General features: G+C 33.7%; 6 protein-coding genes across 10 annotated transcripts; 3 read left to right on the plus strand and 3 right to left on the minus strand.

Moving 5' to 3' along the window:
- Positions 1-9316: 9316 nt before the first annotated feature.
- LOC139098627 (protein ABHD13-like) lies at positions 9317-53066 on the minus strand. Its single transcript, XM_070650863.1, has 7 exons — positions 52890-53066; positions 52682-52823; positions 52328-52612; positions 52112-52260; positions 51895-52038; positions 51161-51339; positions 9317-15667 (listed from the first exon to the last, which is right to left on the minus strand). Exons 1-7 carry the CDS (start codon positions 52899-52901, stop codon positions 15559-15561), a joined length of 1020 nt encoding a protein of 339 aa, XP_070506964.1. The 5' UTR covers positions 52902-53066; the 3' UTR covers positions 9317-15558.
- Positions 53067-53304: 238 nt separating this feature from the next.
- LOC139098593 (DNA repair and recombination protein RAD54-like) lies at positions 53305-56176 on the plus strand. The gene is made up of 3 exons (XM_070650824.1): positions 53305-53371; positions 53478-55633; positions 55798-56176. The coding sequence occupies exons 1-3, from the start codon at positions 53369-53371 to the stop codon at positions 56111-56113; spliced, it is 2475 nt and encodes an 824-aa protein (XP_070506925.1). The 5' UTR covers positions 53305-53368; the 3' UTR covers positions 56114-56176.
- An 894-nt stretch (positions 56177-57070) lies between these two features.
- Positions 57071-61110, plus strand: LOC139098594 (ER degradation-enhancing alpha-mannosidase-like protein 3). Of its 2 annotated transcripts, XR_011545213.1 has the most exons (5): positions 57071-57232; positions 58256-59741; positions 59802-60299; positions 60651-60788; positions 60843-61110. XR_011545213.1 is itself a non-coding variant. In XM_070650825.1 (4 exons), the coding sequence occupies exons 1-4, from the start codon at positions 57102-57104 to the stop codon at positions 60726-60728; spliced, it is 2193 nt and encodes a 730-aa protein (XP_070506926.1). In that variant the 5' UTR covers positions 57071-57101; the 3' UTR covers positions 60729-61110. The 2 variants fall into 2 exon arrangements, 1 of the variants encoding a protein (XP_070506926.1); XM_070650825.1 differs by having other exon boundaries at positions 60651-61110.
- LOC139098595 (translation initiation factor eIF2 assembly protein-like) lies at positions 61019-62330 on the minus strand. Its single transcript, XM_070650827.1, has 3 exons — positions 61995-62330; positions 61508-61876; positions 61019-61446 (listed from the first exon to the last, which is right to left on the minus strand). The coding sequence occupies exons 1-3, from the start codon at positions 62293-62295 to the stop codon at positions 61112-61114; spliced, it is 1005 nt and encodes a 334-aa protein (XP_070506928.1). The 5' UTR covers positions 62296-62330; the 3' UTR covers positions 61019-61111.
- A 434-nt stretch (positions 62331-62764) lies between these two features.
- Positions 62765-72683, plus strand: LOC139098600 (Golgi phosphoprotein 3 homolog sauron-like). The gene is made up of 5 exons (XM_070650833.1): positions 62765-63210; positions 66198-66325; positions 66406-66524; positions 67527-67702; positions 68595-72683. The coding sequence occupies exons 1-5, from the start codon at positions 62995-62997 to the stop codon at positions 68841-68843; spliced, it is 888 nt and encodes a 295-aa protein (XP_070506934.1). The 5' UTR covers positions 62765-62994; the 3' UTR covers positions 68844-72683.
- Positions 72684-89035: 16352 nt separating this feature from the next.
- LOC139098628 (TBC1 domain family member whacked-like) lies at positions 89036-94775 on the minus strand. Of its 4 annotated transcripts, none has more exons than XM_070650864.1 (3): positions 94633-94775; positions 90360-90758; positions 89036-90204 (listed from the first exon to the last, which is right to left on the minus strand). In XM_070650864.1, the coding sequence occupies exons 2-3, from the start codon at positions 90590-90592 to the stop codon at positions 89337-89339; spliced, it is 1101 nt and encodes a 366-aa protein (XP_070506965.1). In that variant the 5' UTR covers positions 90593-90758; positions 94633-94775; the 3' UTR covers positions 89036-89336. The 4 variants fall into 4 exon arrangements, with proteins under 4 accessions (XP_070506965.1, XP_070506966.1, XP_070506967.1 ...); XM_070650865.1 differs by lacking the exon at positions 94633-94775 and adding an exon at positions 94061-94523; XM_070650866.1 differs by lacking the exon at positions 94633-94775 and adding an exon at positions 93401-93532.
- Positions 94776-144179: the final 49404 nt, after the last annotated feature.

Genomic DNA, 144179 nt, shown 5'->3' on the forward strand with positions numbered 1-144179 from the left:
AAGATGAAGGAAAAGAAATATTAAAAGAGTTTGCAGCAAGGAGGATGATAAAGTTTATAAGGAGTAATCTTTTGATTTAAATATTTTTCAGCCCTTTTTCCTTCTCTTACTTTGGTGTGAGGAGTAAAAATGCTAAACTGGGCAGAAAAAGTTTAAAGGAATTCAATGAAAAGATTTATGAAAGTTTTTTGAGCTTGGTTTACAGGAATGAGGAAATTTTGTGGAAATAAAAGGAAATTCAAAATTGTGGAGGAGTTTTTTTTTTTACTTCTTATAAGTACGATACAGACGGAATATACATGCTTGTTTTACAAAACTGAATTAAAATATTGGGTTGGTGCGCATATTCTTGGACACTTTCAGATGAGATTTTTAAACTTTAATATCTTTGCAATGGAAATAGATTTCGGAATGAAACAAAAAGCAGTTTATAGATCAAAATAGAAATATGTTTTCTGATGAGTTTAAATTTTCCATATGTCAAAGGAAAAATCTGTGGAAATTCGGGAAATCAAACTAAAGTCAAAAAAGATACGTCGATTTGGTTCAAACTCGCTTTTCTCTAAATTTTTCCACTGAGTAATACTGAATCTTTATCTTAAAATTTAGTACTTACATTAAACTTAAAAGTTTCGTAACTTTTAAAATTTTTTCTTTTAAAACTATCATGTGACGTAATTTTGAATTTTCCTTGTTCAACATTTGAAAAAAATGGAAAATCTCAATTTTATCTTAGACTAACTATTCAATTGAAAAACTGGATATGCTGTTTTATGCAGCATAACTGTAAGTAAATTTTGGCATATATAGAGTTCCCTAATTTTAACTTGCCCTTGGGGCCTGTACGGAGGGTCCGAAAAAAATATCGTGTTTTCAAAAACTTTATATGCCAAAATTTACTTACAGTTATGCTGCATAAAACTGCATACTCAGTTTTTTAATTGATTGCTTAGTTTCTGAGAAAATTGAGATTTTCCATTTTTTTCAAATGTTGAACAAGGAAAATTCAAAATTACGTCACATGATAGTTTTCCAAGGAAAAAATTTAAAAGTTGCGGTACTATCAAGTTTAATGTAAGCACTAAATTTTAGGATAAAGATACAGTATTACTCAGTGGAAAACTTCAGAGAAAAGCGAGTTTGAACCAAATCGTCGTATCTTTTTTTACTTTTGTTTGATTTCCCGAATTTCCACAAAGTTTTCCTTTGACATATGGAAAATTTAAACTCATCAGAAAACATATTTCTATTTTGATCTATAAACTGCTTTTTGTTTCATTCCGAAATCTATTTCCATTGCAAAGATATTAAAGTTTCAAAATCTCATCTGAAAGTGTCCAAGAATTAAGTCACCAACCCAATATTAATGGGATTTATGAATGTTTAAAATCTTGTTGCTGAGCTTGAAATTGTGCAAGTATGATGGTAGGTAGAATGACTTGAAGTGCATTGTAGAATATTGGATATTTATCAATCTCAGAATTGGATGTTTCTGGGTTAGGGAAGCTGTTCGTATTTAGCTTTCTCACTTACTTACATGCTTACTTCCTTGACTATGCGAACGAGGGTCAATTTCCTCGCGGAAAAAAACATCTAAAAGCTCCATTTTTCGAAAACTTCTGCTAGTTCCTCTCTTAGTATTGATAAGTTTATCCGTGACGAAATATATATTGTCTCCTTACCGACGAAGCGACATATTAAGAACCAAGTGGATAATTCCGGATATTTCCACCAGAAATCTAATTTACAGCGAATTTGTCTATCATTTGCCACTTGGATCTGAGTATTCTGCTGCTTCTTTGCCAAATTGGTAACAATTCAATATTAGCTCCCATCGGAGTTTGTGTCGTTTGGACTTCTTCTACCTCTAAAATTTGTTCGGAATCCTTATTACTTCTAAGATTCTAGATAATGTAGTACACTTTCCGACAACATATCCCGAGTAGGATTCGAACCCAAGTCCTAAGATTTTTGGTTGCATGCTCCTAACACTGAGCTACCTTTGGTGGTTTTTGAGCGTGTGACAGAAAGCACACTAAAACCTTCTTCCTCTACTCAATGGTCATTACGCAGCTCTTATCGTTGTATTGGACCTCAGCACAATAAAATGAAATTACACTCTTTGGTCACCATAAGAGCTCGTAGTCAACTCGAATATTGTTTGGAATCGAATCGATTTGAGTCGATTTTTCCATACAAAATCCGGATGGAACCGGGTGGTTGATAACTAATTCGAGCTTTGATAACCACTAAATTCAGTTGGCATTCATGAGTCCATCAACTCTCCAATTTTACATCCATTCCACAGATCAATAACATCTAATACAGCAAGAATGATATCCATCATAATGAATCAATCCTCTACTCAATTGACTATGTTTTGAGCGTTTCTTAAGAAGTATAAATTTCAAAAAAAAAATAATCTTGCTATAAAAAGAAATTTCAAAGGGAAAATGAAGGAACTTAAAGCAGAGAAAGACGACAGCAAAAAAATAATTTTTTCGTTCTTTCATTAAGTCTTAATCCTTAAAGAATGAAAGAAGATCAAAGTATCAAAGGTTGAATTAAACCGCCATGTAAATAGATAGACAGGAGATTCTCTCCCTCTTACTGTCTCAACTTTGCTTTACTTTTGTTATTTTCAATCAAAAAGAAGGAATTTAATCCATGAATGGAGAGAGGAATAGAAAGTGAAAAATAAAATATAAAAGTTTATGGGATGGGAAATTTTTTTGGTTCGGTGTTGCGCAACGGGGGTATTCAGGGGGAGATGGGGGCGGGATATCAGGGGTCAAACCCGTCTTGAGGTGCGCAGCCTGAAACTTTTTCTTCAGGAAAACCGATCTCGACTGTTTTTTTCAATTTTTTTTTAATCAGGGGTGTCCGTCTCCTCAATGCCCTAAATTCTTGCAATCCATGCAGTGAATTTTCAAAATCGATAACTACCCCACCAGCCCCCATCGCAGTCCAACTTCCCTTAATCCGTGCACAACGTGTTCAATAGGGATGGACCGTTATGTCACCGTATTAACGGTAAGATTCGAATCTGATGACGTCAGCCATGACGGCTTGATTTCAACTCATTGCTATAGTGAAAAATGGGAATCGTTGCATTGTGATGGTCGAATCAGTAGATTAAGGGACATTCGGAAATTATGTAACATCCAAAATAAATCCTCAACATCGTAACGCTTCGTATGAAAATCATGAACCTTCATCATGAAATTTAACCTCAAAATGATCTGTAGTTTCTAATATTCTCTACCAAGGCAAGAGCTCGTACTCAAGAGCATAGAAAGCAGATAGTAATGCTCGCAAGCATGTTCAGCTAGCATATTTTAGTACATCAAGCTCTCCAGAGCATCCTCTTTGCCTGTTAGATATTCATTTTACTCAGATCCATTTTTGCACATACCAATAATTGTTGATTGCCTAACATATCGTTAACAACATAGTCAATTTATCCAATTTCTCATTAATTTAATTCTCATCTCTAATGGAAATGTCAATAAGAAGTAAAATTGGAACTCTTTTTTTTTCTCTTGTTTTCTCTCATTGTCAATTTACTTTCTTTTATTGCCATCAATAATTCTTCATTTAGCCTTTCCATCCCCAACAAATACAATATATATTCGTGATCATGTTGAACACGCATGTTGTGTATAAATGTCGATTTTAAAAATTCATCATGTCCAAAAAAACAAGGAGGACTTCATCTGAAAACATTAACATTAATCTTTTCATCTTCACGTTTCAATTTTGAGTGTATTTGCTTGTTATGTACTCACATTACTTGCACATATTTGTCTACCTTAGTGGTTCCGTTGAGGAATTATTTGAGTGGTTTATGGAGATCTGAAATTATTGTGAAATTATTTCAAGCAACAGTCAGTGGACGTTTGAGGTTTGGTGAATTTATGATCAAATGTGGCGTAATGTAGAAGATGAGCTTGTATCCTGGCTTGTATTTGGGTTTCAGGTCTGTGAATTCGGACATTTTTTGGTGTTAAGACATTCAATTCAAATTTCTTCAGTTAAAAATGAAATTACTTACTACGCTGGCCGTACATATCAAATGTGATCCATGACCTCCCTCAGATATCGCCTATAACTGGTTCTATCGCCGGCTTCCGTCTGCCGGTTGCCAATACCAAATGCAGTGCTATCTCTATCGACAGCTTCCTTCCTGGAGTTCTTCGGTCTACCGTGAAAATGGGTTTCGAACTCATAAATCCGATCAGCACAAAGCAGCGTTCCTCCTTTTGCGCAGTATAAATGGATCTAAAATTAGCTACCATGGTGCTGTCTAGACAACTTCGTGTCTTACCGTTAAAACGGCAATTGTGCAGTGCAGTAGCAAATACATTGTGCTGTTCGATTAGCACTAGTCCGTTAGTCGATCTGGCACCAGGCCAGTATGACTCTGACACAGTATTTAAGCTAAATTCAGCACCAAGTCACGTCGGATCCTAATTATTTATCAATTAGCCGATTTAAACTATTCGGATTGAGCTTTAGCATTGGAATTGGCAATTTGCAAATTTCTTAGTGATCTGAGCACTTGATCGGCAAACGAGAGGTGCGTGGTTCGATTCCCGCTTGGGACGAACTTTTTTTCAACAATTCTTAAATCTCTCAAAACATCCGACACCCCGACACTCCCGACACATCTCAATGAAACCCCCAAAAACTCATTTATACACCAAAAAACCTATCTATATCTAATTGGTAAGCTGAATGTTTGTCTTATAAACGTAAATAAAAAAAAAAGTAAATTCGACATCATGAGATTATGTTTGGAATATAATATGTATACAACATATTCTCTCCATCCCTTAATCCTCATCCATTTTGCTGTAAGTAATTAAGGCATTCATTTTATGCTGAATTAAATAAATGCTTTGCTTACAGGTGAAAGAGGCAAATAGAGAGCAGGATGTGGAGGTAAAAAAAACACACATAATACTGAGTGGTTTTCGTGTGTGCTCATTTATGTATTTTGATACATTTGAGGATAATATTTTTTTTTGTGTGCTTCTCTCGGACAAAAGTACAAATTTACTTTCACTCAACACACATACAAATACACACACACACACACAAATAATGTTTTTAATCCTCCGTGCTTAACCAGATGTATAATGATTATGTACATATGACCAAAAAAGTTGAAATGAGTTTTAATTGCGGTTAAAGCTGAGAGAAAGGGCGCTTTTGGTAGTGAATGGAATTAAGGATGCTAGGACTAGTTTTTCTCTTAATTTGTTTGATATTTGGAATTGATGATAAACCTCAATCATCTTGAACTAATGGAAATATTTGGACTAATTTGGACACATGTTCTGTCCGCAATTTTTTAATTTCATTTACCCAAATCTAGGTTCGAAGGCAGTAGGCAAGCGTGTATTCATCTAAAAGATTTCACGTTTAGAGATCAAACAATTAGCATGTTCAAGAGTATGCTCCCAAAATTGAGCATGTTCAATTGTATTGACTGATTGTACTCATAAATTGTGTTAAAGTGAACAAACTCTGATGATCAGGTCATGTTATTAGAAGACCTGTAGAATTTCCTTTAAGTAAGTTCTTAAAGTCTAACTTTGTAGCCCTAACATGCAAATAGACTGTTTTTAGGGACCGTAGTGGTCTGTACTGTAATATTATGCTCTTTGTCTGTTAAGGTGGATGGCGAAAGATCAAGTGTGCTTCCAATGAACTCATGAAAGAAAGCAGTCACTCGGGTCAATATTCCACTTGAAATCGGAAATTGTCAAGCTGAAGCCAGCTCGTGGGCGGTCAAAGAACACTTAGAAAGAAGCTGTCGATTGAGATAGTGTTGATCTTGGTATTGGAAATTAACAAGCAAATGATAGATCCAATTTCAAGCGATACCAGTAGGAGGTCATGGATCACAATTGATCTGTATGGCTAGCAAAGTAAGATTATACTCAAGAGCATTTAGTTGAGTATCCTAAAGATAAGCAATCTGACAAATCAGCCACACCATTCTGTACCCAAAACCTACCACCATACACCATTTCATTCCCCAAAACCTGCTAAAAAGAAGATCCACACCAAAAAACGAGAGAAAATGAATGAATATAGCAAATGTATGTATGTGTAATTAATGTTAACAAAAATTTTCAAATGTGTGTACACCTACTCACAGATAATGAAGTTGTAAATATTTAAGTTGTTTCGGAAATAAATATCCTCTCATCTAATTCTCCATTCCCTGGTTTGTTATTAGTGCTACGATGCAAAGAGAAAGAGAGGTGGACGACGAGGTATGGTTTTTAGATTTATGAATGAAATAATTATGAGGATAATTTAAAGTTTTTTTAGGTTTTTATATAACCTAAAAAAGGGGTTTGTACATGAATGACGTCTCATAAATGGAGGTTATGACTCGGGAATTGAGGTTATGACCCGGGAATTGAGGTTATGACTCGGGATTTGAAGTTATGACTCGGGAATTGAGGTTTAGACCCTGGAATTGAGGTTTTGACCTTGGAATTGAGGTTATGACCCGTTGGCTATGATTATTTACATAAGAATCTTAAGCCCTTCCAATCAGAGCTCGAAGTCGACTAGAATTTTTTAAGGAATCGAGTCTGTTCAAACCAAATTTTCCTTCAAAAATCCAAGTCAACTTCAAACTCTACTTCCAATAAGTTGGACGTCACTTATGAACGACCCCAAAATGTGTGGCTATTGAGAAAAATTCAGCACACCAAAGCTAATCCTTAAAATTCAAATATTCCCAAAGTTAATTATTTAAAACTTTTTCACATCCATTTCGACTCTCAAAGAGTTGCACTACATCCATCAAAAGCATCATAGCCACCAATCATCAACAAAAACTTGTGTCACATTAGTGTTTAGTGTATAATGTTTGTGTTGCCTATTCTAATGACTTACCTTGTGCTTGCTTTTTGTCGAAATTACAATGACAATAACCAAGAGAGCCGTATATACTCTAGTAAATTTACCTTTGTTTATACATTCATTATGGGCTTTGTGTCTTGTGTGTCTTTTGATGTATTATCTTGCATCATTTACTATTAGCTTGTAATCTTATTACATTTGTTGGGTGGGCTTTTTTTTTTTGGCGACATAGAAATGTTGGAGAGTTTTTTGGGAGAGCATATTGTCTTTGGTGTGATTTTTGGATGATGAGATGGTTTAGGTACTTGGTTACATCGGCCAGTTGTGGTCAGTCGATGGAAATATTCAGAATAACGTTAGCTTCTTACTTACATCGCCGGCCGTACAGATTCATTTGTGATTCATAGCCTCGTTGCTGTCCCTAAACAGGCCCTATTGCTGGCATCCGCTTGCCAATTTTTAATTCCAAATGATATCCATGGCCTCCCGATGCCGCCTGAAACAGACTCTATCGCTTGACTTCCGCTTGCCAATTTCCAATACCAAATGCAATATTGTCTCTATTGACATCTTCCTTCCAGGATTTCTGCGTTCTACAACGAGTACGAGAATGCAAGTCAACGTTGACTACTGTAAATGTCATGTGGACTGTGCGAATCCTTTGACAAACCGACAACATAGCGATTGAGAGATTGGTTTTTGATGGGAATCGAACCCACACACTCACATACAGAGTATTAAAAGCTTGCTGTCTATTGCCTAAACTCTCGACCACAGAAGACTTTCTTTGGTTCTGACAGAATCGCCTTCATATGGCTCAATAACCCAAATTCGACTATCCTTTGACAATGCACTGACCTTCGTCCATCAAACTTGTTCTGCACTCCAAAAAGCTTTATATCCCTCAACCTCATCAATTTCAATGTTACTTATGCACTTTGTCATTTTATTTGATTTATTTTAGTGAGTTACAGCATTGATGTTTCCTAAAATCACTTCCGAGATTACGACAGAAATGGAAATGTCGTGTACGATGTAAAAGTTCATGATGTATCTAGAATCAACACCACAAAAAATTTATCATTCTGATTCCATTTTTTTGCAAGACTTTATTCATTATTATTTGAAATTTAAAGCCACAAAACAGGAAAATTCTAATTTATTAAAAACAGACTCATTCAACTCATCAGCTATCGAATAATGAACAGCATGATGCTAAAAGAATGAAAGCACAAACAAGGAACATGGAATGAATCTCTTGAACAGATTGAGATTGATCGATGGTAATAAATTTTATCTCTTAATTATTAGATAACAGGTGCTTCAACACAAAAAAATTACTTGCTTGTTTTAATGAAGTCTGTGTCTGCAATCTATACGATCTATCACTGATGTAGATTTTTATACGGAAGTAATCATGTCTAGAGAAGAAAAATTGATAATCATTAAAAGTTCTCGTTTTTTTTTTTTCATCATTATTTTAACTGGAAAATAAAATGATTAGGGGTTGGGTAACGTTGAGAATCTTATATGGATTGACTATACTTGATTAAAATTTTATACAATTTTGTAAGGAATCTACTGACAGATCTCGGAAATTGCTTTCAAACCTACTGTATCCTAGTTATCTTAGTCCATGCCAGGTTCATGCTAATAATTCCACTGAACTCCAAGAATTCGTTTCTATTTCTCCAAACAGATTTTCAACCCAAATAGCACAAATCGGTAAATAGATCAATAGTGCTGCCTCAGAACAGCGTTAATCTGACTTGATGCTGGAATTTGAAACTGACAACACGATGACACTGGAGCCATAGTAACACCGGCTTGTTTAACTGGATTTTGTTATTTGATAAACCGATTTTGGTCAACTTCTTAATACGAATATTGCCAAAAGTTTCAATTCGGTACTTTATGAACATCCGATTTTTGTCTGATCATGCTAGAAAGTCTTTTGGTAACAGTCGGAAACTCATCGAAAGAAGCTATATAATAATTACTATAGCGATTGATTTAAGAACAGTAGGTAATTCTCTGTATTTTTGGAGTATCTGACACTTAACTTGATCTTGGAATTCATCAACTATGCAGTTGCCATCGATAGTAGCCATGATCTAAGCGTCAACTGATGTAGGGCAAGAATCACATTGAAGTCTGTCAATTTTACAGTGAATTATCAACTTTAGGCATCTGATATTTAGTCAAGAATTGGTTCTTATGGGATTCGAACCTGACAAACTTTGAGTTTATAAGAGGGAATTCGGGTTTTGCACTATGTTGATTACTTTATAGACTGCTACTTAGCTGCTAGAACGACTTTATTGTCTAAAATTTAGGACTTTAATACGAGATGTATCAGAAATAATTGTATATATCCTGAAAAAGATGTGGAACTTAAAAAAAGACAAAATAATATCAAGTGAGAGACTTTTTCTTTATCATCATCAGCATCTCATCATTGCGCGCAATTTATTACAAATTTTTCTTTCTTTATTCATTTCTCTATTCCTTCATCTCACACAATATTTTACTTCCTTCATTGAATTTTATTACAATACAACAGTTGAAGCCTCAATGATAGATGAAATGGAAAGAGGAAGGAAAAGGAAAATGAATAAAGAAAAACTTATCATTCTTAAACAGAAGTTTATAATATTTTTTAATTTTAATTTATGTCATATCATAATAACAAGAAAATATTAAGTAATGATAGAAAGGAGATGACACAATTCATGTCAAAAAATATTTTACTTTACTAAAAATCATAAAAATAACAAAAAAAAATTCTTTTAAAAATTTTGTATTTTTTTTTTTTTTTTTTTGGCTTTAAGATTAATTACATGGGAATTTTTAATTAATTATTTAGACATTCTTTATCATTTTTTTGTTAGTTTTATATCGTGTTCCAAGGGATGGGAACCCAAAGGGTTAGCAATTTTGACTGTTGAAGTTTTTGAAATCAACTCAAAAGAAAGATCAACTTCTTGAATTGAACTAGCTGCGATTATTTGACCATATGTCTAGTAATAAACTCAATATTAATGGTACTTGCAATAAAATGCCAAGTTTATAACTTAGTCGTTAGGTTGACTAACCGCCGCTAATTCCAATCGGGCTTGGCGTCTTTTAAAGTCTATTGTGAGAAAGTAGATCCAATTCGTGTCTGGAAATTGTGCTCGAAAGGACAAAAATTCGTTGGAACTAACCATCAATTGGACATTAACTTATCATCAACAAGTTATAACGTATTTTTGTCAGCTCGGTATGTGGACGTCATAATAGTCAGGTCTTTAGGAATCTGAACTCTAAAAGTTCAAAAAGACGCCAATACTGAAATCAACTTTGACGGAAGCTTGTTGTCAAATCAGTTCAAGTCAGCAGCAGTTAAGCTAGTTGACTGAATATTTCAAAATACTGGGCACCTTTTCAGCAAGAAAGGTTTGCAGAACTAAATGTTTTGGATGGATTGAATCCCAAATCACTCAAATCGATTAGTCGATCTAAAATCCGACTTCAAGCTAGCGTAACTCTGACTTAATAACGCATCCGGTTTGAATTCGGCATCATGCCAGAGTCATGTCTGCTTGGTTCTAGATTTTGGATTGATTAATCAACTCGTGGTATTCAAGAAAATCTTTTGATCAGTCCTATTACATTGTTCGGAATCAAAATTTACCAGTCACAGATAAGGAAGGCGAAAATGGACGTAATTTAATTTTGTTTAAATCCAGTCTGACAATTTGTCCTCGCGAACGTTCTTCAAGTTATTTTGTAATTTTTAAAGATTAGTGAAAATTGAAAATTTCATAAAAATTGCCTCTAATACTCCTTACTAGTAAAGACTCCAATCCCTTGAAACATCCCTTCACAAAATTTATTACAAAATCATTTTCATTTTCAACCTTCTTATTTTTCACTAATCAAATTTCAATGTCAAAAATGTTTCTTGATATTTTCAGCATCTAATTACAGTTTTAAAAAGGAGGGAAATTTTTTCATTTTTCATATCATTTACGTAAGCGGAACAAACAAAAATTTTTATCGGATATTTCACGATAAAAAATCATATTTCGTTGATATTTTATTAAATTAATCATTTCAGCACACCGCGATGGTTTCTCAACTTAAATAGCGAATGTTTATTGTTTATAGCATTTTAATATATTTTATTTTTCTGTTCTTGCTTACTTATTTTGTCAAAATATTATCTACTTATTCATGAGCCTGTCATTTCAAAAAGGCACTCATAAAACAAGAAGGAAGGAAGAAAAAACCATTCAAGCTTGTCATTCAAAAAAAAAAGTAAACGAAATTCTCTTTTTTATGATATTTGTCTGTTTAAAATTATGTATTATACTGTGAAGTATTCGCCTTACCCTCAAATGAATCAAATCATTATTATAATAAATATTAAAATTGATGACTCTAAGTTGACTGTTGAAAAATGAGAACTGAACATTATTTTTCATTATAATTATTTGAATATACCTTTCGAAGTTTTTAGCGCAGTTTTATTCAAATTAGTGATGGGCGTAGCATAAGAAGACTTTATATTGAACTGGGAAAATTGTTTTAAAGTGGCTCGGTGGCCGAATGGTTTGGTACTTTGGTTCATTATTATTGCAACATCGACCCAGCGATCATGGGTTCGATACTCGGAATGGGAAATTTTTCATTTGTTCTTTTTCGAATTATATGTTTAATAAATGCGACTCACAGCATCCCTTTGTAGACTACAGGTAGTGATATCAAAAAAGGAGTGTTCCCCCTACTCCAGACTATAGTTTTAGATTTGAGCAAGAAAATCTAGCCCCTCACTCGTAAAACTATCAATAGAGCCGAAACTGATACCGAGACAATAAGTGAATTCTTCGATGTCTGGATCTTGAAAATCCCCGTAATACCTTCCAGAATCGTTCAATCAATATTTCATTCGTAAGGCCTCTTGGAGTGCAGTCAGAAATTTTGGAAGAAAGTTTGGTATTTTTTTATGAAAAACTCTAAAAAATTGAAGAATTTTACCGATAAAGAAGGGGTTTGATTCCCAAAGGCCTAGGAAGGCCATGTAACCCAATTGATCTGTAAGGCCAGCGAAGTAAGTAAGTAAACACGCCTTCTCCGAATACGCTTTTGTTACAGTTCTTGTCCTTAGTATTTGATTCAGATTGATCAGATTATTGATTCTTTAACTATTCATAGCTTGACCCACTAAATCATTGAATATTGGCTTATCATTCCTGAAGATAAATATTCTTTAATTAACATGATGCACCTAATAGACATAGGAAGAATTGCATCCTCAAAATCGTGACTAAATCTTCAAGATAACGTATTCCCAAAGGAGAAAATTGCATTACCTTAATATCCTAATGACATTACCCTCCGCTTAATTTTTCATAATTTTTACTTGATTCTTTCATACTTATTATGGCACTAATTTCATAAATATAATACTTTCGTTTTTCAACATAAAGAGCTTGTCATGCCCTTTTTTTTACTAATTGTCAAAATTAATTTGAAAAATAATTCTGAATTTGAAGAACCCCTTTCCATGTTTCAAGTGATTGCCACAGTGAGTTTAAACTTTATTCAATAATTCTTCTTTTTCACTCTCTTCCTGTTTGTCTGTAGAAATTGTAGGAAATAAGTTTTTTTGATCAAAATTATGAATAGTTTTTGGTTTTTGTGGGGAGGGTGAACATTGAGGATCCTTGAGGAAATTTTGTGGGATTTTATTATGAATAAGAGGATTGATTCAAGGATAATTTAACTTGATAGTCAGCGAAAGAGCCAAATTGGAAGGAAGTCATGGACAACAACTGTAAAGTTCGGGAAAGGTAGAAGCTGGAATGACTTTCAAGCAAACTGAAGTAGTTAAGTGACTTGATAGGGAAGGAGATAATCCAGGGCAGGGTCTGAATATTGAACTGATCCTTCTAATTCTGAATTATAGCCGAATTATATTCTCTGTCATGAAGCTCTTTCTCACGGAGCCTTACGTCAGAGCCCTTTTATCTACACCAAATGAAAGTCGCATCTATTTGGCAGCTGAACCTACTTCGTTCGTGATACTTGGGTAGGATTGTCATCGCATCGTCAGTTCATCTTCGAACAGCACAATATGATCGCTAGGACACCGATAAGTTGCCGTATTAACGGAAATACGTAAAATTGCCCTGACGACACCATGACAGGTGAGTTCGACCAATTTTTATGGCCAAAAATGCGATTCACTGCATTACGGCACTCAATATCCTTCTATAAAATACCTAAAATTTCAATTCCAATTCTCCTCAAAATCCAATTCCAACAAAAATCAACTCAGATTTACCAAGAAACGTAAACAAAACTTTATCGAAAAAATACAAAAATCCCACTAAACTTTTTTCAAGGAAATCCGTCAATAAAACAATTTCTTTCCACTGTAATGGCTGTGTCTAAAAATATTATGGAAATTGAACCACCTCAAAAGCAGTAAACACTTTGTTATATTTTGGCAATTCTCTGTTGATTCAATTTCTTTCGTATATCCAACAAAAAACAGAAAAAAAGATGAAAACATCCTGAAGGTACGAATCTCACTTTCAACAGCCACTTAAATTCAAAGAAATAATAAAGATAAATTTGAAGAATTTTAAGGAACGGCGATGGAGAGTGGAAATCCTCTCCAATTAAACAGATCGATATTGTGCGCTTTATAATAATATTAAGCGTGAAATAAAAAGGAATAACAATCTCGGTTTTTTTTTATTTTTTTGGCGTTAAGCAAATAAACTTTACTTTTGTGAAGTTAGCATTTAGTTTTGGCATTTGCGTTATTAACATTTTTTTTTTCTCTTTTTCTTTATTTGTAAGTTCGAGTGGTCTTTAATTAAATTTATCATCAAAAATACTGGGTTATGGTCACTTACTAATGATGTCCCTGAGTGATATAGATGAAAAAGGCTCTGCCATGGAGCATTCTAGGCTCCACATAACCTCTTTTCCTAGTAAAAAATGACAGCTGCTTCTGTTTGGCAGCCTTATGGACGTCATTTAGCCTCTGTGGCGAATCCTTCTTCATTTGTGTCGCTCAGGATCTTTATAGAATCAATATAAGGAAGAATCTAAATTTCAAATTTATTTTGACGGTTATAAGTTGTAACATAACCATAAGATTGATTAATCATTAAGGATCAATATTTTAGAAGATAAATTTAATTTTAAACTCTCGGAATAATATAAAAAAATTAACTTAAAAATTAAAAAAATATTTTGAATTTTAAAAGAATTTAATTGCATAGAAAGAAAGTCAATTAAATAAAATTGTGTCACAAATGGTACTTAATAATTTAAATGATGTAGTTACATACATAAATTGTCAATATTATAACATCAGTAAAAGTAAAAGTCGATAAAATAAGCATGAATATGGTGGCCATCTACTGTGTTTTTGACTGGACACTGCTGTACTTTTCCCCATGTTAATTTTGTCGTCCTCGTGATCTTTTAAACAAAGACCTAAAATGTCTTACAAACCTTGTCAAATTTTTCTTGATAGCAAATATCTCATTCCTTATTTTATCGACTTTTCAATTACTTCAATTTAAAATTCATTGTTAGTTCAATGAGAACCAATTCAGTCCTTAAATTACTGGATGGGGTACATATGATTGAAACATTTATCTTATCATACAACCAAGTTGACAAAATTTAAACAACTTTGATTTTTTAAAAATAATTTAATTCTACCCCATTTACTTCTTTGATTTGTTTCAGAGCTCGATATTGACTCGAATTTTGTATTGAAAAATTGACTCAAGGAGACTCGAGTCAAAGGATTCCCGAAGCCGAAACCGATCCGAAGACCGATACCAAGACTAATACCGATCCCTAGACCGATAACGATCCCGAGGCGAGACCGAATCCGATCTCGAGCCGAGACCGAAACCGATCCCGAGGCGAGACCGAATCCGATCTCGAGCCGAGACCGAAACCGATCCCGAGCCGAGACCGAAACCGATACCGAGCCGAGACCGAAACCGATCCCGAGACAAAACCGAAACCGATCTCGAGTCGAGACAGAATCCGATCCCGAACTGAGACCAAAACCGAATCCGATTCCGATTCGAAACCGAAACAGATCCCGAGAATTCTCGACCAATCGAGACTTCGGGAAACCTTACTCGAGTCCATAAACATTCGAAACAACTTCAAGCTCTAGATTTTTTTTAACTTAAAAAATATACAAAAAAATTACGTGACATAAAAAAAAGTCCAAAAATTGTTGTTTGCTATAAAAAATGTCGTCAAAAAAATTAATACAATTTACAATTACTAAGAACAATTTTACCATAGTAAAGCTCGTTTAAAATTAACTTTCAACTTCACACTAGTAACTACATGTTATATATATTATATATTTGAAGATTGTTATTATTAAATCGAGAGTTATTTTTTTAGTTTTTTTTTCTTTGTTTCATTCTTGTTTGTTAACAATCATCACATGCATCACAATGTAGTTTCTCTTCACTTTCAACTTTTTGGATGAACGATGTGAATAAGAAGAACCAGCAGCATCGCATATAGCATTATAGAGAGTAGAAAGAAGAAAAATGAATTGATTTGATCAGCAAAGCATTTATTTTGTGCACACGACGACGACGATGAACATAAAAAGACGATGACTGCTTACACTTCTTCGATTATAGGCCATAAATTTAGTCGGCAGTGTTGCGTTTGCTGTGGACCTTTCAGCTCTTTACACTCTGTTAAAAATTGGGCAATACCTTGATAATATCTGCGAATGAGAAATGAAAAAAAGAATTGAAATTTTTGGCCAACAAATTTAGAAGAAATAAATTTTGCTGAAATTCTTGGAAACTCGCTTAGTGCTTTTATTTTTTTTTTTGGGTACTGATATTCCTTCGAGGCATAAAATCTGAATTTGGAACGAAAAGAACCACACATTTCAACAGCAGACGTTCATTCTGATTTCGCTTTTTCATTTTCTATCTCAACATTTCATTCTTTGTTTTTAAGAGGGTCGTGTAGGTATGATGTGTTGGTATTTAGGAAGAGGAATCAGTGACGTAGAATTAGGAAGAACAGACATGGAGCTGGTGTTTTATATAAATAGTCTCAAAATTGCATTAAAAAGGGTTTGAATTATTTACGGGAAATAGTGCAATATCTTATAAAATGCAACCATTCCCGAGTACTGTATAGTCTTCAGGACATTGATCCATCGCAGCATTGACAACAACACACGAGGATGCCAAGTTTACGTTAATACGCGTGGAATTCAATACATTAGGATATCATGACGGCTAATTTCGGCCTCCGAGCAGCATAGTGTAGTCACAAGGACAACGCTTTGTCACAATACTGACGAAAAGACATAAAAATGCCGCGTCTAGGGCAAGACATAAGGGTACCAAATTCAAGTCAAACGAATTGACGGTAAGATGAGATGGTACCAAGTTGATGGCAAGACGACTACTTTCGGCCTTAGAGCTGCACAATGTAGTCAATAGGGCACTGCTTCATCGCAAGACGAGTGAGTGTCAATTGACGGGAAGACACGAGGGTGCCTTGTTGAAGTCAAGACATGAGGGTTCTTTGACGACTAATTGCATTATATTTACTGTTCGGGGCTACCACGTCACTGCACTGAACATAGCCACCCGACTCATATTCCCAGACATAAAAAGCTAAAGAATCTAATAATCTCAACTTTTAATGAACATCATTTGTCAACGACCACCTTTTCCGTATTAAAATTATGTTTTTTTTTTGTTTTTGTTTAGTTGTGTGTTTTCAGCATTTGAAGAAAGAAGGAACAACAAAACCATAATAAGAGCATAATGTACATTTCACAATAAAAAAATAATTTTTTTGAGACGAAAAATAAAGGCAAAAAGTCTTCTTTCATCTCATTTCTGTATAGCTTATCACCAAATGAAAATCATTTTTCAACAAGCTGATTTTGTTGTTTTGGTTCCATTCCTCGCTGTTTTCTTATGCTACATATCTTCCTTCTATCCACTTGATGTCATGACAAGAAAATATGGTTCAAAAATCCAAATTATAATGAAAATATGGAATTGCTTTGTAATGGGAAGAAGATGAGATAAAGGAAGTAAGGAGAAATGCTTTTATTTAATATTTGTGGATGTAAAAACTTATTGAGGCTTTTGTGGTTTTAATATGATGCAAAAGTTTATGAGATTTATTAGAATTATTTACACGTAATAATTTACACTATAATGGCAGTGACATAGCTGGAAGGGGGGAATGGTTCGAGGGACTTTTTTGTATTTTAGTATGCAGCACCAAAACCTAGAGCGATAAGTAACTTGGTGGAGATCAGAAGCGCAGCCAGAAAATTTTACTAGGGAGGTCCGGTTTTCCAATTCCCTGAAGGATGGTCAGTGCCCCTAATGCTCAACCTCACCCCCCACGAACTTCCCTACAAGAAATCCTTACATCCCCCTTAACCCGCTTCAATATGCATGCAGTTCCCAATTCCGTCACACAAATCAGCTCCAAACTCAAAACCTCCTACAATCCAAAAATTCCCAGACTTCTTCTCCTCAAACACAACAAATAACGATTTATTCAGCACACAAAAAAAGACAATAAAGCAGGCCGCCATATGCAGCTTAAGTCAAATATAGAAATAAGATAAGTAATAATGGAAATGGAATTGAAAAATAACGAAGGAAGATCAAAGTGAAAAAAGGTAAAACGATTGCATGCATTCAGCATAAAGCACTTTTTTTCTTCTATTTTTTTCATCCAATCTGCTTATTCGTCTACAATTACTCGCAAAAAAAAGAAAGAAGTTTTTAGTGTGGTCCACGATTTCTTAATGCTCAACAGTTTAAGATATCGAGGTTGACATTTTGAAATTTCTTTTTTCAAATTATTCCATATCCAATTCGATGTAAAATGTATATATAGATGGTATGGCAAAATGAAGGTAAAACCGCAATAGTATGATTGTCATTGGAGTTGACAACAGGAGGCACGAAGCGGGGAATCGTTGATTTAGCGAATAGAGATTGTGAATTGGATTTATTCAGTGAATATGTCTTCAATGTTTGAATGTGGACGTTTGTGGATAATGTCAAGTGAAAAATTGGGGTTTTTCTAAAAGCGTTCGAGCAAGTGATTCGGATCCCACTATGAACTGTAGGTCTAAAGGGTGTGGTACTACAGATTTAAATCGCTGTGCCTCCAGCGCATAATGCTTTTCCCTTCAAGCATTATGTACGTAGTTTTCGGAGCAGGACTTACTTATTTCACTAATCGTACAAATTAATTGTGATCCATGACCTCCCAGGTAATGCACACCTGGTAATTTTAATTCTTCCCAGGTGCCCACCTAATTTTTCTGTATATTATCTTTTTAGACAGTCTAAAGTACAGTATAGTTGCCTAGACTTTAGATTTCCAGACTCAAAAAGTCTAAAAAGTCGCATCAACTTGATTAAAGACTGCAATGAAGTCCGAATTTTTCAGAATCTCGACTAAAATAAAATGGAATCTGGACTAGAATGGATTAGAACCTTCATGAAGATGTGTCTCCACATTGGAGTCCTCCCAATTCCAATGTACAGCCACTTACATCGAAAACAAGGTATTGAGCTCCTAGCTCCTGATTTGGATCTATTCTAGGATGTACCCTAAACAACTGACATGCCAATCATCATACAAACATCCACAACATTGACAAAGCATTTACCTTTGAGCTCCTACCATAAAGTAATTACCCCAGATATGACTAATGTGTCAAATCCGACGAAACATTTAAACCTCAACAAATATTCTTTTTTGCAATTCTGACATGATATTAAATTGGTTTTTAAACAAAAAACAAAAAACTTCATAATAGAAGCTGAATGTGACTTTCATGTTTATTGTGTGCAGCAGTGTAGGAAAAACTTTTTTTATTTTGTTCTATACCTTTTTTTTCGTCTTAAATAATTTATGACCCTTAATTTTTACTCAAGCCATAACGTCTTCAGACGACATACAGAGGAAACTTTTCAATTCATTTTTACTAAGATAACAAATAAACAATTATGTCAACGAAATTGTCAAGAATATATATTTTTTAAGTTATTTTATGTCTTTAAGCTACTTTGTCTGTTGGTTGTTGACGTCCGAAAATGTACACAGAACCGTATGATCATAAATAATGCCATGATGGATAGAAAAATAAGCGAACTTGAGTTTATAAAGGAATAAAAAATAGAAAAAAAGCTATTAAAAAGTCTGCACTTTTGCTGTGAAATATTTATGATTTTTTTTTTTTTTAAAAAGCTTCTCAAAAGATGAAAAGAAGTCTCGGTGCTTGCCATTCAATTTCATTGTGAAATCCCACATTGTCACCAATCTGATTATATTCCAATTACTGATTGCGAATAAATCTTAATTAATTGAATATCCTTTATTGTCTTTTCCCATTCTACCTCATACTACTCACATCATATCAAGTCAATCGACCGAGACGCCTTCTCTACATCTTCATTATTGCATGAAAGCAATCCAAATGCAATGGAAACTGTAATTTAATTAAGATGAAGAAAAGTTTTTTTTTTTCTCCTTACTTTTTTTTCTTCATTTATTTACTGGCTTTACATTCTTCTTTTCCACCCATTCACTTATCTTACAGACACAGCATCTCATGAAGAGAGAGAGATAGAGACAATAAATCGGAAGAGGATGAGATGCAAAAGAAATCTGACTTTTAACCTTATTTCAAGGGATGGAATGTTTCTTAAAGCTGTCAATTTTGATATCTTAATTTAGGTATCTATTAGGCTGATTTACCCCGAGTAGTCAAAAATATGTTAGAACTAATCATCAACTGGCCCTCGACTTAATTTGCCTTCCAAGACACACTATTGGGTCGGGATACGTCTCAGGAGAGTAGCAAACGGTTGAGAACACACTCCCGAGTGGAATAGTGAGGCAATCTGCATTTTCACCGTAAAAATGAGTCCAAATTAGCTGATCCAATGCTGTCAGGACAACTTTTGCTCTCACTGTAAATAAGGTGACTTAACAGTGCCCTAATAAACACGTTGTGCTATTTGGGACTTAATCTTATAAGGCTTAGTGTGCCGCTTATTGAAAAGTTCAAGAACAACTGCTTTAGACCCTCAAAAACCTCATTATCTTTCCTTGCAAAAAAATTTCCCTGTTCCTCTTGATTTGTACTTAACTTTCCACTCGTTTTTCTACATCCTTAAACACGAAAACGAGATGAGATGAATAGCACAAGTGGTAATCAAAGAACAGACAAGTAGCAGGAATAAAAAAAAACGAGGAAATTACTGTAATGAAATTCAATTGCATGCATTTTAATTTCAATCTTCATAAAGAAAAAGTTTTTCATTTTTCGTCTCTATTTGACCTAATTTCATTTAATATAATTTTCCAATCCATAAACAAAAAATTTTTGCAAACACCCAACACACTCACAATGGTCTGTCAGTGTCCATTTGAAGATATCATAAAGTCTAGTTAGATTAATAATTGAATTAAAGCATATATTCAATTAATTTTCTTTCATTATTCGTACATTGTAGTTGTAATAATAATCATCATAGCAATATCCAGTCATGGAACTTTATACATTCAACATAGTACAATGGAATAGAAGAGAAAATTTTGATTTAATTTTAATCATTTTCAGGCAACAGACTCGCACTTAATGAAATAATGAAATTATTATTATGCTGATGTCTTTTCATGAAATGGAGAAGAAAATTTTTGAGAAGTGAACTCAATTTGTGATAGCTTTGAAGAATGAAATGTGGAAATTTTAAATTGGAAATTTGGAGTAAATTATCTAATGTAATGGTGCATTGACACTGTGTTGACCATATAGAGTTAGCGACTAAGCATTTAATTTTATTGGAATGATCGTGTAATTTAGTGTTACCAATGAATCTAGCATCAATTTGTTTGACTTTAATAAGTAGTTGAATTAGACATCCCAGTCCCAATCCTATAGTTGGTACTTGATGATCACCCTCAGAAATAGCATTTTTTAGAACACATTCATTTTACATTGCCTAATTCCTAGTTCCCGTCCACCCATTAAACTGGTACACTTAAGAAGCTAAAGTATTTAAGCACCGGAAAGTCACTAGGCCAGTGTTGTGTACCAGTGAGCCGCATGGCGAGTTTGGCTAAGATTATGGCTTACTATCAAGGTGTTCCGTGGTACGAAACTATGTCTGGGGTGGGATTTGTACTCGGTAATTCAAATTCAATAACAATTTTCGTACCTATCTATGATAAACGAGCTATCAAGGGACATTTACATCATAATTAGCTAGGTACCTATTGTTTAAGTCCCTATTCATCCTTGCCGTATCATAATATTCTCAACTCCTACGTCAACCATCAGAAACTATCCATAACTCAATTCTTCAACCCGATATCATTTTAAATCACCCAATCACTTCCCTCATTTTAATTTTCATCACCTTTCACTGCAATATTTTTCCTATTTAGAGCATTTCATGTAGCTGCTGCTATTATTGTTCATTTACTCCATTGTTTTTACGCTTCGATTGCAAAATGAAAATGAAAATGAGGCAAAAAAAGAAATAACTTTCAACAATTAAATAAATCAACAGTTAATTTTGATTGTTTAATGTGTCAAATGGTTCAACCCCTCACTCTCATATCACTTTAACTTTCACTTCCTCCCCTTTCCTATGATTCTTATTATTGTTCTATTGTTTTATTTTGAGCACATATTTTTTTCATATCTACATCCTTTTTTTACCTCCCCATCTCTAGATATTAATCGATACGTTATAAATGGCATACACTTTTGAGATTACGTAGAAGTTTTCTACATAGAATATCAATTAAGCGCCGTTTCCTGATTCCCCTATGTTAATAATTTTTTTAGCAGTTCTTTTGTGGAATTTTAAGAGCAGTTTGGATATTGTATGTGCAGCAGTGTAGATATATAGCATTCTTTCAAGAGCTTGGTCTAGTTAGATATTCTAGTTAAGCATGCTTGTGAGGTTGGTCTAAGCTTAATTTTCTCTTGACAGCATGCTCATTGACTGCTAGGGACTGATATTCTGGTAGGGAATGTTCATTATCTAGCTATATTGATGTCAAGTGGAAGCATTTGGAATTAATAAAAAGGTTTTGAATAGACTTCTTCATTTATGTTGCTCGGGTTAGCTATGAAATTTGTTTACTATACTGAGTATTGAGACTCACTGTCAGGGTTGTTGCCAACACTATTTTTCGAAAAAGGAAGTAAAAGGAGTGAAGTTGACTCCATTTTCGAGAACTTTTTTGAAGAAGTTTGTATAAAACTTGTGTGAAAATTGGAGTTTTATCTAAAAAATTAAAGAATTTCATCAAAATGGATTAATAGGAAGAGATAGATTAGGTTTTATTCTATGATGATTTCCTGGGTTGGCCCTTAATTAATTCACTGAAAGTACAGATAAATTGTGATCCATGCTCCCGTGTTTGTTTGTCATTAACAAAATCAATAGACCATGGTGTGTTGGAAATTATAAATGAAATGGATTCTTGAATAAAGTGGGAATTGTGTCATTTCTCCATGGATAGGTTAAGCCATGAATCACAGTCGATCTGTACGACCATCGAATGAACAAACTTGTCATTTCTCATAAGCTATGCTCTATTACTGCGCTTCTTAAAATCAACAAAATCAAAATTCCTTACTTGTTTCAAAAAATAATAGCAAAAAAAGTGTATAATAATAATTTTCTCATTGTTTTCATACAGTTATGCCTGTATATAGAACAAAAAAGGGGAAAAGTGTGCAACAATAAATAATAATTCAGAATGTATGTCAATGAATTTTTTTCACCCCTTTTTTTGTCATGATTTTTCCTGCCAATGAAAATATTTTCACTTCTTTTTTCTCTGTTCTGTCGTCTAAAAATTTTACACATAATTTACGCACTTTTGTGATGAAAAATCTCATATAAATTTTAGAAATAATAAACAACCACATATTCATTTCCATTCCTAGAGGACAATGAGAAACAATGGCAGTAAAAACATTAAGGTATGTGCGGAGGTAAGAGCTGAATGAACAGGTTGTTGGTTATGAAAATTGAAATAAAGAATATAAAAAAAGGAACAAAAAAATTGTGTAATATCTCGAGGGAGGTAAAAAAAAAACGTCGTGACATGATTTGGTTTATTATTTTATAAGAGCTGAAAAAAAGGAAGCAGAAAATTTTGCGGTAAATGTTGAGATACACAAAAATCGAGAGAGAAAAGGAAGAAAACCTTTAAGCATTTAAATGTCAAGCGATTTGAGACATCTAGGAAATATTTTTGTTTTATTTATATATGATTATGCTTTGTGGAATAGAACTAACTTGTGGCTTTTAATAATCGGGTTTTGATTTGATGTTGACAATTTTTAAAAATGTGCTTATTAAGTTAAGTATTTATGTTTAGATTGGTGAAAGGTTTTATAGTCTAAAGCAGTGATGGGCAACCTTTTAATTTTTCACGGCACACCTTGGAAGCAATACTAGGGTGGCCATCTGCTGTATTTATGCCGGGACAGTGCTGTACTTTTCTACCTTGCTGCTTCGGGCTTCAAAATGTCACGATTTTTTTAACAAGTCAAAAACTTCATATAAATATTGGAAATTTCAAACATTTTGCTTCTGAAGGTCGGGGTTCAAGCCCAGGACTCATCCTAGGTCAGCCTTGATCAAAACCGCACAAGTGTGTCACGACACCCAAGTTGCCCATCAATATTAATTCTAAAGAGTTAATACTCCTTCTGACAATATCCCTTAAGAAAGGACTTGTGAATGAATTTTTAATGGTAAATCAAGTCAAAACTAATTTTTAGAACACGACCGATGGTCTGCCTTTAGCACTGTGCTCACGACACTCTAGGCATATTGAAAATAATTAAGTACATAGAAACGATCTCTAAACCTTGCGTCATTTTCTACGATACACTCAAATTCGTGACTCTATTTGCAATCTTCCATTACTCTTTCATATGTTGCAGCCAATAATATGACTCAAATATGACAAATTTGCAGCTATCGGGAATTTTAAAATGCTTCGTAAATAAAATCTAGTCATAAAAATTATTGAAAAATTTTCACATCTCAAAATAATATTAAATCCTAGCAAAAAGCAAAATCCATAATAACATTCAACAATTTTATCCAGTCGCAGTACGTCGCTTACATTTCTCACTCTTTCTTTGCCATATGTCGCAAGGTAATTATTTTTCTAAAATTGTTAATTAAATACGCTTTAATGTTTATTGGATTTTGAAAAATAATTTGTAAGCAGTTGATGCCAAGCAGCAAGTGAAAAAAAAGGAATAAAGAAAAAAGGAATCAAAAGTTTATTGCAAATGATTTTATTTTTTTTTTTCCGGGAAATTAACGACAATTTATAGCATGACGCTCGCAGTCATCAGAAATCATTAAAAAAATAAGAAGAAGAAAATTTCTTTTGTGACAATTTTTATACTTTTTCGTAGTCTTGTATTTTAATGTAAGTAACAACAACAGAACACAAAAAAAAACGTATTCAACGTATTGGAAATTATTGGTTTTGAAGTTCACCTGGTACACTGGAGAGAAGCGTAAGGTAAAGTACAACAAAGCAACATTAATTTCATTTCCACATTACTACCGCTTATTTTTATTATTTTTACTTTTTTATGACAAAACAATATTTCATTTCATTTAACTTTAAATCGATTTGTGTCAAATGCAATTTTACTCATGTTGAATTTCAAAAAATATATTCTTAAATTGTTATGACTTGTTTCCTTCTATTTTATTTTTATTTTTATTGATAAGGGCAAGACCGTTTTTTAATTCAGCGTCAGATTTCGTTGTTTTTTGTCTATTCCTCGAAAACGGTAATACATACAAAAATACCAAATACTTTGTTTTATAGAACTTTTTGGTACCTACAAAATGATGTATCAACCATATTTCAAAGTTTAGTCCTTGAGGCTGTAGAGCCTGAAAAGTGACAAAATCTGATGCTGAATTTTTGGGAAGGGTATTTGAAATTTTACTTAAATTAGTCTATCTTCCTCAATTCTCAACCGATTTCAATAATTTTTTCACTGGTTGAAAGATTAATGTAATAGCTACAAACTGTTTCCAATGGTTTTCTAAAAAATTATTTTTTAGTTAGGTTAATTAACGTTTTTAACCTTATTTTCTTTTGTGTACTCTCATTTTTCCACTTAAGAAGCCTTTTGTTTCTTTAAAACATAGTTCTCTGTATAAACTATTAGATCAGTAACAAAAAATTATGAAAAAAATAGCTTAATTAACTTTTTTCACCCATTTTCTGAAACACGTTGAAATTGAAAATTTAGCATGAATTTCTATATTTATTCAGTGCAAAACTAATGTTTTACACAAATTATGCTTAAATATTCAATAATATTAGCTAAAACATTACTATAATTAAGTAAATTAACAATTTTGTTAAAGTTTAACCAGAAAAATTTTGCACCGGTTTTCTAAATTTCAAAATTTTAAGCAAAATTGAGCAAAAAATCGTTGCTTAAAAAGTTTTTAATTATATTTTAGCAAAATTTAGTGCTTTTAAAGGCTTTCTAATACTAAATAATACTTGATTTCGTGTTGTTTGTAGATGTTTAACAGTTTTTGAGAGATTTTTGTTGATAAAAGTCATTATTAACAAAATTTACGGATCAAATATGTTTTAGTAAATTTAACTAATTTTACACATTAAATTATAATTTCTTCAATCAAATGTGATAGAATATTATGTTATCTTCAACTTTTGTGAACATAATAATATGTTTTAACGTTTCCTTCTATGAAAAAAGTTGATTTAAATATTTAATTTGACAGTTAAACTAACTTATTATTCCGCCATTTTGAAAATTTTTCATGGAAAACATAATTTTTACATCTGGTTATTAGCTAGTGAAGGAATTGTATCAATTAAATGTTTAATAGTTGAGATATTTGAGTTTAAAAATTCGTTCCCTTTTTTCGCGGTCTTGCCCATAATGTTTTATTCTTAGAGAATTAAATGTCAAAGTTGTTTTGTGTGGCATTATGTCAGGTTATGTAGGTATTTTCAACATTTAAACATTAAATATTGATATGTTTATTTATAGTGCAGTAAAGGTATTTTAGATTTAAATGATAAGATTGATAGCAGAGCTAGAACTCGACTTTAATTTTACTTGGAATCGAGTCGACTTGATTCATCTTTTCTATACAAAATCCGAGTCAATTCCGAGCTCTGATTGATACGAACAATTAGACACGCACTACTGTAATAGAGAATAGTTACAAGATTGCCTTTAAATTGATATAGACTATCTAAAATTCCGAAAAAGGACAAATTTGGATATCGCGAGGATTTGAACCAACGACTTTCAGATTATCATACAAAGTTACAAAATTTTAATCAAAAATTCTAAAATCCATCCACAACCAGCACAAATAGAAATTTTCACTATCAAAAACAAATTGTATATCTTTATTTCTATTTTTAGTACCTTTAAGTAATATTATCGGCAATAATTTCTTTCGAATGTGTCACTCATTTATTTATTTCCTTTCTTCTTATTCTTCATTTCTCTTTCGGATCTTACATTTTCAGTCGATTGCTAATGCCATAAAGATATTGTTGCGTTTTGTTCGTGACAAATGTTTTTTATTACTTTTTTTTTTCGATAATCTACTTTTCTGCCTTTTATTCTCATTTCACTTTTATTCGTATTTATGGTGCTTGCTGATGAATAATTTTTATTAATATTTCAGATCTATAACATTTCAATGTTTCAATTGAAATTGAATTCAGTTAATGGATGTGTAAATATTTGAAGAATTATTTCAAGAAGAAGGAAATTTTTCTTTTATGTGAAACAAATGTTTGGCGGTCGTTAATTTAGTTTTTTTGTTTGAAATATGTTCAATTTTTATGGGTTTTTATTGAAATTAATTGACTTTTTACATATTATGGCTTTACGACAGTTGGAAGTTTTAAGATTTAATTTGAAAAGTTTACATTAATTTTCACAGATTTATTTGCTTTGGTTTTCAACTGTGAAATTTTAATTAATAATTATTCACAGTGAGATTAAGAGCAGTTATGGAATTCTAAAAGAATAAAAATTATTCAAGGGTTCGATTCCTAAATCTAAAATCTTTCGAATAATCGAATTAGAACATTGACAATTTACGCCATTTTTTTTAAATCGTTTTTTTTTACGACTTTACGATATGACATAACTTCCGAACGCTTTCTAGAGTTCTTGATCTAAATCAGCGATGAGCAACCCTTTTTTTCACAGTACACCATGGTGGTAAGACTCGACTTTAACACTTTAATAAGCCATGACACATAGTTTGCCCACCTCTAATCCATACCGACAATAACTATTCCCACCTTAAACAAAAACATGTTCCTTACAAATTTTCTATGAAAAATAGTGTCATTTTAAAGAACATAGAAATAGTTTTTTCTAAACAAAAAAAATATCAATGAATCTCTGCTTTTTTTCATGAAAAATTGAGTAACACGATCCAAAACAAAGTCTAACTTTGTAGACGACAAACACAATATTCACAAAAACAAACAGACCAAGCGTTGATAGCAACAAATTTTTTTAGTGAAAAAAATGCACAAAAAAGAAACATCAAACTTGATTTAAAACTGTTCATATTTCCTCATGTTTATATTAGCATTTAAAGTAAAGTTCAAAAAACCATTTTACAGCATATAAGCACAAATATATTGAAATATGGAGCATAGTTGATGGGAATATCTATATACAATGTTGATCAGTGGTGGACAATCTGTGTGCCGCGGTACATCAGTGTGCTGCCAACAATTTTGAAAATGCCATGAATTGTATGCTGTGTGTGGTTTCAATCGAGGCCAGCCAGCAAGGTGTGCCATTAAAAATAAAAGGTTGTCCACCACTGACATAGATAAAGAAGTTATCAAGCTAGCAAATATGTACATCGTATCGATAAAAAAAAATAAAAAAATTATATTAGTTTATAAATATCTATGCAGACAACGACTGACTAGCTTCCTGCTCCCCTCGAATATTTTGTTATATTCCTCTTTTCTTTCTCATTTTTACAACCATAACTGTCTTTTGAATTAAGTCAAAAAGCCATTGCATGACGTAGACGTTAAGCAGGAAATTTCCAATAAAACAATCATTCATAAATATTACATTGATTTCAGCCCATGCGAGCATAAAGAGCTCGCACACGATAATAGAATGAAAAAGAAGTCAATCATTATTCTATTTTTAAAGTTATTAAAATGATGAAAAAAAAGAGACTTGTCATACTCATTGTTTTGCATGACTTTGAATATTATTAATGTATATAAAGTATATAAATAAAGAAATTAAATTTATTATGATGGCTTAGATTTCATTGAAATATTATAAATAGGCAATTGTTATCCTACATTAATTAGCATGTTTTGATGGTTGGAGGAAGTAACTATTTAGTGCATTTTGACAAGATAATAAATAGACTAGATTGGAATGTAAAATATAGGAAAGGTAACAATAGGTATAAAGTACTTTACTAGGAATAACGGTCAACCTAAGAATGTCAGGTGCGTAAATAAGGAGGGTTAGATGATAAATAGATATAAATGCTTATTTTATCATAATTATATTTAGAATCACAAATCAAACACAGTGATTAGAAACACATTAATGTGTCCCAAATAGAGCAAATCCATTGATCGATCTAAAATCCGGCACTTAACCAGCGTGACTCTAATGACGTGAGCTTGAAGGTAGATTTAGACCAATTCCGGTGCCAAATCTGAATCACACCAGCCTGGTACTTGATTTTTGATCAATTAACCAATTTTTACTAGTCAGATGCAGGATCAGGCATTTGTATCTAGCATTCGATTAAATTAAGCTCTTGTTTCGATCTTCTTTAGGCATAATGTGATACTTTCAGATCTGATCTATCAAAATTCCAATCATTAGGTAATCTAGTAGTCTAGTAGCTCTCGTGCCTTTGTCTACTTCTACACTCTAATTTCCAGACCAAATAAGGTGTATTCCTAAGATATGCAATTGACACAGCACAAAATCTACAGACTTAACGCTCTTTTTGGGTAAAAGGGACAAATAAGGGGTTTGGTAAAAGTAAGCGGCCCCAAAATAAACTCTTTACTATGTAGGACCCATCCAAAAATACATCCACAACAAAAAAAAATTTCCTTACCAAAACTACAAAATGAGAATTTAATGATGTTCATAACATAATCAATAATGTATGCGCATAAGCATTATCAAAATTACTCATTCAATCAGCAAACAAACCAAAAAAAAGTTTTTGTGTTTTCCTTTCTGTTTTGTTAATGATCAAGAAATAAGAAGCGTAAAGTGGCTCGTGTCTGACTAGAAATTTAAGCCCATACTCGAAAAATTGTTTCTAAATAATAATCGCAACACAAAATTTGTATGTTGGATGGAATTCATGAAATTTCATACTTTAGCTATATTTTAATGAATTTTTTAAGATATTGAATTCTGTTTATTTCTATGTTTAGAAATGAGTAAATAATGATATTCATATTGAAGAAGAAGGGAAAGAATTAATAATTGGTAATGTGAGAGATTTCCTTTTTCGGTTCATTTGAACTAAGTTCCTTGAAATGATTTCTAAAATTTAATAATTTATTAAACAGTCGTTAACATGAGTCAGGTACATAAATTACATATTTATTATTCTATACCCACAAAATTTGATGTCCCTTTAGAGAGATTTCTTGTTTTCGGATAATTGTCTTTTGATTGACTCGCATCATCAATAATCTCGGTAAATATTTTAAATAAGTAATCCAAACATTCGCTATTCAAACCCAAAAGCATAAATTTTTTAACATCCAAAACACAAAATCCACTCCAAATTCCACCATCAATACCTTTTTATACCGTAAACAAAATAATTTTTTTGACTGTCCATTATAAATAAATTTATACAATAAATATGAAACAGAAAATTTATTAAATTTGGATAATTTCCGGAGCGGACAGTGCCATTAGCATAATGTTTTAGGAATATTTATTCAAACGGGCAAAAGCAGAAGCAGAAGCTACCTATCATCATGACCTCTCCGGTGCGTATTAAACACAATTTCCCATTCACATGCATTAATTATGCAATCGAATTTGTAATGTATTATTGACTTTCAATGAACTTTTCACATGAAAAATGTAAAATTAAAGTCTATGGACGTGAATTGAATTTTCTGTATTTTGTTCGACGACCAACAGAATGTGTACGGAATTGATAGTTATTTAGATACAGAAATTTGTTATTCAAATATTTTAAGGATGCAATTTTCAATCATAAACGCAATAGCTGTGATTGATTATTATTGAAAAAAAAATCTACACGCTCAACTGAATAAATTGAAAATATTTTAAATCATCTGCTGAATTTGTTGGAAATAAAATAATGATAAAATATCCAATCGTAATATATTTAATATAATTACAGATTAATACATAATTAAGAATCGAAATCAGATCATGTAAAAAAATATTGCATATCCACATTCCCCTTTAATTCATCATCTCATCTTTCATCAATCTCATTTCGTCACATCCCCAAAACATTTCATTTAAAAATGTATAAATTTTTATGAAATTTCCACAATTTTTTTTTCACTCATCTGAAATCGATCACATTAATGATTTAAAACACATTATGATTAATTATAACTCGATGAATATTTATGTGCAAACTCTCGGTTAACCGCAAAAGGAATAATATAAAAAAAAATGGTGCAAATTAATTTTTAACGCTCACTATACATTTTTTTCATAATTTTCATCATGATTCAATGTTGCCGGGTGTACGCATATAAATGATGACGGGAACGGTATAAAAAAAATTATTTTGATTAAAATATAATTATTTTGTTTGTTTTAAAAACATTATAATTTAAATAATCATCATCGTATTGAATTAATTTTTGTGGTGGTTCTAGCATCAAATTATAAGTAGTTTGTGGAGTTTATAGAGTAGAAGAAGCATTGTGCATGTTTTGGATATTCTTGAATATTCTTCAACATATGTTCGTTTAAAATACAGAATAATTTTAGCAACTTTAATTTCAGGGTATACTTAATAAAAAAATTTAAAAAAAGTATTAAAAAGTCAATGTAAAAAAATTTTCAAATTTAAAAAACTTAAAATTTGATTTTTAAACCAAAATTTTTTTCATTCAAGTTGATAATTTGTCAAAAAAAATTAGCATGGTCATTGGTCCAGAGGATAAGAGTCAAGAGACAAGTGAACAAGAGGTCACGAGTTCGATTCTCACTCCGATTCAATATTATGGTTAATTTCAACATTGACTCTTTTTTTTGATAATTAATTTAGTTTAAAACTTTTTTTTATTTTTTTCCCATGAGTGTACGAATTGATGGTCAGTTAACCAAACTGCGTATTTCGGCAATTATTCCCCAATAATTCAGTAAGGGCAAAAAAAACTGCTGAGCAATTATGCCGGTTGGATTCAGATTTCAAGTATTTTTTTTTGCTCGCAATTCAAAATTAACATAATTACCGAAGGATAAAGCTGATTTTTTTCATTATTGCTCTCACAGTATCATGATGATGATATTTTACCTTATTCAATAATCCCCTTTCCATAACTTACTCACATTATTACATCTACATCATCTGGTAACAGTAGCCAAAGTAATTTATTCACGAAAAGAACCCATCGAAAAAGCTAAAATATATTGCATTCAATCCATAAAACTTGCAATTATCGTTCAACTTCAAAAACCATTATCGTTTCGCTCTTTTTTTTTAATCAAAAAAGTTTTTTTTTTTGCTCATCTGAAACAATTTTTTATTATTTTATATTGTGTAATATAAACCTATATAGATACGATGAGAAAGGTAAATATACTTCTAAGGTACATAGAATACTCGACAGAAGAAGAGAATCAAAAATGAATCAAAATGAGAATTTACTTTTTTTTCTGTATGCATTTTTCAGGCATTAAAATGAGTTGGAAAGGTTATTATGTATTGTAGTGGAAGTTGGAAGTGAATAGAGACGCATTTTTTCAGGGATTTGAATGTTTTGAGTTAAGTTTAAGTTGACTGATCCTGGGAACTAGGAGTGAGATCAAATCCTCCCTTCCCCTAAATCATCCATCCTTAGAATCAAGGGTGATGTTGAACCTTCTTACCCTTTTGGACGAAATTCTTCAATTTTTTAGTGTTTTTTGTGACAAGAATTCCAAAAACCTCATAAATTTTTGCAGTTCATACAAAGTTTCAACCCTTCCTCTCCCTTTTCCTTACCACTACTTTTCATCTACCCCTCTTTATCCCAACCTTTTCCCCAAATCTTCCCTTTATCAAAAAACTCTTGAATTCACTTCAAATTTACGTTAAAATTTTTGAACTTTGTTAAAGTCATCAATACAAATATTAATACATTGCTAATAATTGCAAATGGTTCGGGTCCGACTATAAATTGTAGGTCTGAAGGGTGTGGTACAACAGATTGTTAATCGCAGTGTCTCTAGTATTACAAAGTTGCAAAAAGGCAGAAGAACCTACCTTAAAAAACTTATTCATCCTCAAATAACAAAAAAAAAATAAAAATAAATAAAATGAATCAAATAAAACTTTAATGTGCGCTTTTTTTCTCATTCGCAATTTGCCGCTATTTTTATTTCCATTCCATTTCGTAAGAAATGAAAATAATAGCATAAGATCATGTAGCTGAGAATGAGAGTGCAAGTAGCGATGGAGCTCAAGAACAATATTATAAATTTTTCATTTTAAAGTATTTTTTACTGTTCCTCTTATTTCGCTTATCACTTTTAAATAAAGAGTCTCGCTCACACTTTATATTATTTTCTTTTTTTGTTCCTTTTCCTCCTTCATTCAATGGCTGTAAAATGTAAGTAACGGGAGAGAGCGAAAAAAAGGAATAAGATAAATAAAAGTTTAAATATTCAAAGCAATTTAGCATTCCTGTGCTGTTTATTTAGCATTTGTTACTCTCCTCATACTTAATTCTCAACCCGATTCCGATAACTTTGTATTTTTTTTTTTATTTTATTTTTTCACATTTATTTTCATTCCATTTGAAATTTTTAATATCATTTAACTTGATTAACCATTCATTTAGACTTCATTTCATTCAGTTTTTTGTATAAGAATAAAAAAGTTAAATTTGAGTTTTAACAGGAATGGAGAGAGAAGTTTGGACATGTCCGAGAAGCAGTGAAAGACGCATTTTTATTGACAGAGACTTGTCAATCTTCAAGAAACTACCAGTGACGAAAATGTTCAAGAATTTGGCCAGATTATGAATGGTTTGGGACAGAACTCAATGTAACCCCAAATTTGGATGAAAAAATCAGCTCGTATTACTAAAGTCGACTCGACTCCATCTAAAACAGGAAACGACTTCGAACTCTGGTTTGGGAATAAGGAAATCTTAATGCAGTCGAACATGCAATTGGTATTTGACGGAAGAGGATGCTTGGAGTCATCTTTAGATCCAAACAAGAAGGAGAACAGTGTAAGTGTAAGAGAAACGCAAAATTGTAGGCTTTGATGGGCTGGATATGTTATTAAAAGACCAGCAGAAGCTCCGTTAAATAATGTTTGTAAATGCAACTTCATAGATCGTAAAAGATCACGTGAACGACCAAAGAACTCTTGGTACAGACATTAACTGTCGTGGTATTGAAAATTGGCAGTTAGAAGTCAGCGATGTAATCAGCTTTAGGCGACATGTGAGCGAGGCCATGGATCACAATTGATCTATAAATCCAGCGACCTAAGTGATAACATCCAATATTTAATTTCTAATTTAGTTAATGTACTGAAAATATTTGGACAGTCAGAATAGACATTTTCATGACCAAATTGGTATGAAAATCAAATAATTGCATGATCAAGACTAACTGACAAAAATTTTGACATGTTTATCTCAACAGAGACCATACAAAATGCATGGTGGAGATTAATCTTCCTACTCAATAAATTACTTCTTAAATATTTAATTCAATACTTCATAAGCGAGCAAGCATTGGAACAACAATAATAATATTGATTTAATCTTACCAATAATACAATACACATAGTTCAGAGAATCGAAGGAAAAATAAAGTGTGGAACGAGAAGCACAAAAAAATTGGAAATAAATCCACAAGTTGAAATAATTTATTAATAATCTAATCTAATCAGTAAGGCGTGCAAAGAAAATCAATTTATTTAAGTAGCCATGGCTGACTAATCATAATGGTATAATAGGCATTTACCGCTCACTCACAAAATTCTTATTATTTTTCTATATCTACATAAGATACCAATCATAATGATCATGCATCATTGAGAAATGGATGAAGATTGAAGAAGACGTTCATTTGGTTCTGTTTACACAGCGAACAGAAACATTATTGTTTGTTGAATCATAAAGATTAATGATAACCGTGAAAAAAATGACAGATGAGTTCAACAAAAAAGAAGAAAGCAGGCGGAGAATAATAAGAACTTTTTTTTTGAAATTGAGCTAGAGTAAAGGGAAATGTGTATAAAGGTAATGATACTATTTGAAAGAGATTAATATAAACATTCATTCAATCAATTATTTGTTCACTACTCCTACGATTTTAAAAGAAAATTAATGATTTATGAAGTAATGAAATTGATATTGAATATTAGAAAATGTTATGGATATAAATAGGGACCGTTAACCTTAAGAAGCAAAGTTTATGCTTTTAGCAGCTTGTTCTACTTAAATATAGTAGTTGAGCATACTCGCGAGCGTAACTTTCAGCTTGCGCTGCTTTAGATAGTACTCACTAAGCCTGCTAAGGTCACTCATTACGTTAGTAAGAAGCAGAGCTCGAAGTTAACTCTGATTGTTGACTCTGATGTCCTTTCCATACAAAGTCCGAGTCGACTTCGAGCTCTGGTTGGAAGACAAAGGAAATGATTTAAGCAACGGACATTCAAATTTGGTCTAAATTAATTGGTCCAAGTTCGAGATCACGTGGACGGCCGAAGAACTCATGGAAAAAAACTGTCAACGAGATAGTATTGCATTTACAAACAGAAATTTTTTGGCAATCGGTAGCTAGCGATAGAGCTGGTTTTAGGCGATATCTGAGGAAGGTCATGAATCACAACTGATTTGTACGACAAGCAAAGTAAGTAAGTAAGTAAGCAAGTTCTTAACAGTCCGAACTAGCTGAACTTCTCGAAGGATACATTTAGCTTTAGACGTTCTCACAGCGAAGCAATGGACCAACGTTCGCTCCACCCAAGTAAGTAAAGTATAAGTAAGTAAATTGCAGTATATCTTGAAAATTCATACCACCGTATTTAATCTTTAATAACCTAGAAACAACCTCATCTCCAAGAATCAGCAAATTACATACTAATTCACATCATCGCTTCCTTTCCAAGCATTAATTATAATTTCACTAAAACAGATCATATTCCAATAATTAATTTAATAACTTCGTTTCTCATCTTCACATCTAAAATTTCTTCAACCACATCAAAAATCCAAGCAGCATCCGGAGAAAATAAATTTTACACTAGACGCAGAAGGTAGCAATAAAAGTAATTAATCAATCATCCATTCCCATCATATTCAACGGCAGTAAAATTGTGAAATGGATATTTCGTTAAAAGTAGGAGTTCAATAACAATAAATTGTTTAGAAGGTATGAGGTATAATAGATCATTTTAGAGCTAAAAGCTTCATATTTTTGGTTGAAATCTTATACAATCACATACGATTATAAATGTTACAGGTGTATGTATGTTTTGTGGTGTACATAAAATGACAAGGAAAAAGGCAAAATGAGTTTTTAAAAATGCCATAATGATGATAAATATGAATTTGATGTAATAAATTCATGAACTAAAAGCATCAAGTTTTCACAACAAACAGAGATCTCAACAAATAGAGTAAAATATCCTCATCAAGGTAAGTAATACCTCAACCATCTAAATATTTATGTATATGTGTATCAAAATACAGTACCCTTAATAATAGCAACCATCTTAAAATGGGTAGAAAATTATGTAGAAAATGAGATTTTTAGGGGATATTTTTTGAGAAGCTAAAAATGAGAGCTGCACAGATTACAATGTTTACATAATGTTTAATGTTATGTGTCTGAGGTATGAGACAATTAGCAAAGTAAGCAAGAAAAGGAACACGATAAGGAATTAAAAGCAATTTAGGGAGATTATCTTTTCCATTTTACGCCATAACGCCTTCGTCTTCCAACACAGAAAATTTTCTTTCTTTTTTACCATCTTTGTTTTTCATTTTCTTGTATTTACCATGTTACATCCAACACTACCAAGAAGGATAAAAAGATGAATTGTTCCCTTGTTTCAATATATGCATGTTAAATTATAACAATTTTCTCTCCCCTTTTATCTTCAACACACACCTTGTCTATGATTCCTTCTTAATCTATTACAATTTTCAATGTATCATGCAAATCCCTATTTTAATTCCTTCAAAGCATTTTCGTTACAAATATTTATGATTAAAGGAATATGAATTTTATGTCTAATGTTTTGTTGGATTATTCGTTGCGATAGTTACAAGTATTACTAACGTATTATCAAGATGATTTGGAAATTATGAACATAAATTACAAGAAAATAATTATAGCCAAAAATTAATGATTTATTTTGAATTTAGGTAACCAATGATTCCTAATAGGCACAGAGAGTGCTCATGGTCCATAAATACCACTACGGTAAACTAAACGCCCTGTTATGGGACACCCTAAGTGAATTCAATTATGGGAATCCCTAAGAATCTCGAATTTGAAATATTTTCGAGAGCGAGACCGAGGCCGAGACTGCAATGTAGTTGATAAAATTTGTCGTCTCGACTAGGAAGTCTAATTCTCAGTCTCGACTCACGAACTCTTAACTAACATATGAAATGACTATCATGTAGCATTATCTAATTAAAGGAATGGAGAGTTGGATTATGGTCTCAATTTGGATTTAAAAAAACATCAAATTTGTCTAATTTTCCGCTTGTGCCAATCATGAGTAACCTGTGTGCCTCGAAAAATCTTAGTTTTGTCTCAAAAGTTATCCAAAAACCCCAAAGATTCGCGATTTTTTTGAAATATTTGGACTTATATTTGAGATTTGTGCTCAATTAATGATGTGTCATTTGCACATTTATGTCTAATATGGTATGCAGTCACAAAAGAACGACTGCCTACAACTGGTTTATTGCATGAATAAGTTGTATACCTCGAAATTAATTCAGATTTTACAGGAGTTTTTCAACAAAATTTGAATCGACTCAATTTTCCTAAAAACAATTTTTTTAAACTAAAATTACAATGCAATTTAATCCTGTAAATTCACTATAGCAATAGCTAATTGTAGCACGGAAGAAAATAAGCTTCAATTCATCTCTATACATTTTAAAAGATTTCATCCTTATTCTCGGAAAATCTATGTTGTTAAATATTATACACATTAGATTTTCTATTCAGATTTATTCTGTTGTAAATTTTATGGTTTTTATGATGATGAATAACATCAACATTTTTTTTCTTGTTCCTTCTTTCCATCTTGTGTTCGAATGAAAAGAAAATCCAGTTACACACAAGACACACATCAGCAGCATAAGCATCATCAAATGTAAAGAGATTTTCTCTATATTTTTTTTTTATGAAAAACTTTTACACATGAGAATAACGAGGAAAGAAATATTTTTTTTGCAAGAGAAATTCATCTTCTGTACTGTATTTTTAAACGTAAGGCATTTTCTCATCCTTAAATGAAATCAACAAATATGATGTAGAGAGATAAGAAGCCTTATAGTCAATAGCATTCAGCATCCAAAAAAGAAGAAATCTTTCACTGCATTAAGCTGAATGAAAGTTTATGTACAGAAAGAGATTTGTGAGATTTTCAAAAATTTCTATAAAAACTCCAAAAATATTAACTTCATTTTTCAAGCTGAAATAAAATGAAGCTTATCAAATTTCTTTTCAGGATTTCTATTTTTATGGGAATATCAATTTTTTTGAGATTTTATATTGATGACTGACTGCACTAGCACGCATTTTGTGTGAATCTGTTTATAGATTTATGAAATTAGAGAGTATTCCAAAAGAGTAATCATTTTAGATGAGTCTGCAGGACGCAACAAAAGAGGTCCACAAGATAATTTTGTATACAATAAGAATTTAAAATTGAATATTTTTGAGAACCTCGACTCAGACTCTAACGCAACATTTAATGCTTTGGTAAAACAGGAGTCGATTGTCGGTGAAATAGGTAAATGGAAATGATCCAAGATTGGTCGAATCTTAGTCGATCTTGTAAAAAAGTGACTCAGCTACTACTTCCAAAATCAAAACACAGCTTTCCGACAACCAGACAAAACATTTCACAAAATCCTACAACCCCAAAAAACAAGCATCAATAGAACAACAAAGTCTTCTTCTCATGATTGACTTCACAGAAACTACATGTAAAATAGTATGATGAAGTATTTCAAAACAACCCTTCTTCATGCTGCATTCAAAACATAAGCAGATTAGAAATTTTAAAAAAAGACTGTTCTAAACTTCTGAGTATCTATTGAATAGAGAAACTTGAAGCTCTTTTGCTGTAAGTACGATGAGAGAGAAAAATAGAATTATAGAGTGAGTCTACAATAAGTCAGTAAATATAGATTACAGAGAATATAATAATTATAATGCTATCAAGTCATTATTTGCATATATATATACATATACACACATATGTGTTTTCAACCCACATCATATCTTGCTGTTCATATCATATTACTAATTACTGCTAAATTCTCTACAGTATTAAAATAAAATGAAATTTGATTGGCAGAATGAAAATATGTAGAACAAAGAACTGAATGTTTTTGAGAATTTGTTGTATAAAATGAAATTACAAATCGCTGCAGGACTTCAACAATATATTGAATATGTTTTATAGGAACAAAGGCACAAATATTACAAAAAGTAATATTTCAAAGTAAAAAAAAAATGTAATAGAATTTTTTATATGTGGATAATGAAATTGCAATACTAGAAAACAATACAAAGCATAGTTTATTAATAATTTTTCAAAAAAAATTCATATATTGTGTAAAGTATTTTCATATAGAATTTCATAAAAGCTCTCGGCTTTGATGTAAAAAAAAATAGCGAACGAAACAATATGCTTCAATCAATATGATCAATTTAATTATGTAAAAGTATCCAACAACCGCAGCTTATGGTGGACAAGCCTATCAAATACCATAAAAAAGCAGGAATTTTATTTGGGATATATCCGAACGGCACAATGTGTTCTCTAGATTCTCTAGGACACTGATCATAAGCAGAAAACTTCTTCGAACAGAATAAGAAATATTTTGATGTTAACCTTGGTTGGTTTTAAGACAATAATATGCATGAGAGGATGAATTATATTGGAATGATGTTGATATAAATTGATATAAATTGAATATTGCCCCAAAATACCCCCTCTTGGCTACGCTTCTACCTCTAGATCATCGTTTCAATTAAAAGACGTGAAGTTGCCCTGGTTTGAATTGTGCTGCTCAACTGTTCGGGATTTTTTGAATTTTTTCGTCACATAGCCCAAAATGGACTTGAATATTTTATGGACTCTACTCGACTTTTCCATAGAAAATCCAATTCCACTTCAAGCTTAGTTTCATTTGAATCTAATTGGCGTTTCAAACGCTGCTACAAAATTATTTAAAAATTAATAGCTACGTAAAAAATGTCCTAAATTTTCCACGAAAATTGACCATTCAAATACTTAAAATTCTTTTAAACTTACAATTCTTTTCATCATAATGAAATTGAAGACGACGAAGTGCTTTTAAGGAGAAAAAAAAGCTCTCATAACTCTCATGAAATATTCATTTCACATCAAAATCCTGTAAAATAAGAAAAAACTGCACAAGCACAAAAACATTCCGACATAAAAAATATATGTATATACTTGATATTTAATGTAACAGCAGCAAAAAAAAGAAATTATTCTTCATATTCATCTGTATTTCAATTGCAATGAGTATGACTTTCATGTTATGCTGTATCCAGAGTTACAGTAGAATTGTTTTAATTTGTATTATTTTATAGCTAGACTCAAAAGGATTCAAGACTTAATTAATATTTGGAATTTTATTATTCCATTTGATGCTCATACAAAGTATAGTGCAGGTTGACGTGTGTATAATATCCCGAACAACAAAACGTGTTCGCTAGGGTACCAATATGTCGCCGCGTTAACTACAAGACGTCAGAATGCCCTGATAGCAAGTTGCTTTCTCGATATCGGGACCTGAACTGGGAAAGTCCCCTCTCGGGAACCGAAAATCGTCCGGAACCGTGATTTTGGGAAAGCATATTAACAACGTGATGACTTTTCAGGCCCATTTTAGTGCCACTCGGGATATTTGAATTAGGAAGAGAAGCAAGAGAAGTTGTCGAGCCCTCTTTATCCCTTAAACCCCTAAACACACCTCTGCCTATCCATGCACTCAAGAAAAAGTAATTAATTTTAACTATTTTTCCAACAAATGAAATCAAAAACCTTTTATAAAAGTTTATTATTTATGAATAAGTCATATTCAATAAAGCAATTACTATGCCTTACCCGATCAATACAATGTAAATATCTAGGGGATTGCTATATTGTCGTGTTGACGGCAAGACGTCTGGGTAAGGTTTCCCGAAGTCACCGGGAAGTCTCGGTCTCTGCGTTGGGAATACTGACGATCAGGGCGGCACTAACATGGATAACCCCATTTTTTTACACAGTAATATGCAATTTGAAGCATTGCGATTTGCGGTTCAGTCAACAAACTTAACAAAACTACAAATTTTATTCACAATTAAAGCTCTCATTGTTTTTCTGGAAAATACTTTTTAATTCACATTCAAGAACAATCGAATGTTTATTGAGATATAAATTGTAACCAATCATCTTGTGTGTATTTTTGTGTATATTCAATGAATATTTTATAAACTTTTTCATATAATATGCTCAACTAGTTTACGGAACAAAAGCATAGAATAGAAACAGTATCAAGTAAACAGTTATATTAATCGATAGATTGGATTTACTTAGTCATTATACATTTATCAAATTTTGATATTATACTTGTGAATTGAAACAATGGATATGAAAAATAAATGATAATGGATAGAGCATATCAACAAGGAAAATCTATGGAAATATGAGAAAATATCCAAAAACACAATTAAATAATAATAATAAAATTGAGAATGAGGAAGTTATTCATCATTGTGAAAAATTTAATTTTCAATTTGTCTGCTTTAATTTTTAACATCCTACCCACAATTCATCCCTCTATGCCTTTCATCATTCTAAGGTACTACTGTATATATATGATTAAAATGAGGATATTGTAAGGTAGCCCATTAGCTATTTGCTGAGCTTCCTTTGTACTTTCATTTTGCATATTTTTCCATTCTTTCTGCACATAAAATGGAAGAGAATGAAATTATGTCAAGAGGAACTCCTTTAAAAAAAGAAATTATAATTTATACATACACGCGTCTTGAGATTTTTATACAGCACAGAAAAAAAGAGTCATAATACTGCGTATTTATGCAATTTTAATGAAGGTATGGTATGAAGAAGCTAAGGATAGGATTTTACATTCATATGAATTAATTTGACTAAAATAGAATGACTTTATTTAGGTATTTTAAATCTATAAATTGAGTGAATTATGCTAAATGGTTCAGAATCATTGAATATGACTGTTGCAGACGAGCATGTAATTGATGTTTTTGAGAGAAGGATTCTTAAATTCATATTTGAATCCAAAAAGGAGTGAGATCGATATAAGCAGTACTGAAAAAGGAACGCAGAATTGTATCAGCTTTAAATGGTCCATTAGATGAATCAAAATGAACTGATTTCTCCTCTTTTTCGTTCAGCGTAAGCACATCCTTGGTAACCCTCATATCCTAGGTAACTCCTAAGTATACCAAGCCACTAACCTGACTACAACTCTAATGACGAAGCCTGTTTAGCTAAATATAGCCCAAAATATAGCTATTTGCAATTTAATATAGCTCAAAAACTCTCAATGACATGCTCTCAACATATAGCAACCAGATCTAGATAATAATAGAGCAATAAGCATGTAGCATCACAAAAAAAAATCCTTAATTAAAGCAATTCTATCCTCCATTTCCCCATAAATCTTCAATAAACATTTGTAAATAAATTTTATGTTAATTAAATATTCATTAAAATTTTCTAGCAAGTTATTCAGTCAAAAAAAAAATCTTTTTTTATATCCATAAAGTTTGAAGAGGCAAATGTGATGAGAGACAAAAAACTACTAAAAAAAAACTCGACAGCATAACAAGCTTTTTGTTCAACCCAGAAAGAGGAAGAAGATGGCTAATAAAAATGTAACATTTTTCTGGTCATTTCTTTCAGCCATACCAACTGACTGAATATTATGTATGTACATAAAAGAGAAGGGAGGAATTTCCAGTAGAGGATGTATATATATATTTTTTCTTCATTGCTGTGAATATTAAATGTGATGAGAGTATATGTGCTATGCGTTTATTCCTTACTGAATGTTAAATATTTAATGAAGTGGCTTTTTTTTTCAACCCAAGCATTTCTGTTACTACTGCTGTTGTTATATGCCAAATCCACAATTTCACTCGTTTTTTCTTTTCTTTCTTTTTTTTTGCCAAATCATACGTATGCTTAGTCGCGCATTTGTTAGACAAAAGAAGAAAAAAAAAGCTAAGGGGATGTTAGGAAGTTATGTAACATTTGCACTTTTAAACCATGTTCTCCCCACCGTAGCGCCTTGCCAGATAATCCATGATTCAAAATTAGAACTCCGTTTTAAAATTCTAAGCAACCTGCCCCTCCAGATTCAGATCATTAAGATCCAGATCTGCGATATCGCGTTTTGTGGTATATGATTGTTTAACGAATGAGAGTGCGCCAGACATTCAGTAGACCTACAGTTTATAATGTAATCAGAAACACTCTTTTGATGACTCTATGGCTTTATCCCAACAAGAAAGATGATTCGCGTTTCCACCAGATACGATTCTTAAAAGCCCAATTGAAAAAGTATATCCTACCAAGTCTTAAACCCAAGACCGCTTGAATGGTATCACAATAATTAGGAACCGAAGTCTTCCCTTCCTAAGCATCAAATAACTTCCGAACGTTCCCCTCGCAACAAAATCGCAGAAAAAACAACAGAAATAAAAAAAAATACCGCGTTTATACATTTTATGATGTATATTAACACACAAGTTTTCATGCCGTGCCATGAAAATCCCTTTTTTTTTGTCAGTAACTGTCGACGTATGGCAATGGCAGAGATGCAGAGAGTTGAAGAGAGAAAAAAAAACCCTGCCGGCAGAGAAACATATTCATGTTAATATTTCAGGTTCATATAAGCCTAATTATTTTACATAATTCATATCATCTCTTCGGCTTCTCATTTGTTTACAGTACATACGCAATATGTACCATGAGAAAGACGAAACAAAACAAAAAAAAAATGGAGAATTTTGAATTTAATTTACATTGTAAATGTACATGAAATTTTTTGGTAATACCAATGGAATTGGATTGTGCAGATAGTAAAGCCAATTGAGGAATTTTTAATAAATCTACCTCTGTCTGTGCTCATAGCCAAAAAAACCATAAAAATTCATAATGCAGTAAATTTTTTAGAATGAAAGATTCATCAACTTTTATTAATATTCAAATATTTGTCATGACACATAATTCATTAAAACTGCAAAGTTTATAGCACTTCCGACAGTGAATGCTTTTCATCACCACACATATTTGCAGTAATAATATTTTTAGCGCATTTTTGAAATTTTTTTCAAAAAGGTAGCTTAATAAGACACTTTGTTCGGTCGTTCGGTCGGCTGGAACGCGAGATCTCGAAAACTAGACATCGTAGAGAGCTCTGGTTTGTTTTAACAGCTTCGTTCTATCAAGTTATTGGGTTATCGGTCATTTAGAAGTTTCAAATCAACGCATAAATACTATAATTAACAGTTTTTCATTTTCATATACAACAACAACAAAAACAACAACACGTTTTTTCATTGTTTTACAGTGTTTTTCAATGTTTGTCGATGTTTTTACAGTGTTTACTGAACAATGTTTGAATTTTTTTGACCGTTATGAGATTTAAATTATGAAAATCTGTTAAATGATGAAGTTCTTAAATTTTTGGAAGTTTTATATAAATCTTGTTCTTAAGATCTGGAAGTGACTTGGATCTTACTGGATATTGGTTTTAGGCCTGGAAGTGACCTGGATCTTACTGGATCTTGGTGTTTAGGTCTGGAAGTGACCTGGATTTTACTGGATCTTGTGTTTTAGTTCTGGAAGTGAACTTGATCTTACTGGATCTTGTGTTTTACTTCTGGAAGTGACCTGGATCCTACTGGATCTTGTTTTTGAGGTCTGGAAGTGACTTATTAATCAATTACTGATCGCTGGGACAAAAATGCGCTTAAGTCCCTCGATCAATAACACGAGGACTTTTGTAATTTTTTCTGTATTTTTCTCATTCCATAATTAAAATGATCAACAAACAATGGATATGACAGGATATACGTGCAATTGTTAGAAGCGATTGGTTACTGGGAGTGTGAAAATGGGAGTAAAGTGATAAAGTTTTGGCACTGATTAAGGATATGGTTGATATTTATGGTGAATCCTATTTATGCATATGTTTAGACTAGGGAACAACCGCAGATTTAAGCATAATTACTATTATTCAGATTGAAACTTTCAGATTTTGGTACTTTCTCTATAAAGCATTCTTAGATAAGAATTTGGTTGATCTAACAAATAAAGCGTGATTCTGAATAAAAAAATCTCAAATGGGACTCGATCTCGTGACCAACGGTTTGCAATTGAATGCTTCTATCATAAAGAGAGATAAAGAGATTATCCGACTATTTGACAAAATGTCATAAATAAATTGAAAATTTTCTGTATCCACTTAACTTCTGCTTTCCAAATGATATGCCATTGATAAGACTGGATTGGTCATTACATTACAACTAGTCCATTAAGAACAACTAGTCGAATGTAAAGAAGTTGTCGATCAAGTCAGTATTACACTTGGAATCAGGTATTAGCAAGCGGTTGCCAGCGATAGCGAGCTAGTTTTGAGCGAACTCTATGGGAGGCTATGGATCACAATTGATCTGTACGGCCAGCAATGTCTATTTAGCTGCTAAACATTAGAAAATCAACAAAGACACTCCTAATAAGTACCTCAAAGCACAAACAATGCAAAATTTACTCAAAACAATCATTTTTAACCAAAACCTTTCACTCAATAGAACCAACTTATCATAGATGAATAGATGAATAGACAAATAAATGGAATAAAAAAAGTGTTGAATTCACAAGAGTAAAATTATGATGAAAACAAACAATTTTTTTTTGTTCACCTTTTTCATTTCATTCTCGCATATATTACATATTCGAAAATTTTCTCGAACCAACCTCAAACCCCAACTCTCCAGATGAATACAAAAATTAAATTGAATTATGAATAATAAATGTACTTTAGTGTATGTCTGCTCAATGCTCTTCATCATTATTACTTTATCGCATTTAAATATTAAAATTGGAAACAGTTGAAAATTTATTTCGAAACTATATACGAATATCGTACAGCAGCAGGAACAACATTGTATGAGAGATATTCGACTAAAAGTAAAGTGATAGTAATAATTTAGTTCATTGGCTTACTCAAACTCATGAAAATTAATCCTTTTTTTCCGGTTTTACGATAAAGTAGTGAGTATGTGGTATATATGCTCACTCACAATATTAATTTGTATAATTCGCTACCAAATGAGAAAAATTATTGAAACCGGATGAACGAAGATATGGGAAGGGATGAGTGATGGTCTTGTACTTTGTTCCGGAATCAACATGTATATGCTCATTTCACTCCATTTATATCATCTATTTTGACTACAATACATGTATATATAATCTGTATATGTCTATATAAAGTCGGTAAATAAACAGCTTTATTTCATGTCATGTCATTCACATCACAGACAAACGAGAAATTGTTTGGAAAATTAGCTTCATTTTCAAAGCAATTTAGTAAAATGCAAGTAAAGGCTATAAAAAAAAGTTTCTCTATTCTAGTTTCTCACATCAGAAATGTAAAGGGAATATTTTTTTATGTTATAGCTCCTTATAATGTTTCAGGCTCATTTAAAATTCTGTTATTCAAATATTCACATAATTTTATGAGCTAGGATTTTAGATTCTTCCTGTCAGTTTGTCTATCCTTAACAGGAAAAGAGAACGCTTTTAGGTACCACGAACCGTGAAAGCATGCTCTTTTGCTGTTATGGTATTGACAATTATGGATGTTTGTAATCAGTTTCATCTTTAAAATGATTCAGAAATCGGAAATATGGAGCTGAGCTAACGTTAGAACGTGAGTCGAGGTAGCTCGGTAGCGGAGTGGTTTTGCACTTTGGTACCTAAATGCAAAGTGATATCGATCAAGCGGTAATGGGTTCGGGACTCAACTGTAGAATCTTTTTCAAATATCCTTCGAATTGTCTGCAGTGGTGTATTAACAGCTGGTCTTCCGAATAAAGTGGTCTGATGCACCCTCTCTCATTAAACCATCATTAGTCGCGCCATAGCACAGCTCTGGATTTCAATGATTTGCATTAGCATGTATTTATCAAATTAAAGTGACAAGTTAGTGACAAGTAATTTATTGTATATTTGGCATTGAAGTGTATTCACAAACGATGAGATTAAAGCCGCATATCTAAGAAAGCATTCCAAAATTACATAACGCTAAGAATATTACTTGGCTAAAGATCAGACAATCTACAGTACAATACTTTGAAGTGTCTAACCCCGGATTTTCAGACCCCCTATATCAAATCAAACCTTAATCAAACCCTGAATCATACTTAAAATTCATTACATCCATAATGTAACTAAATCAACACCAACACACACTAGATTTCCTGTACACACTCAATAAACACAAAAGGTAGGAAGGTACAGCATGTAAATTATTTTAAAATATTTATCATCTCACATTTAATGCTCCATTTCTCATCTTTCCTTTTGACTTTGTTTGCGATTATTTTTAGTGTTTTAATAATTCAGTATGGTAAAAAGGAAAAAGATCAAACAAAACAAAAAAAAAAAAGTAAGGCAAAAATGGTATAAAATTCAAAATTCATTTAGATTGTGTATATTTTATATTTTAATTATTAGCACATTCTTTGATTCTCTTCCGTCTTATGCCATGTAAAATTCATAATTTTTTCAAAAAATTTCTCTCTTCAAGCTTTTTTTATTCGGCTGGTTCTGTGTTACTGCTTCTCAATTTTTTTTTACCCTCCCTGAGATTACAAAACATTTGTAGCCTTTTTTTTTGTGCTTGCTCTTGTTTCATTTCATCCATTACCATAAAAAATATTATTTATTCATGACTGTAAATTCTCTTCTTCTCAGGTTTTGTACCTTTTTTTTGCCTCCATTTCTTTTTTGTCAGATTCAATTATTCATGCAACAATGAGAAAACATCACCAGGCCTTAAGCTTTCGCTTGGCCCACACACAAAACAGGAAATATAAATGTACACTATATTCACATAAAATACAAAGAATAACGGATGCTTTCAATACATGATAGATCCTCTTAGGACTCTTTTTTTCTCATCTTGTTTTTTGAATCATATTCCATAAGTGAATGCACTTCTAATGCTTATAATTTGACGGGGTTGGGGTTGGATCTTTGGAGGCGATCATGAATGATGTCAATTTGAAGATGTTACTGGATTATTCGTGACTTGTCACAAAGCTCAAGATGTGAAACATATCTAGAATTTCTGAACGAGTCAGGCTCAGAGCTTGGTCATTAAAGATCATAGTATGAGCAGATGGATAGAACCATGTACCGACATGGAGCCTTGTTAGCTAAAAAGACTTTTCTCTGATATCTGACGAATTTTATCGCATCTGACCTAAAGCTGAAGTCATGCTGGCCTAAGACTGAATTATCGGCCATTTCGGTCGTCTATCTTCCGGTCGACTGATCTTCCCTGAAATCCTCAAGTATTTAAAGTCATAAAATACGTACATCACCATCCTTTTCTATCAACCATCCCTAACAGACAAAGAGCATGATTTTATGTCTCAAAAATACCACTATGATACCTAAAATCGCTCACTTTGCCTGTTATGGCTTCCTCTTCTGTACAAATTGTTATTTATCTCCACCCCTCGTGCCCTCTTAAGACTAAACATCATTTACAAACATCCTCTAAGTGTATCGACCATTTTTCAATTTTTCACCAGAATTTTCACTCTAAAGCTTACAAAAGAGCTTTAAACAAAGACTTTTATGATTTTCGTTGAGCCGATTTTAAGAAAAAATTTCATTTTGCCAAAGCTAATATTCAAAAATGTTATCAATAAGCAGCTTACAAAGTCTAATGTGATGTATGCAGACCAAAGACCACCAATGTCAAAATAACCGAAAAGAATCATTATTAACTGCAGGCTCCAATTAATCCTCTGGATGAAGGCATGAAAAATTTAATCCATTAAAACCAAAACTCGCCATCAACGCAAAAGCAGCAAAACTGCCTCGACCGATTCAGAAAATCTAATATTCCCACATCAAAAATTGTGTATGGCTGGGATAATGTAAATCCACTTCTTGAGAGTGAGCTAAATTTATATCCAATACATTCATGTGTAAATTTTATATGAGCTTTTTGTATTTAATGAAGTTATAGAGCTATCAATCCTATTTCGATCTATTTGAGAAATGATAATTTTCTGTTCAATAATAATATGGTCTATAGATATGGAACTTATGGTTTTTGCTAAAAGAATAATGATGATGATGGAAATATAAATACATCATGATGTAAGCAAAACATATACATTTGAGCTTTTTTGTGCATTAATTCAGGGCGCTTAATGATGCAGTTTGTTCGGTTGGATGGCCGGGTAAATGACGAGATCTTGGCAACCAGACATCGTAGAAAGCTCTGGTTTGAAGCATTAGCTCCATGTTATCGAGTTATTTCGGTATCAATCGGTTTGGAAGTCCAAATCTATCCCTATGTACTTTAATTAATGATTTTTCATTTCAGAAACAAAAGAAAGCTTTTTAAAACGTTGCTTTCAAAAAATTCGAATTTTTAACAACCGTTAGAAAATTTAAATTCTTAAAAACCGTTAAATGATAAATTATTTATTGGGAAGAGATTTGAAGCTTTCTGGATCTCCATAAGGAAGTCGCTCCATAAGGTCGAGTAATTTAGCTTTTTTTCTGCTCTTATTTCCTTATACATATATTTATTTGAAGGAAGGAAAAAGTATCTACTGGGAAATCATGTCTTATTGCTTCAATTTCCCGTACTTTTTTTTTTCTCTTTTCTTTAGTGAGTTTTAATATTTGATGTATGTTTGTTTGTTTGTTTCCATCTCTCTTACTTCTTCTTTTTATTTTTTCTGCCTCCCCGGTACATATAAATGTACTATTTTCCTCTCATTTTGAGGCTTTATAACCTGGGAGAATTCATCATCATAATAATGTACATCGTTACATGCTAAAAGCACAAAGTTGTAAGAGTCAATTTTAATTTGCAACCCATCGATACTAACAATGATTATATCTCGCATATGTATCAAAAAAGGTAAGCATGGGCGTTCCTCTTATTTATACTTTTCAATCACATCAATGAGCACTTTACATCCATGTGAAGTTAATGATCAATTATTGATAAAGAGAAAATAAATTTTTAGATGTTATCATTGACGAGACATGCATTAAGGATGGATTTATATCAACGAAGACAAAATTTGTAAATGAATTGACATGGGCCAATGCTGTCGATTCTTTAAAATTTTAAATTGATTCCATAGAAAGGTATGATATTAAAGGTTATTCTAGGAATATGAGTTTAAGACATTGTTGCTTTTGTCAAGTAAATGCCTCAAAGCAAGATGCAGTTATGAATATTTTAGTATTAAGTCATTTTGACTAATTCAAAGAAAATGTCGAGAGAATAGAATAGAAAAATCATGATTAGAAGGGTTTGGGAGAACGGCAATAAGTCCAGAGTCTTACAAACCTCTCCAATGAAGTCCAAAAGTCAAAACACAACAGAATATCTCGAAAAGTGCCATATGTCTACTTAAATACCTCAAAACTGTACCCAGCACACGAACCAAGCTTCGTAACTAGAATAGTGAAATGAAAAAGAGCTTCGAAATTTAGACATGACCTGAGATTGAACTCAGGATATTAGATACATAATATGTTTTCACTTCTAGGTATACTAGGATGTCCTAGAATCTGAATGATTTTCTGTACGGAATCTTGCGCACACGAATTGTAGTTGGGTACATTGCAGGGCACAACAGGTCTTATAACGCACTCGAGTCTTTGGAATGTGCAGAGCAAGCAAGTAATTCGGAACCATAGGTCTAAAGAGTGTGGCACAATAGATTGTTCATCGCTGTGCCTCCAGTTCATAAGGCTGTGTCCTTCAAGCATTTTATATAGGTCTACTCGACGGAGTCAGAAAACATCTTGTCACGGCAAATCTGAACAGTCATTTTTTAAACTGTGTGACCAATTCATTTCCATGCTTATATTTGTAAAGACGATACATTCTTTAAATAATGCAAGTTGAATAATATAGCAATAAAGTCTACACACAGCGATCCTATAATATTACACGCTTTTATCAGTTGCTTATTTGCCTAATTAAATGTCTTTAATATGTTCCATGAAAGTTCCTTAAATTATCATTTCGAGCCATACAACAACTAAACTTCAACAACTTTAATATTCCTAATTAGTTAAGTCCTGTATATTTTTCAGTTAAATTTCATTATTAAGCTCCTTAGATGCTTGTTGGAAATCAATTAGAAAATTACTAACGAAAGACGACACATTCAACTTTTTTTGCTGCTTTCTTGGAAACAAGACGAGACAAATAAGTTCCTCACTATTGAACAGAGGGAGGAGATTCATACACGAAGTAATATAATAATTACTTGATTCCAATTAGCACAAAAAATTAATTTCAGTAAAATTTACACTAATTAATAAAAATGTGTACTCACCCAGATATTAAGAATGTATCCATATGACCCCCACCCGAAAGTTGAAATAATTGCTTCCTTGAACTTTTACAAAGACTATGTAGAGCTGACATCATCGAGGGCGGAACTAGTGTATCATTAAGACCAGAAATGAAGAGTATTGGCGTTGTTACTTTTTCAATTTTATCTAAAGAAGTAAACTGTTTGTTGGAACCGAAATGAAAAGAAAACATAATTAATTAATAAAGATATCATTTAGAGTTTTTTTCGTACGAAAATGCTTAACTGCCAATTAAAATTAGATTGATAAGTATCGAATGTCGAGTGTGCTTCATTAAAATTAGGCGGTAACGGGGGCAGCATTAGAAGATGATTTTTTTCGTTTCCAATTATTAGAAGCTTGCTAACAAAAACTACATGATTCATAGACATAATATCATAGACGTTACAGTCAGTGATAATTCATAGAATTGCCTGCTATGATTCCATCTAATTTAAGATCAACCACAATTAATATTAGTGGAGGAAGTAGCCTTTGCCACACAAATGAGTTATATCCAAAAAAGATGAATATTAATAGACAATGATCGTAGCATGCGTCACAAAATCGTAGGATCCAAATTTAAATTCGTGTGCCAAATTTCCCTCACTTTTAATACTTCCAAAAACACCATCATAATTCTCAGAAATCATTCTCAACATCGACAATATCAATCATAATTCCAATGCCAATACAAACTGTACACAGTCATTACCTTATTTTTATGGCATATCAATGGTATGTATTTAGTAAAATGTATTAAATGCCTTGCTATCTGTGGAATTGACGTAAAAGTATTTTCAACAATACATGCACACAGTTTTGATCCATAATTTGGGTCTGCTGCAATATCTATCACCTGCAAGCATAAAATGATAAATTTAATATTTTTTTCTATTTTTAAACTTGATAAAGGAAAATTAAAGGCTTACAATAGCACCACCGAGCGACCTTCCGAATAATATTATTTGTGAATGGTCTAAGTCATGTCTTGTAAATAAATAATCTACTGCTGCTCGTCCATCAACATAAAGCCCCCTTTCACTTGGTGCTCCTGTTGATAATCCATATCCTCGATATTCTAAAAAAAGAATTATTAATGTTATGGATTATAAGCAGGAAATGTAGGAAATTTATAAGCTACGTACCGACTAATAAAATATTACATTGAAGATTATTGTATATGCCAACACAATTTATTAATCTACCACCAATATTTCCAGCATTGCCGTGAAAGAAGATTATTGTAGGAACAGAATCACCTTTTTGTTCGGGATGTCTTATGAAATATGCATGTAGGGTGATTTTATCACGTGTCTTAATATAAACTGTTTCATACGGGAGATTATAAATACTTGGAACTTGGATGTGCGATCGATGAAGTCCGATATCGGGAAAAAATAAAAAGTTGTCTTGTATCGAGTAAAATAAGGCTGAAAATGGACAGGATGTTATTAATTACTTAAATTACTTGTCTCTGGACATGAATTAAGTTAACTTACCAAAAATAATTGAACACAGGATCAAGAATGCAAGTATTCCGCTTATAAAATAGAAGATAATGAAGCACGACAGGACAGATGCTGCAGCTATATAAAGCAATGATGTAGATGAAAAGACTACATTCGCAAAGAGTTGTTTAAACTGAAATAAGAAGAATAGTTGAAGGTTTAATTGCTAATTTTGAAATATATAAAACTTTTTCCTTACACTCATCATCATTTTTCAGCTTATCAGCATTGTCTACTCATCTATTAGAATTTACTAAAGTTATAGCAACGTATTATGTTCAATATGTTGCTGTTTATCACTAATTTTAAAACATTTCAATTAAAATTAATATATTTTAATAATCCTTGAATTTAAAACTTCACGAATTTTTTCACAATAAAAAATGTAAACATTCAAGATCCAGTCCGTATTAAATGGCACTTTTCAGTTATGCCCAATTTCTCTATTTTTCTGAAAAATTTACTGTTCAATGACTACTAGATCAATAATTTTTGATAAATTAACATCAATTCATGTGATTAACAACACAAATTTAGATATTTACACAAAAAATCAATGTCACTGGATGTTTTAGCTATAACGGACTATCCAAATTCAAATATTTTTGTAGCGGAAAAAACATTCAATGAAAACAAAAAATTAATTTATTTCACAATTTCATTAAAAAGTGGCTCAAAATGGTAAGAATAAACTAAAATTATCACTCAAACTTATTCAGCATGTTCATATCTACTTGACAAGCATCAAGTTCCAATCAGACTAACAAGATTTCATTAAATTTTTCAGCGGAAGAGTCAATTTAAAGGATTTAAGTCACCATTAATTGATAAGCCAATTGATATACTGGAATCTCCAAAACCATTAAAGAAAGTAAAGCAGGAAGACAGTTCATTAAAAGTTGGAGCATTTGTGTCACCGTTACTCGATAAATCATTCTCAAACTGTGAATCACCAAAAGTAGTAAGGAAGGCAATTTTAGATACAGAAATCAGCACAACACCAAAATCTGGTGCTTTCGTATCTCCATTGATTGACAAATCGCTAGGAAAAAGATCAGTCAGAAAAACAAAGGCAAATGTTGAAAATCTAGTTCCACGACCATTAAAATTTTCATTTCTGGATCATGAAGCTGTCATTGCTGAGTTACTTAATAAGCCATTTAAAGTTCCAATCGCTGATTATATTCCAGAATATTCAAATAAGACATTAGGAATAAGGAAAATATTCGTCAGAAGACCTCTACACGATCCAACACTATGCAATGCCTTAGTGCTGTATACACCGATTATTAAAGACACTGACAATTATGATGATACAAATAAACCAGTCCATGTTGTGGTTGATCCAATCTTATGTAATATTCTACGTCCACATCAGCGTGAAGGTGTTAAATTCATGTATGACTGTGTAACTGGAGTTAAAGGAGACTTTAATGGATGTATTATGGCTGATGAGATGGGTCTAGGAAAGACTCTACAGTGCATAACTCTCGTGTGGACATTATTGAGACAAAGTTCAGATTGTAAGCCTGAAATTATCAAAGCAATTATCGTATGTCCATCATCTCTAGTCAAAAATTGGTACAATGAGTTTGGAAAGTGGCTTGGAAGTCGCGTAACATGTCTAGCAATTGCAAATGAATCAAAAGAGAAGACAACTGAGTTGCTGAATACCTATATGGCTAATCAAAGTGCTCGTTGTGGTGCTCCAGTGTTAATTATAAGCTATGAGACATTCAGATTGTATGCAGAGATATTAACATCATCTGAAATTGGATTAGTGCTGTGCGACGAAGGTCATCGACTTAAAAATAATGAAAACTTAACATATCAAGCTTTAATGGGATTAAAAACTAAACGACGAGTTTTGTTGTCAGGAACACCAATTCAAAATGATTTACTTGAGTATTACAGCTTGGTGAACTTTGTGAATCCAGGAATATTAGGCAACAACAGCGAATTTAAGCGACATTATGAGAATCCAATATTAAAAGGACAAGATGCCTGCAGTTCCGATAAGGAACGAGAAAAGGCAAACGAACGACTTCTTGAGTTATCAACATTAGTTAATCAATTCTTGATTCGTCGTACCAGCTCGCTGCTGACAAAATATCTACCTGTTAAGTTCGAGATGGTCGTTTGTGTCAAAATGACTCAATGTCAAATTGATCTTTACAAGAACTTCCTTAAATCCGATTTAATTCGTAAATCATTATTAAGTACCAATGGAGAAAAAGGAAGTGCACGAGCACTTTCAAACATCACATCACTAAAGAAACTGTGTAGTCATCCAGAATTAGTCATTGAGAAGATCAATGAAGGTGCTGACGGATTCGCAAATGCACAACAATATTTGCCTCCAAATTGGAGCTCTAGAGAGTTAATGCCACAGTTTGGTGGTAAAGTGCTGTTGCTGGATGTCATGTTGGCATCAATTAAGGCCAATAGTAATGATAAGATCGTTCTCGTGTCAAATTATACACAAACGCTGGATCTTTTTGAGAAGCTATGCCGTAAACGTGGCTATCAGTATTGTCGACTTGATGGCTCAATGACGATCAAAAAACGAGGAAAAATGGTTGAGGATTTCAACAAGCCAGATTCAAGTCTATTCATTTTCATGCTCAGTTCAAAAGCTGGCGGATGTGGTCTTAACTTAATCGGTGCTAATCGCTTAATTATGTTTGATCCAGATTGGAATCCTGCTAATGATGAGCAAGCTATGGCTCGTGTTTGGCGTGATGGACAGAAGAAGCCTTGCTATATTTATAGATTTGTAGCTACAGGCACAATTGAGGAGAAAATCTTCCAGCGACAAACTCATAAGAAGGCATTAAGTAACACAGTTGTTGATAATGATGAAGGCGAGAGACATTTCAGTATGAATGAGTTGAAGGAACTGTTTAAGCTGGAAGAGAATACTAAATCTGACACACATGACATGTAAGTAGTCTTTAGCTCAATTTGACCGTTATTTTTAAATTTGAATTGAACCGTTTGAAATTTCAAATATTTTTTAACCGTTAATTTTTAAATAATGTCTAACTGTTATTTTCCTAAGTTAGAGTTCTGAGCCTGACTAATTATTTTCCTTTTTCTTTATACAGCTTCAAATGCAAGCGCTGTGTCAATGACGTTCAAGTTACATTACCTCCAGAAGGCAGTGACTGCACAAGTGATCTCAGCCAGTGGTATCATTGCTCGAATAACAAACAGATTCCAGACGAAATTATATCTCGAGCCTGGGATATAACACAGACAGTATCATTCATTTTCCATCATCGATCGCAGGTTGTTGCTCAAGAAGTTGCAGAAGAAAAGAAGCCAAAAGAGAAGAAAAAGAAAATTATTTATGAAGATGATGATTTTGTTGACTTGGATGAAGAGGATGATGATGACAGCGATGACGAGGACTATAAATGATTCGTATCCGGTATAATTTATTTAAGAAAATCAAAAAATAAAATTGATTCTGATCTTTTGTTAAGTATTTTAGAATTTTGTTGATTTTTACTGATATTCCTTAGTTTGCAGGATGTTGTTCATCTGCGGAACAGATTGTGACACCCGAGCGACACAACTGAAGAATCTCGACAACTTCTGTGACTCTTAATACTATTAAATACAAATTTCACAAAAAAATCCGGAAAAACTGAAGTAAGCTTATGAAAGCTTTTTCTAACGAATTTTAAAAATTCAAATTTGAGCTTTTTTTAGTGTAACGGCACCTTACTAGTGTTCAGCTCGGTAATGTCAACGAGAAATTCTAAATTTACCGTTCTACCCTCATTTAACCTACCAAATCAAGTCATCATCGCCATAGACTTGCTGATTATCTCAAGGATTATCAAGGAATTTAAGTAACACATGCCGCTTTCAGTTCCAAAATTGTGCAACTTTCTTCGTGCAGACATTCAACAACAACTATATACAGGAACAGTGAAGAAAGAAAAAAATAGTAAAATAATATCGTAGAATTATTATTTTTGGGTTTTTTAGCTATACTAACGATGAAAAGTAACAGCTATATAATAGAATAATGAATTTGGTGCATAGGAATGGTGCACAAATGCATCAGCTCATAAGTTTAGTGATAGTTTTAGCATTTTTTTTAATTTAGTTTATTCACAAAATTTAAATAATTTAAATGACGTTTTTTCGTCAAAAGAAAAGAATGAGCTCAAGTAAGTTACAGGCAACCGATTATCCTTGATATTTACAATGTTGTTAATGACCATAAGATTGTATTTTAATTAATTTAATATGCTTTTTTTCTACTTTCAGAGAGGAGGTAAAATTTCAATTCCGTACTTTTTTTTGGCCCTTATCGACTGAAAACTAGATCAGAAATTTTTACTGACGTATTCATAACAAATTTTTATATTATTATTTGATATTTTAGGCACGGGAAATGTTTTATCATGCATACCGAGCTTACATGGACAATGCTTTTCCAGCTGATGAATTACAGCCATTAAGTTGTAAAGGACGGATCAGGGGGATTTCTGCATCCAGAGGAGATTTAGATGATACATTAGGAAAGTAAGTAAAACATGTTCAGTTATGTCCCAATATCAATTTTCGTCACATTAAATTGGATTTTATGTATTACATAAAAAAAGCAGTTTTTTCAATTTGGTGCCTATGTTGAAACTGATCTTATTAATATGTTGGGCAAGCAAAATCACTTTTCATTGAGTGAAAAATCAAGGTCATGAATCATCGAATATACAAGTTAGAGAGATGCATTTGAATAGATTATAATGTGTTAAAGTTGAACTGGTTTGACTTGACATTGACGTTAGACTTAATTTTCTCATCATAGCTGTTGACGTTTTGCAACAATTTCTTGATTAATGTCATTCAACAAGGATTTTGGGATGTTTGGCAATTTCCATAGAATTGACACTGTTTAACGTTAATAATTAACACTTTTTGTAAATATTTAAATTAATTCCTATGCAAATTGATAATCAAGCAAAAAATATGTAAATTCATTATCAAGGACCTTAACAATTAATGCAAGATTTTAACGGATTTTGAAATTTCATATTTCCTGATATTGACCAACACATTTAAATTTGATTTTAAAAATGGCAAAAAACGAATTAAATCTTACTTAATAGGCATCTTTAGAGTAGCTTAAAGTATCAATCAATAGCTATACCTAGCATTTAAGCGTTCAAATTGTAGATTCCTCCTTGATTTACGTTAAAATTTACATTCAATACATTTGATTTGTTTGTGTTGGTGGAAAATTCAGCATAAAATTCAAATTAATTTTTTCCGTTACAAAAAGCAGTATGCCAAACATTACACGCATAATTAAATTGAAAAAGCGTCAACAATTGGCTTAATACTTTACCACAACACGAAAATGATATTTGTGTTTTTATCACTACCTTTTTTTTATGCATGATACAGCTGTTTATATTGTTTTCTCCTGATAACTGAATTGAATTAACTGCGAAATTAATTTTTTATGTGACGTGTCCCAAATCTAATTCCTGTTTTTTGGCTTCTAGAACATCTTAATAATGATTTTTTGCATAATTATTCTTTTAGCTTCTCAATGACACTAGTTGATACGCTAGATACATTAGTGATATTAGGAGATTTCGAGGAATTTGAGTCAGCAGTTAAGCTAGTTATCAAGAATGTTCAATTTGATAATGACATCATTGTATCGGTATTTGAAACAAATATTAGAATGCTTGGTGGATTATTATCAGCTCATATATTGGCTGAATATATACAAAAAGAAGCTCATATGATGAATTGGTATCGTGGCGAGCTACTTGAAATGGCAAAAGATCTCGGATATAGATTATTGCCAGCATTTAATACATCAACAGGAATTCCACATGCACGAATTAATTTAAAACATGGAATGAAGTCGGAAGCATTAAAACATTCTCGTGAGACATGTACAGCATGTGCAGGAACAATTTTATTAGAATTTGCAGCACTGTCAAGATTAAGCGGGGAACCAATTTTTGAAGCCAAGGCTCATGCTGCAATGGATGCATTATGGAAAATCAGAAATCGATCATCAAATTTAATGGGAACTGTCGTCAATGTACATTCTGGTGATTGGATACGACGAGATTCAGGCGTTGGTGCTGGAATCGATTCATATTATGAATATCTATTAAAATCATACATTTTACTCGGCGACGAACGTTACTTGTCACGATTTAATAAGCATTATAATGCTGTCATGAAGTATGTCCGACAAGGTCCAATATTTTTGGATGTCCATATGCATCGTCCACATACAAAAAGTAAAAACTTTATGGATGCATTACTTGCTTTTTGGCCTGGTCTTCAGGTCCTTTCAGGAGATTTAAAGCCTGCAGTTCAAACACACGAGATGCTTTATCAAGTCATGCAAATGTACAAGTTTATACCGGAAGCATTCACATATGATTTTCAGATACATTGGGGACAGTATCATTTACGTCCTGAATTTATTGAATCGACTTATTTCCTTTATCGTGCAACTGGTGATCATTATTATCTTCATGTTGGCAAAAAAGCATTAAAAACAATTCAAAAATACACAAAAGTTCCTTGTGGCTATGCAGCTGTTAATGATATACGTACTGGAAAGCATGAAGACAGAATGGATTCATTTTTATTATCTGAAACAATTAAATATCTATACTTGCTGTTTAGTGATGATGAAGATCTTCCACTTAATATTGATGACTTTATATTCACGACTGAAGCTCATTTACTTCCATTAAGTCTTGGTAAATTATCAAATCATACAGGATCAACGCATAAGGATGATGATGATAATCATGCAATTGATTTAGATTTTATGCGTTCATGTCCATCACCAAACAAGTTATTTCCTGAAACGGTCCGTCGTCCTCTCCGAGATTTGGTCACTGCCTCATGTCCACGCATCTCAGTCGCCAATCGATTACGTGCTAATGAATTTCAAGCAAATAATGCAGACCATCTTCGAGCATTATTCGATATGGGAGTTACTATGGTTTCGCTGGGCAACGGAAAAGTTCAATTACTTCATAGCTTCTATAATGTAAGTATACAGTACATCAATTTGATGCCCGTCACTAACAATAAATCTTACTTGTTCTAGGCCAAATCAGTAGAAGAGGCTGAACGCGGACTTTTATTTATGCAGGAAATGGTTGAATTATCTAAATCAAATGCAGTTCCATCATCAGAGCTACATGCTGTATCATTTCGTCATCCAACAACTGGTGATGAAATTGTTTTATCAGCTGGTCCATCACATTTCAGTCCAGACATTGTCGATCCAATTAAATCTAAATTAGTGTTCGCAAAACCATTCCATTTATGTACGGATTTACAAAATAAGGATGAAATTAATGGTAAAATTGCAATAATTGAACGTGGCGATTGCACATTTGTGGATAAGGCACGACGAGCAATGAATGCTGGTGCAAGTGCTGTTATTGTTGTCGATAATGTACCTGATACATCTATTCATAATTCACCGCCATTTGCTATGTCAGGCGATGGTAAAGATGATGTTAAAATTCCCACATGCTTCCTCTTTACCATCGAAGCTAATACCTTAAGAGAGGCCTTAAATCTTAATAATGATTTAGAGGTGAGTATGGGTGATGTTATAGGCTCGTCACTTGATGTTAGAAGAAGAACTTGATCCAAACAGGCAAAGAGACTGCTTTTAGATGCTAAAATGGTATTTGTGTACCATGAAAGCATGCTCTTTGCCTGTTAGGGAGACTTAAATGCTTCATTAATTGCTTGCGTTACGAAAAATTACGTACGTTTCTTTCAAATTTTTTATGGTCGTTATTTTTCAAATATTTTTTGACCGTTATTTTGTCAAGTATTCTTCTGTCATTATTGTTGGGTATGGCAGTGTTCTTTCGTCGTTCAAGTGACTACGCCCATAAAATTTAATTATTCACTTACTTATAAATATTTATAATTTCAGATAACATTATCGTCAATGAACAATGTGAATTCAAAAGGTCCCCAAGAAAGCAATAAGGAGAGAAAGGCAGGCAATTAAGACAGAATTTTATACAATACAACAAATTAAACTAATTAAAGAAGCGTGTGTTCTGATCATGTGAGACTAGACAAAAAAAGTCATTTAGAAATAATAATAATAATATATTAACAGATTCCTTTTGTTACATTCATCGTGTATTAGAAAAGTTTCCAATTATAAGATATAAAAACAATGAATAAACGACGAAGGAGAACGTCTTTGGTTTCTATACAGCATATCAAACCTTCCTTCCTTCCACAAATAAATCATCGTACGAGAATTTTTCTAGGAAAAAGTAATTAAATTCATTTCTGATTTTTGTAAATAAGACGAATTATGTCGATTTATTGTAAATAATGAAAAATTATAATAAATGCGAGTTGTTTTCTATAAAAACGTATTTACTCTTCCTGACTACCGCCAGCTTCCGTTTGCTCCAATGTGATTCTGTTGAGTTCTTCGATTTGATCGTCGGACAAGTTGCTGCTCTTAAACATTTCAATCATTTCCTGTGGAAAGCCGTAATTGTTTCGTGGATTTGGCTGTATGCCTACATCCTTATCGAGATATCTGAATTCTGGATTGTCAGACTCGTCATCATCATTTGTAGCGATTACTTCATCACCGAGCAGGAAATTCCAATCAAAAGCTAGTGGTGCTGTGTATTTCTCATTAAATGGTGAAAAGTCAATAAGTATAACATGATCCTTAGTCTCACGAATAACATCAAAACAGTCTGTAATGATTAATTTTATAAATTATTACTGGATATACCTTAAGATTGTTGATTAACTTACAGTTATCAATTGGAAATTTATCCTTAATCTTTTCCTTAAATAATGAAACAATATCCTTAATAATATCTCTCTTCTGTGTCTTAAAATGCTCATGATATTGTGGCCAATCTCTTGGTGAAATTCCAATAAGATTCCGATTTCTCACAAAGCAACGAAATTCTGTTCCTGGATGAATTTCCTTCCACTTTTTGAATATAATATGACAAAAATTATTTTCATTGACTTGATTTAGATCTTCTTTGCAGATACTTGATGCTTTTAGCAACTGATATACATCACATAAATCTTTAACACGCAAGGTTTGACCTGCTGTTATCCAAACTGAGTCCTTTGGTGAATGCCAATTGGTTTTGATGAATGCTGAGCCACCTAAAATTTCAATTTAATTATTTGGATTATTTTGTCTTACTGGATGTTGTTTGTATGCTTGATAGTTATCGGCATAGTGCCTTAATTAATGAATTTCACAATTATGAATTAAACTTACCTAATTTATCGATAATTTTCGTGATTTTATCAGAAAATTCTCGGAATTCGGGAGCACTCTCATCTTCTGCCTCATCATCAGAGAAGCTACTTGACTCGCCAATTTTTTGTGTATTTGATGAACAGGCATCACTTAAATTACACTCTTTGGGTAAAACGAAGAAATCTTGTTTTAAATAATTAAGGACGTCAGTTGGAACTTCCAGGCAGAATGACTTGATACAGTTCTTCTTATAGTCATCATACCAATTGTGATAAGAACAGTTAATTAAATCACTGATCTCTTTCTGGTGAATTAACATGATTTCTGTACAATTTGTTTACTTCTATTTCCAGAACTGTTCAATTTGTATGGTTTGTAGATATTTTTAGCTGAATTGTTATAAAAATAGTCAGTCAGTTTGTCTATGTAATTTTTCTTGTGCAAACAGTTCTATCTATGAGCACAGACTAAAGTGAGGTACTGAAAATCGTGTGATTAAGCGATATTGATGATTAATTTTTAACGGTTATTTGAAATTTGAATACTTGATCCGTGCAAAAATTGAATTTTTTGAGAAGATTTCAAAATTTAACGGATATTTTAAATTAAAGCAGTTATTTTATAGCAGTTCTAGTAGTCATTTTGTAAATAACAATTACTTTAATTAAATATTCTAATTCGTCAAAACAGCGCACCAAGCACAACTACGTTGTGAAAAATCAGTTAACTAGTTTGTAGATTTCATTTTGTGCTTACGAAAATAAAAAAAAATACCTAATTCGTGGATGAAAAAAATTAGAATTTAAAACAATAGTAATATTTTAATTTTTATCATAATCTCTTGCACAAAACAAAGCTTAAATTATTGGTGATATATAAATTAATCGTGTTGAACAGTTTAAAGTGAAAACTTAGACGTAAAAGAAACATTTAAAGTAAAAAATTTCCCTTTCTCAAAAAGTAGAAATTAATACATAAAAAAGAGAGAGAAAAAAAAAAAATTAAATAGTTTAACAAAATGAACACGTCTAGCTCATCTGGTGGATTAGTTAGAAGGACAAATGCAGCGAAGAGCAGTAGCACAGAATTTAGTTCCAGTACTTCCCCAAATAATGATCATAATGATAATTTCAAAAATGGATCAGAAGATGAGAATCCAGAAGAGGCATCTGATAAAGAGACACGATTAACGCTTATGGAAGAAGTATTATTACTTGGACTAAAGGATAAAGAAGTACGTATATGAGTGTGTAACAAACAAGATTTGAGAGTTCAATGAATCGTTTTGTTGCATTATACGAAAATAAAGTGCATAACATAAAGGCACGAAAATTAGAGAGAAGAGGGAAGTTTGAAGAAAATGGCAGTAAAGTCTTTAATAATCATTAATGCGATGACATTTATTATTTTTCTCTGTATTTTGCTTCTTCTTCATCCACATATATAATGTACATTATCTGAAATTTGATGAATTTACATCTTTTAATTTTACATGATCCAGGCATAAAATGTAGTCACACAATCAATAGCTATAAAGACTCAATGACACTTTATCGCCTGTCTTAGACATCGTTTTGTTGTCTTTAATTCGTCATCACTAGGCAATCGTGATATATAATTACTAAATATCATACCAATACACTTTCTACTAGACACTCTAAAATTGGAACTAAAAAACGTGCATTATTAAAATTTTCGTGACATGCAAAATTGAAGTTTTTACTTTTCTTTTGGTGCCATTAAGTGAACTTTTTAAACTTAAAAAAATTTTTAAGGGCAAAATTCTTTTGTACTGGAATATTTGCTGCATAGCGGTATATTGGAAGTCTTATCATGCTTTATCTTCGTATTATCAATTGAAAACTAAAATAAAATTGTGTTACTCATATAGAATTAGAGTTGAATGCGTTCGAGCTTGGCGAAAAAATATAAAGTTTACATTTGTGTATTATTTATACAGGAACAAAAAAAGTTACAGCTTATCAGTCCCAATTCATGTTTTCTTGTTCAAAATTGTTACAATACAATTTTATTATTTTTTATTTTTATCAAAATTTTCATTTCCGAAATAGTCCGAGTCTCTAAGCAATGTCCCGTGGCATATTTAGGTTTTGCACGTGGGAGTCGATTGGGGTTTCCAGCAATTCTGATATCTAGAAGATTTGGACTTAATTTGTTTGTGGACAACAAGTTGGGGTTTTTTCTTTGGGTGTGTATAAGGTCATATGTGATCACAAAAATGGATGTAGCTTTTAAATGACGTCGAATAAACGTCAAATGTTTATTTATTGATGTATCTATGATGATTATTGGGTGCTTGATGTGATTGACAAATTGATCGGGTTATTCATGACAGGGAAGTTGACATCTATTGATGTACATTTCTTCCTTAGCTACCTCGCTGGCCGTCCAGATCAACTGTGATCCATAGCATCCCTTAGTTTGCGTCTGATAGTGCCGTTATCGCTGGCAACCGCTTGTCAATTACCGATGCCAAGTGCATTACGATCCCTATCGACTGCATCTTTCTTATTACATTCCTTGTCAATTTCCAATTCAATTCTGAGACTTAATTGCAGTAAAATTGCATATCTGTAATCAATTCGTGCCTGTTTGTTACAAAACATTCAATGAATGAAGTCAAATAAATGTTTTTTTTTTTTTTCTGCCAGCTGAGAGATTAATATTGTCAATTTTCAAGTTATAAAGTATCAAATGACAATAAACTTCTATTGATGGTGAAATTGTTGGAATGTTGAAGTATTTGTGGAAGACTTGTAGAAATAAAATCGAGTATCAGTGATGGGCACATGGATAGGTAGAATTATTGGACATTTTGACAAAATTAAGGAATCTTGCCCGAGTGACACACGATAGCAAATTTAAATTTTTGCTGTTAAAAACAGCTGTTTATGTGTATCCTGCTTATGTTTGTTATAGCAACGTGACGTAGCGGTGTCCTTGTGACTTTGTTGTGTTGTATGACTTACGTGTCCATGTGACTTGTATTTTAGTTGTCTATTCGACTGTTGTGTTATAGTGGTCATCAATTCAACTATGTTGTGTTGGAAGTGAATGTCCATGCGACTATGTTGTCTTATAGACAATGTCCATGCGACTGTTGTGTTGCTCGGATTTGGAGTAAACAGCATAAATTTTGAAATATTCGAAATATTTTTACTAAGTCAAGGTTCTTTTTTTGCTGACAAGCTTACACCATACTTTATAGCCATCCTCCATAATTATTGGCACTTAAAACTCCATTTCAATACCTTTATCAGTCTGTAATCATACTCATTGTCAATTAATTGACGATAATGCAATTTCCAACTAATCATTCAGTACTGAACATTCAGTTTGCCATGAGAAATGTACAATGTATTGTTGTCTATTTCAAAAAAATCCAGTCAATACACAAAATCGCATGTGGCATCTTCTTACCCAACAAAACAAAAATATTGCTACACAACTTTCTTTGATTTTCCTTTCAACACGTTTTTTTTTTGTGTGTTTGGCAAACAAGTTTGGCCATCACTGGGTCAGTCTGATATAGAAATATGTATGTAAATTAGATAGATTTTTTGACGTCATGTATAAGTTGATAAACGAGGAAGGAAGTGTATCTGTATGATTATTATATGGGATTAGGAATTATTCTTAAGTCACGAATGATGGTTAATAAGTTAGGTCGTGTCTGAATTGAAAATAAGGTTGATGCCTTGGTGGGTTATGTGGTTCTCTTGCTGAACTTCCGGTTGCTTGGTTCCATTCCCTTTAATTCCAAATTACATCAAAATTCTAGTCCAAAACTGAATTTAGACATTAAATGCGCTTTTGTATCTAAATGATGTCTATAGACAACTTGACCTTTACCTCCTCTAATACCTCAAAATACCCAAAAATTCCATAACATACAGCCTTACAAAACAAATATCTTTATTTGCGTGTTGCTCAAAAAATCAACAAATTAACAATAATTTTGTATAAAACCGTGCTTTCCACACCACTATCGACATTCAAGAAATCACGTAATAATTATTTAGTTTCGGGAATTTTTTTGGCATTATTAGTCTCTCAAGTTTAAGTGATATTCATGCATTCTCATAAATTTACACAAAAGTACACCTTCACGGATCAATAAACTAATGTGAATAATACATGAAAATAATTAATAAACAGCATTATTAATATCGATTTTATTTGCTATTATAATCAATCTAGGGTTATACATCGTTTTGGAATGATTGCATATCAAGTGGACTTCGTGGATGTATTTTGATCGAATTAGGTCTGAGAGGGCGAATTGAATTAGAGAAAGCTGGTATGAGACGACGTGGATTGTGCTCTAGGTAAGTTATTTTTGCGGTTGTTATGACTACTTGATTTTCGTACTAATTATTTACTTCCTTTGCATTCCTTTTGGATATAGAAAAATAATATTGAAATCAGACACACCAACCGGAGATGTGCTATTGGATGAAGCATTAAAGCACGTAAAAGACACAGATCCACCAGAAACGATTCAAAGTTGGATTGAATATTTAAGCGGTAAGGATTATTTATGAATGGCCAAGCCTGCTTGTTTAATGGATGGATTTAAACTTGTTGACACTGAAGCTTGAGGTCAAAAAATTTGATTTTTTTGATATTAGATGGACGGCTCCATGAAAATCTTCAAAGCATGCAAGTTATTAGCTCTTGTGGATGTATGTTTGGCATATACTTGGTCAGTTGTCCTCAAGTTCCGAAGTTCAGGACTGGATTAAATGGATAAATAGGATTACAGTCACGATTGTTCGTTCGTGCTAGAAAGCAGCCATTAATCGTGAGGTTTTGAGTCTATCAGTCAACATGTGATTACTTACTTCCTTCCTGGAACCATGCTCTGACTTGAAGCCTAGGCTCCTACAAAAAGCCTTCCATCTGACTCTTTTGCTGGCCAAATCACGAATTCTGAGCTCTGGCATCTTACTGGCCTTCCTCCAATCCCGTCCAACGCCATTTTGCTCAACCTCTGACTGTCAAAACAGAACATCCATTAATAATTACCAAAAATATTTTAATGAAACTGCAAAAATGCGCATTTTATCATTGGCCATGATCATAACGATGAAGTTCTTGAGATTCACAAACCGGTTTTTGAGCCTTGTTAGATGTGCTGTTTATTTATATCCCCAAATTTTTGACGTCAAAGAAATTTTTTATGGCCATCAATTTGCATAAAGTTCAAGTTGGACATCTTTCTTATATCCCGCTTACATCTTACATAAGATCCATGACTCATCGCGATTTCATTTGGAATTTAGCACTTGATAATTTGTCACTTAAAGATATTCAAGGCAAATAGTCAATCAATCCAACAATTCATAGCCTAGTTCCATAAAATTGCCATCAAGTTTTGCGAAATTTTCTCAATTTACAGCACAACATCCATCCATGAATAAAAGGAACAATATCATTATTATGCATATGAAATTAAACAGCATGCATGCATAATCTAACGGTTCTGTCAATCCATGCATATTCATTATTGTTTGTTTAATTACACAGGTGAAACATGGAATCCATTGAAATTACGTTATCAGTTGAAGAATGTACGTGAAAGGCTTGCCAAAAATCTTGTTGAGAAAGGCGTATTGACAACAGAGAAACAGAATTTTCTATTATTTGATATGACTACACATCCACTTAATGACAACAATATAAAGTCTAAATTGGTTAAGAAGGTAAGTTGAATGAATTTTTGGATATGACCTTTTGGGGTTGAGTAATGTGTGAGAAAGTTTCTCAGTAATTGTGATAAATGATCAGTGTTTGGGATCAATCGTAAGGTTATGGCTGCAGATTATTGTAGACATTGTATGTTTAGTGATGATAAGTATGATGTAGTCTGCATACATTTAATGCTTTATGGATGACATTCAGTTACATCATGACAGTAGTTTTTGAGTGTCCGTCACTTTTGGGGTCGTTTAAAAATGATGTACAGCATGAAACTGGATATTTAGATCCCAAGCTGTGGTAAGCTTGATTAGATGTGGATCTCAGCTAAGGGTTTTTCTTTTCCTTACTACTTACTTACTTCGATGGCCGTACAGATCGACTGTGATCCATGGCTTCTCTCAGATGTTGCCTAAAGCTGGTTCTAACGCCGGCTTACCTGGCCAATACCAAATGCATTACTGCCTCTATCGACAGCTTCCTTCCTGGAGTTATTTGGTCTATCACGAGCTCCCTCTCTCCCTTACCTGAGCTATATAGCGTCTTACCGTTAATACGACTACACAGTATTCCCTTAGCGAACATGATGTACTTGGGTTAAAGCCAGACGTCATTTAAGAATCATAAATTTCACCAAAACCTAATTTAGTCCCTAAAATCTGCGCCGTCATCACTAAATGACCCCCAATATCAATAACTGAAAATCAAATCTTGCTCATACATCTTGGCATCTACATATGTCTCTAAAACATTACCAAGTTGTGAGCCAAAAAAAACTGAAAAAAGAAACTTTCATATAAATAAGATGTACCTCAATCGATGTAAACATAAGCAGCATAACAGTTAAACAATCTTATTCAAAACAATTTTTTTTTCTCTTTCCTTCTCTCATTTTAGATTCAAGATGCAGTTCTAAGTAAATGGGTGAATGATCCACAGCGAATTGAGAAGCGTATGTTGTCATTAATATTCCTTGCGCATGCTAGTGACGTATTAGAGAATGCATTTGCACCGCTTAACGATGATGATTATGATTTAGCAATGCGTCGTGTGAGAGAATTACTGGATTTAGATTTTGAGGCAGAAGCGGCTAAGCCAAACACAAATGAAATTGTTTGGGCTGTCTTTATGGCATTCACGAAATAATGAAGTAATTAAACAAACTTATCTTACTTGATATATTTCATAAGAAGTTTTCGCCGAAAATGGAAATAAAACAAAAAAACCAGCAACATAATATTTTTTTTATGCTTCATTTTTTCCGTTGATGATAAAATCATTAAATTAATTAATTTATATGGAAATACGATAGTGAAGTGATTTTTGTATGAGGACACTCGGGCACAGATCGAAAGGAAATTGTGTAAAGAATTTTTTATATAAATATCTAATAAGCAGCAGTTATGTTAGTGACAAAATATGTGTACATGCAGGGATGAAAATGTGTGATCGCGGATATAGTGTTCGGTTGTCGTGTTATGGTGAAATTCGGACTCTATGCATACAAGGTCATATATGTATTAATTAAGAAACACGCGTGATGGATCAATATGAAGTTTATTAACTGTGGTGTCGAGAAGTTAGCTGGTGCAGGATCCTGAGATCGAGGCTGTACATGATTTGTTTCAAGAGTGTCGTGGGTTTCTAAAGCAGTGATGTCCAAACTGTGTCGCAGAATTTGGAAATGCCATGGATGGATTTCGGTCGTGGCTTACTACTTAGGAGTTCCGTGGCACAATAAAGTTCGGACACCACTGCTGTACAGCAACATCATTTAACCAGCAAAAAACTAAACAATCACACAGTTAATAAATAATCAAATGTATCACGTCCCTTACAAAAATTACAGCACTACCCTAACATACAAAGAGCATGCACACATTAATGAGCATACTCAAAGCATGCTTTTTCATAAAAATGAGCATGCTCACAAAAATGAGTATACTTAGAGTATACTCTTTGTCTGTTAGGAATAAGGCAATTAAATACACCGAAAAAATGAACAGTTATGATAAAGGAATCAAAGGAAATAATGGTGCAAGTGTTGAAAAATATCTATGTTGATAAATTGGTTCAAATGTGATTATGTGAGAATGAGTAATTATTAGCGGACGAAAAAGAAGTTGATGATCATCTAATGTACTGTAGCCATTTATATTGTTAATATTTTGTATATCTTTAGCACATCTCTTCTTTCGCAAAAAATTTATAGTAAATTTCGCTTTATGATTCACCATGTCCGACAATTATTTATCGTAAAATTAGTTTAGTTGTGGAAATAGTCTGGGAATTTTGTGTAGCTTCTTATCAATAATTTGTGTATTGAAATTATAATATTAATGTAAATTTAGTTCCGATGCTGATATCTAAGTTTTCCCAAGAAAATTACTTTTTAATTGAATTTATTTAAATGTTTGTCTGAAAAGGTCAGTTGCAATAGCTTAGTGATGGGAAGGCTTTCTGTGCTGTTTAATATAATTGATTATCGCGGTTTAATCGGATGAAATGCTTAGCTGCTCATAACTTATGATCCGTAGCCCTGTTTTAATACAAACTCCCACAAACTCATGTCTCTGTGACGTTTTTGCCGGTAATATACATAGCGACGTAGCGTGACACTGATAAAGTCGTGATACATGCTTATTAATGTTTGTTGAATGATTCAAACACCAAGTTGATGATGGGTAACTCCTATCAGAAGCTTGAAGTCGACTCGAATTTGAAATAGAGTCTAATCGACTTGAGTCAGTTTGTCCATGCAAAAAGCTACCCGAACAACACACTGGGTACGCCAGGACACTGCTATGTTGTCATATTAACGGCATGACACAAAGTTGTCCTGTTGGCACCTTGATGAGTGGCTTTGAGTCATTTTAATAGCGGATAATGCAATTTGTCGCTTTGTGTCGCTCAAGTTAGTCCATCTCTAGACAAAATTAAGTACGGGATCCTCTTAACAAGCCACCAAAAATTGACAGAGCAACAAATTGCTTGACTAGACATTTCAAGCATGTCAAGCCCCAACAACATAATTTTAAAAATTATCTTCTTCCATTTAATTTAGTCTTAATAATAATTTTATGTCCTAAATGCTCAGACTATTTCCTAACACTTCCACAAACATTTTTTCCCCACATTAAAATAAATTAAATAGCAACAAAAACACTTGACAGCTTTGTTTAATGAATCATAAATGTTATCATTTCTATTCAGATAAAAAAAAACATTCATTGTTTAATCTAGATATTAAATAATTAGCTTCAACTTCACTTTTTGGTTGCATTCAAGCATTTTTAAATTTTGTAATGCAATTCTGTTCAGTAACAGTAACATGGAATGAATGGAATAGAGAAGCTTATGAATTTTTCATAGTTTTCAATTTGTTCTTTCATGTTTCATTGATGGAAGGGTTTTTTCGAGGGATTCGTTCATAAATGATGTCTGTCAGCTATGATGAGCTTTAGATCACTTACATGCTGTTGCCCAGAATTCGAAGTCGACTCTACTTCATATAATATTTGAGTCGACTTCGAGCTCTTCTCTTGACTGTCATTGATGTCATTAAAATTTATTAAGACTAGGGTTCGTTCAAAATTACAGATCTGCTGACTGCAGATCAAAATACATTTTCGAGCCTGCAGTCTTGGACGAACTTCATATAAGTTACAGCTTATAAAAGCAGGCTTACGCATCTTAAACGCATCAAATGCAGGATTGTAGTTCTTGGCAAAACACTACTTAAGACACGAACTCTAATGTTACTCAACTGTAATATTCTTCAATTGATGTCATTTATGAACAACCCCCAAATTGTTTTCATTCCTTTTAACTTTTTACCCCATATCTTACATTCTTAAATAATATTTTAATTTAAAAGTATTTTCCACAATTTTTTTCAATTAAAATCAAACCCGAGTGGATGAAAATAGATTAGAACTATGCAATAAAAAGTAATTGGGTAGTGATTGATGTTGACTTAGACTTAGAAATCGAAGTCGACTCGACTTTTCCACTGACTGAAATCCAGTCGGCTTCCAGCTCTGGATGTTATTTTGATTAAGATTTGGGGTCATGACATGGGGTCATTTGCTCAAAGACTCTGTTAAAAACTCAACATTTTACAACAATATAAATGGTAGAAATAATCAGAAGCAGTAGAATAGTTTTTGGGTCATAAATCATTTCTGTAACTAAGGATTTCAATACTCAAGGAAAAGTCGATTCGATTTCATACAAAATGAGAATTAACTTCGAGCTCTGGTCACAATCACGGCACCGTCACGGCAGTCTTGGTTCTATTTTAGCGGCTACAAATAAACTTACTGCTGCATGCCACTCGGGTCTATTTAATTATTTTAATCTAATGTTGCACTAAGAGTGTTTAAAAGTCATATCCATCCACAATTTTTCCACCTTTTTGATCGAGTGTTAGGAGCTTCAGCAGAAAATAATAGAAAAAAGAAGATTTCCATTCTCTGATAATTAACTACTTTATGCAATATATAAAAAAATCTATCTATATCATATTATGTATTATGTTTATAATATCCCCTCCCTTTTTAAAAGTGAAAATATCCTAGTTTTAATACAAAAAAATTAATTAATTTTTAAGAACGGAATAAAATCTTTAAAAAATGAAGAAAAAAAAATTATTTTGCCTTTTTTTTAAGTTAAACTTTATTTTTCAATTAAATTAAATAAGAAAAATCAAAAAAAGCAACTTTGCGTCCATGCCTCGCGTGGAAAATTTATGAGAAAAAAAATGGAATGATTAAAAACTGATGAAAAAAAAGTAATTTTATGTTAAATTAATAAAATCATTCCAATATAAACAAAAAAGAGGGACACACGCATGAATTACGATATTTACGCAGACCTTGAAGATGGTCTTGAACTATAGAAAATAGATTCGGGAAAATCATAAATGAAAAAAATTGTAAAATGTAACAAAAAAGATTCAGTAAATAAAAAAATTATTAAAGAAAATTTAAATCTGTAAAATATAAAAAAATAACAATTGAGTTTTACTTTGGTGGATGTGCTGATGGGTGCTGATCAGTTCCTACTATCAGTTAATCCTTCAACTATTCTTTCTGTTAAAAATTGACATGTCAACTGTCATTTAATATTCAAATTATATTTGCAACTAGAATTGATCGTTGATTTTCCCCTTTTATAGTTGATAACCCCTTCATATAAATATTTTAGTTTGTTTTCTAACTTCAAACAATAAACATCATTCTTAGCTTTGTCCATAAGGAAGTTCTTCACTTGATACTTATTTGTAATTGAGAATTGTTGCTTTATCTCATCAAGAACTTTAATGAGAACTAAGCATAAGTACTGAATTGTCTTCTTATTGGAAGTAACATTTAATTGTTAGTGTCTCTGAACATCATTCTGTGAAGTAAAAGGAAGTAAGTTGCCAGATTGTAATGAAACTTAGCCTGACCTACGTCCATTTACGTCCTGCATTTAAATATTTTTGTCCTATCATTTGTGGCAATTAAATCACAACAATTCTATTTTATGGCAATAGACTTCAAATTTGCTTTAAGCAATAAATCATTGCCTTCCTTTAACAAGTGTGTTTGACATGAATCAGCATTGATAAAGTAATACATTGACATTTGCATAAATTGACAAGTGAATCAAACAATTTAGAAATCGTGCTCTTATTGCGTAACGCGAAAAATTAAAATTTTCTGAGACAATTTCTATTAAAAATACAAAATTCATTTATTTTCACTATTAATACAATTTATAGCAATTTATGTATGTAAATCAGCTTCCTACTCTCTCTTTGGCAATCATTATGATTAAAAGCATACTTTATCTTCAAAATACGTAAATGGAATTGAGATCAGTTCGTTTCAATCACTTTCAAAAACAGCAACTCCTTCAAATCACAAAAATCTAGAAAATATTAAGAATTTTGTCAAAAAAAATTGTGAATTTATAAAATTGAATTAAAAACTCACGATTTTTCAGTTATTAATGAATAATTCCCAGCCCATCCACATCAACAATTTGAATATAAAGTAAACTGGCAGCAGAGTTATTGAAATATAAGCGTAATAACTTAAATCGTCGATCATATTCTTCAATAATTTTTGTTTTGTTTACCTTTTTCTGATGTTTTGTGTAAAAAATTAATCCAAGTGAATGATGTGGTTGCTGTGATTGATAAATCTTCATTTTAGAAGTGCTTAATATTGATTTTTATTAAGAATTTGACATCTTAAATCGGATAGAAGGATGATTAGTTCATAAATCCTGTAAATCCTCATTCTATTTCCCAAAATATCACTAAATTAAACTTACAACATTATTATAAAACATTCAGTAATTTTCATACAATTTTCAAATTTTTTCGAACCGTTGCAAAAATGTTTAAAATTGTTTACATTTCAAAATTAAACAAACAGTTATGATTAATTGTTTTTCCTAGCAAAGTGAAAAATATTTGGACTATTTCCTCTCATGTAAACAGAACACACATAAAATTTCCTCACAAGTTGCGTACTTAAGATTTGTTTCTCGAATAAAACCTTTCCAAGTGTTTATTCACAATCCATGTTTAGTCTCATCATTCATATGAACGAGTACGGAAATCAATCTAATGGATATCTGTAGCATGCGTAAAAGGATTTATTATTGCTTCAAAAACGTGCGAAAGTGATAACAGCCACCCGGAACATTATCTGTTTGTTGAACTTGTAACCATTTATTCGTGAAAATTTGAATGAAACGGTCGCGCTTGACTGTGGTGTTGTGCGATAAAAAAGAACGTGAACAATTGTGAACGTGGATTTATGTGAGCCATTTATAAATATTCAAGTGATGTGAAATTGAAGTGTTAAGGAGTATTGACACTTTTTACGTGGGAAATTGGAATTATTGCATAAAAAAGCTAGGTGGGTGTAAAGTTTACATAGAGAATATCTCGTTGATTCCTAAATTGAAATTGGAATACAGGTAGTCTTCCCGAACAGCACGATCTAGTTGTCGACGTCTCTTCATATTCGCATAGATGGTGCAATTCGGAACAGATCTTAAATTTATAGTCAATTCCTTGTTAAAATTCAATTTTAATCGAAATCAATCTATTTATATCGAGGAATACCTGTATTTACATGATACCTGATCAACTTATAACACTTCCATTATTAAATGTATTCATTGTTGATAACTTGATATAATCCAATCAATGTAATTAGGTACGACATTAAATTGCAAATACTCAGAAATAGATTACACATATCATCTACATAAATGGATTGGATGTCATATACAATCAGGATTTTAAAGTTTTCATTCATGTTATGTTTACCACACACTTCATTAAATTAAAAGCAGAGTTTAAAGTTGACTTGACTTTTATATGCAAAATCTAAGGTGACTTTAAGAGTTGATTAATAGGATTTGATTGAATTTTTGAGTTTAGAAACATTGCAGGAAGTTGGGAATTTATAATTAAAAGGTTTAATGACTGCTTTTCATGAAAATTTGAGTCAGAGTTGCAAAACAGGTGCCTGTAACAGACAAAAACCGTACAAATTCTTGATAATTTCCTACAAAAGCCCATTAAAATTATCAAGAATTTGTACGGTTCTCGCCTGTCACGAAACCTGTTTTGCAACTCTGATTTGAGTAAAAGTTCTCGAAATCGTATCCAAGACTTCCTAGTTGAGATTTGTCGAGTTAAAGGCTTTAAGAAGTCTAAAGTTAAAGCAATTTTTCTGATTACGATACACAAAACCCTTATAACTTGTTATATAGTTTGAGTATAGCTCTAGAATAATCAGCTGACCACAAAATCTCAAGTGTCACAACTGTAACAGCAATTCTCAGAATCATTATAATATTGTGTGCACGATTTCATAACCTTAGTTCAGAGTATGTTCGTGACAAACTGTTTAATATGTCCCAAAAAGCTTCAAATGTGACATGAAAAGTATGGCGATTGGTGTCATACTAAGTGTACACTAGATAATTGAGTAATTCTCCATGATTTTGACCATAACTTTTCTTTGACTTCAAACCAGAAGTGACACAAATGATGAAGGCTCGACCACGGAGCTTTTAATGTTCCACCAGGGACTTCGCAAAAACTCTTTTATTATCAACAAATGGGAACCATCTAAATTTGGTCACAAAGAAGCTCCATTTTAACTTTAAATTAAAAATTCATTTTACGAACAAATCCTGGAAAGTCATTCATTTGTGGCTAACTATGTCTCGCTCGAAAAAAGATTTAATATTCACTGCCTTAGCTGTATCTGTCAATTTATAACTTTATACAAAAAGGATGATCGAAGCTGAATTTAAATTACTTAATTCGTGTCCTGAATATTGATTGATTCTCGAAACTTAGCAACTTCCACTATTCGAACGCAAACTTCTTCAAAGTTTTTGATAAAAATATCGATTCCCATTCCAGTTTTTAAAAATATCCTGCTACTCCCCTCATATTCCTTTGTATTAATAAGTTTTTAATGATATTGAGGAATTTTAATCAATGTAAACGTGCTGTAACAAATCGAAAGCTATAATATAATTAAAAATGTTGGAAGACTCTCAAAATCTTCTACTTTTTGTTTCAAAGTAGTATCTTGTCATTGAATCTTAAATACGATATCGACAGTCATCGAATATGAATAAGAATGCTACCAAATATTCAGCTTTTAGTTAAATAAGATCACTTCAGTTTGGTTTACTAGACTGTGAATAATGAGTATGGATTCACTCAAAAATTAATTTGTGGGGAAAGGGACTGTTCACAAATGATGTCAAACTTTTCAAATAAAGTTGAAAATTGAAATTCTTTCCAAAAGAAAATAACGGTCATTAATAATTCAAAAATTAACGGAAGTTCAAAATTCAAAAAGTGGAGTTCAAAATTGAACTTTGGGAATTTTTTGGCGCGAACTTTTAGAATAAAAAAAGATTTTTTTCGGAAGGACGCAGAATTCACGGATTTTAATAAATTGAGACCTGTCTGCAGCTGTGTGAAGGTTCATACAATATTTAAATGAACATTATTATATTAACGGCACAGCATTAATCGACATCATTTGTAAACAGCCTGTACCAGTAATTAATTTTTCGTCCATCAAATATTTACAAAAGATGTGAGACGTTAATCATCGGATAAAAGGAAAGAAAAAAAATCTGGCGGGAAGAAGAACTCATTAAAAAAGAAGTTGCTGACCATCAATAAATTTAGATGGAAGCTGATGAAAAATTTAATGCTGCTATTAATCCCTAGAAAATTGAGTCAGCATTTAAAGAAAAATTAATTCCTTGAAAAATATTTATTCCGGAAGCTTAAAATTGGATTTTTTATTGTAATCAATCAAAAGAGAACTTTGTGCTTAATTCTCGGATAAATCCGTTCAATTGATTTGTTTTCTTCCTTTCATTGTGTCATGGTCACTTGACTAACGCAATTATGTCCTTTAACTTTAAGTTGAAGCTTAAAAGTCCTCGAAATTAATTTTATGCAAATTGCTTGAATGCGATTTAAGATTATCGATATTCAGGCCACGTTTGATATTATAGAAGTATTGGCTACGCTGTCCTGATGAAGGTCAAAGGACCATTATTGGAAGATGTGCCGACAAATCTTCATTGTTTTAATGTTATTAAAACCTCATTTTTGTAAGTGGGCTAATTATTTAAAGTTAGTGAACAGCCTGTGTGCAGTCAAAAAATTCTGAAAATGCCATTAGCCGTAAGGCGTTTGCGTCTTTGGTCGAGGCTCACCGTGAAACTAAACGATTCCCTACAACTGAACTAGTCTCTCGAAGTCATAGCATTGATTTTAAGCTTCAGTACTTCCAAAACAGCAATTTCTAAATCTAGCTCTTCGCTTGCTAATTTCCGATTCAAGTGCAGAACTGCTTTGATAGACAACTTCCTTCCTAAACGTTACATAACTCCCGAACGTTCCTCAAGTACAGATCCTCAGAGTATATTAAGTATGTTTATTTTTAAAAAATAATTTAAAATCCATTAAAAAATCCAAACTGTCAAAAGAAATCATACCTGTAATCTTCTGTCTACAACACACAAAGTTTTGCCCGCATCCTATTAAGTATGAATGGAGATGAATATAGCAAAAACTTTTCTAGACCCAAGTAGCTTCTTATTTACAGTTCGTGAATTGATTAGATGGCTATAATGAAGACAATCAATTGTAGATAAAGAACTTATTAGTCAGGTAGGCTAGCTCTTCAACATACTTTACGTTTTGGATCTTAATGAATAAAAACTTTTTGTGCTACATGTTCCTAAAAAGCTCTTGATTAAAGAATAAGAAGAAAAATTCAGAAGTTTAAATTGATCGACTGGAATGTCGTTAGGGGGGAATGTTCGGAAATTAGATAGAAAGATCACAAGGACGTTCAAAGAGTTCATGGAAGGAAGCTGTTGACTGAGACAAGCTTGGCAACTCTGATGGAGGCCATGGATCACAATTAATCTGTACGGTCAGTGAACTAAGGGAGGAAGAGCTAACAAGCATCGAATAGCCTACAATTTCGCTACAAAGCACCAAAGCCTTTAACATTCCTCATTATCAAAATGAAAGAATGTATCAAAATATAAATACCTAAAAGAATCATGTCTTTAATATATTAATGTAGAAATCACGTCTGAAAGCTTAAATGGTATTAAATTATTTATTCTATACTTATTTATCCTTTTTCTTGTAATTCTATTTTTGTAAAGCTTGAAGGAATTTTCTCGTATTATTTTTCTATATTTGATTATTATTCATTATTTCATTTTCATTGAATCAAGCGACAGCTGGATCTCTGTTAAGCATATTTAACGTTTTTTGACAATTTTCTCGATAATTCCTATGTGCTTGACAAGCTCTTCTTCTGATATACTTTGTAGCCATATTACTATACCATATTATACTAGGTGTGATGTCAAATGTGAGTGTAGGCTCAGAATTCCGATATAATTCAAAGTTCTGAATTGATGCTTGATTCTGGAAATGAAAAGAGATTTTGAAGAATTCCAACGAATTCCTGGAATCGATGAGTAGAAAAGAATGCCAAAGTCCTTAATATTCCGAACTGACAGAAGTTCATAAAGGATAGAACTAGCTTGAGACTATATCTGCACAGCCAAGAAAGTAAGGAAGTAAGTAAGAATTTGTACAAGCTTTGTGATGTGGCCAGCAATAGAGTCAGATGGAAGGTCTTTTGTAATAACCAAGGCTCCAAGTCGGAGCATGGTTCCAGTAAGTAAGTGAGTAAGTAAGGAAATAATCTGAAAACTGGAAGAATTCGATCCGACGACTTTTAATTTATTTAGTTAAATTGGATCTAAGCATCTTATCAATTACTCCACAGAGGTATTTATCTGCTTATGATTCTAATTCAACTAAAGCTTCTCTTAATGATACACTTATGTTGTGACAAGAAAAAAATGAAACAAGGAACGTTTGGCAAATTAAGTAGCTCTAAAAATAGCATTTTTTGCTTCCCTCCCTCCACCGAACGTTCCCATCCCGAGCGACATAAACGAAGAAGGCTTTATTAAGCTTAAAGCTCTTTTATTAGCACCGAATGAATACCATCTAAATTGCTGGACTATAGAAGCCACACGGATACGATTTCTATTTTATGTTAATACAAGAGCCCTAAACGTACCGTATCGGAGCCTCCTTCATTTGTGTCGCTCGGGAATATCGCAATAGGAATTCAATCAGGAAGGATTCTTAGAAGGAAGCTGTTAATAAAGAGAGTGTAGCACTTGATATTAGTAATTGGCAAAGGGCAGCAATCGATGGAGGCAGTTTTGTACGCCAATTAAGAGATTCCATGGATACATACACAGCCGATCTGCACGGCAGATGTAAGTTATTAAGAAGTCAATCAAAAATCCCATCACATCATCAACCACAAATTAAATCAAATAGAAAATAGTCCTCATTAATATTCAATAAATTGATCCTTAATGTATATCTGAAAATAGTAAGTTGACACAATAGTTAATAATAGACACAATTAGTTCCAATATATTAATTAGTATTCCTATAAAAATCTGATTTATCAATTTTATTTATTATCAAAATATTATGACTTACAATTAATCATTGTCTTATTGCTAGCGGTATGTTAATAATACAAAGAATGTATTCCTTACTAATGGTCAAAAAATTTGAAGTACGGGATGATTAATTGTCAATAGGCTTATGTACTTAAAATTCATCCCCTTTGTAATTTTACGGGTAAAAATCTCGGAAAATTTAGTCCCGAGTGACATACGTAAATGATTAGGCTCTGGCTTGAAGCTTTTAAAACTCATCGAAAGCTCTTTTATTAACACTGAATATAAGCCGCCTCAGTGTGCCATGACATGTTAATAAGAGAGCTTTAGCGAAGTCTAAAAAGCTCCATGTCAGAGCCTCCTTGACATGTGTTGCTCGGGACTATATTGCAATGCTTCAAATCTTCAATCACTAGGCAGGTCTCATAATTTAAAAGTAATTTATAGTTTTATTTTTGTTGTTTTTTTTTTTCTTTTCCTTGGGGATAAATTAATTATGATTTTGATTAATTAGGATTATTAAGGAAGGAAAAAAGTCCTTTAATGATTTGATGCGTGAGTGTAGGATGAAATGTTCTATTAATAGACATTAACATTAATAATAAATGTTTGTTTATGGGACATCTCAGATATCTCATGATATGGACGACGCACTTAGAAGTTGAATTTAGTGAAAGCTAAGTCCGAGTAGCACATTGTGTTTGGTAGGGCACTGCTACGTAAATAGCAAGCTATTGGAGATTGGAAAATGGCAGCCAATAATAGAGTCAGCATCAAAAGTCAACTAAGAGAGGCCAGCCATGGATCAAAGTTGATCTATACGGTCAGCAAAGTAAAGTACGTATGGCTATGTCGCCGCATAGTCGAAAAGACTCGAAGTTGATCTGACGACGCCGTGACGGTTGATTTCGGTTTGCCGTCTTGTGCCGCTAGGGTAAGCGTGACACTAGCTGGTTTGACATTTCCTTATAAACGTTAAGATTCGAGGTTGCGCCGACGGCACTTTGATGGCTGATTCGACCTTTGCTTACGGCGCACTATTCAGATTGTCAAATTATGCCCTCGGGTAATCGTGATACTAACTGATTTTAAGTAGGTTAACCCGAAGTTACCCAGACGACGGCGACTTGATGGCTAATATCGAGAATTTTTTAAGGTGAAGAATGCGAATTGCTTCAATTATGTCACTCGGGTAGCTCACATCAAACAAGACATTTACGTCAGAATATAAGCATCACTTGTATCTTCCGCGAAATTAAAGCAATTGAATGATTGCCATAAAGTTAAGTAATCCTTCAGTCAAGAACCTAAGTTGAAATTTTGAAGTATTTTGTTCTGTTTATGCAAATCATCCAAAATATCTTGATCCATAAACATCTTTAAATGAATAAGAACTTAATATTCCCAAAAAAAAACCATTAACATAAACTTTTATCCAACCTCAAGCATCAAATCGAGTCTCTTTCCATCCTTGGGATTTAAATCATAAATCAATTACTTTTCTATTAATTTCAATGAATAAAGGAAGGGACAAAGAACTTTTTATGGAGGAATTAATTTGAGAAGAACAGATTAGAAAACGATTAAATTATTTTTCGCCTCAGATGTTTTGATATAGCACTGTGTAAAAATGGAATTTTCTAGTCTTATAATTGGACAGATTTGAGATAATGAAAAATTTAATTATTCCGAACTAGCCTGAAGCTTCAGTTCTCGATTAATAATTATTATCCAACGCGAGTAATAGACTAATTTCCCAAATCGACCCGTAGCCCTTAATGATCATTCAGATATTAACGTAACTCAAAAAATCGACCTCTCTGCCAAATCGACTTCCAGCCCATAGGATCGTTCACTTATTGCGCAACGCTTTTACGGGAAATGAAAGAGGCTGAGATTTTGGGGAATTGCGGAAGCTGAGGGAGATTGGGGATCCCAAGAGAAATTGGAGAAACCGAGGGTAGATAGAGAATTTGAGGAAAATTGAGGATGCCACTGGAATTGAGGAAACCGAAGGGGATTTGGGAAAACCGAGGAGGATTCGGGAAACTGAGGAAGATTGAGGAAGCCAAAGGGAATTGGGGAAACCGAAGGGAATTTTGGAAAACTGAGGAATATTGGCAAAGCCAAGGGGAATTGAAAAAGCCGAAGTCTGACTCCGAAGTTGCTGGTAGATTCCGAAGTATTTATCAAAATCAGGACGTTAAAGGATAGAGGAAAATACTATCCAAAACTCCTCGTCTGAAGAGTGGCTACCCCACAATCAAACTTGGAATGTCAAGGTTTACAAACCGATCATATTCGAAATCAATTTGTACAAAGAAATCAACATTAAGTTGCCATTTACTGCAAAGGAACGACAATCAAAAAGTCGATTCTTCGCGTTATGTAACAAGTGAACATCCCCATAACCGAAAATGAGGTTATGTCTGCACCATTGACAGAACAGAGCTCCAAATCTTAATCAAGTCAAGTGGACATTTCCTCATGAAATCCGAGTCAACTTCCATCTCTGATTTACAGATTTACAGTAAATCAAAGTCGCAATATTGAGTTAAAATGCGTAAAAAAAAATTTAGAATGGACTTCATTCATTTTCATTTCAATTCGACGGAATGGAGGCTTTGATCCTGATAGCATTTGGTATTAATACAATAAGAATTTTTTTTTATATCAATTTTTATTGCTGGAAGTATTTCAATATAATTTCTTCAATGAATTTCACATGGCTGCATACTGTTTTATTCAAATATTAACAAAAAAAAAAAAGGAATTCAATTTCAAACGTTTCCCCGGGTTTCGGCAGCAATGGATAGAATAGATGAATGAAAACAATTTAGAATGTCTTTTGAAGTTGAATTTAAATATCCTTCGGTGGACTTTTGTTGAAAATTATTGGAAGGATAGAAAGATTTTTTTTGTGAATAAAAAAGGTAAATAGAGCTGTTTATTCCAATTTTTGTTGAAGTTTGCACATTGTTACTGGAACTTATATGACTCAATATTTACATCATACTGCCCCGATCAACATAAATTGTAATGTTGCCAGTATGGCACCGATGGACAACATACTTAGATCTAGAGTTGCAAGACAGGCACCTCTGACAGGCAGAACTATACAAATTATTGGTTTTTATTACAAAACCATACAAATTATCAAGAAATTGTACGGTATTTGTCTGTCACAAGTGCCTGATTTGCAATTCTGCTTAAGTCCAAGTGGGAACCAGTTGCCCAGAACAACTAAGTTTCCGAATTGATTCCCATTTGCTACTAAGTATGCTGCCCCTCGGCGCCATGATGACAACATACTTCGATATGTGTCAAGACCGGATATAGATTTAGATGCAGATAGAAAATTGCCAAATCAGGTTGATTTTGCTATAAATCCTCAGTAAGTGCAAGTCTTTACAATATTGTTTGAGTTTGTTCTTCAATCATCCTCAACAATGTTTTTTCATGAATGCAGTTTGAAATGGAATTGAATCATATTCACACCAAATTTTCAATTTGGGTGAATATATTGCTTTTGGTATTTTGAAATTTCAGTTTTTTTAATTTCCTGCATCAGGCTTACAGAATTGACAAATATTTCCAATGGTGGAAAGTCTGTGCCTGAAAATACCAATCCAACAGTGAAAACCGCATCTTGATTGGTGCTTCCTGTGCCGAGAAATCGCAAAAAAACACTTTCTGTTATTTAGTTAGTTAGTTAGTTAGTTAGTTAGTTAGTTAGTTAGTTAGTTAGTTAATCAGCACGATATCTCTCTTCAAACTCAATACTAAGACTTCGGGTTTTTTGCTTCTGGTAGGGAATGGGTATGGCAAGAACTGTATTGTTTTTGGAGCCATAAGATACTTCCATTGAGGCACAAGATGTAAAAAACTGTCTTTTTTTGGTCCAAATTATAGTCGATTATTGCAAAATAAATTTTTGTAAACAAACAAAAAAATAAATTGAACTGAATCTTATTGGATCTCATTTTAATGGTCTGGAAGTGAACTGGATCCTACTGGATCTTGTTTTTATGTATCTGGAAGTTGTATGGATCCTACTGGATCTTATTATAATGGTGTAGAAGTGAACTGGATCCTACTGGATCTTGTTTTTATGTGTCTGGGAGTTATATGGAGCCTACTGGATCTCATTTTAATGGTCTAGAAGTGAACTGGAACCTACTGGATCTTGTTTTTATGCATCTGGAAGTTGTATGGATCCTACTGGATCTCATTTTAATGGTCTGGAAGTGAACTGGATCCTACTGGATCTTGTTTTTATGTATCTGGGAGTTATATGGATCCTACTGGATCTCATTTAAATGGTCTAGAAGTGAACTGGATCCTACTGGATCTTGTTTTTATGTATCTGGGAGTTATATGGATCCTACTGGATCTTATTATAATGGTGTAGAAGTGAACTGGAACCTACTGGATCTTGTTTTTATGTGTCTGGGAGTTATATGGATCCAACTGGATCTCATTTTAATGGTCTAGAAGTGAACTGGAACCTACTGGATCTTGTTTTTATGCATCTGGAAGTTGTATGGATCCTACTGGATCTCATTTTAATGGTCTGGAAGTGAACTGGATCCTACTGGATCTTGTTTTTATGTATCTGGGAGTTATATGGATCCTACTGGATCTCATTTAAATGGTCTAGAAGTGAACTGGATCCTACTGGATCTTGTTTTTATGTGTCTGGGAGTTATATGGATCCTACTGGATCTCATTTTAATGGTCTAGAAGTGAACTGGAACCTACTGGATCTTGTTTTTATGCATCTGGAAGTTGTATGGATCCTACTGGATCTCATTTTAATGGTCTGGAAGTGAACTGGATCCTACTGGATCTTGTTTTTATGTATCTGGGAGTTATATGGATCCTACTGGATCTCATTTAAATGGTCTAGAAGTGAACTGGATCCTACTGGATCTTGTTTTTATGTATCTGGGAGTTATATGGATCCTACTGGATCTTATTATAATGGTGTAGAAGTGAACTGGAACCTACTGGATCTTGTTTTTATGTGTCTGGGAGTTATATGGATCCAACTGGATCTCATTTTAATGGTCTAGAAGTGAACTGGAACCTACTGGATCTTGTTTTTATGCATCTGGAAGTTGTATGGATCCTACTGGATCTCATTTTAATGGTCTGGAAGTGAACTGGATCCTACTGGATCTTGTTTTTATGTATCTGGGAGTTATATGGATCCTACTGGATCTCATTTAAATGGTCTAGAAGTGAACTGGATCCTACTGGATCTTGTTTTTATGTATCTGGGAGTTATATGGATCCTACTGGATCTTATTATAATGGTGTAGAAGTGAACTGGATCCTACTGGATCTTGTTTTTATGTGTCTGGGAGTTATATGGATCCTACTGGATCTCATTTAAATGGTCTAGAAGTGAACTGGATCCTACTGGATCTTGTTTTTATGTGTCTGGGAGTTATATGGATCCTACTGGATCTCATTTTAATGGTCTAGAAGTGAACTGGAACCTACTGGATCTTGTTTTTATGCATCTGGAAGTTGTATGGATCCTACTGGATCTCATTTTAATGGTCTGGAAGTGAACTGGATCCTACTGGATCTTGTTTTTATGTATCTGGGAGTTATATGGATTCTACTGGATCTCATTTTAATGGTCTAGAAGTGAACTGGATCCTACTGGATCTTGTTTTTATGTATCTGGGAGTTATATGGATCCTACTGGATCTTATTATAATGGTGTAGAAGTGAACTGGATCCTACTGGATCTTGTTTTTATGTGTCTGGGAGTTATATGGATCCTACTGGATCTCATTTTAATGGTCTAGAAGTGAACTGGAACCTACTGGATCTTGTTTTTATGCATCTGGAAGTTGTATGGATCCTACTGGATCTCATTTTAATGGTCTGGAAGTGAACTGGATCCTACTGGATCTTGTTTTTATGTATCTGGGAGTTATATGGATTCTACTGGATCTCATTTAAATGGTCTAGAAGTGAACTGGATCCTACTGGATCTTGTTTTTATGTATCTGGGAGTTATATGGATCTTACTGGATCTCATTTAAATGGTCTAAAAGTGAACTGGATCCTACTGGATCTTGTTTTTATGTATCTGGGAGTTATATGGATCCTACTGGATCTTATTATAATGGTGTAGAAGTGAACTGGATCCTACTGGATCTTGTTTTTATGTATCTGGGAGTTATATGGATCCTACTGGATCTCATTTTAATGGTCTGGAAGTGAACTGGATCCTACTGGATCTTGTTTTTATGCATCTGGAAGTTGTATGGATCCTACTGGATCTCATTTTAATGGTCTGGAAGTGAACTGGATCCTACTGGATCTTGTTTTTATGTATCTGGAAGTTGTATGGATCCTACTGGATCTCATTTTAATGGTCTGGAAGTGAACTGGATCCTACTGGATCTTGTTTTTATGGGTTTGGAAGTTGTATGGATCCTACTGGATCTCATTTTAATGGTGTGGAAGTGAACTGGATCCTACTGGATCTTATTTTTATGGGTCTGGAAGTTATATGGATCCTACTGGATCTCATTTTGATAGCCTGGAAGTTAACTGGACCTTACTGGATCTTATTTTTATGGGTCTAGACGTTGTATGGATCTTGATTTTATGTGTCTGGAAGTTATAAGGATCCTACTAGACTATAAGGTTTAGTGATTTATAAAAGTACTGTAATCTACCCAAGTCGGGCTAGCGAAGCTCAGCCCGGCTCGTATAGTGATTTATAAAGGTACTGTAATCTTCCCAAGTCGGGCGAGCGAAGCTCAGCCCGGCTCGTAAAGAGATCTATAAAAGTACTCTAATCTACCCAAGTCGGGCGAACGAAGCTCAGCCCGGCTCGTATAGTGATCTATATAAGTACTGTAATCTACCCAAGTCGGGCGAGCGAAGCTCAGCCCGGCTCGTATAGTGATCTATAAATGTACTGCAATCTACCCAAATCGGGCGAGCGAAGCTCAGCCCGGCTCGTATAGTGATCTATAAAAGTACTGTAATCTACCCAAGTCGGGCGAGCGAAGCTCAGCCCGGCTCGTATAGTGATCTATAAATGTACTGTAATCTACCCAAGTCGGGCGAGCGAAGCTCAGCCCGGCTCGTATAGTGATCTATAAATGTACTGCAATCTACCCAAATCGGGCGAGCGAAGCTCAGCCCGGCTCGTATAGTGATCTATAAAAGTACTGTAATCTACCCAAGTCGGGCGAGCGAAGCTCAGCCCGGCTCTTATAGTGATCTATAAAAGTACTGTAATCTACCCAAGTCGGGCGAGCGAAGCTCAGCTCGGCTCGTATAGTGATCTATAAAAGTACTGTAATCTACCCAAGTCGGGCGAGCGAAGCTCAGCCCGGCTCGTATAGTGATCTATAAATGTACTGTAATCTACCCAAGTCGGGCGAGCGAAGCTCAGCCCGGCTCGTATAGTGATCTACAAAAGTACTGTAATCTGCCCAATCCGGGCGAGAGAATCTCAGTCTGGCTCGTATAGTGATCTATAAAAGTACTATAATCTACCCAAGTCGGGCGAGCGAAGCTCAGTAGAAAAATAGTTCGAGTGAAGCTCGAACTTAATTAGTTCGGACGCAGTCCGGACTTGGTTGAGAGAGCTCATAAATTTTTGCGATCTGAACTGAGCGAAGCGAGTGAAGGCGTGAAAATTTTCCCAAGCATTAGAAACTGCATATCCATGAAAATATGTTGCCGTGAGTAGATAGACGGTTCGAGCGAAGCTCGAACATTAATTGCTCGAACGCAGTTAGGACTTGGTTGAGCGAAGCTCACAAATTTTTGCGACCTGAACGGAGCGAAGCGAGTGAAGGCGTGAAAATTTTCCCAAGCATTAGAAACTGCATATCTATGAATATATGTTGCCGTGAGCAGATAGACGGTTCGAGCGAAGCTCGAACATTAATAGTTCGAACGCAGTTCGGACTCGGTTGAGCGAAGCTCACAAATTTTTTCGAACTTGATTGCGACCTGAACGGAGCGAAGCGAGTGAAGGCGTGAAAATTTTCCCAAGCACTAGAAACTGCATATCTATGAATATATGTTGCCGTGAGTAGAGAAATGGTTCGGACGCAGTTCATTCATTTAAATAATTTTAGTTACTCTATAAGTAATCATTATTTCTCACATTTATTTCATAAATCAATTATTTTGTTCAAGTTGTGTTTTTAATTCTTGCACAGATACAGTTTTCTGATCTACGTATGGTGTGAATATTCCCATGAAGCGTGATCCGCTTCATTACTAGTTTTTTTATCCTTTTTCATCCTTATTCTTAGTCAGTGGTGGACAACCTTGTATTTTTCCCGGTACACTTAGATGGTGAATGTCAATTGAAACCACACAAGACATGCGGTTGATGGAGATTTCAAAAAATTTTGGATGTACACCAGTGCACCGCAGCACTCAGCTTGCCCACCACTGTTCCAAATGAATCCACAGAAATCCTCATTGCTTACAATTTAATTAAAATTTTCTTCTTTTTTGAAAATTTTAAGAAACCGCAAAAGAAATTAAGTTGGGATTTATTTTGTTCTTCAAATGCACACAAATGAGAACTTTGGAAGCTTCTTTAATTTGCATTCATCTCTATTAAGAGTTGAACAAATAATGTTCAAGGTACAATAATTAAGACTTCTCGAATTAAATTAGTTTTTAAGAAAATTGGAGTATTTTTTCTAGAGGTGAGTCAGACTCGCTAAAAACCAGAGATCAAATTCAAATTGAGTTCGCAACAGTTTAATAAGAACTGATTGAAATTTGGGTGAAATTTTATACTTCACAAGAACCAACCGTAATTTTCTTCTGCGAACACTTGTGAAGTATTAAAATTTGAATGAAAAGTTATGCTTCACAAGTGTCAGCAGAAGCAAATTACCACTGGATCTTGTGAAGTATTCAAGTTCGTATGAAATCTTATACTTCACAAGTATCCGCAGAAGAAAATTACTGCTGGTTCTTGTGAAGTATTGAATTTTGTGTGAAATGTTATACTTCACAAGCGTCAGCGGTAGAAAATTAAAATCCGAATGAAATTTGTATGAAATATTTTTCTGCTGACACTTGTGAAGTATGACTTTTCATACAAATTTCTATACTTCACAAGTGATAAAAGTAATTTTGTCTGCTAACTCTTGTGAAGTATAACATTTTATGCAATTTTTATTCAATTCTTAGCAAATTTTTGCAAACTGAAGTTGAATTCGACTTCTGAAATCTTCAATGATACACAAGATCATAGCTCAATCAAAACATCTTAAGGATCATTAACAAATGATTCTCAACAGAAAATCAGAGAATATCCAGGATAAATGATCTTAAATTCAATTATCCAATGACAGTCGCCATTTATTGACGAAAAATAATTCATCGCTGTCCATAAAAATAAAAAATAAAAAATTTAAATATTCACAAAACATCACAAACAATCTCACGATAAATGGAAGGAAGAGAGAGAGAGAGAAATAAGAAGAAAAGTTCAGAACTTTTCTTGTTTAAGCTATTATTTTTCATGGTAATACACAATTAATCGATAGTCAAAATCTACATTAGATTTTGGACTTGTTGTTTCCTCATTTGCATTTCAATCTTTTTATGCTCGACAATAAAATCCTGTACGGTAATATTTAATCGCATTATGTTCTGCATAATAAATTCCTCCTCAATTATCTCTTCTTTCGGTGCTCTTAATAAACTTAATACATCACACAAATCCTTATTGCTTTTTCTAACTTTATGGGAACTTAATGTTGCACCAACAATCACAAGTGATACTTTAAAGACTACTTTAATTCCTTCACATAGAAAGCAATCCCATACACGAAGTAGTGTATCCCATTTTAATGTTCGTGTTAATGCACATAGGAACCAATCTGTCATGAACATTAATGGCTCTACTTTTGATTTAACTAAATGCCGATGTGCTTGCGGTGAGGTACGTTTTAGTAGTGCCATAAATAACTTTGCATCACGTTGTAACATTTCCATGCCAGGCGTAAAGTAATCTTTTAAATATTTATCGCTAATACTTACAAATGACCAAAATGCTTGTTCAGCTGGAAGATGCATTAATAAAAATGCTGCAATTGGTGCCTGTGCTTGACAGTATCCAGTTTGTGGATTAAGAATTGAATAAGCTTTTAGTAAATTAAAAAGTTCCTTTTGTCCGGGTCTATCCTCATCCAAGAACATCTCATGCATCGGAAATTGTCGATGCTGATCTCGCTTTATTTCATCAATAATTTGTGGATCGCCTGATTGGTCAAGTAACTCTTGATAAACATTCGGATGTGCTTCTAACAATGAATGTCCACCGGATAGATAAAACCATGCTTTTGGTCGTACAGCTGATGGAATTCCCTTCCGGCATCGTTCACGTATCTTTTTATAATTATGGTTCATGTAATCTGACCTGAAATGATAAGAACGACACAAAACCAAGTTAAAGACAGAGATTTATGTCTGAATGTCATGCAATCAATAGTTTCCATACAATTTCACATTAACTGTTGACTGAATCGATTCCAATATCCACAGACTAAAGAAAATAAAAATCAATCAACTTACCAATGTTCAAGCATATGAAGCCACTTCTTTTCTCTAGCTATGATTTGAGCTTTTGACAATGGCACTTTTGGTTTATCACTAAAATGTGTACCGCCATAGAAACCATGTCGATCCGGTCCTGTTGAGAATGCACTTGTTGTTGATGAAATGGATATTGTATCTGAGATTTTTGAGTTAGGTAACGATTGAGATGATACGGCCGAAGGTGATGTTGTCTTAAAACGCATCGACATGATGACATAAAAAAGACAAAACTTATTTCAACGATGATATAATTGTGTGTGTGTGGTGATGATAGATGATATGTGCTCTAATGCCTGTTTATTTAACTTCTTAACTTTGGCAAATGATACAGTACAGTGTGAGATTGACAGCTATACACTCTATAGATGTCCCATGCTGTGAAAAAAGAAGAAAAAAGAGTATGACATAATTAAATTATCGTAGTATGTTTTGGGGGGTCGATTGGATGTGATGTCTGGTGGGATTTAAATTGGGAGAAGGCTAGACTGATCTTGTGAATATGAAGCTCTTCCTGCTATTATCCCGAACAGCACAATGCTTTTACTAGGACAACTATCCATCGTCGTATCAACGGTAAGACACGCTGTTGCCTTAGCAGCACTATGACGGTCCTAACGGCACCATGACGTCCCTAAATCCACCATGGCGATGCTAAAGGCATCATGACAGTTCTAAAGGAACCGTGACAGTCCTCTACGCATTATGACCTTCTGACGACATCATGACAGTCCTGACAGCATCATGACAGTCCTGACGGCATCATGACAGTCTTGACGACTGTCAATCCTAACGGCACCATCACGATCCTGAAGGCACCATGACGGTACTAAAAGCACCATGACGGACCCGACGGCACCATGGCAACCTTGACGAAATCATGACGGTCCTAATGACACCATGATGACCCAATTTCAAGTAGCTTGCTTAACTTGTTCCCCAAATTGCTCAGCAAGCTACAAAACTTCAGTTAGCTCGTTGGATAGATTGCTTGCTTAAAACAAGCTTTTGAAATTTCTAGTTACTACAATAAATAGTCATTCAAGAACGATACCCATAAGCTACAATTCTAAAGATCTAACCTACTTCCGATTCGTGAGGGTTCATTGAGTTGATCTTCTCAAGTTTAGCAAATTATGCATAAAATATTTGTTTTTTTTTAATTGGTTGTAGGCAAAGAAACTCAATTCATTAATTAATCATTCCACAAGCACATGAATGAATGTGTGTGTTTATTTCTATTATTGGACGTATGCTTTAAACGGCAGTCAATGAGATTTTATTTTGTATCGATTCAAACGCGCAATTTTTTTTATAATTTTTTAATGGAACTCCATACGAGTTAGTATGAATGAAGTTAAGTTAATTTAAGTAGATATGTAATGTACGCTGTCACATCGTTCACTAACGTTCATACTGACTGTGTATGAAACGTGATATTGTGGGTGTATTTTTTTTTTTGTTGCTTTTCTGTCTTCCTCCAGTTCTGTTAGTTCCATACATATTTGTAAACTTATATTTTTCATAGTAATTGTGTTCTTTTTCGACGTTTAGCTTCAATTATGCTGCTATTAAATTTGATATACAATTTGCAAGAAAATTCCGATAAATTATGCTGACACATGCTTGCCATTACATTATGATAATAAAGGATGACTATTGTAAAACTATGAAGTCAAATTATTATTGTTAGAATCTCAAGTCCACTGCAAAATAGATTGAATTTTTCGAATCATTTGACTTGCATTGTAAACGGAGGATTTATAGGGAAATCTTTTGAAATAAACTTCTTAAAAGCAATAATCGGTTAAGCCAGTGATGGACAATCTTTTATTTTTCATGGGATATGTTGGTGGTAAGCCTCAATCGAAACTTCACAAGGCATATAGTTCATGGCATGTTCAACAAATTTTGGCGACAAACTAGTATGTCACGGCACACAGGTTGTCCACCACTGGGCCCAATTAACCCAGCTGGGTTAAATAATCATAAATTCAGCCTCAGGCTTGTTAGACTCCGACTTGTTTTGATAAGAATTTGGTCAAAATTCGTCACTATCCCTGAGTCATGTTGACTTAATGCCACTTGTTGGATCGATCAAACGGCTTGTGCTATTTGAGCTTTTCACTCACAATTGGGGACTTATCGAGTCTATTTGAGACTGTTCGGGAATACAACTTTAAACCTGTCTATAATTATGTATACCTACAATTATGTACATATATACGTACATAATTACATACATAATATGCTGTACATACATTTTAATACTAGCATTGTTCCCCTTATCCACCACCAAACTTGTTGTCTATTAATAATTAAAGTTATTATTCAAAATTTTTTCGACAATTGCACAAAGTAATTTAAACAAAAGATATTGTTTAACGCTACAATCATCATAATTCATAACAATGTGTGCATATCCCTCAAATTATCATTAAGTAAACACCACGAACAACTGCTAATCTTCAGCAAGTGTAAATTATTTTTTTGCGAGTAATCAAATGAAGAATATACAAAAAGTCGTTTACTTGAGATGGATTCATGGATGCCTTATAAAGGATTTGTGCCTTCATTTGACCTCTTGGATATCAAAAACTAAATACGACCTAATTTAGGTTCAGGATCTTGTAATATTGTGAGTATCGTATGAATTCTTGTCATATCGACATCACTCTTAATAAGAGATTGTGGGATCGGTCTCTGGTGGGAATTGAACCCATGGACGCACAGAAGAGTGATACAGATATCCGATCTGTTGCCTAACCACTCGACTACAGAGGCCTTATCCTCACACTGGCAGATTTGCCTATATATGACTCGATACCACAGATTCCACTACATACAGTCACTATCGGATCCTATATGACTTTCAAAGTAAATCCCAATCTTCAAAACACAAAACAAAGTAAACTTTTACTAAAAAGTTGCATGACAAATTGTTCAAAACACTTTCAAGCTCCACATGCATATAAATTATGCATTGATTTGCACTTCTTTGCATTCCGACGTCAACTGACCTTTACTAACACATCACTAATTAACTCAATATTCACTAGAAAAACTACTGCGCTGTATTTAAAAAATTTTTTGCAAAAATTTTGTTTACTTAAAAAATTTTATTTTCAATTCTCAATGCTAACGAGAAGTTCTTCCCAATGCATCTGATGATGTTTCATAATTGAGAAAAATGAGCGTGTTATAGTGACTGACTTGATACGACGAAACAATAATTCATAATTTAGTTATGCTGTGTATAGGAATATTGTTTTTCACAGGGATCGTTCTTAAATGATGTTTGAGTATTAGGGAGAACGGGAGGGGTAAGCTATGTGACAAGCTACGTCACAGAGTATGTCATAGACTATGTGACAGGCTTTGTCACACACTATGTGACATGTTTTGTCAAAGACTATGTGGCACGCTATGTCACAGACAATGTGCCAAGATATGTAACAGACTATGTGTCAATCTATGTCACAGAATATTTGACATGCTTTGTGATAGACTATGTGACAGGTTTTGTCACACTATGTGATGTCACATATCACGCTACTTCATAGGCTATGTCACACACTATGTGACATGTTATATCACAAACTATGTCACAGGGTATGCGACAAACTAAGACACATTAAGAATTCTAATTTGATAGACGTAACTTATGAACAATTCCTCACTTTTCTTATTTTTTTATGTCCAAAAACAAAGTTATTTCTGCTTTTCACATTAATATTTTTTTCTGAATATGTAAGCAGTTAAAAGCAAACCCATTTATTGTATTAAATCACTTGACACTGTGCATTAAAAATAATTCACTTGGGCTGTTTTCAAGCTTTTTTCAACTCAATTGTTTTGTTTTTCATTCAATTTTTTTTTTTATGGGAGCAATTTCGCTTTCAAAAAATCATATCCATCACATCCAAAAAAAAAATTGTTAATCTGGCTTTTCACTGTTTATGTTTATTTTCACTCGGGTATTATTTTGCTTTTTTTCTCTTGACGTGACGAAAAAGTTTAAAGAAATTGGAATTGGAATGCAATGCCAAGAAGAAATTTTTTTTCTCTTCTGTGCCTGAACACACGAAAGATGTAAATTGACTAAAATTGTCTTGTTCGGCTGTTAATTATCATTTTTTATTAAGTCATTTGTTAAGGAGGATATAGCCGTGATGATTCAGTCTGATTTTATATCCAAAAAAGTCAGATAAGATAAGAGAATTTAATGAAATATTTAGTTTATGCTACTTACTTATATAATTTGATCTAAATTCAATAACGATTATGTTCTAGTAAGAACTTGTGCTGCTAACTTTCAATAATTTAGGTATAAATTATAAAATTTGCAGGATTAAAGCTAATATTTTGATAAAATTTATTACAATAAGAACTTGTTTATTGTTTTAGAAAAATTCCAATAAGATATGCTGTCAGTTGAGTGTGTACTGAATGCTGTCAGTAATAAGGTCTTTGTATTTTCGAAAATATTCTAATTTTTAGTGATTTTTTGTGTCTTTTTAGCTGCAACTTACTTTAATTCCACTAATTGTCTAAAAATTTCCTCAAAATCGTTGTGTTAATTGAAATTCACGGCTGAATTGATGGAAACAAATTCCTGCACACAGCATAAACTGCCATTTTCAATTCAAACTCACATGTAAAGGCACATTCACATTTTATACTTTATAACAATGAAGCAGAGGAACAATATATTGTGACATTTTTTAACCGAAAATGTCAAATGTTACTTTGTAAACTGTGGCAGTAGGAGGAGAATGGGTTGGCAATTCTATTTTAAAAAGGAATTATTGTTACTTTTAAAATGCATAGAAAATAGAAAGAAAACACTCAGAACATAGAGATGTAAATTTTGGAGCCACTTTCTAAATCGTACCCCATGGCTTGAATTGTACTAAAATTATGACTGAGTAGAGTGGAATCTGAGATGTTGAGCCATTTATAGGCTAATCTCTCAAGGCAAAAGTAGGTTCAAGTCCTGTAAAAACCCAGATACTTACTAACTTACTTACTTACTTCCTTGGATGAAGCTCACGAGGGAATGTCTAAAGACAGCTTTATCCTTCGAAACCTTCTGTCAGTTCAGGATATTAATGACTCTAGCGTCCCTTTCAACACATCCAGTCCAGGAATTCTTCGGTCTTCCTCGCGATTTTTTGCCATCCACAAAGTCTGAAGGAGTTACCTTAAATCCCGTAATAAAGAGAATATTTCATACACATTTAGGAATTCTTGTGAATAATTTCATGTCTTTTGGGAATATTTGTGAATATATTCCGATGTTTCCAGGTCTTGAATAAGCCTCTATGGCCAAAATACTAGGTTTACTTTTTTGTATGAATTCGATTTTTAAAATAGACCAATTTCTCTATCATTATACAGAACAGTAGTGCACAACTTCTGTGATACTAAAGTGCCACCAATTTTTTTTTAAAGTGTCATTGGCTGGCCACCAATATGTGATGCCAAAAATAATTGGCTGTCTACCACTGACTTAGAGTGTTGTCGATATGACAAAAATACGCGCAATGCTCATAAGAATTCCATAGACACAAATATTACCAAATAATTTATGTTAAATGATATTGTCAAATTATATAAAGCTTTGGCTTGCATCCAATACTCAGATTTACGATAGATACAAAAAAGACAAAGCCAGTCATTGGCAATCTATTAAAACATCCCTAAAAACTCCAAATGACAGCTACGAAGAGATTTGTGTCTTCATCGGGTTGATAAAACAAACTTTAGTTCCAAAGCTGAATCCTTTAAAAATATGCACGTAGCATCTTAAAACTACATTCTATTGCACTTCTTTACTTCCGCATTTGAGAATTTTCATATGATTTTAACAAAATTTTATTCATTTTATTTACTTTATGCTGTAGAAAAGCAATAAAGTAACTGATAACAATTCCCGAAACTGAAAAATGAATAATTAACAAGAAAACGTAATCCTGTCAGTCGTAGCTTCCTAATAAATTTTAATTGGGTACGAAATTTTGATTTAAATGCAATTTTTGATATTTATCTGCCGTCAATAATTTGTGCTATGCTGAACAAGAAAAAAGTTTTCTGTCTATTCATTAATATCTGTTTCTGAAAAGAGCTATTAACTAATTATATGAATCCTCTTACTAACCCTATTCAAAATATTCAATTTTTTTCGTAGAAATTTCATCTTAGATTTGATTAATTTGTCAGTATTCATGATATACAGTATTTAGTAGCGGGGGATCTGATGTTATACCACAGAATGAGAAGCATGTTTTTAATCTAGACGTCAACTTCTTGTTCGTTCGTTCGTCCTTCAACTATCATGACTAACAAATCAGCCAAATCATCTTAAGTAATAATTTTTTTGATGCCATAATTAAGGTCCTTTGACTAAATTGCTGTATAAAAACATCATACAAGGCTTCAATTCTTGGAATAAAGAATATTGGTATTATTATCAATTATTTTAATTAATTTATGATGTTGCTCACGTTCTCCGTACAAGTGGTTTTAACACAAGTGTAGCCATTAGGATGATTAGATGGTTGATATCCCGAACAAAACAAGTCGGGTCAAGTCGAACAACATGAATCCAAAATCCGATATAACTGCGTCATTGTTCTTTGGCATGGAGCAGGATATAAACCGAGCCCGGGAGTGACTTAAGCATGGTGCAGGATATGAACCGAATCCGGGAGTGACTTATGCATGGTGCAGGATATGAACCGAATCCGGGAGTGACTTAAGCATGGTGCAGGATATAAACACAGTCTAGGGTGACTTTGGCATGGTGCAGGATATAAACCGAATCCGGGGTAACTTTGGCATGATACTGGATATAAACTGTATCCGGGGTGACTTTGGCATGGTGCATATCAACCGAGTCCGGAGTGACTCTGGCATGGTGCAGGATATAAACCAAATCTGACGTGACTTTGGCATGGTGCAGGATATAAACTGAATCCGGCGTGACTTTACCATGGTGCAGGATATAAACTGAATCTGGGGTGACTTTGGAATTATGTAGAATTTAAACTGAATCTGTCATTGAGTCACAGCCTGATGCTAGATCGATTAACCCAGTGCTTGGCAACCCAATTGCTGAGACGCACTAGTGTGATTTTTTAAATTTTCAGAAATGCCATGAACCGCACGTCATGTTAGGTTTCGGTCGTGGGTTACAAGCAAGGTATATCCAAAAAAAATTAAAGGTTGTCCATCACTGGTTGTCCATCACCGATTATCCCCCACCCAACACACCCTTTCTCTCAACAAATGTCTTCCTACGCCCCTGGATACAGCTTAACAGTATCTAGTTTTTCCTCCAGGGGCTTCCATCACAGTCGTCATTTCGTCTAAATTTACATAAAGATGCAATTATTCTTCATCAATTCTCAATTTAAACATAGATTTTGGCAATATTTCAAAAAAGTCTAGAAATGTTACACTATGCTTTCAGCTTTATTGCTGTTTATACCATCAATCTGCATGTGTCTGCGGAATTGGAAAAGCAGACTTAATCGAATTTACTATAACAAAAAAGCACTAAATCAATAAGATTGCTTTGCTATGGATGTAAATAAATGTCACAAGTCAATATGTCGAAAAAGAGAAAGTATTGTTGTGGTGCTATATATGGGAATATGTATCACAAAAGGAGACAATAGGACAAAAGACTTTTTCTTCATAGTATAGCTACAAAAGCTGCGAAAAAAAAGTAAGATTAATGGAACAAGTAGAATCCATTTGTATAAAAAATGTATGAAGACGTTTCTTGCCTTAAAGCTATAAAATAATTTGTGTAGATTAAGAAATATTTTTAAGGTTAGGGGACTTCCTGACTGTATATGATATGTAAAAAATACCCGAGCAGGGCGGTACAATGTGGAAAGAACCGCGTTTTTATCCAGAAAATGGTTCGCAAATCAGGGTCGCGAGTCAGAATGTCATCAGGACAATTTCGCATCTTGCTGTCTGGGGTAACTTTAGCATGCCACAGGATATTAGCAGGATATAATCCGAATCCGTCGTGGCTTTGCCATGGTGTCGGGTTTAAAATGAACCGAATGCGGCGTGTATCGATGCCCTACCAAGAACATTGTGTATTACTCGAGATCCTTGGAACCTTACTACAACTAAGGTTTTAAAGAAAAAAGTACAATAAAGCCTGAGTGGGACTCGAACCCACGACCTCTTAATTATGTGTCAGATGCTCTAACCTTGCCTCTTACCAAATGAGCTAACGGGGATTTGTTTGAAAGTGCTGCACAATATTCACTTAAACTCTCTTTCTCTATGCGAGTGTAGACCTAGCTGTATACGCTATTTTCTTTAAATTTGCCTAGAACCCTTATACCGATTGCAGTTTCGGTCGAGGTTTGATCCAAGGTGTGTTGCGGCTAAAAAAAGTTTAAACAATACTTCTCAATGCAGTGCTGATTGTACAGCTCGCTATATTAAACCAAGTTGCAAATTCCAGCACAAGAAATGTAAAGCTCATAGCTAGACTAATTATAAGCACAAAGAGCGACAACAAGATGCTCCTAAATTTAATTTAACACCCACAATAACAATTAATGTGTAAATGTGAAACAACGTCCTACAATCATTGTACAGAACATTAAATGCTCATAGCTAGAACTCTCTAGAACTAAGTTAATTTATAGGAAGGAAAATGTGCCATTTTTGAAATTTCCTATAGCTTATAAAGTAGATAAATACCACAAAAGAAATGCTATCTAGTCACGTAAATATGACCTTTCTTACTGAATTATTTACAGGAAGATGCTTCCAAATAAGAGGATAAAAAAATATTAGACAATTATTAGCTTATGTGACTGACGAAAAAAAAAATTGCGGAAATGAAAGATATGAGTGATTGAGTTCCTAGAAACTAATATGGACTGGATGTGGACTATGGATGAATGCACAGCTTTAAACAGCAGCTGCTTGGTGGAAACAATCATATTAGCCAATTGGCTGGCATCTACCCGAGCAGCACAATAGGGCGAGTTGCTCAAATGGGTCGAAAACAGTCGTCACGATGCCGTCAGGGCAACTTCTAGTCGTATCGTTCATACAGTGCTAAATAAGGTCTTTAAATCAGACTTTGTGGATGGTAAGAGAACTCGTGGTATACTGAAGAACTTCTGGTATTTAGTATTGGCAATTATCATGAGTATACCGGCGATAGAACTAGCTTTAGGCGTCATCTGAGGGAAGCCATGGATCACTGTAGTTCTTTACCGCCATCGAAGTAAGTATGTTCAAACAGCGACGTAGCAGAGCCCTAGAGCGACAAAGATGTGATGTTCAAGTTAGTTTTAACTGTCCTACCATCTTGCCACATGGTACCATGGTCATACAAACAGCATACTCATGAGTAATACTCACCAAATTGCTGTTGTTGTTCTTATAACGTTTCGTGGCTTAACGTTGTTTAGCAAGGGTTGGCTCGCCAGGCCTGACGATCAAACTTGACCTGCTCCGTGAGTACCGCACCGCTTGGGCGGATTGTCATAGCCAGGATTGCACTACGGGGATGTGGAAGTAGGTACTTGGGTAGGATAGTCTGAAGGATGTCACTCACAAGATTGAGCATGCTCAGCTATAAAGATTGAGTATACTCATTAAAGTGAGTCTCCTCATTGTCTGTTAGATGCAGCAACACTTCAATATGTCTCGATCGGGATGTATTGATTAATCTACACAATTAATTGCGACTTTCCCAGAAGTGTCTATTAAAATTTTTGTTATTTTATAAACCATGTTGTTAATACACTTTGTGTCTCGCATGAAAATTTCTGAAACCCACGCGTAGATGATAAGCCTCAAGTGAATCCCCATGATATTATTTTTTTTTGCTATTGAGTAACTTAATGCTTTAAAGTATAACATGTTCTTTAATCCTTAACCTCAAGTTTTTTTTTTCTTATTATTAACATCATATCAATGAAGTCTAATTTTATTGTTATGTAGTTCGCGGCATAAAGTTCATGAAATTCTTGTGGCTTTTGTATCCGTACAGCCTCAAGGTAGTTTGTTAATATGAAGAACAATTTTTGGATGTAAATAAATTTTGGTATAAAGCTGTTTTTAGACTCTGCATTCATAATGTCCAAACAAATCATAGAATTAGCCAAAAGTCTTTGTTGCTCTTCCGTTGCTTAAAGCTGCTTAAACATCTTAAAGAAATTAGAAATTAGAAATTCGTTTGAATTTTCCTTTTTTGCTTTTGTACTTGGCAGTTGTTACATTATTTATGCTTTCTTGCTATCGGGGGTCAGACTCGGTATTTTGAGAAAGCATAACATAACAAGTCTGTCTAAAGCATGACAAATATTATTACTGAGACTGCTTCTTATTTCGTTGGAGAATAAACAATAGAATTCTTGGGATTTCTATTGTTTGGATCTGATTTATCCTGCCCCATCTCACTCCTGTCCTCTACTCCTGTGACTGTATTATATCAACAGCCTCTAGCCAGTCCCGAGTAGCTTAAATGAAAAATTCTCCTTTATAGAGCTTTTGAAGCTCGGAAAAAAGCTTTTTCATTAACTGCCACTCTTCGGTTGACAGCCATATGGATGCACCCGGGTGTGGACTTGAAATTTTCAAATATTTTCAACTGTCAAAAAATATTTTTATTTATTTTGTGATGTCTTTAAGTTTGACATGACAGCAATTGTATTTATTTATTTCATTCTTTCTATTACATCAAGCAACAGTGATTAAATGAATATTGTCAATGTTACAGAATAGACAATAGTCTTGTTTGTTCTGTTGCTGTCATAAAATTAAGCAAGTCAAGTGAAAGCACTAGACCGAGATTCAAAAGTTGCGTGATTTGATTGTCGCTTTGGTAGGGAGGCCATCTGCTGTATTTTTGCCGGGACTCTGATGTACATTTCAACCTTGCTGCTGTGTCTCGACAAAGCTTTAAAATGTCCCGATTTTTTTCAAAAGTGTCCGACCACCCTACGCTGGGTCGCATTGGGAACAATGTTTTGGGGTAGATTATTTGATTTTGTGGAAGTGAGGCTTGCCTCTGGAAGTTTTAATCGATTTTAGTTGTGACATCAACTCTTACTGATTGCAATATGTTGTTCTAAAAAGCAAAGAGACCAATTTTAGGTATCATGGTCTTTCTGTACCACAAAAGCATGTTTTTTGCCTGTTGGTGCTGTTTGATGTCATTGCTTGTTATTGAGATCCTGAGCTTCTATCTGAACCAAAGCTTGAAGTCTAGTCGGCATTAAAATAGATTAAATTGACTAGAATTGACTTCAGATCGATTGAATTCATGCCAGAGTTGACAGGACTTTAAATTGAAGGAGCCTTAATTGGAGTCCGGACTCAAATAGACTCCAATCGAGTTCAGATTCGAGTAAACTGCAATAGAGTCCAAACTCCAGTGAACTCTAATAAAATTCAAACTCCTGTATACTACAATAGAGCCAACATTCCAGTAGAGTCTTCTTTTTGAATATTTAGAGTCGGGATTCTCAATGTCTTGTCAACTCTGCTTCAAGCCTTGCTATCTGCATTACAAAACCACAATCGGATCCAAAACCCAGATCAGATTCCATGTCAGTTAACATAACGGACAAATCTCGTACATTTCCGTCTCTTTCCTTCTCAAAGAACCGTTCTTTTAAAACAATTTGTGGTCCATTGAGCAAGATCTTATAGCTTACAATTCAAAAACCACTCAAATATCGATAATATCCATAAATGTATCGAAAAAAGAGTGTAATAAATAATAAAATTGATTCAATATTCGTTTCAGTCCTCAGAGAAAGGGTCAGGTAAAGGTTATGTTTAAATTTTTTGTTTCTTTTCTCCTCACGCAGACCTTCCTAGAATAATCTTTGAACTTTAATTTAATTTGTCCAACTGTCCAGCTGAAACTGATGTACTTACCCTTTTCTGAGATATTTTTTTGTTTGTGCAAAGTTTAAAACCATCAATTGAAATTGAGGTATAGATTCATTTTTTAAGGGTTATTTTTAAAATTGGGGCTTTTTATTTGGTTGGATGGACAATTTAAAAGACTAATTTGGTGTGTTATTGTCAATTTGATTGGTCACATCAGTTGTAGTAAAGTGTTAACGACGTTAAGGAACTTAAAATTATATGAATTTAAGTTTTGAAGTTTAACGGTTAAAATGAATTTGAAATGATGTACTAAAAATGTTTAAGGGTAAAACGGATTTGAAATTGTGTACTAAATGATTAACCGTGAATATAAATTTAAAAATAATGTATTAAAAATGGTTAACGGTTAATTTGATTTTGAAATTATGTTCCAAAACTGTCAAACGGTCAAAATGGTTTTAAAATTGTGTACTAAATTCGCTAACGGTTAAAATAAATTTGAAATTATGTACTAGAATATTTAACGGTTTAAATACAAAATTACAAAATTTTAGAAAATTGCTAATTTAACTACTTTCTGTGCACTTTACAAGATCATAGCATGTTGAATACATAAGATCATTAATATGACAAGCAATTATGTCCAAAAAGTCTCAATTTTGAAAAAACATTAAAAATTCAAATTGTAAACAAAGATTTGCATTTTGAGATTTTTTGAACGATATTTTAACGAACAAAATCAATCCTTAAAGTTGATCACAGAAACAATCCCTAGAATAACAATACAAAGACATATCCAAGTGTTCATTGAAATAGGAATTTCTGTATTTATTGAATGGAAACAAATTTAATAGGAATATGAGAAATTCTGGATATTTTGTCCTTAAAGGATAAAGAATTTACCATTGAGTAGAAATAAAGTCAGCATTTATGATTCAGTCATGAAAAAAAATATATATTTATTTCCTTCTTGGAAGTCATGTCGTTTTCAAAATCAATGGCTCCAAAAAATATCATACTTTCCTCTCTTTTGACTTGTTTTTTTTTATCAATAACAACATATTCATTAGTTAGTTTTGCGGAAATAGAAATTCAATATTATTAGATCCCTTCATGCTGATTTCTCTAGTGTATTTCATTCAATTTGATCTTTTATTACTGTTGGTAGATATACAATACATAATTCTGTTTAAATTTGGTAGTAAATGACAATTTGCCATAATGATTTTGATAAACCTTGACTGTTATTTTCTATTCTTTAAATGAGTTATGTGTGCGGTCAGAAATATGGCAAGAGTTTTGGAAGTTGAAGGATGTTTATACTTTATCCTTTAAAGGCCTAAAAGTGATCTGAATATCATTAAGATTCATATCAAAATAGCAATAATCGGTTATCCAATCCAAAATCCAGGCCGACGTGACTATGACATAGTGCCGAATTTGAACCTAGTGAGAGTCACCCTGGTTTGGGGCTCGATTTTTTGTCGATAATCGAAAAGCATACAACATGGAAAATGGTTGAAAATCCAGCACCAGACTGTTGTGACTCTAGTATCGAATCCGGTCCCAGAATGGCTTACTCTGGTATCAAATCCAACACTACTTCCGAGTCACATCAACCTTATACAAATTTATTATACACATTTTCCGAGTTAAACAATCTTAGAAGACAAACGACGTAGAGATGACATAGAGAAATCAGCATGATTCTGGCTACAGACGAAATTCGATGAAATACGGTCTTAGACGAAAATAAAGTCGACCTGCGGTTGTGTGCTTTTCGGAAAAAGATCCAGAAAGCACACGGCATAGAAATTGGCCCATTTGAATGAAGAATGAGGTAAGATTTCATCGAATCTAGTCTGGAAAGAGATTCACGACTGTCTATAGCTGGATTTTCAGTATTTTCTTTATTGTGTGCCTTCCAGGAAAAGGATAAAAATTATGATATTTTATTTTTGGATGTACTTACTACTTCCTTGGGGAAGACACGCGAGGGCCCATTGTCGCATTTAGAGTTCGTCGAAAGAACTGTCTGTAGATAACTTCTGGTAGTTACTAATTGCCAGCACTTTTGCATCGTTGCTCACACAGTAATCAATAGTATTTTTTGGATGTGGAACTGATTAGCCACATTTTAATCAATTTTGTTAGTTTCTTGACATTCCAGTCGGTTAGAGTCTGACTTTTGAGTCCAGTGGCATCTAACTAGCAAGCAACACATTATGACATTGGTGGGTAACCTGTGTACTGCCAAAATTTCTTCAAAATCTCGTAAACCGTATATTGTGTACGGTTTTGGTAGAGGATAATTACCAAGATGTGCCGCGGCACCCAGATTGTCTGCCACTGCTTTATGACCATGACACAAATGGCTGTGTATGATATGACAGCCTTCTTGAAATATCAAATTCGCAAAATAGCATGAGTCATGACATTCTCGACATCTTATTAAAAGCTCCTTTAAAATGTCATCATCATGATGTGTCTCTCGGGACTCAAAACCCTTGATACCAATTGTAAACAACTCCTTGACCACATCAAAGTTCCTACAAAATTCCAAAGAAATTCCTGTTCAGCATTGAGTTTCGTAATTTGTGTACCAAGATAGCAACATTTAAAACTTTATACTGACTAAAAACTCCTTTTATTCATCACATAGAAACACTTGTTGACAGAAATAAGAATCATCAAAGTAAAAGAGAACCAAAAATTGTTATCGACTATGAACTTCTTGGATATTCATGAGATATATTTCAATTTACATAAAAGATCAATACTGTCTCGAACTGTCAATAACTTTATTAAAAAAAAATGCTGACAATAAATATTAGAACAATGATGCCAATTGACATTGATTGATGACATAGCCATTTCCTTAACCCTTTTCAAATTGAAAAACTTTCACGTTCCTTTTTTTTTGCCAAGGATCAAAAAAATAACAAAAACCCGAATAGCTTAATATTTTGTTGTTATGGCCAAAAAATACTTTTGTATCAAATTTGTTCTATTTGAATTTATTAATATTGAATCATTAACAGAGAGATGAACTCTCTGTGCTGCGCAGTAAATCCTTGAGATTGCTGTTTATTCTCAAAAGCTCTACACAATTATTTAAAAGCTTTCGTAGTTGGTGATATGATTTTGATGATGATGCACGTATTTTTTGGATTAGAAAAATTACGAGCTCTTCCCGGAAATTACGACTTCCTCTATCCCGAACCTTAATGATCTAATTTTGATGATTGCTCAAAATTCTTCAATTTATCAAGGCAAAAATGCCTACAACAAATAATTTATCTAATGTTTGAAATAAATCAAATAGGTAAGCACAACCCGGTAAGCACACGACATAAAAATAGCCGAAAATCCGTTTCCAGGTCAGCGTGACTCTGGTCATAAACCAGAATCATTGATATCCATTCTAAGGTTAGAGTGAAGTTCTGATCGGCATAAATAATTCATGGCAAACAAGTGGCTGTCATGTGGCTTCCAAGTGACTGTCATATGGCTTCGAAGTGTCTGCCATATAGCCTAAAAATGACTGCTAACAAGTGACATCATGTTAACTGCCATAAAAATTGCCACGTGGCTGCCATGTGACTTCCATGTAACTCCCACGTGGCTGTCATGTGACTCCCACGTGGCTGCCAAGTGACTCCCACATGGTTGCCGTGTGACTCCGACGTGGCTGCCATGTAACTCCCACGTTGCTGCCATGTGACTCCCACTTGAACCCCTCGTAACTTCACACCTGGTTACCATGTGACTACCACGAGAAACTTGTGATGATCGGGAGCTAATCTGGAACAGGATATTAAGTCATTTCTCCTTTATGTGTTCCCTGGTAAACCTATATAAATGTAATACAATAGTTCGACCCAAAATTCGGATATTATTAGCTTGTTGCGGTTTCAATAACCCAAATATAATCCCATTTGGGAAGGTATCATTTCATTCACCACAAACTAAAGCTTTCAATTTCAGATTAAACAGATACACTTCCCAGAAGTCCTGAAAATTCTATCTATAGTCAAGTGAACTGACCCATTTATTATGAACTTCTATACAAAACTGTACAGTGGGATTCTTGGAATTTTTTACTGTTTAAAACAGATTTAGTTCCAGGTTGGAGAGAGAGAGGGAAACCTGAATATGATAAGTGAATGGTCCAATTCTGATTCCGAGAGTTATTCTTCAAGTGCTGATAGCAATTTATAAGAAGACGCAGGTTACCTGTACTTGTCCGGAAGGTATATGGCGTACGATAGGCTATAGATCCAGCCCCAGGCCATCGTGACTCTGATTCCATGTCAAATTTGATGAAGTTAATCTTCGAATTTGAGTACCGTTGACCTAAGGCCGGATTTTCAGCCTTTTCTACGTCGTGTGCTTTCCGAGTTGTATAGCTTCTTCTTTGCGGACAAGACTTGCCTAAAATTACAATTTAGCCATAGTTGCGCTATAATTGCATTATGACATCATCGAAACATACGAATTGACCTTGTAGAGAAGGTAGATTTAACACGACAAGCTGTGTCCTTAAATCCCCCGGAAGACAAAATCCTTATAGACCTAGAACTCTTTATCAATCGTCTATTCATCAAAAAAGCAGTTCATCATGACAAGCAACATTTAATGTGCGTTTAGAGCTTTGGCTACTAATCGCTTTAGACTCAAAAAGTTTCATAAACGCCCTACAATGCACAGTGGAGCAAAAGGACATCATCATCAATCGTTTGTGTCGTTGTTCACCTTTAACAAAATGCCAACCACACTCTTTTTTTTAATTTATCATAAATTTTTCGCATCATTGAAGTGTCACAAACTTTTTTATTTTATTTTTGAACACACATTCTTCTTGTCCTTAAAAAGGCGAACGTATTGTATAGAGTTGGGCAGTGTTGCTCAATCGGTTGTGAGATGTGGGACATATCTGGGATAAATGAGCTTTAGCGGAGCTTTAAAAGCTCAGTCATATTTGAGCCATATATAAGAGCTTTTGTGGAGCTTTAATGGCTCAGCCATATTTGAAGCGAAGCTTTAAAAGCTCTTTTGTGGAGCCTTTTTCTGTGTGTCGCTCGGGAATTTTCAGAACATTTTAAGCTTTTCCTCTAATATGGCTTTATGGCAGCCATATTTCAGCCATATTAATGAGCTTTAAAAGCTCTGTGGCAAAGCTTTCCGCTCGTGCATTTTTGAAATTTTCAAGCCTTTTTCTCAGCACACCTGCCCTTTTCCTAAACCACATCACTGTACCGCGTCACACAGTTCGACTAGCACTGTCATAAAATGAACAACTTCAAGTGCCATTGCCAAAGGAAAATTATGTAGACTGAATATTTTTTTTTCTTTAATGACTCTCGAGACTTATTGAGAGTTGAACAAAAAAAAAATTACTAATAATACAGCATACTCAAGTCTGAAGTATTTACAAGTTGACAAAAGCGAATATCCACGCATGAGAAAGCTTGAGATTAATTAAGTACGTGGATGTTTTGAGAAAAATGCAAATAAAGAGCAACGATTTTTTTTCTGGAAAAACTCTTAATGACTTAAAGACTTTATGCTTTATAAATATCTGAGCTGGAAGTATACTCGAGTTTCTAATGAAGTCGAGTCGACTGTTTCATACAAAATCGGAGTCAAATTCAAGCTGTAATGAGTATTATGTTACTGTTCCATTGGCAAGTCCATGAATGTCATGAAAATGCTTTACAGCCATGCTATTTATAAATTATAAGTCGATCGAAGCAGCCTTGGACAGATACTGAATCTGGATATTAGGTCCCGAGCGACATAAATTAAGATGGTTCAGCTATGGAGCTTTCAATAGCCTCTGTGTAAGGCGCCTCTATGTGACTGTTGTATGACTGTCTCAATGTGACTGTTGTATGGCTGTCTCAATGTGACTGTTGTATGGCTGTGTCAATGTGACTGTTGTATGGCTGTGTCAGTATCGTTACTATAAAGCTGTCTCAGTGTAGCTGTTATATGGTTGCCTCCGTCTGAGTGTTGAATGACTGATACGGTGTGGCTGCAATATGGCAGTCTCCATGTAACTTCTATGTGACTGCTTCAGTGTGGCTGTTTTATGGTTGTCAAACAGTATCAGTTTGGCTACTACATACCCACACTGAGGCGTCTTCAACTTAGTGCTAATAAAAGAGCTTTTGTGGATTCCTAAAAAAGCTCCCTAGCTAAGCCATCCTCACCTGTGTCTCTCGGACATTCCATCTCATCAGCAATTACTTTTAAAAAGTGAATTTCCTTGTAAATTGATAAAACAAAAGCTGCGTATAAAACCGATAATCTTTAAATCTTCTTAATGCTTAAAAATAAATCAGCGTAAATCTCAATGATGATTTTTGATGTTGATTGATGAAAATTTTATGAATTATGCAAATAAGCTATGAGCATTTTTTTTTCTAGCACAATTTTGATTAATGTAGGAAATAAAAAGACACAAAATTGATCAATCAACAAAGCATGAATTTAATGTGGACATTTCAAAATTTACTTGTTCTAGTTCCTCTTGTTCGTTAAAGTTATAATCAGCTCCAGTAGAGTGTCTGTTGTTTGATACGGGATTTGACTAGTTGTATGGGTAGTTCTAAGGATGATTTGTTTGCATCTAGAAGACTTTAATTGTACTTCGCTCATAATTCGAAGCCAAAATTCGATTAAAATTTGTATGAAATGTTATACTTCACAAGAGTCAGCAGAAAAAAGTCCATACAAAATTTAATCGGTTCTTAGCGAATCGTTCAGAACTCAAGTTGGCTTAGACCTCTGCCAATGCCTAATGCCATCTGGATTGATTATCTGGGTCCTTAACACTAGACCAGAGGTAGACAACGTATGTATCGCGACACACTGGTGTGACATACAACTTACATACATACCGTGTTGGCCATACAGATCAATTGTTACACATGTCCTCTCTCAGATGGTGCCTTCATGCTGGTCTTATCGCTGAATTCAGTCTGCCAATTTTCAATATCAAGTGCAATGCTGTCTCTATCGACAACTTCCTTCCTAGAATTCTTCAGAGACATACAACTAGTCAGACAATAACCTTTCCAATTGGCTGAGTGTTAAGTCGAGTCGACTTGTTCATAGAAAATCACAGTCAGCTTTCAGTTGACGTAATAAAGAAGCTCACAATTTTACCACATGCCATAGAAATATTTGCATAATATTTGAAATAGTCTGGTTAATGATATAAAATGTTAATGAAAAATTACTGTCGCTACCACAAAAACACCTACACCCCATACATTATGAATCTTGTGTAACAAAAACCAAAAGTCGAAACATTTTTCTCGAAACAAGGAAATGAAATCAGGTAAATTATTTCTCATAAAAAAGAATCGAGAATAAACTTTGTGCAAAAAAAGCACGAGCATGGCAAAACTCAAAATGATAAAGGTCGCTTATATAAAATAAAAAGTTCTCGTTCTTATCGAGTCACTTCAGCGCATTTATGTCCCTGTGGTAATTGGTTAATAAATAAATGTGAATTGAACTTGAACTTTACAACTTTTTAAATGCCCTAATGGCCAATAAATTGATGGAATGGAACAAATGTTACAATTGTAAGCTGTCTATGATGTTTGGTTTGCAGTTGAACCGACCGAGCGACACGACCGACCGAGCGGAACGACCGACCGAGCGGAACGACTGACCGAGTGGAACGACTGACCGAGCGGAACGATCGACTGAGCGGAACTACCGACCGAGCGGAACGACCGACCGAGCGGAACTACCGACCGAGCGGAACGACCGACCGAGCGGAACGACCGAATGAGTAGACGTACAGATGAATTGTGATCCATGTCCTTCCTGAATCACAGTCTGGCTCTTTCGCTGGCTTCCGTCTGCCAAAGGAGAACAAGACTTAATTTGTGAGAGAACGTTCGATACCTACTGATGCAGACATACTGAAAATTGGACCCAACACATAAACCGAGCTCTATAACTTGCCCCCTCCCCCAAATCCTTACGTACCTACCGAACGTTCCCCAAGTGGAAATTCTGCAAATTATAGACTTTTTTTTGTAATATTTTCACGAGTATGAAGACGCGTGTGTTGGAAAGTTTCCGATAACAAACGCGTGTTTAGCCTAAATTTGCATAAACAACCACAAAACATAAATTTATCGTCGTTCAATATTCACGCAACAAATATATACAAATTAATGACATAAATGGGACATCAATATTTTGATAAAGTTCAAAAATAAAAAAATGTAAACTGACATACGTACAGTTCTATGGCCTGTAAAACATGTCCATTCAAAATATATATTTCCAAAAATAAAATAAACATTTAGTCTAGAGAAACTATATCAATGTCAAAATTAAACCAATGTTTACACACGTAGTGTGTGGTTGAAAAGCTTTGAAGGTACGGGAAATATAATCCAAATCATTGTCAAACATGCTTTTAATTAAGAAAATATTACATGTTGATTTGTTGACAGTTTTGATTTTTTATGGAAGTACTGGGGAAATTGTCAAATTTTTTAAGCTGAGAAATTGCATCAGTGGTCTATATGGAAGAGCTTTGGCCTAAATGGTAGAACGTTGGTCTTACGTTCCAAAGGTCATGGGTTCAATCCCAGGTCAAATCTAATTTTTGAACGTCTTTTTCCAGTTCTTCGTTCTCGGCATGAAACTATGTTCTTAAGTTAGGTCCAGTTTTTAAGTCTTTGGCACATAAAGCGTCTCCATTGCTAGGTAAATCCACGAGGATGTACTAGGAAATTGATGATTTTCTTGAGGGAATCTTGACAAATGAATTATATAGCTAAGCTGCATTGCATCAGGTCCTAAGACTTCACTCAAGTCGATGCAATGTCCTGAGCATGCAAATGTTACGGATACTACTATGAGCTGTAGGTCTAAAAGGTATGGTTTAATAGACTAGTAATCGCAGTGCTTCAAGCTCTTAAGACTATATCCTTCAAACTCAAATTTTTCGTCAAAAAAATAGTCTAAACTCAGCTGTCACGATGAGTCAGTGAACTTCCATGTCCTGCCATCAACGCGGCCATACCCCGATGTCTTACCGACTACAATGTGAATCCACAAAATTCTAAAAATCTCGCTAATTTTCATGAAGTCATGAACAATTTCCGGTCTGTTTTCCTCACAAATGTTCATGCCTTCTTCATTAACGTCACTCGGGAATGGAAAAGTTGGGAATCATCCTCCATTCTTAGAAAACAATACAATAATGTACATTAGCTGAGTGATTTTTTTTTCTTTGCATAAGATTCACAGGAATCAATTATCCAATGTGTAGATACAAATTTGTAATGTCAAAAGTCCACTCTCAAATTTACTATTCCGCATCCATAAAAGAGAAAAAGCTCAAGCAGCTGTGAGCGTGAGACAATTGAAAGTGAAAATCTGAGAGCTATATTAATACAGGAATGAGCCACGTGCTTTAATATGTTATGGGCAAATGAAAGTGAAAGGTGTTTTGACTGTAACATTGAGACATCCTTAAATGAACTTCATGAATCGGATGTGATTGTCTGATTCCTTAAAGGACTTATTGCCAATTTATTTGGAAATCATTAAAAAGTGTAATTTAATGAGTTTGATTCTGTTCCTTCATGTACTTATCAGCTTTTGTCGGTTTCTTTTTTTAATATCAACGACTTTTTCTGAATGAAAATAGAGAGAACTTGAAAGAGAGAATTAAGGAGTCATGCGCGAAAAAATGAGTATTTCACAATTGACACTCGAAAGCTAACAACTTTGTTTGTGAGAATCGGAATGAAAAGCTTTAGGTCGTGAACTTTGGTGTCATAAATAGATGTAAGTAGCGTTGTATGTTGAGGGATAATGATAAGAGTCAATTCATAATGTTTTGGAAGGGATTTGGAATACTAAGTGGGGTGTCTGGAACCCAGAATAACATAAGTCGGTTAATTGATCCTACATTGCTGGTGTGACTCTGACTTGCTGGCAGATTCGGTTTAAATCCGACACAATGCCAAACTTGCTACCACGAATTCGGTTTGAATCCGGCACAATGCCAGACTTACTGCACCGGATTAAGTTGCCAGACTTGTTGCTTCGAATTCGGTTCAAATCCGACTCCATGTCAGAGTCACGCTAGTCTTCCCTGGGATCGAACCCGGGATCTTTGAGCCAATTGCCCGACTTCCTAACCTACTAGACCCTTGCCGCTTTTTTAATGCTTTATTAATGAGACCATCAGTCTTTAAATCCTTTCATTCCTCTAAAATTTAATATCCAGAAAATAAAATTCATTCAGGTTGTTTGTTTTAAAACTAAACTGTGCATTTCATTAAGCACATATGCTGTTTATTTTAATGAAATTTATCATAAAAAATGCTGAATATTTATGAAGTTTTAAAACAAATTAGCAACCGCACAATCTGTTCTGAAAAGGATTTTAAGCCAAAAAATCAATAATTTCATAAATAAATCACAAAAGGTATTCCTTCCTCCCTTCATTATAAGCATATCTAATTCCGCCTCTGCTAATTAAGATATATTTATCTGTAAATAATTTTATAATATTTTGCGTAGCTTGTTACTGCTTGTTACTAATGACATGATTGATTAAATTATAATTTTAGTAATAATTTATTCTGCTTTTTTTGTTGTTGGAACTGGTTGGATCATTCACTTATTATGTTCATAATGTTTATTCGATTAAATAGTCTTTATGAATATTAAAATACTTTTATGCCGATTGAAACAGATTCTGATGGATGGAGGATGTGATGAGTTTACAATACTTTCTGTGTCTACCAAATTCAATGGTAAACTTCTCGTGTACGATGATGGAATGCATTAGAAACATGAAAAATTTAGCAACTTTTTCGTAGACTTAAAGTAGAATCCGATTAGTTGCGTTAAACAATTGCTTCACGAGTGACATAACTAAATTTCCAAATTTAGCAGTCGTGTACATATGTCCTACACGCTGGTGTTGCTAAATAGCTTATGCAGATCCTTAAATGATCCATGACGTAGGTTTCTTCATTCGCGTCGTTCATTAATTATTTCAAGGATTCAAACCGATGACTTTCAAATTAACATAGCAAATTCGAGCCAAATGCTTTGCCGATTACTCCATAGACGGACTTAACTTCTTAAAATTTGCCTCACAAGTTCGAAACATGTTCCTTTCCTATATTGGCCAATATTGGGATTTACCATGAAAATTGCCACTATGATATCATTCAGTTGCCATGAAGAGCTGGTGCTGTTCGGGTTTTAGAGAAATAAACAGAGGTCGAGATTGTTTCGGGCTTTGTATGGAGTCGACTTACCCATCTAAAATCCCAGTTGACTTCGATCTCTGTGAAGAACTAATAGGACTATTGGGAACACAAATGATCCCAAGTTGTTCATGGCATCCAGATGACGATCTGGATGTTAACACCCATAGACATTACCAGTTAAATGCAATATGACATCCATGAATAATTTGTTCCAATCGAATTTGATCATTTATAGAAAGAATTCCTTTATGAACTCCAGATCTTGTTTCAAAACATCACAACTTTTTAATCCAGAAAGATCCACTTGTCATGCGCAATTTAACACAGAGATTTTTATCATCTCTTCTCTTAAAAAGCATCAATTAGCTCTCACAAAAATTGAAGATCAATTTTACGAATCTTTAGGACGAAAGCTCATAATATCAACAGTTTGCAATGTGTACTCAACGAGATTACATGCATTTAAAATTTACATTCTGAATATGAAATGATATAGGAAGTGAAATAGCAGCAGTATAAAGTCGATACAGACATTCGAGAAATGTAAATATTTACAGAAAAATTCAGTTTCTGACGATGGTGATGATTTATTGACTATAAAAATAATTGGGAAAAATTGTTTATTTAATGAACAAAAATTGTTGGATTTCCTCTCGATTTAATTGCATAAAATAATACTATAAACTGTGAATAAATCTTGTCATGAAGTTAAGACTTAAAGTGTGTTAAAGGAACCTTTTTTTTGGATGTTGATCCGTCAATTACAGTGTGTCCAAAAAAAGAGATACTAAGTAAACTTTGAAATATTTTTTTCTTGGACATTATTAAATTAGCAATAGAAAGGAAGAAAAAAAAAGTTTTGTCGGACTCACCCAAGCTGAAAAAAAATTTAAGGTGAGTATATAAAAGGATTTTGGATCCTTAATGCTTTTAGTACAAAACGAGATTTATTCAAAAATAAGCTTATGTTGATGAAGCAATCCTAATCTTTTCTCGTTTTTTTGGGTTGATTTTTGGATACTGAATGATGTTATTTAGTCTTTTTTAAGGTATAGAATTTTGGATTTAATAATGATGAGTCTTATGGCAATGAAATCAAAATTTTGTGCGTCATTTTGGTTTCATTTTTACTTTCCTGGTCATTCATTGTAGCTAAAAGTAGGAAGAATAGCTTCACTGGACTGTAGTCTACATCAAAGGTTTTATTTGATTCCTTTTTTATTCAATTCACAATTTCAACAATTCAACTATTGAATCGAAAACAATTCACGATATTTCAATGCTTTCTTAGATCTATTATTTCAATCATTTCAAAAATATTTTGAGATTTTCTCTTTACAAACTTTACAAAAGCTTTAATTAACTAGTATAGAAGTAGCGGCTTCTACGAATTGAACATTGAACATGCAAAAGAATGAAATCAATGCAATTCCCAGTTAGATTTCAATTCAGACTCATTGCGCAAAGCAAACTATGAATTAACATCAATTTTAATTTAACGGTTTTTCGAGATTTGAACTATGACTTACATTCTTTGTTGGTCAAACTGATAAATTGTGATCCATGGCCTCCTCAAAATGTCGCCTGAAACTGGTCCTATCACTGGCTTCTGTTTGCAAAGTCAAGCTCAATACTGAGTTTTTTGAACTTCCGCGTGGAAATGGGATGATATTTTTTTGAAATTTCAACATAAATTCAGTTTCAATGATACTGGTCGTATAAATCTCATAAATCATAAATCTCATAAATCTCATAAATCTCATAAACTGTAATCTATGAGCTCCCAAAGATGTTGCCTGAAGCTTACTATGTCGTTGGCTTTATCTTGCCAATTTCTAATGCCAATTGCAACACTTTCGCTATCAACAGCTTCCGTCAAAGAATTTTTTAATCGTCCACAAGCTCTTTTATCATTTAGAAAGTTAGACTTTTAAAGGAGCTTCTTCAGGTCAAAGAGATTCAATAGCACAACTTGGTTTCTTGACTTCCGCGTGGAACAAGGAAGCAATTTCGATTTATTGAGTAATTCAGTAACTAAAAACGGAAAAGTAAATTTACCTAAGTAACCAGACGGACACAAATGATAAAACCTACATCACGTTTATGGATGTCACGCGGAAGCAGCTTCCATTTAATATTTACATAAAACCTTTAGCTTAGCCATAGCCTCGTGTCTTATTCATGATGCTCGTGGCGCAATAAAAAAAACCGAAAATTCAAAGCATCTTTCCGGATCAGCAGCTATAAAATGCAAAAAAAATACCCGAAGTCCTTCCAATGCATTCTCCGAAAATTTTTATGTCTAGCCAGCTTCATAACTTTTGCAAAGAAAAATGCGCTAAGAAGTCTCAGTGACATTTCACGTAATTTGTAAACAATCTGAAAGATTCCATTGTTATTTATAGTCACAAGATTAAGACGTAAAGGGAATAGAATTCCTTTATACATTTATTAACCCTTGACATCCTTAATTCATGATGAACAAGAACCCAAAAAAGAATCTGTCTAATTTTAGTACATCCAATATCCGGAACACAAAAATGGCTATTTAATGCGTATGATTCGCAAAGTTTACAGCTGACGACTGCAAAAAAGCTTAGCACATGCTGTCCAAACAAGCAACAATCTTTCAATTTGTTGAAAAAGTAAATATTTGAATAATGAGCATTAAAATTATTATTTCGACGAAATTTCTTCAAAATTTTATTTAATTAAATAAAGATTCATCTCCGTAACTACTTCCTCATGGATACAACATGAAATGTATAAATACAAAGAAGAATGACGTAGAAAATGTTGAATTAAATGTTATAATAATGAATCTGAATTAAATTAGTTTTTTTCATGTATGCATGACAACATGAAGCACGAATCATCTGTGTAAAAAAGACTAATGGGTCTTCTGTCGAGCGTGCCGAGCGGCACAATGCGGAGGACAGAGTTGGTAAGACTTTGGGAGTCCGGATTCCATTTTTTATTGGGAGGAGCCTCTAGTGGAGTCCGGACTCTATTGGATACGCCTTCACATTGGAGTCCTGCCAACTCTTTCGTAGAATCTCATTTCTCATCGTAAAGTGGGTCAAAATCAAGTTTCAGGCAACTTCGCGTTTTGTCGTTGGTACGACTATGTAGAGTTGGCAGGACGCCAATGTACTGGAATCCGGACTCTATGGAAGATGCCTCCCTAGTGGAGGTGACTCCATGGAAGGCGACTCCATAATGAAAGCGCCTTTTAGGACTTTTCCGGAATTCCAAAGTCCTAGCAACTCTGGATCAACTCTGGATCCGTCATCCTAAAGATGTCTTCACAAACTTCCTATACTACTCGGCACTCATTCATTCTTTTCTTTTGTCAGATAAAAAAATATGCTGAAATGACGCTGTCATCTGAAAAAAAAATCTGTTTATTAACAATTTACATGAAATGCCCTCCATTTCCCATTATTACATTTTGCACGTCGACATATAATAAAATATGTATAAAAGAATTGTCATTTTTTGCTATTAATTGAAACTTTCAGTTCATTCGTTTGGTTTCCACCTGGATTGGTATTGCAAGTGACCGAGTTTATTCAGTTGATGAGCCTGAATAGCATAAGTTGAGTAATTGATCCGAAATTTGGGATCAGACCGATGTGACCTGGCTTGATACCGAGCTCGGTCTTAATTCAGCTCAAAACAGTGAGACTCAGTCAATAAGCCGAATTTAGACTGAACCCGGAATTAAGTCAGAGTCACTCCGGCCTTCTGATTCTGAAGTCTAAATTCGAGTCACGCTATCTTATGCCTACCTTAGACCAAATCCATGTCTGAGTCACGCCGTCCTAGAGCAGAATTTAGACCTAACTCGGCATCAAGTCAGAGTCAGTGAACTCAACTTCACTTCATTTTCTTTGAATTCATTCGGTTTCGAGTCGTTGAAATTTTAATGAAGAGATGACTACAGCTCCTTCATGTTTGAGATTAAGGCAAATTTAAAGCTTTGCTTAATATACAACGATTAATTAATGAATTAGTCTGAAACGTGCAGTGTAGCGGAAAAGTTTCTATACACTAGTTCAGTAACCTTTATTATGTCGCGGTACACCTTGGTGGTAAGCCTCGTGACATGCGGTTCATGACATTTCCAAAAACTTCCGGTTGCAAGTTAATTCCAGTTATTTTAGATGGCAAATAAAATAACAATAGCTTTTAATGCATTTTATTGCAAACTTTATTACAATAAGGAACTTAATAATGAATTATGTTCGGTCGATTGGTTGACTGTAAGGAATAACTTTTAAATCCGACTTTGTAGAGGAACTCCAGTTTTGTTTTTGTTGATAGTTTGAGTACTGAACTGAGGATTGTTAAAACAATAACTAAATAATTGATGACTTTTACTTTCGTGATCCAAATGGATGTTTTGCTGCACGCTGCATGACCCAGGGTACATCAATGCAATGTACCTTGCCAAAACTTGTGTGTTGCGAATCACACAAACCGAGTGATGTGACTAGAAAAGCGAAAACTTACTTACAGCTCTATCCTTCGAAACCTTATGCCAGTTCGGGATATTAAGGACTCTAGCGGCATTTTCAACACATCCAATCCAGGAATTCTTCGGTCTTCCTCACGGTCTATTGCCATCCACAAAGTCTAAAGTAGAGAACAGCGAAAAAGCACCCGAATTAAACTTGATTTTCCATGGGATCGAACCCGCGACCTTTAAGTTAATTGCCCGACTTCCTAACCAACTAGACCATAGTCGTTTTTTCGCTGCTTTCTTTCACTTTGATAAAAGTCAAATAAATCACAGTCTAGAATTCAAATATGTCATAAAATCCATTAATCATGAACATTATCCTATTAATAGCTTCATAAACTATAAATAATTGATTGTCAGCTTCTTCTTAAAATCAAAGATAGTCTTCAAATTTGCATGAGTCATTCGATCAGACTTGACTAATTTTAAATTAAATAATGACTTCATAATTGAGTTGTTATAGAGCTTTTAACGTTGATTACAGCACACCCACGCCACGTAAGCAGCATTATAATATTTGAGGCAAAATGACACTGTTGATAAACGTATTAAAAATCAATCAATGTCAAGGCGTGTTAAACTATTTTATTAATACTTGGGGTTGATTTGAATTTTCTATTTTTTTGAGGCATTATGACTACCACTGTTGAACTGTGTATTGAATTCATCTGAGGGTTTCTATGCCATCCTTACACGACTTGATTATACCACAAATGATATAAATAATGTATTCATAAAAAAAAAGTTATTTATTGTCAAACGTGCTGTTAAAAAAAGGCATAATCGATAATATTGAATAAGAGAACTATGAATTGTTGTTGAACAAATTGCTCAGATGGTGTGATGCACATGGGGTTGTAGTTAGATGGTTTTTATGGATTAGATAAACTTAGGAGTGGAGATGAAGGGTTCTGGATTATTGGTACAGAAAAGCTGTAGCAGATTGAAGAACTTTTTCCAAAAAGGAGGAGTTTGACTTGACTCTGACCCCCAAATCCCCCAACAAACCCCATCCTTTTGAATATCCCAGATTTGAATAAATCCAAAAAATTAGGAGGAGGTGTGGAAAGTGAGCTTTTTTTACAAGAAACTCTTAAAAATTGAAGACTTTTTATCCCAAAAATGGGGGAATTGATTTTGACCTCCAAATACTTGCTCCTCCCCCACACCCAACCCATTCCTTCATTTTCTGAGTATAACAGTGTATGGATCGCCAAAATTAAAGAGAAGATGAGGGAGGTGGTTTTTTTGCTGCGAAATAGCCTACCAAATTGAAGAGTTGTTGACTTTACTTCGACCCTCAAACTTACCCTTCTCTCCACCCAATTCCTTCATCTTCATTTCCTGGATATGCCCTTGGTTTGTATGGATTGCAAAAATTTACGAGTGGGTGGGGGTTGGCCGATTATTGTTCCGGAAAAGCCAGTATGGAGGGTTTGACTTGATTTTGACCCTCAAGCAACACATTCCCTAGCCAATTCCTTCCTTCAATCGCTAATACGTTCCTAGTGTTTATAAGGAAAGTAGTTTGTGCTTTGTTACGGAAAACCCTAGCAAAATGAAAGGGGGTTTGACTTGACTTTGACACCCAAAACACTATTCCACTCAACCCCTTCCTCAATACACCTCTCCCTTCCTTAATACATCCCTTGATCCTGCATCACTGCTACACACATGTACTATACTATTTACATATGTTTAGCATTCTGCGAATATAAAGTATTCATATATTTTGGGTTCCTTGCCTTCATCAGTTTTTTTTTCTTGAGGAATTATTATTGATAGATATTTTATTCATAGATATTTCGACCTTTATGACAAAACAGTAAAGGGTTGCCTGTCTCCAAATCGTTGGTTGTCAATCTTCTCATTGCCACGTCATCACTTTTGACCCTTGAAAATATACATAATCTTTAACAAGATGCCATGCCCACATTAACCATCTTTGCAATAATATTTTTCTTCTGATCATATTTCCTAGATTGTGCAGGCACTCCTTTACATTTAAAAAAAAAGTCCAAAACAACAAACCATTTTTTTTCTGTTAACAGATTTCTAGGCTGCATAGCACGTGGGAATTAACTTTTTTTAGAAGAATCTTTAAGAATGTAAAAAAAGGAATATTTATGCTGATTAATTCGCACACCTACTTGACATTTATGTATTTATAGCCTGTTTATAACCTGATATCAGGTCACATCTATGGCTTCTTACCCCTGATTGAAGCTACCAATTGGCTTACACTCAATTTAATGGAATAGAACAGTGGTGGGCAACTGTTCATTTTTCACGACACAAGCCACAAGACACACAAGACACAAGCCACATAAGACACTTACCACATAACACTAGCCACAAGTCACACGAGCCACACGAGCCACAAGCCACACAATCCACAAGACACAAGCCACACAAGCCACAAGCGGCACACAGGTTGCCCACCACTGGAATAGAACACTGTTTAGGAACCCTCGAAGACGATAAAGCACTACGATCTGCTGTATCATCTCCTTAGAGTAATTTATAGAATTTCAATATCCTTAATAAATCTGACAATGTTCGTTTAGCGTTGCTTCCTTATATTCATGATGCTGACATTATCACGAAAGTGAAGGCTTGCATAAATCCTCCGTACATAAATCACTTTTTAAGTTCAAGGTTAAATGCTGTAGAGAAAAAATTTTATTATTAACTTTTTACCTGTAATGTTTATACTTTTACTGTACATTTCGTTTTGTACATGATGGCAAATTCTAACTGTATCTCGAGCAGTATAGCGCGTTCGCTGATGTTCTGCTACGATCCCGTATCAACAGACGCGAAGTTGCTCTGACGACACCATGACGGCTAATTTCTTTTCATCTTGCATGTTCCTATGCTTCTATCAAGATCTTCATGGCTACGATAGTACTCCGTGGTGTAGTAACTGATGGAAAGGAGTAAATGCCGTTTATGATTACTTCCAAATTCCCTGAGAAAGACGACAAATTCCGTGGTTTCAAACATTTTATAAAATGAGCGAATCTCCATGTGGACGCTGACTCTGCATGGAATCCATGTGGATGCCAAATAGAGACACGAAGTCTAAATGTTATTTATGTCATTTCGGGATGGTTGTGGCTGTGTGACACTCAGTTTGGACAACACTACAGATAAAGTACGACCACTTACAATCTGAGTTACTTACTTCCTTTTCGAAGGCGCACGGGGAGCCATTGCCGCATTTAGAATTCGTTGAAAGCTGGATCTGTCTTTAGTTAACTTCTGCCAGTTTCTAATTCCCAGCACTTTCGCATCGTTGCTCACACAGCAATCCCATGAGCTCTTTGGTCTACCTCAAGATCTTTTTCCATCCAGCAAGTTACCAGTTGCCTAAGTTAATGCTTCTTAAGCTGAATATCGTGAGAGTTTCACAGCTGTGCCTCAAAATTTGTAGGAAGTTAATCTTCTGTAAATATTGCTTAACGTTTAATCTTCAAACTTGACATTTAATGCTGCAAGTCTTTAAAAAGTTTAAGAAATATCGATTTAAAGACAAAAAATGTGTCTTCTCATCACATGACAAACATAAAAGTGTGAAAATCATTACGTTGATGATAAGTTTATCAAGATAATGTCCACATTATTACTTTATAACATGGAAACGATCAGAAAGTATCATAACGAGGAAAGTTTACAGCAAAGCAAGAAGGAAATTGTTTAATAAAAAGTTTATTTTTACTTAATAATGTTGCCCGAGTGACATAAGGTGAGGAAGGGTTCGCTATGGAGCTTGTAAGGCTTTGCCATAGCTTTATTAAGAACACCAAATGAAAGGAGCTTTCGTGTGACATCCAAATGGCAGTCAAATGTAGTTGCCTACATGTGGCTGTTAAATAGACACAATACGTCTATAGACATCCATATAGAAGCCATACTGAGGCATATGATCTCTATTTAGCCAGTATTTCAGTGTTGCTTCCATATGGCTGCCTATGGACGAAAAAATTCTTCAATACACCAGAATTTTTGACGAAAAAAGTCTCAAAATCCGCCTAAATTTTCGCATTTCATGCATGGCATTTCACATAGCTACGCCCCTGTGCAGTCGTGACATTCAATGCGCTTAATACAGAGCTTCGTCTTCTTCAGTTACTCATTCAAAGCAGGAATTGAAAAATTTAATTTCCAGTGACATTCTTTGATTATTAAGAAAGTTTGTTAAGAATGTTTGTAAAATTTTTCTATCTCTAAGTTTGCAATGCACAAGTGACAATATGCAAAGCGATACTTTATTATCCCGAGCGACACAAATGATGAAAGGCTCTGCCTTGGAGCATTTGAAGCTTCTTACTTGCTTATTTTCTTGGCTGGATCACACATTGCAGCGCCTAGGGTATGTCTAAAGACAGCTCTACCCTTCGAAACCTTCTGTCAGTTCAGGATATTGAGGACTCTAGCGTCCTTTTCAACACATCCAATTAAAGTCAATTATTAAACCACAGTAGGTGTTAAACCGAATTAATGATGAATAATTAGAATTTACCCGAGTGACACAAAATTAAGAAGGCTTTAACAAAGCCTCAAAGGGAATCCATATGAATGCCACACGTAGGCGTTTTTCCAATTGATATTAATGAAATGAGTTAATTAATATAAAAAGTTTAAATTTTAAAATGGCTTCATGTTAATTTTTTGTTCAAGTCCAACAGCATCAAAGAATATTTATACTTTTTATGTTATGTCCTACATTAAGTTCATCAAAGCTATAATTAATAAAATTGACAATAATACGTTAATGAACATTTTATTTATAAATTAAATAATATTATTCCTAAATTTGAGTAGTCATGTACCAAACAGCACATGTTGTTGACTTATATACTTATAATGTTCCGCATGTCGATGATTTTTAACCCACGCGTAATAAGTACAATTTTCTACTAAATTTCTTCTTTTTTTGATTAAATTTTTTGATATATTTTTTTTCTTAGAATGTTAAAGCATGCCTTACATTTATCTACAATTTAATCTTTAGATTCGTTTCATTGTGGGATTATATCAATGAAATCTAATGAATGTTTATATGATTTCTTGGAAAAATTTAGTCTTTATGAGGCTTCTCATATTCATAAATATTACATTATTTAATAAATGTAAAAAAAATTTGAGAGGAAATTAAATTTTTTTGAGATATTTTGTATGCAAACATGGATGTAACTAATGCGGAGTTTTGGAGTTGATTCATTCTGCTGCTTAAATAACATCTGGATGTTCCAAGGTTCTTCCCATTGGAGGAGTTATGTTTAGATTATAAAGTGTGCCTCGAAATGAAACGTTAGGAAATTACGTAACAATAAAAGCAGCTTCCTATCCTTCACTGTAACCTCTTGTTACAAAATTATGAACCAAAATGTATACTTTCGCTAGAGTTCTCAATATACCGAATTGGCAGGAGTTATTGAAAGATTGACCAGTCTACAGACATTCTTTAAACGTGACAATGACCCCCGTGCACCTTAGCCAAGGAATTAAGTAAAATGTGAACCCCGTGACCAAATTTTAAACTCCATCCTTCCCCTAAGCGTTAAGTTTTTCCGAACGTGCCGAAAGAAGCTCGTAGTCAACTTGAACTTCATATAGAGACGAGTTGAATATTAAATATGAAATCTTCGAGCTATGCAAGGAACACTCTCCAAAAGCTCAATGTACACGCTAGGGTACGACTACGTTGCCATATTAACGATTAAACGCGAAGTTACCTGGACGGTACCGTGACGGCTAATTTAGACCCAATTTCACGTCAAAACATGCTATTCGCTCCAATATGTTGCTCGGGACAACTTGGAAAGTTGATATCGTTACCAACTGCACAACCAAGCATGCTCATCCAAACTTCGAGACATCCATTACATATCCCATGAAACCAAAATGTTCCATTTGTATTACATTAAATTTTCTAAGGAATGTCAATACATGATATTGGGACGGAAGCTACTATTTTTCCAACTAAACTCTTAATCGCTTATTATATAACAAGTTTTGAGAGGTTCCATTAAAATTGACCAATAAGTTTTCTAAGAATTCTATTGATAATTTCTAACATTAGGTAACATTTTTACAATATCTGCCAATAACTCATTCCTGCAATTTGTACAGAATTTTATCCCAATTTTTCCCAATCATAACTTTACTATGTCAATCCCTACTTCAGAACACAATCACCAAAATATTTCAAACTACGCATAAAAATGTGTAGCTTATTGCTTCAATAAACCTTTAGGTGGTCTACTTGATTCTACGTACTTTTATTCAAAATATATTTATTAGAACGCAATATCAACGAGTAATGCAAGGGAAGTCAGGCTTATAATTACGCAGTATACAAAATTCTCAATTAAGCTGTAAAAATTGATGGAAAAGAGTCAAAATGACCCAAATGTATGCAAATGGTTCCTTTGAAGGTTTTGTGATTGTAAAGTCAATGTCTGTGCCTTATTTGAATGCTAAATTGACTTCTTCGTAGATGTTCATTTATGGTTACCTATAATTTAATATGTTCAAATGCTGATTCCACGACGGTCTCTATTTGCAACATTTGCAACATTTGCTGTTGCTTTAAATAAATTTCTTCTTTCCATTTCTTTCATGTGGTTTCCTTGTAGACATACAACAACTTGGTATAAAAAGAAATTCCAAATTTAAATAAAGAGAATTATTTGAGTAGGTTTTATACATCAATTAAGAGAAAAATCAGGATGCAAGTTTGTATAATTTCAATCAAAATACCAGAAAGGAGGTTTTGGCGTGAATTAAATTTCAGGGGAAGGAGGACCACATGGCGGGGAAGTGTGTTGGTGTGTTGGAACTTCATTTTGCTGTTTATCCGAGCAGCTCAATGAAGAAGGATTCGGCTAAACCTCTTTTATTAATGCTAAATGTAAGCTGTCATCATGTAGATGCGAGAAGCAGCCATATGGATCCCAAATTGAGATGTTTGAATGCCAAATTTAAGCTGTCGCCATGTGGAGACCAAAAGGCAGCCAAATGAATGCCAAATGTAAACCGTCTTCATGTAGATCCCAAAAGACAGCCATATGGATGCCAACTGGTACAATCTGGATGGCTAATGGAAGCCATCAACATGTAGAGGTCAACAGACAGCCATATGAATGTCAAATGGAAGCCGTCTCCAGATGGCTCTCGTAGATGCCAAAAGAGAGTCATATGGATGGCAAATGGAAGTCACCTCCATATTGAGGCCAAAAACAGGCATAAGACCGCCTACATTTGGCATCCGAGTATGCTTGATTTAGCGGAGCATTTAAAGCCGCGTGGCAGTGCCTCCTCTTCATTTGTGTCGCTCGGGTTAACAACTTGAATACAAGTTGACTGTATAATCTGAAAAAAGAACACTTTTTGAACGAACTTGCTTCGTACGGGAATCGAACCCACGTCCTAAAATTACCAGTCACATGCTCTTACCATTGAGCTACCGAGTATGTTTAAAATACTTAGAAAAATTCCAATTTAACCTATTATTCAGCTTTGAACATTTCTAGGCATTATTTATAGCTTTACCGTTGTTGTGGCTTTACTAAGAAACTCCAACAGTTGAAATGAGATTCAAACCATTTTCCACATTTCCTTACTGTGCATGAGAAATCAATTATGGCTGGAAAATTCATACATTTTACAGTAATTGGTGTAAAATTTCACGACACTGGCGTGAAATTACGAGAAATTTTACGCCCCGGATTGTGAAACTTATTTTCATTTCCTTCCATTTTTCATTTCCTGAAAAGTAATTTTTCTCGTAACTGTAATTAAATTAAAAAAATTCATATCTTGCATCTTCATCTTCATACTCAGAACAAATTCTTAACTACAATGTAAGAAAAATTGTAATTGCCCGACAAAAAATTCTTGAAATTTTATTATAGAGATAAAAATAGATTGGGGATTGTGAGGAAATTACGTAACATACTGAGAGGTGAAGGGGAGGGGATGGACGGGGGTTAAGACTTGGTTATGCTTCAAAGAATGGATAATTTTCCATGGATTTTGTTACGAATGAGAGAAGGAAAAGTGTAGAGAGGGGAGGGTGGGTATAAAATTGGATCATAATAAGTGAATGGTCCATAAGGGGACGTACGGAAATGTCGTAACCACAAAAAAATATCATAATTAGAATCAACCCATCTCACTCAACATCATGAACTGAAATTATTTGAGCTCTGTAACAAATTTGTAGTCCTTAACTCCTTCCATAGGAGTGCGATAGGTAATCTCCGAATGATTCCTACTCGAAGTACTATGCATGTAGGGATCATACATTGATTACGATGCATGAATGCATCATATGAACAATGGAATTCTTGGAATTTCAATCGTTTAAATCAGAACTTCTTCCTTTTTCTCTCCTGAACGTAATAAGAGAGCGATTCCATAATTATCTTGAATATTCTGAGTATAGTCTACCCTGTGTGAGTATAGTATAGCATACGCCACTTTTCACTGACTTTGCATTTCGCTGACTTTGTCTTACAAGTGAACCTGACTGAATCTTGACTGATTTTGTCAAATTTTTAATCAAATTCAATTAAAATACAGACTATGTAAAATGAAGCATTACAGTAAAGAAACTCAAAATCTCAAAAGGAATCAAATATCAACTCCAGCGAATCAGCCAGACATCACTGATGGAGCAACAAAAAATTGAATACTGTAAAAGTTTTTCTTATTCTGAATACGTCATGTTACAGCAAAAAAATATTATTTCAACTTGATGTCTTCAACTTTCCAATTTTTTCAAGAAATAATTATAATTGGGATGGAAATATGGATAGGAATTGGGATGGAAATCAAACCTGATGAAAAAGTTGTTAAAGTTACTTTTTAAAAGTACAAATCCAAGCGTAGCCATGAGCACTTGTGGAAATAATCCACATGACAGTAAAGTTTTCCATTTGTTGCTTGTTAGGTAAATAAAGAAATACAAAAAAAGGTATTCACAGAAGTAGTAAACTAGCACTACATGCTGTGAACATGAAAACGTGTCAAAGAAAATTTTGTAATTTTTTATGATTTTTTCACAAAGTTTTTGTTAGTTTTTCTGGGAGATTTGGGGTTGATTCAGGGGAGGAGTTAGACAATTTTTGACCGTGCTACTAATGGCCCCTTCTCCAAGGGATATGTCCCTCTATTCATTGATTAAGGAGCATTGCCTGTCCATGCCCCAATGCCCCTTTCCCTTCCCTTTCATTTAATTAATTCAGGAGCGTACTTACTTACTTACTTACTCTGTTGATGGCTCTGTCACCTAGTTTGTACAAATTCTCTGTCCGCACGTTGAACTGACATTCTTTCAATACTGTTCTATGCCAAGTAGAATTTAGATCTTCTGGTCGTCTTTTTCCTTGTGGATTCCACCCAAGGGCTGTTAAAGGAGTGTTGCCTGTAAATTTGAGTCCGTGCCTCCAATGACACTTCCCTGACCAAGCCTCAGCTTTCTTTTTCATAATTTCTTAATCTACATTCAGAGTTTGAAGTCGACTCAAATTAGATATGAAGTCGAATCTACTTGAATCAGCTTTTCCATAGAGTATCCGAGTCGACTTCGACCTTAGGTCCTTAACAGGCAAAGATCATGCTTTCGAGAGCTTGCTTTCCTTGAATATACTGGTTCTAATAGACTAGAGCAAAGAGCAGTGAACAACCTTTATTGTGCCTCTGCATTCCTGATAGTAAGTAAGCCTTGACAGAAATCGCACAAAGCATACGGTTCATGACACTTGCCAGAACACTTCAAGGTACACTTGACGGCACACTAGTATGTTGCGACGCACAGGTTGCCCACAACTGTACTAGATCATACTAGCTCTCACCTTTATCTGCTCTTGATAGTATTCACTTTGCTTGCTAGACAGTCGTGTCATGTCATGTCTAACCTAACTATCTACCATACATCACGTTCCATTGCTGTTTAAAGCATGCCCTTTGCCAGCTAGACTGTCATGTCATGTCTAACCTAACTTACTAATAAACATTAATCTAAAAATACAAAAATTCTAACTAAAATTTATTTTTACATCTTCAAAAATGCTGAATATTAAACAACAAACACAAAAAACAGAATTCAGCTTCAAAAGCTAACCCATCGGCTAAATCATGCTTTCGACTGATAAATAGAATAATTTTTCAATTCAAAAGAGAAAAAGAGAGCCAAAAATAAGCCTTTAAAGATTATTAAAAAAGTCTCACGTAAAATATAAAATTATGAAAAATTATTTACATTAGCTTTATGATGGAATCTACAACAGAAAAAAAGAATTGTAAATCATGCATCATTTTCATCGTTTGGGAATATAATACAAGGATACCATGTGCGTATCTAGGGCGTATTCTGCCCCAACTCCCATTATTTGATTCTAGTTCTTCAATGTGCTTAGGGGTTCTCGTGACAAACAGCCTGTCAGCCACTCCCACCCCCTTCCCCATCCTGTCTAATTCAGGGATATCCATAAGAACTCCCCTCCCCCTGGCCACGTCCCTGCAATCAGCTAAGCAGCAGTGAATTAGAGGGAGGAGATTGAGATAAATGAAGTACGTGAATTTATTGAAAAATGTCAAGAATATCACAAAACATGATTAATAAACTGTTAGCTGGTAAGAATGCTAAAGAATGTGTTTTCGTATGATGCAAGGATAAAGTAAAGTTCTAATTCAAGTAGCATATTCAGCATAGCCAAATTGCCATTTTAAATACTTGAATTATGACACTATTCATAATACATTCTTTAGTCAAGTGGAATTTAGAAGCTCTTATAGCTTGTTCAGTTTATTATCTTTGGTAATCAGTTAGTAGACCTGTGGGAGCTCCTGTGACAAAAGATCGTGAAGAAAGTCAAAGAACTCATGGAGAGAAGTTATCGATAGAGATAATATTGCATTAAGTATTAGTAATTACATAATTACAATTGCATTAAGTAAGCAGACGGAATCCATCGATAGAACCAGTTTGGGGAAATGTCTAAATGACGCAATTATAATGATGTTTATTCTTTGGAATTCAAAAGCATACCCAGAAAGCACATGGTGTAGAAACTGCTGATAATCCGGCCAAATACCAACCTGACTCTTGTCCCAGACCAGATTCGAAAAAATCCGGTCTTTGGCCAGATTCAAGTTAGCATGAGATCGGATTTTCAGCAATCTCTGAGTTATGTGCCTTCCGGAATACTGGACATTTGCATGAAAAGGGGCTTTCAACTATGTACAATAAATATTATTCAAATCTTAAATGAACGTTATAGCATCGAGCTACACAAATGAAGAAGATTGACACACGGAGGTGATTGTCATTTGGTATTTAATGGCGAAATTCTGGAAAGAACTCTAACAGAGCCTTGAACCAGAGTTGCAAAACAGGCGCCTGTGACAGGTGAAAACCGTATAAATTCTTGATAATTTATATGGCTTTTCTTACAAAACCATACAAATTATCAAGAATTTTTACGGTTTTGCCTGTCACAGGCACCTGTTTTGCAACTCTTCCTTGAACTGTCCGTGGCAGAGCCTTCTTGACTTATGCCCTCGTATATCATGTTACGTTATCATGAATACTGCATGAAAGGTCAAAATAGTATAAATAAATTTATTTATCGGAAATCACCCTCATTATCCATTGTATGCATATCGGATATGATTACCAGAAACACAAAGAAAGACAACAAGGTCCTAAATTAATTCCTAAAAATTCATCAAAATACTGAAAGTTGAAAAAAAAGCATTGTTAAAAGAACAATACCTGACACACGTGTAGGCAATTTTTCCAAAAATAAACAATGAAGCTATCAAACTTTATATGATGTTTGATTCATTTTCAACAATAATTCTTAGTATTAAGATGTATGAATATTCTTGTAGAAATTGTTTTCATGCCTTTAACATGCATTAACTGTCCTAAATTTGTCAGAGCAATTAGGGAATGTTCGGTAGTTATGTAACGCCTAAGGACAGTGATGGACAACCTTTTGGTTTTTCGTGGCACATCCAGGAGATAAGCTCGATCAAATCCGCTCACGTCAAACGGTTCAGGGCATTTTTAGTCATGTGTGCCACTAGTGAGTCGTGGTACAATGGTTTAGAGGTTCATGATTTCGCAACAAATCGTTCCTGTATGGAGAGAGGAGTCTTACCATTCTTATGGTATTGTTACGTACTTTGCAGACATCCCCTCAGAGGCCATTCACTTAATTTTCCCAGAAGATTTTGTTACGAAGTGGATGGCGGTTAAGGATTCATAGAGTTCATTTATCCCATTGCATAATGAGTAAACTAAACCGTATATACAAAAGTTATACAGCATACTCAAATTTCAAATCACTCTGGAAATTTCATGACTAATTATTAGTTTTAAATTCTGTTTAAATTTTACCTAAATACTTTGATGTATAAATTGATAGTGCTTGAAACCGTAATAAGTACATTGAATGCAATAACCTGGTACTAGTACTTAACTTTAAAGTTATTAAATTGGAAGTCAATTTATTATTTGCATGACGATAATTTTCAATGTTCAACAGATGTACAGACATGAATATTATTCTATATAAAGAGACATTGAGAATGCTCACGTAAGGCTTATGAGTATACTTAGTTCCTTCATACTTTCATGGCTGGGGTGCACGTGGGCCCCTTGTCGCGAGGAGAGAACGTCTAAAGCCGGCTCTATCCTTCAAAAACTTCTGCCAGTTCAGAATGTTAAGGACATGCTTTAGTCCTTCATGCTCAATTATGTGTGGGTATTCATCTGTATGTTCCAGAATGTTCGGGGCTAGTTAATTTGCAGATAATAGAGCAGGAACCTGTCTAGACATATATTCCATATGTCATATGGCAGATGACGGATATTCCGACTGTTTATTGTGCATCATAATTGGAGCTCTGGACAAGGTTGAATTAAGAAATGATTGTTATCGCTTTAAATTAGCTCTATCGCTGGCTACCGTTTGCCAATTCACGATTCCAGGTGCAATACTGTTTCTTTCTACCACGAGTTCATTGGACGTTATCCGATCCTTATAAATCATTCATCCGAATGATTGGAGATGAAGGAATCTATCATCAGGATGAAATTAGTATCAATGTCTCGGAAAATATCTTGGAATGTATCATATCATATCTGTAGAAGATCACAACTACAATAGAATCCATCCAAAATTCTCCAGAACCATTCGAATATTCTTAAATGTCGTCTTCAAAACTTCCAAATACCAAGTGCTTTTGACGATTATTTCACAAAATGCACTTATATGCTTTGTTAGATTTGACTTCAATAAGTTGATATGAAGTAGTAAAGAAGCTTAAAAAATTTTTTTTCTTTTTTATCTGTTCGACAATTGCCAAGAGATTTTGTGACTTTATTTGCATTTCATGAGACTTTACTTTGAGCATATTTTAAACAGAAAAAGTCATGAAAGATTCATTGTACGATACATTACCTCTTGAGAATTTAATAAAGTATCGAGTTATCGTTGAAAAAGCACAAATATTAATAACATTTTATTCAAGTTCTTGCCTCAATTTGTTAAGGTTTTATGAGCAAAAGATTCATAACTTAACTAGCGGAACGGCAAGAAAGTTGACGCGAAAATATATTCAATAATTGCCATAGAAAGTCTGCATAAAGCGAATAGGCACATCATAATATTGACATTTAAAATGAACCCACCTGCTTGCTTGTGCTGTTTAATGCTCACATAAAATTGATAATATTTATTTTTAAAAATATCAATAAATTTCCGCCTAATATTCTAAAATTTCAATTATTGATAAGGCATTTTGTTACATTCCGTTACATTGACTGTATTTTTAGCGGATTTTTGATAAATAGGCAGCTTTATAAAACACTTTGTCAGGTTAGTCGGCTGCAGTTAACTAGGAATGGCTGTAACCAGTCTTTAATCTAGGAATCATGCCTAAATTCAATAATTAATGACTTTAATTTCATTCATATTTCATTTGTAAACATGCCTGAAGTTGGCTGCGTATTAAAAATTTTGCTCAAATTTTTAAATTTTGGATTATCGTTACAAACTTCAAATGTAGCAAATTTATTCAAATTTCATTATTAAACCTTTTCACTAAGAAGTTTGAATTTTGAATAACCGTTACAAATTTCAAACATGTCAAATTGGTTCATATTTCATTCATGTTTCTCATAGCTGAAGTTGGCTGCGATTGAAAAATTTCATTTAGAAATTTTAATTTCAAATGACCGTTACAAATTGATTCATACTTCATTTGTAAACATACTTGAAGTTAGCTGCGAATGACAAATTTTCCTCAAAAATTTGAATTTTGAATAACCGTTACATATATCATTTTCTAAATCAAGTTTTATCGAAAATTTTCAAATTTTTTTAAACCGTTAGAAAATTTAAATTTCAATAAACCGTTAATTAATCAATTTCTGATCGCTGTGACAAAAATGCACTTAAGCCACTCAATAGCAACAAGTCCATTTTCAACTTAATTTTTTCTCCGAAGGAAATGCAAAGATTTATTTTTCTCCTTAAATCTTTGCTTTCTCAAACAGGTAAGAAAAATTCGAAAAAAAATTTGTAATAACTTCCTGTTAGATCTCCAGAGCCTCAGAGTATACAATCATAAGTTTCTAAGAATTATGTACTCAGTTTAATCTTGAAAATGAAGTCGTAAAAGGCTTCCAAGTATAAATGAAAATTTTCAAAATACTTAAGCTGCTTTTCAGGATATTAATAAATTCAAAATCAAACTCAAAAAAAAACTCCTTGAGGACTTACTTGGCAAACGTTCTCGTCTTCTTTATGATTACAACCAGGAGGTGAATAACAGTCTGTGAGAAAAAAAATAAAATGTGGATTGCAAACAGCCTCTTATAAGCGAGATTTCTTTGTGCTTAATATTATATTCTTTGTGAAATTTATGCATGTGTTTTCTAATGGAAATCCAAAATTGAATGGATGTGAAGAGAAAGAAATGTAAAGAAATTTCAGCTTTAAGAGAAAAAATCCTTATTAAATGTAAATGTCTAAAATAAGCTACATTCTCTAGCTGATAAAGAGAGTGTTCTCAAGGGTAGGTCTCCCGACTTACCCCACCTACCCTTTTAAAGGTTACATAATAAGCGAACATCTCTTAAGTAGGGTTTCCAGAATTCCCGTTCCCGTCTGATTTCGGGAATCGGGAACAAGAATTCCCGGAAAATTCCCGGTTTTGGAAACCCTACTCTAAAGAACTCTAAAGAGGAGACTAAGGTATAGGTATGTAGGAGTAAGAGTATTGCTTACGAGCATGCTTAACTAAGCAATTGAGACCATGCTTTTTGCATGTTATGGATTGTCAATTGTAAGAGTACCGAGTTTAAGTGAAGGTGAGAAAAAGAGACAAAATGGCTCGGTGGCCGAATGGTTTAGTGCTTCGGTACCTCATTATAATCCAACACCGACCCTGCGATCACTGGTTCGAGACTCGACAGGAGAAATTTTTCAACTTGTCTTTTTTCGAATCATTTGTAGTGGAAATGCGACTTATAGTCTTCCATTGTAGACTAAAGACAGTAATGTCATCAAAAAAACGGTTCCTGATACCACTATACTACTATGTAGCTCCAATGAGCGCATATGTTTGGCGCACCGTCACTCTTCAAAACCATTATTAGTCCAAAATCATACTAGATCAGCTCTGGATCTTAATTATCTGAATAATAAAAAGTTTTTATAAGGATGCAGAGCTGAGCATTCTTATCATATATACCAGCATTTGATTAAAACGACAGTCAAGTTCCTCCCCTTGTATATACCAACAAATGTTAATTCCCGAACGATATCAATGAAGTGTAGACTCCGCCAAACCTCTTTCATTAACACAAAATCAAAGCCGTCTATATCACAAGGGAAAGGGTTGTGGTAACCACGCTTCCATTGTTTTGTTTGAACTGTTTCATATGTAACCGTAGACCTCTCTCTTCTTAGCCTTCTATATTTAAAACGGGGTTGAAAGTTTTCATCGCAGTTGAGTTTTTTTGTAGTATTTAAGAATGGTGTCGTTTGGTCCGACTTCAAAACAGTAAGCGAAATTCACAAAGAAACAAGCATTCCACTAATGTCAGATTTCATATCCCGGATAACCAGTAATTTTTACAGTAAAGTCGCTCACCATCCGAATGATCTATTTTCATTACTTGGCCAATACAATTATGATTCACTGGACTTTCGTGTAAAACATAAGTTACCGAAACCTCGTCATTAATAACTAGTTTTTTTTTTTTGCTTTCTTTCTTTTTAAAATAACTTGCATTAACATTTTTTTTTTTTTTTTTTTTCTTCTTTTTTTTCTCTTGGTCTTTTTATAAACTTTTTTTGACCGCAACTCATATTGTCCAAACATAACTCATATCATATTAATAATTGTACCTCATTATAACATTTGATTTAAAACCGACGAGGTTAATATCAAGCTAGACTCACTTTTGTTCCGACTTATATCATTAAATTAAATAAAGGAATATATATTATTATTATTATTAAGAATGGAACATAAGAGCATTAAAGGATACATTTAAAAGTTTTAATAAAAACGATCTTATGATGCTGAACTAACCTTAATCCTTTTAGGTTAAGTTTGAATAATTTTTAAGCTGTTGTTGTTCATATTCAGGCCTCAAAAATCTGAATTTACGCTTTGTTATGTTTTTGTTTATTTGCCATGTTATGTTCAATGTGTCATGCTGAAATTCCAAAAGTTCTCGAAATTGTTCAAATTCAAATTTCTAACGGTTCTGAAAATTTTGAAAATTTTATCGGTTTTTAAAAATTTGAATTTTGAACGGCTTCAAAAAATTTGAAACTATTAAAGAGTTTGAAAAATTTGAAATTTTTAACACTTTTGAACAATTTAAAATTTTTAACTGTTTTCCAAAATTTTCAGAATTTTGAATTTTTTGTGAGTTTTTCGTGCAAAACCTTAATTTTGGCTTAGATCTGAGAATACACATTTAAAACTACATGAAAATGTTCTAATAAAGCTGTAAAAGCTTCTAGTTAGCTGTACACCCTTAAGTGATAATTCTAGGAAGGTCTTAATCACTGAATAGCAAAATTATTCTTGATTTTTTAACCGAAACTAATCCAAATGGATCAAAATCTTTATGATTCGGTTGAAATGGTCTATAATTCTCTAATTTATTTTTGTTTTGATTCTTATAGTTTGTTTACATTGAAGCTTAACATGAAAATCATTAAATATTGAACAAATTGATCTATGTGTTTATAGTCTCGAACTATCCAGATATATCAATATTGATCTTAAACTTGATTCTTTTTCATTAAAATTCTCAAAGTAAATAATTCATCTAAAAAAAATCTTAATAATCCATGGAATGGAATGTCTCAATGTTCATTCAATAAAGCGTTTCCAAGGCTATGACAACATAAGAAAACCTTTCATTATGATGTGATGAATGTGGATTTTTATTCGTACAGCAATAATGCGTATAATGGCGTTGATATTTTTTCTCCTTTTTATCATCAATTCATTACAAAAATATTTGTCATGCAAACATCTTATGGCAATCATAGACTAAGATCTTTTTACTTTTGTCAGCATTCATGGTATGTAGCTGTTGCCGACCAATTATTGATAACGAAATTTAGGGGTGTATTTAGGTAAGGGAAGGGGCAGGGGCGTAGTCACGACTTTTTACTGCGAGGTCCGCGGTAATTCCACCGATTGGTTGAATTTTGAAAATTTTTACTTTTATAATCCGTGTTCTTTAAAATTTCATCATTGCCAAAATGACATTTAATTTAGTTGATACTTCAAGAATACCTGATAAACATCTTTATTTACTTGCTTAATATCATAAACAGCATTCTAATCATAAGAATTGCTGTTAATTAAGTTTAAATTTTAATTTAAAAATTTGTTTTCACACGGATTAGGAATTTCGTTACTTATACTTTTTTTCAACATTGAGAATTTTTAATAAATTTAGCTTAATAGCTTGATGCTGATTACAAATAAGCACAATTTAAGATGCATTAGAAAAGGAACCATCGTTTAGACCACCAAAGAAGCTGTAAAAGTATTTAAATAGTCTGAATTTTGCTTTTGAATGATGTCAAAAACAACAAATTCCAAAAAAAAGTATAAGTAACGGGCATAAAAACGGCAATATTTCCTTAACTAATGTATATTAAAGTTATAATATAATTTATAACGGTAGTAAATAGGAAAATAGATCATATAGGATACTAAAAGTAGTGAAAAAGTGAGTGAATTAAGAGAAAAATCATTTTTTGTGAAAAATTTCATCGGTGGAATCACCGTCCGATCGTTTTTTTTTTTTGAATTTTTTTAAAAAAGCAAACAAAAAATTTGAAAACAAAAAAAACCGTTACAAAATGAATGGTTTTTTAACCCTCGGAGGGAGAAGGACCGTGCCCCCAATGCCAACTCCCCTTCCACTGGCTACGTTCTTGGGTAGGGGTTTGCGAAAAATCCGTGTCCCCCTCTTCAGGGGATTGCTAATTTATCGGTTTGAGCCTCAAAAATTAGGGATTTTTAAGATTTTTCTGAGAAAAAACCCCGAGGGTCCAATGGGGTCGTTCAGTCGTTAACTTATTACGCAACACCCCTACTTTATCACTATGTCATGAATCAAATGCTCAGACTTTAAATAATGTTTCAACCATGAATCAAAAGACTTTTCTGTTTTCGTCAATTACATTCCATAATAGTCAACGTAGTCTCCTGTCGTTCCATCAAGTCAATCTAGCATTTAATTAATATTTTCCATTCAATTTCCAACTTGATGGTTGAATAAAAAAATCAGGAAACGCTGCCTTCCCGAGCGAATGAATATAAATAAACGAATACATTTGATGTCTCTAAGGATATTCGGTTTCTATACGGAGGAGGATACAATTTAGTTGCTTACATGGATACATGTTCCTATGTGGAGTTGAAGCTGGCTACAATAAAAGGCTTTCCATATGACTCTGTTGCTGGCTCTGTCATCTACATTGTACAAATTATTTGTCCGATTCTTCATTCTTTCATTACTGTTCTACGCCAAGTAGTTAATGGAGCTTCTGGTAAGCTCCTGATCGCCATTTCGCCATTTAAAGCAAGCTTCTATCGTGGATTCCATTTGGTGTTAATTAAAGAGCTTTTAAAAGCTCCAAGCAATCACGAGTACACCCAAAGATCCTAATGGAAAGATGCTGTCGATAGAGATAGGAATCCACTTGCCATCGGTAATTGGCAAGCTAACGATAGAGTCAGCTTCAGACACAAACTAAGTGAAACCCTGGATCACAATTAATCTGTACGACCAGCGAGTTAATTGTCAAATTGTGCCACCCGGGCTTATCCTCGAACATTCCTAACATCCGAATTTGTTCAATCAAAGAAAGGAAGACACACAGAAGCATAAAAAATTTTTTGCTAGGTTTTTCGAATTTCCTTTAACGTGAGATAAAACGAGTCTCACATATCTATGGGCAACAAAAGTTGTTCAATATTAAAAATTCATGCTTTAAGAGTTACAAGAATTTGACATAAACGATGTGCTTAAAAAAAGAGATTTTTCAATGTTTTTTGGGTCACAAGACATCAATTCAATTAGAATGATTGTTGCGACACTGACACGGTGATCATGGAATCGCATCAGTAGGTTAAGTTCCTTGCTTATTGCCTTTTAGGAATTGAAGCAGTTGAAAAATTGCTCGCAGTAAGACAATCGAGTCTAATAGTGTGTCAAGGACTCTCCACGGGGAAAAGGGATTAAAAGAAGTTGTACAGCACAAGTCCCAAGAGGCATTTTCAGATAATTTGTCATTTAAAGACTGACTTGAATATCATGGATGATGATGATAATGAGATCCACGTCCTCTAAAGCAATATTGGACAACCTTGCTCAAAATAAGATTGACAATTGAGCTGTTTGATTAGAACAACCAAAAAGAGGCATTCAAACTACGCTTGACATTTTTCTAGAATATCCAATTTATGTCGTTTAAACGTAGGAGGCTTATTTAACATTTACAATACCAATGTTATTTTTCGCTTTTATAAAATAGAATTCACGGGCACTCACAAAAGAGAGTCAAAATTCATAGCCAAAAGAGCCATTGATTATACTCTAATCACTTTGAGAGTAAAATAAGACGAAGACGATAAAGATGTTTATTTTTTACATTCAGAGGAAAATTATAAAAGTTCTTAGTCTTATCGAGTGAGCTTAGCGCATTTTTGGATATCACAGTGATAAGTTTATTGGTTTTTAAGGATTCAAGGTATTTACCCGACATACAAAATGAGATTCAAATGGATTCGAGTCAATTCTAAGAATAATTGTGGCAACTGAATCAATTATTTGAAAGGAAGCTGTTGATAGAGACAGTACAGCACTTGGTATTCGCAATTGACCAAGGACAGTCAGCGACAGAGTCAGATTCAGACGTCAACTGAGAAAAGTCATAAATCACAGCTGATCTGTCCGTCCAATGGAATAAGTGAGTAAATAACGGTTTTTTAAATTTGAAATTTTTAACGGTTTTCAAAAATTTAAAATTTTTAACGGTTTTCAAAAATTTGAAATTTTTTTGACTGAAAGTTGTTTACTTTTTGTGCTGAAATTGCAAAAATCATTAATTATGGCATTTAAACGATGTTCTAAGCATCTTAAATATCTAGTAAGTCAACAACTCAATGGAACTGAGCTACCAAAACAAACTTCACCTCTCCGATGTCCATTTAATGAAATCTCCCTTCCCAAAACGAACAAAGTGCATCATTAAGCAACCTTTTCCAAAAGCAACATTCCAAAAGAAGCGCTAAAAAGATCTTCTGAAAATATTTATGCTGAATAATTTGCACACCTGCTTTCCTTTAGTAGATTTCCCGCATATAAAAAATAAAATTATGACCATGACTTTTTACTTTTTGGTTCTAATTATTTTGACAAGCTTTACACCACACGCCATACAGATTGAATCTTGATAGATGCCTTTTTACAAATTAACAACTCATTGGGTTTCGGATAAGATTTGGGGTTAATTTTTGTCATGTTTATTTTGTGGTCCGCAGTATTTGATTGAATTATGTTGGAATGGAGATTTATAATTTGGAATAGAAAGAGGGTTAATTTTTTGGCAATGTTGAAATCAGCATCTAAAGCTAGAAATGAGATTGATTAATTATCATGTCAATCAAGGAGCAGGATTAGGGGTGTGTGAGCCTCCTCTCTTTTTTGGGAAAATTCTTCCCAATAATTTTGTGAACCCTCTTGGCATGCTCCTGATGTGCGATTCTTTAGTACTCTATTAAAAGCAGTATTGTCAGCAAACCATATTCCGCGTCACACTAGTATGCCGCATTACACTTGTATGTCGCATCACACTAGTATGTCGCGTCACACTAGTATGTCACGTCACACGAGTATGTCGCGTCTCACTAGTATGTCGCATCACACAAGTATGTCGCATCACACAAGTATGTCGCATAACACTATTATGTCGCGTCATACTAGGATGTTGCGTCACACTAGAATATCGCGTCACATTAGGATGTTGCGTCACACTAGTTTGTCGTGTCACACTAGAATTTCGTCCTAGTACCATAAACATCATGCCATGTGCGATTTTGGTCGACGCTCACCACCAAAATGTCCCGCAGCACAAATAAAGGTTGCCAACCTCTGCTTTAAAGTATTCATAAATATTCCATTGATGTTATTACATGTGGCGGATGCAAAAAGTTATGCGTACCATAACATGCATGTAATTACGACGTAAATTGTTACAAAAATTCAATTTACGTTCCTTCAACTTTTCTTTAACATTATTTAAGCTTAACTTAACGAAAAAAAATTTAATCATTCAACATTTTGTTGCTTTATTCTTCGTGACAGTATAAATAATTAGGAAAATACGATCTGACAATTTTGTCTAAAAAAATACGAGTGACGTCGTTTGTTTAAAAGTTTTTTTTTAAACTTTATTTTTAGATATTCTCTTTAAAAACGTCTAATGTTGATTATATGTCTATTAATCTTACGTCAAACTGTTGAAAATGATTCGAGAAAGCTTTCCCGAGCGACACAAATGGATTTGGATTCGACATGGTTGCTTCTTCATGGCCAAGTCTTACTGGAGTCGTGACCCGAGCATTAAACGAGTCATAACCCGAGCTTTATACGAGTCGTGACCCGAGTCTTACACGAGTCGTGACCCGAGCCTTACACGAGACGTGACCCGAACCTCAAAGAAGTTATGACAAAACCACTTCCATTTGCGTCGCTCGGGACTCTACACTGGCAAAAACCGCTTTACAATCGTTAAATTACAAAAGAATTGTGAATTATTCATAAAAAATAATATGTAGGATGAAAATCTGTGTGTATTTGTAGGAAAGTTATCTTTATGAATTTGCCAAAGGCGTAGCATGAAATTAGCAAGAAATAACTAAATAATAAAGGAATTGTTAATCTCCTCTTCTACTTCTCATTACTAAGAAATAGATGAAAATTCTGAATTAATATTTTACAAAAGGATTTGAAGTGGTAATTATGCTTAATAAATTTTATTGGCTTATTAGCTTATATAAATAATTTGATCTTTATATAATTCGATGAAAAAGTGAGTTTATAGAGTACTTAGTAAGGTGAAGGTCTCGAAAGGTGGTGTTGAATTTGAACGGCCTGAGTTCGAATCCTACCGCCAACTTAGATATTTTTCGGAAATTTAGATACTTTGTTTTCTTAAGTATAGCAGTTTAATGATAGGTGTTAGTGACCGACATCATGCAGTGATCGGCATGGCGAGTGTAGACTGGAATCATGGGTGAAGTACTCTGCATGTCGGGTGTAGTGATTGGAACCATTGATATAGTATTCGGCATGACGGGTATAGGTGACCGTCATGACGGGTATAGGTGACCGTCATGACGGGTATAGGTGACCGTCATGACGGGTATAGGTGACCGTCACGGATATAGTGACAGGCAAAAGATTTAAGAAACGTGAAATCCACCCAAGATCCAAGAGTTTTCAATTGCCTACAATACACCATTCACAGAAAACAGACTATGCGCTGTACACCCCAAGCTTTTATGTAACCATAATATAGATTCAACAATGTTTATTAAAGATAAAAGTCGTTGGGCTTTAAGAGTTCTAGAAACAATGTCGCTCGATTTAAGATAATAATCTATGATTTTTTTCATACTTTTTTAACTTTCATTTGAAGTGATATTTGAGTGAACACAGAGATGCGGTACACCTACATTGTAACAAAAAACGGAATGTTTAATTCACAAGTGCTTTGATTTCATATTTTTTTTATTTCTTGCATTCCTTGATATCTTTTGGAACCTTCCGAGAAAATTTTTATTTTTCCCACCGACAAAAATTTTCATCATTTTTTATTATGAAATCTGTAGAAAGCATACATGTCCAATTAGTTACCAGACAAATAAGAATTTTAGTAGTTTAATTAAAAATACTTGGAACTATCTTTGGTTTGGAGTTGACCAAAAATGGAAGTGATGCACATAGAAATGTGGCTTTATGTCAACTACATATATTGATCTAGAAGAATTGTAATAATTCAAAAGTCCTAGGAATTCTAGAACAATCTTCCAGAGTATGGCTGTCTCAAAAATGGCCGTTATTTTTTTAAAAAAAAAATTGTCGTTAAAATTCAAATTTTTTTGACCGTTATTTTTAACGTACAATTTTATTTCAAAATAAGTTGAATTCGAAATGTTCGAATTTGAGACGGCCACATTCTGACTAGAACAATCTTCATTTACTTTTTATAGCTCCTCACTATATATTTATGATATTCATATTAATTTCAATATATTATCATATAAATTATGTCACGGTCACAAATGAAAGCAAATAAACGAGACATAGTTGAGACGGTAATTTATTCCTCGAGCAATTCAAATGAAGAAGTATCCGTCAATGAGCTTTTAATGCTCCGATAAATCTCGTATATTAACACTAAATAAAAGTCCCCGTCGTAAGAATCTTACATGGCAGTCATATTGATGTCATGTGTCATTTGGATGTCACAAAGAAGCGGCTTCCGTTAGGTGTTGATAAAAGAGTTTTTGTGAAGCTTTGAAAGCTCTGTGGCGGAGGGTTCTTCACTTGTGTCGCTCGGGTATGAGCTTGTAAAAGGTCCAAAAGTACTAAAATTTACAATTTTCTATAATTTTAGTACATACTCAATGTACTAAAACAGTCTTAGGTACGTCTTGTTTATCCTTAACTGAAGTCGTACACAACATACAGTTTATAACATTATCGAAAATTTGTGGCGACACATTAGTGTGCCGCAACACACTGTACTAAAATACAGAATTTTCACATTACTCAATTCAAATTTGTACTAAAAACCGTTACAATTCCAAACTTACTTGTTTCAATCCAGAGTTGTAAAACACTGAGTTGTTGACAGGCAAAAACAGTACTAATTCATGATAATTTGTAAGGTTTTGCAAGAAAAGCAATATAAATTATCAAGAACTGTACGGTTTTTGCCTGTCACAGGTGCCTGTTTAGCAACTCTGTTTCAATCTAATTTAAAATGTAAATTCAAATTAAAAACTCCCAATTTTGTCGAAATTCAATAAAATGTTGACAAAATTCACCACACTATAGAAGTATCTTAAAGCTACATTCTAAATTGATCACTGACATATTTGTTGTTCCTTAGGCAATGCTTATTTATACAATATTTTTTGATGACATAGATGATATTTGAGACACACGTCCCACACATATGTTGTCGAGAAAGTTTAATAGCAAACGTTCCAAAACGTGACACAACATGACTGCATACAAGACTGGATACAAAAAAACCTCATTCATAAGGTATAATCCATTAATAAAGATATTTTAGACTAGAACATTATCCAGTCATATAACGGTTAACTAGCCGAGCAAGTAAATATTATTTTGACATTATTAACTGCTGCTCAATAACACCTATCGGCAATGTCTTGTCCGGAGTTAATTCATATTTACACAGTATTATGTTTACAGTCTCAAATTCAGTTTACATACCTGAAACGTGAATCTAGATGAGCAATTCAGCCTCAAAAAATTATATATACTTGAAATTTAATACAAATGTTTTGTAGATGTGGATAGGATGGCGTTAAAAAATCATGAATCTGTTAATTAAAGCAATTTATCTCATTTTATGACCAATTAATTACATAAATAAAGAGTCAATTTGAGAATATGCCTAAAAGAGGATTTTTAAAGGTCTTTCAACACCTTGTCATTTAACAAATTCTAACACCATAATGGTATTGACTGTATGCCTGTCCCGAAAAGCATAAATTGGTAAATTGATCAAAAATATGGCTCCGAGGTGACCACATGGCATTAATGGTATGAAAATTTCCATTTGGAAGTCATAATGACAGCAACATGGACATAACATGACAGCCACATGGACGCAACATGACAGCAACACATACGCAACATGACAGCGACATGTACACTACATCTCAGTCACATGAAAGCAACATGACAGCCATATGGACGCAACATGACAGCAACACACACGCAACATGACAGCAACACACACGCAACATGATAGCGACATCTACACTACATCGCAGTCACATGAAAGCAACATGACAGCCATATGGACGCAACATGACAGCAACACACACGCAACATGACAGCGACATCTACACTACATCGCAGTCACATGAAAGCAACATGATAGCCACATGGACGCAACATGACAGCTACATGGACGTCACTTGACAGCTACATGGACAATACCCTAGTCGACTTCGAGCTCTGATTCGACGTGACTCCGAGTTTAAATTAATCACCATGTTAGAGTCTGTCTGGTTCCAAACTGCGAATCGATTCCCCGATTTGTGCTTTTCGGGTGAATTTCAATTAACTTCAAATCACTGAACTAGCTATTTTTTCCAAGAGCGAGTTGATCAATTTAGTGTGAAAAATTTAATGAATTTCATGAATTGCTGAAAGCAAAAAGTTTATAATTTTGCATCATTGGGTTGCTAAAGCTTTTTTTAAGCTTA

Source organism: Chironomus tepperi, unplaced genomic scaffold (genome assembly GCF_022539635.2).
Source record: "Chironomus tepperi strain 1889 unplaced genomic scaffold, CSIRO-AGI_Ctep_v1 contig_449, whole genome shotgun sequence".
Lineage (NCBI taxonomy): Eukaryota > Metazoa > Arthropoda > Insecta > Diptera > Chironomidae > Chironomus > Chironomus tepperi.

What these genes read in the sequence shown, in the direction of transcription:
- LOC139098628 (XM_070650864.1), bottom strand. Translation starts at nt 90,592, where the DNA reads ATGTCGATGCGTTTTAAGACAACATCACCTTCGGCCGTATCATCTCAA. An exon ending in CTTCATATGCTTGAACATTG is followed by an intron (nt 90,205 to 90,359) that starts GTAAGTTGATTG and finishes TTATCATTTCAG; the next exon opens with GTCAGATTACATGAACCATA.
- LOC139098594 (XM_070650825.1), top strand. Translation starts at nt 57,102, where the DNA reads ATGTTTTATCATGCATACCGAGCTTACATGGACAATGCTTTTCCAGCT. An exon ending in TTAGATGATACATTAGGAAA is followed by an intron (nt 57,233 to 58,255) that starts GTAAGTAAAACA and finishes TTATTCTTTTAG; the next exon opens with CTTCTCAATGACACTAGTTG. An exon ending in ATCTTAATAATGATTTAGAG is followed by an intron (nt 60,300 to 60,650) that starts GTGAGTATGGGT and finishes TTATAATTTCAG; the next exon opens with ATAACATTATCGTCAATGAA.
- LOC139098593 (XM_070650824.1), top strand. An exon ending in AAATCTGACACACATGACAT is followed by an intron (nt 55,634 to 55,797) that starts GTAAGTAGTCTT and finishes TTCTTTATACAG; the next exon opens with CTTCAAATGCAAGCGCTGTG.
- LOC139098627 (XM_070650863.1), bottom strand. An exon ending in CCTGTGTTCAATTATTTTTG is followed by an intron (nt 52,613 to 52,681) that starts GTAAGTTAACTT and finishes GTCCATTTTCAG; the next exon opens with CCTTATTTTACTCGATACAA. An exon ending in GATACATTCTTAATATCTGG is followed by an intron (nt 15,668 to 51,160) that starts GTGAGTACACAT and finishes TCTCATTCGCAG; the next exon opens with ATATTATCAAGGTATTGCCC.
- LOC139098595 (XM_070650827.1), bottom strand. Translation starts at nt 62,295, where the DNA reads ATGTTAATTCACCAGAAAGAGATCAGTGATTTAATTAACTGTTCTTAT. An exon ending in GAAAATTATCGATAAATTAG is followed by an intron (nt 61,877 to 61,994) that starts GTAAGTTTAATT and finishes TTGAAATTTTAG; the next exon opens with GTGGCTCAGCATTCATCAAA. An exon ending in TAAATTTCCAATTGATAACT is followed by an intron (nt 61,447 to 61,507) that starts GTAAGTTAATCA and finishes TAATCATTACAG; the next exon opens with ACTGTTTTGATGTTATTCGT.
- LOC139098600 (XM_070650833.1), top strand. Translation starts at nt 62,995, where the DNA reads ATGAACACGTCTAGCTCATCTGGTGGATTAGTTAGAAGGACAAATGCA. An exon ending in CGACGTGGATTGTGCTCTAG is followed by an intron (nt 66,326 to 66,405) that starts GTAAGTTATTTT and finishes TTTTGGATATAG; the next exon opens with AAAAATAATATTGAAATCAG. An exon ending in TTGGATTGAATATTTAAGCG is followed by an intron (nt 66,525 to 67,526) that starts GTAAGGATTATT and finishes TTAATTACACAG; the next exon opens with GTGAAACATGGAATCCATTG.